Here is a 144179-nt window from a genome sequence, read left to right on the forward strand (position 1 = left end):
CCTGGTATACAGTGTGTACCAGATAGTATAGAACCTGATATCTAGTAGGTTAACAATAGTAACTGTGATGACAAAAGAAGTAATTATAGAAGTGCTACTAAATATGATAAGCTACTCTTGCTAGTTTAGTTATGATGATGTCTCATATATGTCCTTGTAACACCAGCTTCCTATTTCAAAACTTGTAAAGCATTATTTTAGTATTCCGATATGCTAAATCTGTTCCATGTGAAATGATATTATTAACAGTGAACCATTATTATTAACTCCAGTTACTACTACACTTAATCTTTTCCAATTAGCTTGTCACTGAATTACTACAACATTTTCTTAGCTGTCACCCCCATCACATTTTATGTTTTTATCTCATACATTTTATATTCCTCTCTGCAACTTATTCCCTGAACACCTACCTATCATACCAAATCTAATTTTTAACGATTTGGATATGTTTTTAATCAGCAGTGATACTCTAAGGTAAGCAGAAATAAGATCATGGATTACTTTAAATTACAAGGTAAAATCTTTGCATTTTTAGATAATGGGAACAGCTTTCAAAAGGTTTTCTGTGTTGTCACATTTTGGACAATGAGTCTCTTCTGTTTGGAGGATAGTTAAAAGGTTAAAGGCAGTAAGACTACTTGTGAGAATAATGGGAAAATTTGATTTCAATTAATGTTTTTATTTTTTAAAATTTTTAGTTTAGTTGGACACAGTACCTTTATTTTATTTTCATGTGGTTCTGAGAATAAAACCCAGTGCTCCACATGTGCTAGGCGGGCACTCTACCACTGAGCTATACCCCCAGCCCTATTTTGTATTTTATTTATAGACACAGTTTCACTGAATTGCTTAGAACCTTTCCCTTGCTGACACTGGCTTTGAACTCATGATCCTCCTGTCTCAGCCTCCCAAGACACTGGAATTACAGGTATATGCCACCATGCCTAGCATGCTGTTTTTATTACAATGATGTTTGTTATTAACTTTTATACTTTATGTTAGGAATTTTTAAGTGTTAACCTTTTTAGAGCTTGATTTAAATTTTTTGTTTCTACAACTTAAAATATATTAAAGCCCATGCACATAGGTCTGATGCATGGTATTTTTAAGTAGGCATATTTAAAATAATTTAAGATCTGGTAATAGTGGTACACATCTATAATCCCAGCTACTATGGGAGGCCAGGGTAAGAGGATTGTAATTTCAGGGCCAGCCTGGGCAACTGAATGGGACCCACTCTCAAAATGAAATAAAATAAAATGGGTGGTGGATGTAGCTCAATGGCAGCGTACTTGCCTCACATACATGTGTTTCTGGGTTCAGTCCCTACTACTGCATAAGAAAAAAACTTTTTGAGCTCTGACTTGAGATAACCATTGATGAATAAAGCCAGCATAGTGATAAAACAGCTTTTCTGATTTAAAAAGTTTTCAGAGCAAAGATCAAATGTCTCCATGTGATCTCCATGAATTTTGAGTTGCCAGAATGAAGGATGATTTGCCAGGTGTTGGTACACAGTAATCACAGTCAGAGCCATTTGGAAAAGCAAGGCTGCTTCAAAAAGAAATAACCAACTGATTTCTAAGATGTGTTAGATGAATGGTATATGACTCTTAGTGTAGCTGTGACTATAGAGTTGTTAAAAAAAAGTATTCATGGAGGGAGTCGGATTGAAGTATATCCTAAAAGATTTGGATAACTGAAAGAGCAAGGATGATATTAATAGGGGGACCAAAAAGAACTGCAAATTTGTTGCTCTCTTTTAGGTTTTATTGTCCTTAGACTGGAAAGTTTCTTGAGTATGGAAAGTGTAATAATATGTGACAAATTTGGGGAGATTATTAGAGTTTTTAGATGATGGACTTGAAAGTAAGCCTTATCTTGAAGGCAGTGGACCATCAACAGTTGAGCTCATTAATCACATCTGATCATCTGTTGGCCAAATGTGTTTCACTCTCTTTTGAGTTACATATATTTCCTAACCCTAACAGGGTAACTGTACTTCAACATGTTTGGCAAGTCATTTAAACGCTCTGAAACTTAGTTTACTTATTTGTATGAATGGTAAAATAATTACCTGCCAGTCTTGTGGGTAAAGGACACAGTGTAGAGTGCAATGCTTGATAAATAATAGACTTTCTGGAAATATGAATTTATCTCCCTTTTTTCAAGATTCTTCATTTTAATATTTTTAATTGCTTAATTATTTTTGCTCCAAAATGTATAATGATTTTATGATGTTGATATTAACATAGATGTTGTAATCTAAACATGAGATAACATATTTTAAGGAAACCTTGTTCATTAAAATCAGTGTTTTAGTTTACCTTTCTTGATAATTGTAAATGTAATCTGATTCACTTATCAATTATTAGATTGAGACATTTCCAGATTGTAACTGCTATATTAACAGTTAGAAATGATAATTTCATGAGAGTCACCCTAATTAAACTTGGGACATCACCTGGTAGACCAGTAGATACTTAACATACTTAGTTTTCATAATTTCCTTTTTGCTCTTAAAGATCCTGATAAATTCAGTGCCTTTCTATTTTCTAATGATGAAGAAAATGCTGTTACTGAGGAAATAAATGATAAAAGGTGGTTTAAGTACTAATATTTTCTCGATACATACCTCTACTGCAATGTTAAGCAGATATTGTAAAGGAAATCTCTCTTCCATTTTGAAATACATTCTGCTTAGTTTTATTCCTAGGAAACCAGTACCATTTTATCTATTTTCCACGTGTGTGTGTGTGTGTGTGTGTGTGTGTGTGTGTTTGTGTGCGTGTAAATAGAAGTACAGGCTAATCATGATCATGACTTAGTTGGAAAAGAAATAACAAACTGATTTTCATGACATGTTATATAAACAGTATGTGACTCTCAGTGTAGCTGTGACTAGAGTTGTTATGAAAAGTCCTTGGAATATGCATATGTATATATAATTTTTACAGGCATGTACTGCTGCTACTGGGGATTACAGGCATGCAATTTCTTTTAAGTCTGGACATATATTTTTTTTTTCACACATGGTAGTAAAGTATGTTTTTTGAGCTCAGTTTTCCTCACTTAACTATATTAATATTTAACATATAATACTTTTTCTGTTCTAGGCTATGTTTATTAAGCATTTGGTATTGATTATTAATATTTATTTCAAACTTGGAAATAGCTAATGTTATTCCCTTGTCCTAGGTGAAGAAATGAAGCCACAGAAACTGTAAGTAGCATCTTAGTTGTTGAGTTGAACTCCAGCATACTGGGTAGAATTCTCACTATTGGACTGTTTGCTGCTGTACAGTAGTTTTTCTTTATCTGTAGGAGCATGTTCCAAGACTCTCAGTGGAGGCTTGAAACCATGGGTAATACTATGTTTATAAAGTTCTTCTTTACAAACCTATGAGAAAATTTAATTTATAAATTAGTCACAGTAAGAAAATAATAGTATCTAATAATAAAACAGAAGTTTTTACAATTGGACATTGGATGTAATAACTGAGCTAATTTCAGTAGCACATATAATGTGGATATGTTTGATTCCACATCCCAGGTGGAAGAAAACAGAATTGTGTGAGATTTCATCCTACTGGTCATAGGAGTGCACAGTTTAAAAGTTGTGAATTGTTATGGAAATTTTTGTTTGATCAGTTAGGATTATGGTTTATTGTAGATAGCCATGAAAAGCAAAAAAGAAACTAGTTCTGATTCAATTGTTTCCTACCAATATAGCTAACTGCTGTATTCTTTTAAATAAATACTTAGAATTCTATTAATTAAAAAATTAATTCTTAACATAACCAAGTCCTGGTTGGAGGACATGTGATTCCACCTATGTAATGCCTGCATCATTTTGAATATGTACAGAGTTTCTACATTTTTCAACCTTTCAAATTTTGAAGTAAACGGGTCTTATAGTCACATAATTTTGTTTTTTGACTTAAGCCTTTTTCTTACAGTGGGTATATTTAGAGCATTTATATTATGAAATAATGCTTAGTTCTTCATATTTTAGAGCTAATGGTTTGAGATAAATGAATATATGGTAACGGAGGTGTACTTAATGGTGTAAAGCAGTACAGTTGTAACGATGTTATAAATCAGTCCATTTTTTTTCCTCAAATTTTGTTGGTTATACAACACTGTCAGTGACTCTATCATTTGTATTTTGAGGCATAGTTTTATTCCAGAGGACTCTATAGGTATTCCTTCATTTTTTTTTTTTATTTTTAAATATTTTTATTCTTTTTAGTTGTACATGACAGTAGAATGTATTTTGACATATACACATAGAGTGTATTTCCACAGTTTTTATAACATTGATAACTCCCTCATTCTGCTTTTTACATAGCAGTGCTTTTGCCTAGATTCTCAAAGGATTCTCTTTTTAAATCTGTCAAGTATAGTGAATTTAATATCATTTATCTTGATGAGGTTGTACCTATTGTTCTTAGGAAAAGGTGTGTCCTTTCAAACAATGAATTCTTCTGATTCTTCTCTGTCTTGAGCAGTGCCCAAGGATTTGGGTGAATGTTTCAGGTGATGCAAGACAGGGATTGATTGGCTGTGCAATCTAATTTAGTGAACTGATGATAGTTTTTAGATTTGAAGCTTATATCTTTCATGCTTGCTTGAGATGTTCCACCATTTCTTGTTAGTTTCTTCACTGCATTTGGCAACTCTTCTTATATAATGTGGCTATGGTGGTTTCCTGTTTATTTGAAGATAGTATTCATATTTCTGTTTCTCATTTTTCTCTCCTGGTTGTTTTAAGACTTTCCAAGAGGAAGAGGAGGCCATCTTTCCTCTACCATTTTTCAAACTAGAAATCTTAAGAACTGTCGGTCCTGTTTTCTTAAATTAAAATAATTTGCTATAACAAATAAAATATGGGAGCTGGAGTTGTGGCTAAGCAGTAGAGCACTTTCCTAGTACATGAAAGGTGCTAGGTTTGATCCTCAGTACCACAAGAAATAAATAAATAAAATAAAGCTATTATGTCCAAATATAGCTGAAAATATTTTTTTAAAAAGAATAAAACACATGCTTATCTGTCAGTGTAGTTTCCTGAGAGCTAAAACCATTTTATTTACATAGGGTGTGCTAGATTCCCCCTCCATCTGTGCTTGCTAGGAAAGCATGTCAGCACTGATCTACATCCCATCTATAGATTAAAAAAAAATAACTTAAAAGTCACATTTTAGCATTAAATTTTTTTAAAAAAGTATTTTTTCTTAGCTGTAGGTAGACACAGTATCTTTATTTCATTTCTATATGATATTGAGGATCGAACTTAGTGCCTCATGTGTGTTAGGTGAGTACTCTACCACTGAGTAACAACCCTAGCCCTACTATATTATTTTTATTGTATCAATTTGTGATTATAAAGGCTTGTATTAGAAAATATTAAGAATGATTCTAGAGAATATAGTCAGGCACTATTATTAGATTGTTTATTAGTTCTTTAGTATGTCTTACTGTTGATTCCTTTTTGAACTGAATCTGAAAATTTAACTTTGATGTTTTAGATTCTGCCACTAAAATAATTTTACTTTAAGACCCTTGATATAATAACAGTAGTTATACAATATATTTTTTCTGAATGACATTTTGTTTTCAAAGGAAAATGCCAATTATTTTTCTCACTTAATGATTCTTTTATAAGAAATATTTAAAATCCTTATGTTCTCTGATTTGAATATGTTCATTTGACTCAGTTCCATTCTCCCTATCATTTTGGATTTGCAAGAGCAGTATAGCAGTTGGGAGGAGATCAGTGTTTTCCCCTTAATTTTTCCTAGGCAATGACAAGATTACTTTCTTAGATCCAAATTAAAAGTACATCTGACAGGGTTGGGGTTGTGGCTCAGTGGTAGAGTGCTTGTCTAGTATGAGCAAGGCACTGGGTTTGATACCTTAGCAGCACATAAAAAGTAAATAAATGAAGAAAATAAAGGTATTAAAATGACATCATGTTTAAAAACAAAAAAGTACATCTGACAACGTCATGGAATATTATAATATTTGTTAGATTATTGGAAATTTCAGTCTCAACTCTTTATCATCCAGTTACTGGTAACTTTGTACTTTTTAAAATCTCAAAATTTTAATGGTTTTAAAAATATATATCAGTGTTCTAGTTTGTTTGATAAATGATCAGTGTTTGCTAGTAAATGGAAGTGTAAATGCTTAAAATATTATGAGATTAATAGATATTCCTGAGAAAATGTTTTGTTATCCTCATAAATTTGAGAACTTTTGTGTATAATATAATGATGACCCCATGAAAAATATAAAGAGAACAAATAATTTCTTCTGAAAAGCCAGTCAACATTGATGTTAGAAACACTTTTTATCCCAAATCTCTTTGACCATTGAAACTAGAGGATATTGAAATACATTTTGGGGAGATTTTGAGAATGTATTACAGAATATTTTCAGATTAACATATTGTTAGGATATCCATAAATATGTGTTTGGAGATAGTCATGGTTACCTAAAGCCATGGGGACCTAATATTCTTCTAAATATTCAAATATCTCAGTGTGTAAATATACTCAGAACAATTAATAATATTGGTGTCTTCTATTGTCAAGGGTATTTTTTCTATAATCCTAAGAATTTTATTAAATTTATTTTCAACATTATGTATTAAACTTTTGGTTTCTTTTGAACTACATTCTATTAAGACTTAGTAGTAGAAACTTTGGTATTTTAAGGAACCTATGAAATCATTTCATATACCCTCAAGACTTACTTTTCTTATAAAAAAATTGAAGCCCAGAAATATATTTTTTTGCTCAAATCATATTGCAATTCATCAAGGGATTTGGAACCAAAACCCCCATTCCAGATCTTTTTTTTTTCATTTTACTGCATTTTCATTTATGTATTATTCTTTTGAGGACATTCCTTCTGAGATGGGAATTAGTTAAATGATATCTCCATTTAACAAGAGAATTAAGGGAAAAGCTTGTTTGTATAATATGAGGTGAATCATATTTAATGGGAAACTAAGTGAGCCACTAAACACACAGTTCTCTCCTCAATAATCTAAATTACTTTTATCTTCTCTTTATCTCATCCACCTTTTGTTGCCACCCCAACATAAGATTACTAGGTTTAAAATAAGCATGTATCCTTACTGTTTTTACTACTAAGTGAATTATCAGGGCTAGGTATTAAGACCAGGGAAATGGGCCAAGGATAGGTGAGTTCAATTCTTTTCTAAATTGAGCAGCATCATCACTTCCTAGTAGTTGGTTATGTAAAGAATTATCTATATCATCTAATATTATTAGTCAAGTGCACTTAAATGACTAGAGTTAATATCTACATTTTGAATTTAAATTTATTTTAAAAAACTATTTTGGCATACTTTTTGCATAGAGATATTTAGTACAATTGGACTTTATGAATTATGCATTTGCTATAAGTGTATTATTGAAAGATTTTTTTTAAGTTCCAGAATGATCAGTAAATTACTATTGTGGTCCTAGGATCAGGACTGCATTGAGGGGGAAATTAATTTCTAAAAAAATAGGTATTTGAGTTTTTTGTATTCAGTTGGCAATTTTCCATTAAACCATAGAATGCAATCCTACCTTTAGAAATCTTTTTCTGTCAAATATTTTTTCTTGGTTCATATGTCCAATTCAAATTATTTACATGATTATTTATTTTTACTTATTGTATTCTAAAATTCAAGAAGCATATATTATTATAGGTGATAGTCTCATGACTGTCAAAAATATCTTTTTGGATATGTCATTTAATTTCTTTAAGCCAGCATTTCCTTATCTCTAAATGGGCCTTAATCTGCCTCAGAATTATTTTAGCAACTTAATGGACTGACTGATAAAAGCAATTTGCACAGTGCTTGGCATATACCAATTGCTCAATAATTAATTTTGCAGCTGCAAATACTGTTTTCATATTAAAATCATGCTATTTGGCAAATCATTTTACTAGACCTTGCTTATCTGTTAAATGGGAATGCTGCTACCTGGGAAGCTTGCTTTTTTAAGAATTGTATTGGATATCAAACGTAATAGTTGGTAAACTCTGCTTTCTGAGCTGAGGTGGCAAATTTTATACTATTAGAACCAAGTGGGGTGGGATGGGGGTAAAAACATAGAGTGAAGATCTGCTTTGAGGGAAAGAGTTTGACTAAAGGCTCTAAAACAGATTTGCCTTTGCTGAGTTCTGCCAGACATAGACACATGGGGATATACAGCTTCCTTCTAGGCCAGCCAGACAAATACAGACTCCTTTGTTAATTGTCATTCAGAGATACATCATCCCTCACAAATTGAAAATTATCAATCAAGATATTAGTTTCATTGGTTTTATTGATATATAGTACCCATGAAATCCTAGAAAAGGAATCTGTGGCAGGGTATAGACTCTTTTAATGGAGTATCCATAGCCTTTAAGAATTTGGCCTTAAATTTTTTACCTTGTTCAACTTTATGCCCTCACTATGCCTTTCCCCCACCACCTCATCATCTCAACTCCCACATCTTTTTCTGGAGAGATTAAGCAGGTAAGTTTGGTGTAGATTTTTTAGTTCTTCTGTGCTCTTTTATAGATGTGTAACTCTCACATAAATTTATACTTTTTTATTTTAAAAAGATAAAAAATTACTCATTATGAAGAAGACACATTTTTTGAATTTATATCCCAATACCAGCACATATGATAACAACAGTCTATAAATACAAAATCTCCGTCAAACTTCTGTAAATGCTTATAAAGTATACTACATGTAACTTTGGAAGATATTACATATGATTTTGCATATACAGTATATCTAAACATAGTGATTTATATAGTTGTATAATTTTAGAGATATGTTTAGTGCATTATTTAGGTATTGCTTATGTATTACACAATATTCATTACCATTCAAATTTACAGATTCTTGCTTCTTGTCATCTTTTGTTCCTGTGGTTTTTATCAGTTATTGGTTATATAATGTTTTTCTGATGTCTTCCATTAATTTAGACTTTTCTGTGACCTATTTAGAAACCATTGCTTCCACTCTGGTCTCTTGAGTAATTAGCAAAGAAGGGTGTGTTGAAATCCTCAATTATAGATGAAGATTTATGAGTTTTCTTTTTAGTTTTATCATTGTCATCTTGAGACTTATGAAATAATTATTTAAAACTTGAAACAGTGACAGGATAAGACTTGTTAAACTATGGACCAGTGGTCAAATGTAGGTTGAGGCCTAGTTTGCTATAAAATTTTGTTGGAACTCATCTACTCCTGTTTGTTGTGTATTGGTGTCTTCTGCACTCATACTGAAATAACAGAATTCATATTCCTGCCACACAGACTTAATTTGGTCTGCAAATCCTATGGCCCTCTACAGAAAAAAGTTTTTGACCTCAAAGTTTCATGTATTGAAGGACTGGGCCCCACCTTATGGCCCATTTGGGAGGCTTTGGAACCTTTTATGAGGTAGAATTTAGTGGAAGGAATTTAGGTCTTCAGAGGCACACCCTTAATGAGAATATTGAGACTCTGGGATGTTTTTTCCCATTTTGCTTCTTGGCAAGCATGTTGAGAGCAGTTTTGCTTCTCATGTGTTCCCTGCCATGATGTACTGCCTCACAATAGGCCCAAAGGTATCATGGCCAAACAACCATAGGCCAAAGCCTCTGTAATGTGAACCAAAACAATCCTTACTTCCTTAAAGTTGTTTATCTGATATTTTGTCAAAATAACAGAAAGCTTCCTGACAGAACCCTGACTTAGAAGATACTGGAAATCTAAATTAATCAACATCCATATACAATCATGATATGGATGCTTATCTTTGTAATTGAGCATGTTATAAGGCAAAGGATATACATGGAATTTAAAATAGGCATCCCTTTTTAAAATTTTTTCCACTTATTAGATGTGTCATTGTTCTTGTTTATACATGGGGAATAGAGTCACTTTTCACCTTAGAAATTCAAAATTGTTTTCATAATTTGAAACATGTTTTTTTGCTTATAAAAGTTACCTCAACCTAGACCTTTGCAAGGGGGAAATCAGTGCCATTTTCTGGTTTGATGCCACTTTGGATTAATAGTAAAATGGATTTAACAGAGCTAACTTGGTAATAAGAATGGGATTTGTTTTATATCTTCCTTAGGATCTGGTTGTGAGACTATGAAATAAGATAGATTAAAACCCCATATAAAGTGCTCTATAGACAATAGTTATTAGATGGTTGGAAATAAGAGTTACCAGGGGTGGTGAGTATCTCAGTATAAAAACACATTGTTGGCATCAGTTTAATTATTGATACAATTTTAGGATTTCTTCCTCAACTGGATTTGAAGCATTTGAGACAGTACTATATACTATTGCATGAATGAGTACAAAATTCTCAATTTTTGTAAATGTAGCTATCCCTCCAAACATTATACAATTAAAGTAATTACATGAAGCCCAGACTCTTGAATATCTTATTTTCAAGCAACATCAAAGATTACTCTGAGTACATTTTATCTTTTAAAGTTTGGCAGTGTCAATTGATTCAGAAATATATTGAGAATTTACTTTTGGACTGTCAAGTCAGTTCACCTGAACAAAATTATTTTACTAGATGTGAATTTTTTTTTTAAATTAATAGTCCAGCCTGGTTATTTAATTAAAGAATAAAAGCATGGTGAACTGTGAGTAAACTGTGTAGTAGCAAATCTCATTTGGTACAGGAGCTGCAGGATGGGTACGTGACTCAGCTCAAATCCATCTTGGCTAGAGTAAAATCATTGAAATAGCTCAAGTATTGGTAGTCTGAATTTCAAATATACTGAATGGTGTTAATAAACTATAGGAACTCCTTTAGACTTCAAGAGGACCCTAAAATTATGAGTAATTTTTTTTCATTAATGTACTTATATCATGAACTGTCCTTGACCTTCAACCTTCATTATTTTAGAATGATACTTGGAAATACATTTACTGGTTTTCAGATCCCACATTTGTTCAGATCAAATGTTTCCCAAACTTGATAAGTTTTTATACAGACACTTTGGTTTAGGTTTTAGATTTCCTGGGCTCTCTTCCATAAAGGTTCTGATTGAGCAGTTGGAGATGGAGCCTCAGCTTTTGCACTTTTAAATATTATTTATTTTTACACAGAAACATTGGATTTTTCCTTCTAAATAGTGTGTTTATATTTAAATAAAAACTGAATTTTCAGAAACTTAGTAGGATGGCCTTTCTTTCAATGCTTTTTGTTTGTTTGATTTTAGTACCAGAAATTGAACCGAGGGGTGCTTATCCACTGAGCCACCTCCCTGGCTCTTTTTATATTATTATTATTTTTTGTATTTTGAGATAGAATCTTGCAAAGTTGCTTAAGGCCTCACTAAATTGCTGAGGCTGGCTTTTAACTTGTGATGCTCTTACCTCAGCCTCTGGGGAACTACTAGAATTTACAGGCATGTGACTTCATGCCTGGCTCATGATGACATTTTAAGTACATGTGAGCAATGCTGTATCCCTGAAGTGATGCATATTTTCCATTATTAATTGTTCTATTGTTTGAGTAAAAGCACTTCATTGGTTTGAAGGGGCCATAGTGGTGAATGTCATCATCCAGAGCTTTCCTGGTATGCTAGCAAATAACAGCACATTTATTTAATTGTATTTACCAGTGTAAGTTCATACTTTGCATTTTCATTTTATAGATCCTTCTTTCCCTAGCCAGCTTCTTTGATCATTGCAAGTCTCCTGTTTGATCAAATTTCCACCTTTTCACTATCATATGCAAACTAAGCCCATTTGTTCTTATTTTAGGCAAAATGTCCCCTTTCCTGATGTACCACCCATCTCTCCTTGTTTGAACTCTACTCCATTAATAACGAGCAAGTTACCCTAAGTTCATCTCAGATATTTTCACTGATAATGATTGTCCCAAACGTTCTATAGTTTGTGTCACTCATATGAGGAATTAATATATTACACTACCTAGTTACTTAGTTGTCTTGAGTGTTCTTACAGTCTAACCTCTAAACTTGTGTGGGTGAGGGGCAATAGCCTACAATTTTTCCTGTTCTGGGTTCAAACCCAGAGTCCTTATTTGTGCCAAGCAATGTGTATCATTAGTTAAAGCTAACAAGAGTTAAAAATAAGAATTGTATATTTTAAATTTAAAAAAATGTTTGGGAGAACTGATGCCTTCCACAAAAGTTTTCCATACCATTTCTTTACCAGTGAACTTTTTGTACTTTTTCTGTGCTATTAATCTTTCACTTTTCCAAGAATATAGACATCATTAGAGATTGATGTGTCATGGATTCTCAAGGGTGATCCCTTTGATTAACCTGTATGAGAATCAAATAGAGTGCTTACTAAAGTGCACAGTTTAATACTGTTTTCCCTTATTTTAAAATGTTTTTCCATCTATATAATTTTGTTCCTTTTGTTCCTTTGCCACACTGCTGGTCCATTATTTTATCAACTTTATAACCCTTCCTGTTTTCTAAAGCTACAATTAGTTGCAGGTAGAGCAGTTTTAGACGGTTGGTTAGGAATATAGCCTGTAGATATATGCTGATTTAAAATGTTGGTTGTTTTTCACTTCCATAATAACAAAGCTAGTTATCTAAAAGTACTTCTGTGTTTCAGTGTCCCTTTGTAGAAAATGTGGATAATAGTTCATCTCATAGTACTGTTATATATATCCATGTAAAATATATAAATGTTTGTAAATTCTTCAGTGTTTGTATTAGCACTTAATAAATGTTTGCTGCCGTTGTGATTCCTCTCACTTTAACTTCCATAAAGTTTTACCACAGAGAGATTTGTAATCATTTACCTCTATCAGATTCCAAATTCCTTGAAGGGAGTTCCTGACTTATTAATTTTTTTAAGTTTTCAATTCATTTTACATACTAAAAAGTTCAGTAAATACTGTATCAAGTAATAGGAAGATGGTAAAATCCTGTGACCAGTGTGGCCAAACTAGCAGGTTCTGGTGAGGGGCAAAGAGGGATAAGAAAAAAAGACTCACATACAGACAGATGTTTTTGAAGGTAAAACTGGGGTTGGTTCAGTGCTGTTTTCTGAAGAAGAAGATCTAATGAATTATACCACTGTTCTTTATTTATATATGCCTCATTTTCAGATTAAAGCCTCTAGAAGCATTATCCTTTGTACTCAGATGTTTATAGGGCTACCAGCATCATGCATTATTCCACAATCCACAGTTGCAGTGTGGAACATTAAGAGCTTTGTGTAACTCTCAAAGTTTATTGTTCGAACTTACTGTTAGGTGGGCAGGTTCAGGAGAGGCGTAACCGGTGGAACAGTGTGGTATTCTAGCAAGAGATTTCCTCTATTCCCAGGAGCTGTGTGTTTGATTTGAGGTTGATAAAACTCTAGCACAGAGTCTCCTCATGGAGGACATTCCAACAGCAGGTAGGCATTCTGCACCTCTGCAAAGAAACATTCTTGTCTACCAGGCATGCCCCAGCCATGAGGTCATCCAAGACCCCAGTCCCAGACAGTGTTTTCCCATTCTCTGTGACCATTCTTCACAGCAAAGTTCACAGAAAGACCGTTTTTCTGAGGCTGTTTACTTCATATTAATTATAACATAAGGTAATTTAATACTCTCTATTATATTTCAGGAATTCTAATGAATCATTGATTGATCAGCACCATTTTACCAGTTGGAATGAGTTTTCAGAAATGGACAGAGTACTTTTAGATCCAACATGTGACAGATCGGTGTTACTCCATGGTGATTACATTTTCAAGCTAACACCTGTTTGATTGTTTAGGATTTTTTCTGTTCAACATTGAATTTAATTGCTAGGAAATAAAGTAAAAGTTAATGTATTTTTTTTCAAGCTTGAGTCACCATGAGTGGTATTTTAGGGAAAGAAAAAGACTCTAAAGAGAAAGATCTGAAAGTGCCATCAGTCAAAGAAAGAGAAAAGATGTCAAAGACCTCTGGAGTTTTGGAGAAAGAAAGCCATAAAAAAGAACCTAAAACCAAAGAAAAAGATGCCAAAGATGGAAAAAAGATCTCCAGTAGTGCCCAACCAGGGGTGGCTTTTTTAGTTAATACAATCAAGCGGCCAAGTCCTCCACGTGGGACTGGGAAAAAATCCAGTAATGCAGAAGTAACTAAAGAGCTCAATAAATGCCTGGAAGATAATTCAGTGTGTTTGGACTTATCCAAGAGGTCTATGCACATATTGCCATCATCAATCAAACACTTGGCTCAATTAACCGAACTTTATTTATACAGTAAAAACTGCAGTCCCTCCCAGCAGTGGTGGGCTGTCTAGTAAATCTCATGATACTGGCTCTAAGTGAAAATTCACTTACCAATTTGTCTGACTCTCTTGATAACATAAAGAAGCTGCAGTTGCTTGATTTATGGCATAATAAACTAAGAGAAATTCCTTCAGTGGTGTATAGGTTAGATTCTCTCACCACTCTCTACCTTCACTTTAATCGCATAACTACTATGGAAAAGGACATAAAAAACCTGTCAAAACTCAGAATGCTTAGCATTTGAGAGAACAAAATCAAACAACTACCTGCTGAAATTGATAAGAACATTTGGGTTATTACTATTGATTTTATTATTTGTTATGTTTAATAATTCTGTTGAGTGCTTTTCCATATCAGAAAATTCCTAATATTTGTTTCTAAGTTCCATTTTCCCTGTGATCTACTTAATACTACATGACTTGAGATTATTTTGTAGGATTAAAGTGTAAGATAGGATATAGATATAATTAGAGCTTTATTACAAACACAATCAGCTCTGATTTTGATTGGAAAAATGAATTTGAAAGATGTTTGCTTAATTGTTAAGTTGTCTTCTGTTTTCAAAGCACCAAAATATTTATACTAGATATATTAAGGCTCTACATGCCCATTCTCTAACTTTCCATTTTTTATTTGAAGGCTTTAAATTCATATCACTTTCTACTTAGTGTATTTCTAAAAATCTTCATATTATACCTTTGTGAAACTGAAGTGCCATAGGAAAATAGAAAAACATGTTTTTTTAAATTTTGTCAGTACCTTTATTTTTATTTAAAACTCTAATATTACTATACTAGAGTGAATATCATCATCATGTACTTCCACAAGATTAATTGAAAAAATAAAAACTAATGTACTTAAATAGCAGAAAGATCAATAAAGGAAAGGAAAGAGTATCTGAGGGGGTTGATAAAGGCAAGTATTTTATACTGAATTGGAGCAGATCATACTCCATGCATTTATAATTGCATCAGAATGAATCTTAATGTATCGCTAATATGATGCAATTAAAAAATAGGAAAAAAATAGAATATATTAGCTGTGCAGGGTGCCACATACCTATAATCCCAGCTACTTGGGTGGCTGTAGCAAGGAAGGTGGCTTGAGCCCAACATTTCCAGATATGCCTGGGCAACATATTGTATCAAAAATAAAATCAAAACAGCAAACAAAAAAAAATTTAGAACAGAAAAGTAGAAGAAGAGAGATCTGTAGTAAAACAACACTTAGCATTTCTATAGCACTCATTCTTGCCTTTTATAGTAAGCTGAATAGTAAGGAAATAAAGGAAATGTTTTAAGAGAATGGTAGTAGGAAAAAAGTAATGAATATTGATGTGTAAAATCAGTAAAAAAGAAATGAATTATCTTTATTATTAATTATGGGAAAACTTCTGAACTATTTCGAATATAGAAATTTATTGGCATCAATTTTGTGAAATTAAAGTTACAGTTTTGTGGTTTTTTTGTAAGAGTTTTTAAAAATCAAAATACAAAGTATATTTTTATTTTTTAAATGGAAGCTTTTGTTTTATAAAAGGTTTATTCAAAATACACAAAGATGAATTAAATACATTCTTGCATTCAGTATATGTCTTGTTAGTGATAGAGGAAATTTTCTGATTTTAGGCTCTGGAGCTTTTCAGGGAGATAATGTTCTGTGTTTTAAAATGCAGTTAAACTTTTAGATAATATGTTTTATTAGATTTAAGTCTAGACACTTAAATATTAATTTTAACTTCAGATTACTCCCAACTATCCATTATAGACTTTCTCAAGTAATACATGGTATGTATGAAGTAAGCATAGTTTGCTCAAGAGGTATTAAAATACTCCCAGGAATTTCTGTGTGGAAGTGATTTATTACATATAGTCCCATAGAAATGAGATTGTAGAATGACTGCTGTTAGTATCATATTTTCCAAATTTGACCTGCATTTATGGCTTATTATTGGATAGAAGTATAGACTTGGAAAAACAAATACTGAATTTTTTTGTTGTTCTGAGGAATTGAACTCAGGGACACATAATCAGTGAAATAACACCCACACCACATTTTGAATTTTATTTAGACACAGGGTCTCACTGAATTGCATAATACTACACCCTTGCTGATGCTAGCTTTGAACTCTTTGTCCTCTAGTTTCAGCCTCCTGAGATATTGGTATTACAGGCATGTGCCACCATGCTTAGCCAACTGCTGAATTTTTGTATAGAAATGTGAGATATTATTGCTTTTCTTTGTTATTTTTTTTGTGCTACACTTAGTCCTAAAAAGTTTGACTTAAATTTACAAGTCATTCTGTATGGGTTTCTTTCTATAGCATTGCTATCAAATTACCTAGACATCAATATACTATTGTTGAATGAGGAATTATTTAACAGGATTTTAAATTTAACTTCACTTTGTTCTTGAGAGTACACAAGTAGCATTTTTACTGAAAATTGAACATACTTTTAAATTTCTTTTAAATATTTCTTTTTTAGTGTAGATGGACACAACACAATACCTTTATTTTTATGTGGTGCTGAGGATAGAACCTGGACCTAACCCGTGTTAGGTGAGAGCTCTCTGCTGAGCCACAATCCCAGCCCCTGAACATAACTTTTTAAATTGGCATATTTTATGTCATTAAATGATTCATATTTGCAGCTACCCAACTTTTGTCTTTTATTCCTAAATTTCTAATTCTAAAAACAAATCATGGAATTGAAACATCTTCAGGTATTATGTATTTGAAAAGATAATGACAGATCTTAAGTTTTATTCTGAAATGAAGAATAGAAGTATCCAAAATTTCCTTAATTATCTTTATTCTTTCAATTAATATAATGCTTTGCACTAAGCACCAAACAGACACAGTGCAGATGAGGAAGTACTTATGCTCTAAGGATTGCTATGTCTTAGAGAGAATTATTCTGTTCATTTATTATTATGTAAAGTTTTCTGTATTCTAGAGGATTTTCCTTGCTTTGAAGTTTGCTTTGTCTGAAATTATAGCCATACCAGCTTTGTCTTCATTGTCTATTGTTTTAAAGTTCTATTAAATTGAGATGTTATTTTTATTTACTAAAAATTTATGTATTTATGTAACATCAGATTATATGCCTGTATTAAGCATGTATATTTTGAGGTGTAAGTCATGTCTTCATCTGAACTCAAGTTGTATTTGATATAATTGTGCTAAATTTTTCAGCTTTTTAAATCTGGACTATGTCATCCAGCATTTGTGGTTAAATTTGCTACTTGAATATATGACATGGAGCCCTGGATGTAGCTAGTGGTAAAATATGTTCTTAGTAGGTGTGAGACCCTGACTTCAATCATCAGGACAAAAGAAGAAAGCCCCACATGAAACTGATTAGTAACCTTTTACAAGAAATATTTTTATGTTATTAGATGTACTTTTGAAACAATAGATTCAAATTTTGAGTTCAATTTTAATATTTTCAGAAAGAATGTAAATATGTTGGAGAAAACCAGGTTTTGTACTTACAATCTAAGTATGTTCATTGATTTTCCATTTTCAAAAATGTTGCCTATGTAATAATATTATATTTCTAGTTATGTTTCAAAATCATGAAAATTACTCCCTTGCATTCTAGTATTACCTGAGATATTATTTAATAATGCTTATTAAATCACTATGTTGGTCAATTTGCAGGTGAATTATGTAACCTCATTGTGCTGGATATAGCTAATAATCAACTTGAAAACTTTCCAAAGGAGATTGGAAACTGCACACACATAACCAACCATGACTTGCAGCACAATGAACTGCTAGACCTCCCAGATACTATAGGTATCAGAGGAGAAAGAAGTTATTGATGATTATTTATAGCAACCTAGATATTTAAAGGGTTATTTTTGATCCATTTTGGTAACACAAATTAAAGAAATTATCAAAGTACTATATAAGTAATAAGAATTTTAAGACAGTGTTTGAAAACTTTTTCTATTTCAGGAAAATAAAATTAAATTTTAGGAAATTAACTCAGTCGGTTTTAAAGAGTGTTAAGTTTCATGTACATACTCTATTATTTATTTTTTATTATAAAATGATGGATTTTTGGTATTTTTATTTAAGCATATTACATGGAGGAGGTCCCTTCTTTGCTAAAGTAGGCAATATTAAAAAATTAAGCCTTTGCTGTTTAGTTTTCTGAACATGGCCAGTATAGTTTAAAGGTTGCTTATTTGTAGTGTTGAGGGAGTTGTAAGAAAAGACATGTTTTGAAGACTTCATACACCACACTGCAAAAAGTTTGAGCTTACCAAGATAATGTTCTATATTTATGTAGATTTTTTTCTAAAACCTCAAAAATTTCTACAAACATAAAAGGTAATTTTAAAAACATAATGCTTTTTAGTTATTAGTGTAATATAAAAATACTATAGTGCTTATTTGGCAAAATATTCATATAATTTCATTAAAAATATTTCAGAGATGTTATTGTATTTTTTGAGATGTAGGTTTGTCTTATCTTTCTCTAGAAAGATTTTTGATTGCCTGGGGAAGGTACCTAATGGAACCACTATAATCAATCCATGTTTATAGCTAAATATTTTTGTGGTCCATTAGGTAATACAAAGTTTGTTACAGATTATTTAGAGGACTGTTTTATCTCTAATTCACCTATATTATTGGTTTTAGTCATGATTGGTCCCACTCGGCTCAGGCCTTAGATTTGACTCTTGCCAGAATAACAGCCTTGGAGCTGCAGGTTAGAAAAGTGTTCTCAAACTCTTCAGCCTTTTGATTATTTTTGGTCTATTATTTAGTTCTTGTTAGTTCTTAGTTATAGATACTGTCCATTGAACATATGCTTTCCTGAATTCTTGTCATGGGTCTTTATGTCATATTCTTATTTGAAGTGGTAATGGGTTAAAAGTATTTTCTAAATGTTGTCCTGAAAGGCAAGCTCATCTGTAACACATAATGAATTGTTTTTATAGCCATAGTGAATATTTTATATAAATTTTCTATATGAGATTTATATTCATGGTTTAATATAGTAGGAAACAAGTACAACTATTTCCTAATTTTCTTTCTTTAAAATTTATTGAAGGGGCTGGAGTTTTGGCTTAGTAGTAGAATGCTCATCTAGCATGTGCAAGGCACTGGGTTTAATCCTCAGCACCACATAAAACTAAATAAATACAATAAAGGTATTGTGTCCAACTACAACTTAAAAAAATTAAAAAAATAAAATCTACTGAAATGGCAATGATGAACAAAGAGAAATGATCCTGGAAGAAAAAAACATAGAAAATATGTATTGTATATAAAACATGATCAGACTAATTAAAAGGGGAAAAATGAATAAAATACAAATCTTAGAAATATGCTTCCCAAATCAAACTCAATAGAAAATGCTATATACTATAGTGAACACAAACACCAAAAATATTGATCTATAGGAAAAAGTAGAATTCCCCTCGATGTCTAGAACAGAAAGAAGGGAATATATGTAAATCCTATGAAAAATTATATTATGAGAAATAAAGCTAGAAGTACTAGAAAGAGAATATTGGAGTAATCCAATGAAGAAAATTATAAAATATAATTTCAAAATACACTGATTTCTTAAACCTGATTAAAACCTAGATATTAAGGATAAGACTAAAATTGCTTTCCGAAAAAAATATAATCAAAAAGGGTACTTTTAGTTTTAAAAATTATATTCATTGACTTATTTGGAATAAATAATATATTCACATATAAAATTTTACAACCCATCTTTGTTTAGTCTTGGTCTAAGGATACTGCTGACCAACATATAGTAAGTTCCTCTTTTGTTTTTGGAACAATTTATATGAAATTGGCATTATTTTATCCTTTTCTATTGGTAAAGTTTTCCATTGACGATGTCTGGGGCAGGGGTTTTCTTTTATTGAATGCTTTTCAGAGCATTTCCAATGTGTTTAAAGGTTATAGGGTTGTTCAGGTTATTATTTTCTTCTTGAGCAAACTTGGTCATGTGTTTTTTTAAGGAATAAGTTAATTGCATTTTAGTTGTTATTAAAGACATAAAATTATAACATTTTCTTATCTTTAATATCTACAGAATCTAATATTGGTAAATTGTCTTGTCTCTCCCTCCCCAATATTCTTTATCAAAACTGTAAGTTTAATTGCTCCTCTCAAGATTTTATTGATATTTTCCTGTTTCTCTGATGTTTAGTTCATTGATTTCCATTTTGAACTTTATTATTCCCTTTCATCTGCTAACTCTGAATTTTATTTGCTGTTTTTCTAGTTTCTCATGGTAGGAGTTTGAGGTCATTGATTTAGATCTTCCTTCTTTTTCATAAAGATATATAGTGCTATGACATTCCCTTTAAGGATTGCTTTAGTTAGCACCTCACACATTTCTATATACCATGTGTTCCTTCTTTCTGTTATTGATTTATAATTTTATTCCATGTGGAGAAAAGCATGACTTTGTATGACTTGAATCATTTTTAATGTATTCAAAATTTATGGTGCAGTATGAGGTCTATCTTGTTAAATATTCTGTATACAATTGAATGTATATTCTACATTTGATGAGTCAGGTGTTTTGTAAATGTCAGTCATGAATTGTTGTGCAGATGAGGCAATTAGTGAATTTAGTCTACTTCCTGCCTTTTGGGGGTCTATTTTCCTTGTGATTTTTATAATGTCTGGACAGGTAACGTACACTGCTATACTAATCCCTAATCTTCATTTTTGTTTCAGTCTTAATGGTCATGAGCAGGACTGTTACCACAGTTGATTTAGTCAGTTTTACTTTAGTTAAAGTCAATCCTTGTAGAAGTTTTTCAAACATAGTTTATGGGAACAGTAGTGTCTCTATTGTTATTGTGCTTGTGACCTTTTTACTTGAACAGGTTAAATGTGTATAAAGTCATTGTATTTGACTTCCTTTTCTTGAGGATCTTAGTAGAACTAAGAGGTAGTTTTCCTGTTCTTTGGAATTGAATGATTAAAACTACAAGGCAAGTCCAGTATTTTTCATTATAAATGATTTAATCTATTTGCCTGGCCACTCAAAGATTATTCTTTATCTCTGAAATTCAAAAGCTAGATTTTATCTCCTAGTGTTTTTTCCCAAGGATGCATGTCCCTGGTATGCTATGGGCCAACTCAACATGTACATTCAATTTTTATTTCAGTATGCTTTTTGAATAAAGAATTACATTTTTAATTTGTTATATGTTCTTACATTGAAATATATGTCTTTAAGTTTACTTTGAACAACCAACTAATTGGGATGGTAAAGGGAAAAATAATGTGGAATCTCAGCATGATAACTTCAGTGGAATTCCATTTTCAGAAAATAACTTTTATCATCAAATACAAAATCTTGTTTAGTTTTTAAAAGAGAAGCAGAAAAAATAATTATTATTTATGCAGATTAGACACAAGAAACAAAAGTTAAGATAATCAAAATGTTTAAAAGTTAGGTTCTTCTCATTGGTGCTTAGTCACTGTGTATTTCTATTTCTCTTTCCTCATTTTTTTATTGATGCATTGTAGTTGTAGATTATGATGGAATTTGTTGTAACATATTTGTTATTGCACAGGATATAACAATATAATTTGGCCAGTTATCACTGCCCGGGTCCTCAGGCCTCTCACAACCTTGTCCCTTTCCTCTATTGTCTCCCCCTTGATTTTTATTGATCCCCTTCCCTAACTCTTTTCTTTTTCCTTTTTTATTCTAGCTCCCACAGATGAGAGAAAACATACAACCTTGGACCTTTTGAATTTGGCTTATTTTGCTTAACCTAATGGTCTTAATTCCATCTATTTTTTTTCCTGCAAATTATACATTTTATTCTTCTTTATGGCTGAATAAATCTCCTCTGTGAAAACATACCACATTTTATTTATCCATTTACCTGTTGATGAACAGCCAGCTGACTCCATAGTTTGGCTATTATGAATTGTACTGCCTATAAATGTTGGTATACATGGATCATATATTAAAGCTTTAATGACTTTAATTCTTTGAGAAAAAGTACTGATGAGAATTGTACAACTGGGTCATACAGTGTTTCCATGCGTAGATTTTGTGGCACCATCATACTGATTTCCATAGTGGTTTTACTAATCTGCAATCACAACAACAATGTAAAAGTTTCTTCTTTTCTCGACATCATCTCCAGCATTTATTGTCGTTTGTATTTTGATTTTTTGTTCTTGTTGGGTGTTTTTTTTTTGTTGTTTTTTATTTTGTTTTTGGAATTGAATCCAAGGACACTTACCACTGAGGCTGTAACCCCAATCATTTTTATATTTTGAGGTGGGATTTCAATAAACTAGTGAGACTGACCAAGAACTTGTGAATTTCTTGTCTCAGCCTCTGGAGTCAGTTGGGTTACAAGCATTCTATACTGTACCTGCCCATGACTGCCATGAGATCAAGTCTCAGTGTAGTTTTGTATTGCATTCCCTAGTTTTTAAAGGTGTTCAAAAAAAATTTTTTTTCATGCACTTTGTTAGCCATTTGTACTTTTTCTTTTGAGAAGTATCTATTTACCTATTAGGGGGATTATTTGGGGTTATTTTGTTAAGTTTTTGGAGTTCTTATTTTAGCTATTAACACTATTTCAGGAGAATAGCAGTGATTCTCTCTCAGGTGTGTACTTTCTCTCATTACATTCCTAATTGTTGCCTTTGCTGATCAGAAGCTTTTTAATTTGATATTGTCCCATTTATTAACTCTTTTTACTATTTCCTAAGGCTTTTGGGTTCTATTGAGAAAGTTATTGACTGTGTCTAAAAGCTGTAGTGTTGACACTGTATTTTCTTCTAGGAGTTGCAGTTTCTGGTCTAATTCTTAGGATTTTGATCCATTTTGAGTTGGTTTTTGGCAGGATGAGACATAGGTCTAGTTTCATTCTTCCCACCACCAAGTGTTAAAAAGGTTATCATTTCTCTAATATATGTTTTATACCTTTTTGAAGTATCATATGCCCGTGGGTTTGTCTCTGTGTCTTCTATTCTGTACCATTGATCTATGTCTCTTTTTATGCCAGTACAATGCAGTTTTTGTTACTGTACTTCTGTAGTACAATTTGAAGTCTTTATAAAGCATTGCTTTATTGGCTAAGCATTGCTTTACCTATTCTGGGTCTTCTATTTTTCCAAATAAATTTTAGGAATTTTTTTCTAGTTCTATGAGTAATGTAATTGGTATTTTGATGGGGGTTGTATTGAACCTATATTCTGCTTGTTGGAGTAGGTTCATTTTAATAATATTTTGTCTATCCATGAACATGGGAGGTCTTTTCATCTTCTGGGGTCTTCAATTTCTTCAATATTCCATAATTTTCATTGTAGAGGTTAGATTTATTCCTAGGTTGGTCAGTTGGTGGTTTTCTTTTTTTGTTGTTGTTGTTTCTTGTTTTACAGTCTATTGTGAGTGAGATTGTTTTATGATTTTTTTCTCTGTGGATTCATTTTTGGTATATAGGAAAGCCATTGATTTTTGTATGTAGGATTTGTATCTTGCTAATTCAATAAATTTGTTTGTTAGCTCTAACAATCTTTTGATGGAATTTTAGGATTTTCTAATTATTGACACTGTATAATTCTTGGAATATTGTGGATGCTATACACCATCGGTACTTGAGCTTATCAAGCAAATTCTAACCTCAAGGTTTTTATGTTTTTTGTATCTCTGCTTAGGCCTCCTTTCTCCTAAACATTGATATCATTTTCTTATTCATACAGTTCATCAAATGGATACATGGGGCTTGGTAAGCAATCGACCCTATCCATTCTAACATTTTAGCAATATTTTCTTGTTTTGTATTTTTGAGCATGTATTTGTATCCTTATTGACTAGTAATCCGTGGGTGATGCAATCAGAGCACTAAAAGAAAGGTTTTGGCCCACAGAGAGAGCGTAGATGGGGCTAGATGGTAAAATCTCCCAGAAAGTAGGATGAGGGTCCTTTGGGTTCACTTCTTTGACACAAAGTAACTTCTTTATGTATACTTCTCTGTCTTGGTTTCCTTAATCATTCTATGTTTCTTTTTTTATTAGAAATGATTCTTCTGATTTTAATTTATATTATGAATATGAAAACATTTATCTTCATTATAAAGTCTTGTAATTCAGATGACATATGAAAAACACATTGCTTCATGTATAACGTTTTCTTCAAGGTCAGGTAATATTTTAGAGATCAATAAAGTCTAAGAATAACATTGCCCTTATTTTATATGATTTGCTAGTGGTCAGCAAATATAGTACCATTCCTATTTTGAGTAAAGGAAGTTAATAATACTATGTTTTCAAAATTTTATGAATCACAGTTATTTCTTATTTACAGTGTTTATTAGAATAATTTTTTTCTCTTTTTTCATCATCTCCTGTATCATGTAGCAGAAGCCTGAGTTTTGGTGAAAATTTGAACCTTTGAATCATGATCTGTTATACATCTCAGCAGTCTTAATTGACTTTTGAGATTCTCCCTGTCATCTTTTGGAGAAGATTGATATACCTGAAATAGTATTCACAAACTTAATAGAAATCTATCTTTTGATTCTGTCCTTTTACCCTTGCTGCTAGCTTAGCACTTCAAAATTGTAACTTATTATGAAAAAAATAAATACCCAACTGCTGTCTTGAAGAGTTGATGCTAATCAAATAGCAGCTGCAATAATATTTTTTCCTTGGGTTAAAAATTTTGCCATGGGGTGGGGTTGTGGCTCAGCAATATAGCATTTCAGAGAGGTTACCAACTTGCCCATTGTCACATAAGTACACTTTGGTTTTTCTATTCTATGGTTATGCCTCCAATTTAAACATTCTTTTTCTGTTGAACATATAGATTGTCTCCATTTTTGCTAATGTACATACAATTTAACATGTTTAGTCATAGATTATTTTACTTTTGGCCAACACATATTTTACTGTTCTCAATGTCATAATGCAGTGATCACAATAGTAAATATTTTTGCCTGTATTACTAACCACTAAGTTCTCTGGAGCTTTGAAAATGCACCCCAGCCCTCCATTCCCATCTCCCCTTCAAAATGGATGCAGTTTACCAGAGTGTCATCAAAAAGATGCTAGTGAATTTCCTTAGTTAATTGAGAAGATACATTAAAGACAAAACACACTTAATATTTCCTAAGTGGTAGTTTTTAATCTTGATTTTTGTATACTATTTTTTGCCTATTGGAATATTGCTTAATTGGCACCAGAATACTTTTTAGCTCAGTTTACAAACCCTGTTGAAGTAAAGTGATGTGCATGAGCCTAACAATAGTTATACTTTGAAGAACTGAGAACTGAGAAGATTGCTGCTTTTCTGCGTTATAGTTGACTAGATTTATAGTATATACTCATGAGATTTTTTTTACTGTCAATGACTAATTTTTATAAATGTAGAAAGTACAACTGTACCAATTTATCATTTTTATGTAACTTCCCTCAGGAAGAGGGAAAGAAACTAATGAATAAATTAAAGAAGATTATGAAGCATAGTGACTTTCCTCTTAAGTTTCAAGGCTTAATTTATGCTGTCAACTTAATGTATGCTATCATCCATTTATGCAAGCATTATAAACATCAAAAAGAAAGTTTATCATACAACAGTTTTTTTTTAAAAATGATCAAACCAAAATGAAAGAAATGGACAAATACTAGAAGGTTCTGAAAATTGAAAGCCCACAAGTATTTGTCACTAAAAACACAAGTGTGACCTAGAGACCAGACAATCATTTCTCTGTCTTCTAACATTGGAAAAGAAAATTTAAAAGTAAAGGCAACATCTGGCATTTTAACCTACCCTATGTAATAATGTCATAGCAACAGTTATATCAAAGAAACTTTTTTCTTATAAATGTTATTTGGTAAGTTTAATTTTATTTGAATCTTTTATGATAGTAGATGTCATTATATCCATCTATGTAGCTCATGTGTATTCTCATACTGACAATAAAACTAGAACATGCCTAGAAAATAAAGCACTATTTTAATGTACTTATTAGTGGCTAATATGTTCTTAAGCAGGATTTTCTTAGATTTCATTAATGTATATGTACTTGTGTATGGTGCTCAGAAAGTTATTGATCTTGGAGCACTTCAGATTTTCACATTAGAGATGCCCAATCTGTGTAACTTCTTTTCACAAGTTGGTTCTAAAGATTAAGTTGTTAAAAGATGACAATAATTTTCAATAGGATACTTAACAAAGTATAGCTGCATATTTGATTATTTTTCTTATACAATTTCCTTGGTTCTAGAAGATAAGAATCTTGTAATCCAGTGGATAGCCTGTGACAGTAAAGAGGTTCATTTTATATTTTCAGGCAACCTGTCTCATTTATATCATCTTGGTCTGAGATACAATAGACTGTCTGCAATACCCAGGTCACTAGCAAACTGCAGTGCACTTGAAGACTTAAATTTGGAGAACAATAATATTTCTGCTTTACCAGAGGTAAGAATTGGATGAGAGAAAACATGACTGGATTGAAATAAGCTTTCAAGATAATTTAGGGAAAACTAACCAATCTTTATAGCTGGGGACATAATTTGGTGACTGAAATTGTTTAAATAACAAGCATCCTATATAGATACCACTAAAATAGAATTCAAAAGAGGAAAGAAAGGATACAGGGAAGCTTTTTTAATATAAAGAAGGTAAAAATCAGAAGGAAAATTAGCATGCTATAGTTCCCTGTAGCACTGTGTAAATCATTTTTATGTCATTTTGGGCAATGGCAGTAAAAATATTAAGAAAAAGTTGTATGGCTAGTTTTAAATCTCATCTGTCCTTCACAGTTCCTTATAAGAACTACCTTGATAGAACATACTACTTGTTATTAAAATTAATGTTAGCTGTAACTCTAATGTGACACAAATTATTACCCTTATCAGTGCAGTAATATTAAAAGTATTTAGTATATTAGAATCACCAAAATCTTTCATTTTTAAACATTACTTTTTAATTTTTGAAAAACAATTTAAATTAGTTATCCATGACAGTAGTATGCATTTGTGCACTTTTATATACATAGGTAGGTATAATTTATTTTTCTGATTTTCCATGTGACAGACACAGTACTTTTATTTTTATTTATTTGTTTTCTGTGGTGCTGAGGATTGAACCCAGTGCCTCACATGTGCCAGGCAAGTGCTCTGCCACTGATCTACAGACAAGGCCTTGATTTTACATGTTATAGAATTACATTAGTAATACAGACATATATGTACATAAGGCAATAATGTTTGTGTCATCCTTCCTATCTCCCTAACCCCACCCCTCCCCTCTCTTTACTCCCATCTACCTAATCTAAAGTAATATAAAGTATTTTTTCCTAGTGCCCCCTCCTTATTTTGAATTACCATCAACATATCAGAGAAAACATTTGGTCTTTGGTGTTTGGGGATTGGCTTATTTTGCTTATCATGATGTTCTAAAGCTCCATTCATTTACTGGAAAATGCCATAATTTCATTCTTTTTTTTTTAAACTTTTTAAAAATTTTTTAATATTTATTTTTTAGTTTTTTGGCGGACACAACATTTTTGTTTGTATGTGGTGCTGAGCATCAAACCCGGGCCGCACGCACGCCAGGCGAGCACGCTACCGCTTGAGCCACATCCCCAACCCCATTTCATTCTCCTTTAGGGCTGAGTAATATTCCATTGTGCATTTGATTTAGCCATTCATCTATTGAAAGACACCTAGATTGGTTCCACAGTTTAGCTATTGTGAATTAAACTGCTATAAACATTGACATGGCTGTGTCACTGTAGTATGCTAATTTCAGATCCTTTGAATATAAACCAAAGAGTTGGATAGCTGGGTGAAATGGTGGTTCTATTTCAAGTTTTCTTAGGAATTTCCATCTGCTTTCCATAGTAGTTTCATCAATTTACAGTCACACCACCAATGAATGAGTGTTCCTTTTTCACTATCTTTTTGCCGTATCTTCTTGCCTTTATTCTTGATCATTGTCAGTCTGACTGGAATGAGATAAAATTTTACAGTAGTTTTGATTTGCCTTTCTATAATTGCTAGAGATGTTGAACATTTTGTCATATATTTGTTGATTGTATTTCTTCTGAGAAGTGTCTGTTCAGTACCTAAGACCATTTATTGATTGGGTTATTTTTGTGTAAGTTTTTTGACATTAATGCTTTATTGTATGTACATGCAGTAAAGATATTCTCCCAATCTCTAGGGTCTTTCTTTATATTATTAATTTTTTCTTTTGCTGAGAAGACATGTTTTAGTTGGAGTCTATCCCATTTATTGATTCTTGCTTTTACTCCTTGCACTTTAGGGGTCTTTTTAAGGAAGTCAGATTCTTGGTCAACATGGTGAAGACTAGGGCCCACTTTTTCTTCTAGTAAGCAGAGGGTCTCTTTTCTAATGCCTAAGTTTTTGATCCACTTTGATTTGAGTTTTGTACAGAGGAGGAGAGAGAGATTTAATTTCATTTTGTACAGAGGGAGACAGGTTTAATTTCATTTTGTTACATATATGTCACTTTTAACTTGGCTTGTGTTGTATATATTAAATAATTTTTTATTTATTTTGTGTTGGTAGTAATTGGGTAAAATGTAACACTCTTTTAGACTGTGTGTCTCAACAATGAAAGGGAATTTTACCCAAAAATATTTGCTTATGTTTACTCAAGCATAATATTCTAAAAAAAATGGAATGTTGACTTAAGGATCCATAGATCTTTTGCAAATTTTTTTTCTTCCCTAATGATTAAAACTGTAGATACACACACACACACACACACACACACACACACAGAGTAAATTAGTGTATCTGAATTTTCATGAAACAGCTTGGTCAGGGTTGAAAGTTGAATTTCAACCAGGCAAAGTGGTGCTTGTTTTTAACTACTCCAGAGACTGAGGCAGGAAGATTGCATGCCTAAGGCCAGCATAGGCAATTTAATGATACCTTATCTCAAAATTAAAAAAAAAAACAAAAAGGGCTGAGGTTTTAGCTCAGTAGTAAGAGTGCCCCTGAGTTCAATCTGTAGTATTGGTGGGTGGAAAGGAAATGAATTTCCCACAATTGCAGTTTCTAGACTAGTTATTCTAGTATTTCTTCTTTACTTTGGAGTTGAATAGGGGTTCTTCATTTCCTTATCAGTTCATTAAGACTAGTATGACAGGATCTTACCTATGACAAAAGAGTACTTCTGTTGACAAGAGGTTGAATGGGATAAGGAGTAAATCCACAGATACCAGATACATCTCTGAGAACCAGAATATCTGGGTTTTTGTCTTTGGTCATAGTAATTTACACATGATCAAAGTATATGAGGTTCTTTTGTTTAATGTCACCCCTCTTGATAATGAATGACTTGTATCCATAAGAGTGTAAGTAATTAGCACATTGACTAGTTCTTTTTGAGATTATATTTGGATGTGGTTTGTGAGCTTAATTAAGAGTGACTGGTTTTAATATATATCCATATACATAAGTATAAAGACTGGGTCTATATCAAAATTCAAAAAGTGGAAATTCAATTTAAATATGTGTGTTTATATTGCCCCAGTTTTATTGTCAGTGAGGGGAAGCTTATATTTATATGTGTGTGTGTGTGTGTGTGTGTGTGTGTGTGCGCGCGCGCGCGCAATACCCCATTACAATTATACGCTGTACTTGGGTTACTTTTGACAAACTCATACATGCATGCAACTCGATTTTAGTTCAGGCTCCTCCTGTTTACTTCCCAGGCCCCTTCCCTCATTTTCCTTCCTGTATGATAGTGATTTTCCTTTTGCTTATGTACTTGTTCACTTTTGAGTGGTTCTTTCTACTTATACATAAAGTTGAAATAGCCTATGTTATGTTTATGTATGTATATAGCATGACTTTAAAATTGCTTTGCATACCCCCCTTTCCCTTCCCTCCATTCCCCCTCTCAATCTCCTTCTAGTCCACTGACCTTTCCTTTATTTTATGAAACCAATCTTCTCTTCCTTCATTTCCTTATTTTGCTTTAGCTTCCGCATATGAGAGAGAAAACATTAGACCCTTTAATTTTTTTTTGGCCATGGAATTCAAGTTACTATTTTATTAATAGCCAATATTAACTATCCTTTCTGCCTGTAGTACAACAATAAAGACTATATTTGCAAATATACAATAATGTTTCTAGCTATTTGGCCATGCTTCACTGAATTTTCTATAACAGCTTCTCTGTAAACTTCTGCAAGCACATGGTAGTTTTTAAAAATACAAAACAAAAGTTAAACCCAGGGGGCAGTTTCATATCTAAGACACACATAAACACATATCTATAGATCTTATTTAAAAAAAAACATTAAATATACAAAGAATTATTAATATAAAAAGTTCTAGACATTTAATTTTTATCTGCAAAAGGAATGTCATCCCGACTTATTCTCCACTTAATAATTTTCTCATTAGTTATTTACAGATTAAATGTAGGAAACTATAGTCACATATGAAAATACATTTAAAAAACACATGATGATAAAGTCCAATATTTTGGATGGAAGCCAGGAAGTTCTCCCCTTGAAACTAAGTATTCTCAAATAAAGTAGCACAATGTAACAAAATCCCTCATAAAGAATAATATTTTAAAAACTAAACTGTTAAATGAAATGTTTTTCTTCTGAGGGCTTTAATATACTATAATTTCTAAGTAGTTCAGATTATATTCATTTATTTTAGTATCTGGTAATGGTAACTGTTAAAATATTAACAGTTACTTATCTATTAACAGTTACTAACATTTAATATTAAACATATGTGACAGGATTAGTATCTGTAACTGTTAAAAATATTAGAAGTTAAATTAAAATATTAAAAGTATTAATAGATACCAGATACTAATCTGGTCACATGTTTAATATTAAGCATTTAGAAAGCAGTCTGAAAGTGTCTATACACTGTCTATACACAACTAGTAAGATATTTTGAATTAAATTAATATTATTCCTATAATTCAGCCTAATTTGACAATTCACTCTTATCCACTAAACTCTGTGAAACTGTTTATTAAGATCTACAGGAACATTGCTATGACAAGCACCATGTCAGAGGATCCATGTATATCCTGCATGTAAAACAAAAAAAAATGGAAAAAACAAACTTAAACTGTTACCTCAAATTCTTAGTACTTCAACTTGACATGTTATAGGAACTAAAAATGATAAGGTATTCTATATTCTACATATTGAAACATGAGTGCTACTAAGACTTTCATGAAAAAAATCAAGATTAAGCAAGTGGTGTGTTTTTGCATAAATTTCAAAGCAATAAAATCATATTTCTAAAGACATACTATCAGTATGATTATTTTCTAGAAATCCACTACTTAAAGTGTGGATCAATAAATATAACAGAAGAGGATATGATGGGATATGAAATAGGCCATATAAAAAAATCCTCCAGGGGATTAAAGTAAATAGAACCTTTTTTAAAAGTGAAAGATTTTTTTTAAAAAGTCAATTTATTTCTAAGTGATATAATGTGAAAATGTTTATATATTCATTGCTTTTTCCATATTTGTGTATATGTTTTGAAGTTCTCATTACACTGTTTCTGATTATTTTCTGATTTTAATAGTAATTACTATAATATTATTGGAAATAAAATTGTTTTCAGTAATTATTAGTAATAAATTAAGTTCTTACTAGAACTGAGTATATGAAATTTCAAACTGTTCTCGATTTGAAAGTTTTATAAATTAAAGATGCAAAACTATATATGTATATATTAAAAGATACACTGTAGAATAAACAACATAGTAATTTAATAATCCACATATCACTGAGATATATTAATGAGTTAAGAGATATGCCTATAGATAGTGCAAGAGGCATGCCTTTTAAAAATGAATAATTTCCTTTTTTCCTTTTTAATTCTTCAGTCATCTGCATCCAGAATCAACCACCGAATTTATGTAGAACATCCATTTAAGTAAAGTTCTTTTTTGGACTTTTGCACCAAAATTTGTTTTTAAGCACTTAATACAGAAAATATTTTTATTATAATTTTAAAGAAAACTCTGAAATCATACAATTAAAAGTTGCCCTCTGTTCCATTTAGATGTCAAGAAGATGATTATCCTAATGTATACTATAAATACACTTGATTGCTGACAAAGATGGCAGCTCAATGGCGAGCGAGGGGAGAGGGAGAAAGAAGACAGCAGGACTGACAGATTAGCTGGGGAGGTCAGAGCTCCCCCAGCACCTCCATTCCATTTATCAGAATCAAGGCTTTTGAGAATATGGGTGATTCTTAAATAGTTGTGCTGGGACTCATTCAGATGCTGAAATCTTTCCTGCCAGTTAACAGCCCGAGCAACATTTCCATTTTTATCAATCAGTTTTATTCCAAAAAATTCTAGCATCATTTTATAAGCCAGGAGGAATGCTTCTTTTGTTTTTTTGAATTCCTCAATTTCATATGTAGTTAGTTCTTTAGCATAAAAGTTCAAGCCTTGTTCTCTCAGGGGAAAAAGCCATTGAATGTAAGTGTGGTTGTGCTCCAGCTTTTCATAATCTCCTTTCCATTTATTTAAAACTTCTTCAATGTAAACACCATCTGGCTTAAATGGAATTTTTTTCTTATAGAAACGAAGATTGCTCAAGTCATTTTGATATCGGATATCTTTGAAGTTCTGTGGGTACTGATGTCGGTATTTGTACAAATCCCTTGCATAAAAACTTCTCTTTGGTTTGGCAGTTGCTTCAGAGGAATCACCACCCTGCTGGGCGCCTGCCGCCTCGGCGTCCTCGTCTGGCGAAGGGCTGGCGCGGGCCGGCCCCACCAAGCTCGCTCCGGAGGCTGCACGGGCTCCTCGGGTTCCTGCCCCGGGCCCTTGCCGCCGCCGCCCCGCCCTGGCTCCTCCGGCTCCGGCTCCGAGTCCGTCTGCCAGGTGGAGTCTCAGTCCTCCACGGTGGTGGGCTCGCGGAAGCTGACCCAGCCTAGCAGGTTGCCCATTGAAGAGGCGGCGGCGGGCGCCAGGCTGCTGGGCGAGGGGCTGCTGGGCGCAAGGAGCGGGCTGCGAAGGCACACTAGGGCCCGGGTACGCCGCGGCCAGGGCGCTGGGCGGCAGCCTCGGCGCGCCCGCCGGGGCACTCAGACCCTTTAATTTTTGAGACTGGCATATTTCACTTAGCAAGATTAAATACTCATAAGGAAATGAAACTATAACTAAGCACATATGCTCAAGACATGAAGCTAGGAGCTCTACATGTATTATTTTATATTCAGTATCTTCCTACGATTTGTTGGGAATATTCTTATTGAATAGATAGGGGGAAAAGACAGTTTTATTTTAGTCAAATTTGTTACCATAAACATTTCTTTGAAAATATGGGAGAGATATTAACTAATAAATTTACCAAAGTTGGCAAAATTGATGAGTAGAAGACCTAAGATAGGAATCCAGATATATGTGACTGTAAAGGAAAGATAAACATCTATGTTTCACAGTGTGATATAAGTAATGCATGGAAGAGGGTTGGGGCTGTAGCTCAGTGGTAGAGCACTTGCCTCCTAGCATGTGTGAGGCATTGGGTTTGATCCTAAGTACCATATAAAAATAAAAAAAAATAAATAAAATAAAGGCATTCTTTCCATTTACAACTACAAAATTTTTTTAAAAAAAAATGTGTTGAAGAGAAGTCTTCTTGTACTCTTAATATAATCAAATATCAATATTTTCTCATACAAGAATATCAGTTCAGCAGTTTAAGTCAGTTTTAAGAATAACATTTTTGCAATGAATCTCAATAAAACTTGTTTCTGATAAAGCAGATTAAAGACATTTTTCTTGAAATGTCATGTAAGGTTTTCTTAAGCACTGTTCTTGTGCTCACATTTTGTCTGTGTGCAAAAATAGATGATAAGGTTAGATTTTTAATGTTTAGTGTGAAAATCAAATATTTATTAAATAGATAATTCACTTTCAAGTCTATAGTTATTTTCTTCCTTCATTTTATGTTGCCATAACTGACATCTCAGGTACCAAGCCTTCATGGAGGTCAGACAGCTGAATTTTGAATGGTATTTTAAACCCACATACTCTCAGTGGGCTTTGTTTCTTTTTGCTTACATTTTAATTTAATCTAGATTGGTTTTTATCCTGTTGTGAATTCTTATTTCTTTTTTGATCTTTCAAAATTTCATTGCAGTCTATTTTCTCAATTTCTAGTTATTCTAGTATTTCTTTATTACTTTGGAATTAAATAGGAGTTCTAAAATTCTAGCAGTTATTATATGTTAGATATGGTAAAACTGTTTGTGTATTTTGTCTCCATTATCTTCACTACAACCCATAAAGTAAGGCATTATAATTTCAAAAGTGAATAAACTAAGTATTAATACATCAGTTTACCCAAACAGGAATAGTGGTGCCTACCTTCAATCTCAGCTACTCAGAAGGCTGAAGTAGAATCACAAGTTCAAGGCTAGCCTAGACAACTTAGTGAAACTCTAAGATAATTTCAAAGAAAAATGCCAAGGATATAGCTCATAGGTGGAGGAACCCTGGGTTCAATCCCCAGTCCCAGAAAATGAAGAGAGAAAAAAAGAAAGAAAAATAGTTTACTCCAAATCACAAGCTATTAAATGATAAGGCAATATTGATGCAAAACTATTTGAATAACCAATAACAAACAGTATTTCTTAAATATTGGTATGCAAGTCAACAGAAAAGTTTGTTGTAATGCATATTAATTCTGTGGGAGTCAGCCCAGAGTCTCCATTTCTAACAGCCTTTCAGGGGCTACTAATGTTGCTCTTCCTTGATCAAGCCTAAATAATGAGCACCTATTCTGTGTAATTTATTATTGATGACATACCAATTGTGCATTATTTTCTAAGTGCTTCCTATCTGTGCTTTATATCTCTAAAAATGTTTAATGTTTTTAAGGGAGATATTTATTTATATTTACACACTTAGCAGTTTCTTTATGTAGTGGGAAACTAAAGTAGGGATATATGAGTTTATGTGTTTAGTAAATACTTGCTTAATAGGTACTTGTATTCCTTCAAATTTTACCATATAAAAAGGAATGTGTTATACTATATCAAGAAGTATAATCAGCTTCTGAATTTAGTATTCCTAAAGAACCATTAAATTATTGAATAATGATTTATACTGTGACAGGAATTATGTTAATTTTTTTACTATTTATTTTTATTTATTTACTTTTACATGCTGCTGAGAATCAAACTCAGGGTCTCACTTGTGCAAGGCAAGTATTCTACTACTGAGCTACAACTCCAGCTTAATCTTAGTACTAATGTTAATCTTAATACTAATTTAGATAGTTATATAACTAAAACTTATATAGGATTTGTTACAGTAAGTGACATAGCAGTCTCAAACTAGCCACCTTGAGATACTTCTCAGTCACCAATTTGTACTTTTTGTTATAGAGTGATTTAAATAAACTAAAGCCAAACAATTCAAAAAAAGGGAAAAAAATTCCTGTTTTCTTGTGAAATCTGAAAAATCTGAGTGCACTGACTTCACAATTTCCACAAGGCAAGACAATAGCTTGCTGGAATTGAGTATTGACTATCCTGGAAAAAGTGTCACAGAATCAGCCTAACCTGTTTCTGTAGATCCTTACTTGCAAGGCCTTGAGGCATTTGTGTTTGGAATTTGCTGTTCTATTCAAATGAAGTTTTTTTTTCTCAGTTCTAATTTAGATTTATGCTTGTTTTTTTTTAACAGAGCCTTTTATGCAGTCTTGTGAAACTGAACAGTTTGAACTTGGTTAGAAATTACATCCAGTCATATCCAGTGGGTGGTCCAGCTCAGTTTTTCACCATCTGTTCCCTCAACATGGAATATAATCAAATCAATGAAATCCCATATGGAATTTTCTCTAGAGTAAAAGCATTAAGGGAGCTAAATATGAAGGTAAACTTTTTGTATCAGGAGGAAAGGAGGAATTACTAATGCATTGATATTCTCTCTAATGATGTGGGTTATGTTTCATTTTACTTTGCTGATGAAGTCTACTTAGGGGAGATATATATATATATATATATATATATATATATATATATATATATATATATATATATATTGCTGATAATCAAACTCAGTGACTCACATATGCTAGGAAATCACTTTACAACTGAGCCACAACCCCAGCCCCTTGGGGGCAGTTTTTATCAGATAAAAAGTGTTCTATAATTGTGTATAATACCCTAGGAATTTGTCCTCAAGAATTAATAATGAGGATTTATTAAATTATATTTGTAGGTATGCTTATTGCAAAACAGTTTTAAAGGTACCAAATTATTATTACACTTAGGGATTTAAATTTTTAAAGTGGAATACTGCAGCGCCACCAAAATTGATGCTCAGATATAGAAGAATATTAAATACCAGTTACAATATTCTTAGTTTATTAAGAATTAGGAGGCAATAGCATATTAAAAATTCTTTGCATACATACAGTTTAAAGCTGTTTGGAGTATGATTAAATATAGTAACTACATAGGTATTTAAGTGTACATATATAGTCAGTGTTTTCTAAAATGTATCTCTTTAAAGACCACCCATAAGTAATTCTGATCTCCAGTTCTTTTCATTTTTTATTTCTATACTGTCCAGTGAAAGTGAAAGGATCTCACATTTGTAATAGTTTATTGTGAAAGATGTGAATAAATGGTAATTTATCTAGTCCAATGATTTAATTTTCAGTAAATTTTCTACTCAGAGAAAACAGTCTATTTGGCCATACAGCTATTTCTTGGCTGAGGCAGGAATTTAGCTTCCTAGATTTTTTGAATCGAGGTATTCAATATATTTTTGTCTTTGATGAGCCAGTCACACAATTATTGTTCTGTATAATTTAAATTTACAATTTCTTGACTCTGTCTATACTTTGTCATAAATATAGTATGTATCTTTTTGGTAATTTGGAAGCACATAATTACTGAAGTAGTATAAACTCAAAATCCTATTACAAACAGAATTTTTATTATAGTTACATAATTAATATATGCAGTAACAGTAATGTAGTGGTAAATAACATTAATTCTGTATATTCATTTTGTAATAATAGATTTAGAACACAGAGGTCACAATATTAATTAGTTTTTTTATTTGAATATACACTTTTATGAATTTGACATTATTACAATATGTTAGCTTGGAAAGGATTGTTGTTATTAGTAAAACAACAAAACACTTTATAGCACTTTTCCTAAATTTCTATTCAGACTTGATAAAGGTTACACAAAACTTTCTCTTGAAAAAAAATCAAAATGAAGCTTGTTGTATTCTTCCTCATGTAAGCACCTATAGTAAATATTTCTTAATGAAAATACTTTATCATACTGTACCTATTGGTAGTCTGGGGATAGATAGATAATGTTAAATATTTTTTTAATAAATAATAAATTTCAATTTAGAAAATATAAACAGGATTTTTAAATATATATTCACTGATTGGTATTTCTTATATTGATGATTTTGTGTAAAAAGCCACAAGGATCCATGAGTGTTGCAGAAAAAAATAGAAATATACATTAACAAAAGAACATAATAGATGGAACTGAGTTTGTGGCCCAATGTTAGAGTGCTTGCCTAATGTGGGAGGCACTGGGTTTGGTTCTCAGCACCATGTATAAATAAATTAAATAACAAAGGTCCACAAACAATTAAAATATTTTTTTAAAAAGAATGTAAAAGAAATCCATGACCAATTGGTTAATATATTGGCACATTGATACCCAACTGGGACAAGGGGGATATCACCCTTTTCCATTACCATTATAATAGTTTATTTAGGGTTGAATTTGTTGGGCATGGTAGCACACACCTGTAATTCTAGCAGGTTGGTGGGGAGTGATATAGGAATATTGAACAACTTACTGAGGCCCTAAGCAATGCAGTGAGATCTGTCTCTAAATAAAATTCAAAACAATAGCTGGGGATGTGGATTAGTAGTTAAGTGCCCCTGGATTCAATCCAAAATATAAAAAAGTGAACATGTAAGAGCAGGAAAAAAGGCAATTTAAAATGCTTAATTAATATCATAGCACTCCATTATGTTTTTATTATTTAGTGATGAATGTATTCTGTCTTCCTCTTTTTGGGGGGGGTATGTGCTAGGGATCAAACCCAGGGGCTTGTGCATGGGAGGCAAGCAATCTACCAACTGAGCTATATTTCCATCCCTTTCCTCTTTTTTTTTTTTTTCTGCTCAGCATCTCTTCCATTCCAGAGCTCACCTGGGTTTCCTTTTTGGCCATGTATTTTCTTTCATGGTGTTTATATCTCAATTTGACCAGTCACATTTTCTCCAATGGTTCCTAAAAATTATTATAAAATAAAACATCAAATTTATGACTATTATCTTTGAACTCTGAAGTTGTTTCTCTGTGTAGTATTTTTATATTTCCATTACTCATATTCACATAGGAAACAAACTTCCTTTTTAAATTCAAAGCAAAAGCTCGGTACTATGCAAAAATCTTGGAAAATCGATGCTTTTGTTGCTGGTTGTAAATCCCTGATTTAGATATCGAGAAGTGGAATAAGGTTTAAGAATTTTTTTTTTCCAAAAGACTGTACACATGGAGCTTTGTGTTAATGGTTCCACATGAAATGCTGCATTTTGTATTTGCCAGGACAATCAGTTAACATTACTTCCATTGGACTTTAGAACTTGGACCATCATGATAGAATTGAATTTAGCCAATAATCAGCTAAGAATGATCTCTGAGGATTTATCTGGTCTTGTTTCTCTTCAGGTGAGTGAGTACTAATGAGCATTTTAAACTTCTCATTCTCTTTCTCAGTTATCTACTAATATAAAATAAGTGATTTCTCTTTGAAGGTCAAAATTAAAAGTGATGATAATAAGAACTCTCTTAAACATATGACCCTGTTAGGATGATGCAGTATTGGATCAATTAGTCTAGGCTCAATACTACTGAATACTAATCATTAATATATAATACTAATGAATATGAGTTAATCTAGGTTCAATATTACTGTTGCCCACTAAAAGGTGGCAGGTTTGAATGCTCTAATATAACTTTGAAGGAAGGGGCATAAAAATTCAGCATCTTTAGGCCATTTTTCTAAATTATTTTAAAAAACCATATCTTGTTTACCATAATAATTATGGATACCTGAGCCAGGCATTTAGAACCTTTTACTGTATGATGTTGACCTAATTTCCATCCTAAATCACTCACCTGCTATTTGTTGGAAATCTAGCGTGTTTCCAGGTCTGTATGTTTATTCCAGTTGTTACCAGCATCTAACTCTTCTCATCCTCTTTTTTTCTTTAAAAATTCATTCACATGAATAAAGATCCATCTTATTTTCACCTTCTTAGTCAGGGATAATCACTTCTGCCTGAGTCCCTAAAGTTTTCATCTTTTTGATGAGTAAAGCTTACTAATAGTACTTCAACTTTTTAAAAATTTTCCTATATCTTGTTTTTTTAAAAATCTTGTTTATTTAATTTGCTAAGATGAAATAGTATTGTGTGGTTGAAAGCATGGGTGAAATAAGAAGATATAAAATTAGCTAGAAGTATCTGAACACCTTTCTTCTTAATGCTTGTTTCAAAACCCCACTGCATTACTGACTCCTACTCCTATGGTAGTTTATAATTTATTAGAAAACAAGGACATCTTCCTTCCTCCCCTAATTTTATTTTTTTAGAATGCTTGAAATGTAGTAAATACCATAAATTATAAATACTGTGGATTGTTAGTTGTGACCTTCCTTATGTGATTGTTTACAACAGGTGGTTTCATAGACATTTGCAACTTTTCAGTATCAGATAGATTAACTAACTATAGGACATTCATGAAAAAATTTATGCTTTTAATTTTATTTATCATTTAGTTATAGTCAAATTTTTACTTTAATTTTGACATTAAATGATTATTTTCAATAACTCCTGGGTTTGAAAGTTTTTAGAGTACTAAATTAAATATTTTATGTAATTTAATTGAATGTTTCCTATCCTAATACTCACTGTTTGAAAAATTATCATTTCTAATAAATTTTTAAGGCCCACAATTGTCATATATATGGCTAATATAAAAATGAAATTCATATATATAAAATTCCATATCATGTTTTATTAAGCTGTAAATTATTTCTCTGTAGGTTCTAATATTATCAAACAATCTTCTAAACAAACTTCCCCAAGGTCTGGGAAACCTTAAGAAGTTAAGGGAGTTGGACATAGAGGAGAATAAATTAGAATTCTTGCCAAATGAAATTTGTTATATTAAAGATTTACAGATAAATCGTGTCAGGGGCTTTATAAGCATATGATTGGAGTTTTTGGAATTCATCTTTCTAATTCTTCACCATTTTTAAATTCTTGGACCAGATACATTTTTCTATTATAGGATTAGGGCTGAGTTTTAAGTTCACATAATCTCCTTTTATATTTCTAGAAAATGATAATTTTTGAAAGAAGATCCTGTAACTTATTAAGTCTTATCTGATTTAATTTTCCTGTTATTTTATTCTTTTGTGGAAGTATTATTTTAAATTTATATAGTTGTAGGAAATGTGCATATAACTTTTATTGTTAATTTTTTTTAGAATTTAGTCTTGACAAACAACCAGTTGACCACTCTTCCCAGAAGCATTGGTTACCTTACCAATCTCACACATCTAAGCCCTGGAGATAACCTGCTTAATCATCTTCCTAAGGAAATTAGTAGGAACCTTATGTATTATTAACTCTACAAGTAGTTAACTGTTGATTTTCACACAGTATTTCAGATAAATCTGTTTTTGTAATCTGAGGTTATATTAGCATTCTGAGTTTTTTATGGAGTACTGATACTTAATGTTAGTGGGTGCTTTGATTGTTTCCCCATGGGATATTATGATTAACATTGTATTTTTGAATATAGTATGGTATATTTATATTTCAAATAAATTTTCTGAAATCTTAATTTAAAAGAATTATTTTCGGTTCTGCTAAATTTGAAAAATCACACAGACTTGAAACAAATTATTATTGTGGGGATTTAGGCTCAATAATAATATTTGATTAATATTTATATTTGGGATCATTTTAGAATTTTGCCAAATCTTTTTATATCCATTATCTCATATAATTATGAGCACCTTTAATTTTATAAGTGAAGGTTGTAATACTGTTTTACACAGAGTTAGTTAAGGTCATATACTAAATAACTGTGAGTTCTTAAGTTAATAATTCTATGTATACTGTCCTGCCATCTATAATGTTCTTAATACAATGTTGGATTAGTAATTAAGAATAGTTTGGGGGAGCTGGGATTGTGGCTCAGTGGCAGAGCACTTGCCTAGCATGTGCTGGGTTTGATCCTCAGAACTACATATAAATATATAAAAGTGTGCTACCGATTGAGCCACATCCCCAGAAATACATATAAATATATAAAAAACAAAGGTTTAACAACAACAACAAAAAAAACAATGGTTTTGGAGATTCTTAGCTATTTAAAATCTGAATCTCTCACTTCTTAGTTTTATGTCTTTAAATAATCTACACAAACTCTTTCTCGAAGACTGGAACTTCTTATGTGTAAATTAAGAATAATAATGTAAGAAAACTTTTTGAAAGACTACATGAATTTATTTTGGTTTGCCTACCAAATATGTGGTAACTTTCTTCATGAAAGATCTATATCAAACACACACACACATACTGACACACACATGAATGCCAAACTCTATCAAAAAGATCTCTAGAGTTGGAGCATTTTCAAAAAACTAAACTTAAAAACCAAGCATAAGATAGGAGGTTCTGAATAAATGGTTGTGGAGGGTGACCTGGTCATCAGGGTTTTAGAAAATCTCCCCATATAAGTTATATATGTAGTGAAGTTTGAGATTGATGGTTCTAAGAGTTTTAAAATGGAGAGAAGAGTGGGAAATATGTATTATGTATTAATTCCTACTTGCACCTTTGTATAGTAACTAATTATTTTTAAAAAATTATTCACTTAAAAAAATAAAACAGGTACACTGGAAAACCTTGAAGAACTGTATTTGAATGAAAACCCTAACCTACATCGCCTTCCTTTTGAGCTGGCTCTCTGCAGCAAGCTTACAATCATGAATTTTTGGAACTGTCCACTCAGTCACTTTCCACCTCAGATTGTTGCTAGGGGACCTTCTTTCATCATTCAGTTCTTTAAAATGCAGGGTACATATCATGCCATGGTCTGATAAAGCTCTGATGATCCCATACATTTTTCAAATCATTTGCCATTAATGTGCCACATCTATATCTGTATATATTTATGTAGATATTGATATACATGGCAGATTTATAAAGATTCATTATGTGTTTCTGAAAATAGAGGAATTTAGATCTTTATAAGTCTTTTATAATTTTTCTTTGCTGAAATTGATTCATATTTTTTTTCTGTTTTGCATTCTGATGTGTCAGTTTCCTTAAAAAATTGCCAAAAAATTATAAATTTATTAAATTCAAGTGACAGAATAGTTATATATATTTCTCTTAGGAAAAAATAATGGGTAAACTATTTTTGTGAATTATTAATACATTTTTCTATTACTAATTGTCATATCAGGTAGAATATTTCTTTAACTTCTTTTGCAATTTGAGATTTAATTTTTTATACATTGTTTACAGTCCTGAAAGAGCAATAGGACTCATGTGCATGTACACAAACTCCATTGAAGAAATTATGTTTAGTCTCTGCTGCTTAGTATATGAGATGGTCAGAGAATTGTAAAACTGTTGATCTCAATGTTGCTCATTGTTAATCTGTAGCAGTAAAGCAGAAATAGTGATATCAAATAGCCCTCCTTTGTGTGAAGTTAGTACTTTTTAAATCCCAGATTTTTATTTCATGCATAAAGAAGGGGGAGATATTAAATAATTTACAGACTTCATGAATACTCATGAAAACATTAGATGATAGAAAGTGCCAGAGGTGGAGCTGGGGATGTAGCTCAGGTGGTAGCGTGCTCACCTGGCATGTGCAGGGCACTAGGTTCAATCCTCAGCATCTCATAAAAATAAAAAATAAAGATGTTGTGTCCACCAAAAACTAAAAAAAAAATATTAAAAAATTCTCTCTCTTTCTCTCTCTCTTTTTTAAAAAAGAAAGTGCCGGAGGTGAAAAATGCACCAAATGTTAATTTGTTACATATGCCTTCCCTTATTCAGAGTTTTCACTACTTTTTTCTTTGTACATTACTGAGAAATATTTTATGTAATCAAAAAATCAAAATATTTTGCCAATAGTGATGGTAATACATAATTATTAATGGAAATAAATAGTTTAATTATTTATTAAAACAATAATTTTACAGTTTTTAAAGCACTGAAAAAGAACAGTGTCGATTTTCACAATGATGTCTTCCTTTAGCATCTTCTGCTCCCTCTTATTTCTTGGCAATGTTTAACATTTTTAATGTTTTGACTTTTCCAGAATGTCACAATACTGGATATCAAAGCACATGATGAGCAGCAGAATGGTGTGAGTGGATCTTTTTTCTGGGGAGCTTCATGGAGAAAATCTGGAGCTTTGTGGAAACATGATTTTTGTTTAAGTCTATGAAAGAGAATTATTATGTATCTGCTTGAAAGAACCATACAGTATCAAAACTAGAGATCACTGAATATCATCAGTGCAAGGAAGAGGCTCCAGTGCTTGTATCTCATGAGCAGGAAAGAACAGTGGTCAGTGAGAAATCAAAAACCAGGCTAAATTTTATTTTGTCTGGCCACAGGATAAAAAAGTGTGTTTGTAAAGGTGGACATGATGAGGATCATTAAGAAAACAATTAGCCACAGGATGATCTTTGTGGTTTGTAATTTGAGGAAGGCCAACTAGGAGCCCTTGAGGCTGATGGTTATGGCCTAAAACACACCCATCATGTGGGTGCTGCAGGTGGAGGGTCCCCTTATAACCTTGGCCAGGAAGACAATCATTTTGCATTTAAACTCACATGCACTGTCTTACACTTCCCAACAGTCTGTTGATACCAAAAGTCCCATGGTGAGGATCATGAGAATGTGTGTTAGAGCCACATGGTGATGGGGAGGTCAGTTAATCTGGACTTGGCTTTACAAATATAGTGGCAATGTAAAGAAAAAGCAGAAATCTGTATGCTGAGATTCCAATGCCAGCTTGAGGATAGAAGGTATTTCTTATGGAAATAAAACTGAAATATTTGTTCATCTTTATGGGAATTCTTGGAAGAAAAATAGGAGCATTTGATCACAAGAGGATTTTTATTTAAATGCTTTCAGTCAATCTATTATCCTCCATAATCTCTATAATTATCATTTACCAAAACAACAGAAAAATTTGTACATAAAATGGAGTCTTATTCTTGATCTTAATTTCAAGTCAAGAGCTGGTGTGGGGCTCTTTCTTCACTGACCTACCATAAAGAAAGCCTTTGCTGCATCCCAAAAAGTGAAAGAAAAAAAGTAAATAAAAAGTAAGTAAAAAATGAATTTTAACTCAAACGTATCTCATTCTTCAGAGGAATAGTTTTGTTTACTCCAGTTAATCTCATGAAATTGCTCAGATCTTATATACATTATGTTTTCCTTTGTATCGTAAGTTATATTTAATGGTCAGTGTGTGTTTGATTTTCAATCTTCCCTGTAGGTTTCTTAAAATTAAAGATGGTGTCTTATTTTGCTTCGATCTACAGTATCTGAAATACTTTGCAAATGTGCCTAAGAAATACTAGTTGTTTTCATGACTAGTTTGAAGTTAAGGTCACACTTTGTTTGCCCTGACAGTGATTTATAATTTTCAAAAATAGCTTTTAAAACATTTACTTATTCTGTTGAAAAATAATTTTTATTCATTGTATAAAGTTTGAAAATATAAAAATTATAGAGGTGAAAATAAAAATCTCCAAAATTCAAACCACCCCCAAAATAATGACTATTTACATTTGGCACCTGCAGCCTTCATTCTACCAAATAATTTGCACTAAGCACACCTCCTGCATCTACACAGCCAGTGTGTAGTTAGTTACCTTTCGAGAAAAGACTACATAGTAGCCAGTGCCCTTGGCTCTGCAGGTCAGTTTGCACACGTCTGCTGGAAGGACGCCTGCATATTTGGGAACCCATTCTACGAATGTTTTGACTCCTTTTGCATCAGACTGATAGCCTTTTTTGGCCTCACATTGCTCATGACGAAAAGATTTACCTAGGAAACAAAACATGTTACTTTAACACTTGACCTGTTCTGAGCCTTACATATAATCTTGTGCATTTGAATAATTAATTTTAAGGAGATGATGCTAACTTTATCACAGAGCTTCTTTATGCATCCACGCTGAAAGATTTTATATCATTGTCTTCCACTTCTGTCTGCAGGATCATTATCTTCCAGTTCCCTGAATACACCAATTTGTTTATAAAAATAATTTAAAATCACTCACATATTTGTTATTGATTTGCATACTAGTGGAACTGTGCAGCCTAATATAAATGTTATTTCCCTAGCTTCTCCTATTTATTTCTGTTAGAGTTCAAACACTTGTGGCACAGGGTAGTTACTGACGCAGAGTAACATACCATTGGGTGGGCAGGGCATCACACTGCAGGAGCGGTAGATGGCTCTCTTCCCTGTGCAGTAGCGGCCACTGTTTCTGGGCGCAGGATTATTGCAGTGGCGATAGGCAAACTCTACTCCTCGCCCACATGAGCGAGACAACTGGCCCCAGGGTCTCCAGGACCCCCAGTTGCCATGGCTTGATGTCTGGAATAAAAAAGAGAAGCTTTTCTTTCTTTTCTTTTCTTCTCTTTCTTTTTTTTTTAACTCACAAGGAAAACATTCAAAAGGTACCTTTAGAAATCACTTGCATATAATGAGACAGTGGAAACCTCATGACAGTTACATTTTCATCAGATTGAACATGATCGTGCTCTGGAATTGCAACACATTTCCAATTCCAAGCAATTCATCTTTCCCAGCCTTTACGGCCAGTGCCAGAGGATCTAATGCATCCTACTAAATACTAAGATACCACAAAGAACGTCTTCTGTTTTCTATGAGACATTTTAAATTATGCTTTCTGATATTGTACAACTCTGTCGGTAACCACTGGACCATGTTCTCTTTCTGTACACGCTGATCTCAGGTCTTTGATAAAGTGTACAATGTTGATAGCTTTGCAGGAGGCCCGGCATTGTTCAATTGTGATTGCAAGTCCCTGTCTTTCTCCGTCTTTAGCCCTGAAGCTCTAGGGTCCTTCTGATGATATCATGTATTCTGTCTGTGACAGACTCTGATCCATACATAAATGTATTTCAATGGCTTGGATGATTCCTAATTAGTTGTGACAGAAAATGAAGGACACCTGCACCCTACATGCATGTACCCCATAGGGAAGGAAGAGCTCTGTACTGACAACCTAGGTCTAGTCCCCTGGAAACATTGTGGGATGAAGCTGAAAGATTCAGAAAGGAAACATATTTCCCACAATTTTGTCCAGGGAATGTGTGCAGAACTACCTCTGGCTGCCTGTGTTGGGGTATCTGACAGCATTAAAGACTAGGAACCCATTCTACAAATGTTTTCTATGTGACAGCCTGTAGAAACACAGGTGATAAATACAAAGCAGCATTCTTCTGGGACGTGGCAAAATCTTCCAAGTGAGAGAGAACACTCAGCATGATCTGGCCTTGAAGATTAAGGAGGCAATTTGTGACCTGAAGCTGGGACTGTGCATTTAGTGCAAACCTATTTCCCCAGAGCAGCCAGAGGTTACTGCAATCCCTAAAGTTAGATGAACTTGCTATCAACGGAAGCAAAATGACCGTTTGGAGCTTGCCAAATACGTATAAGGACCATGGCATTGACTCTGCTACTATTTACTTACTAAATTTAAATAAATGTATCTGGAATCTTAGCAAGAGGAGTTTAAAAGTGAGCTTCCAAAAGATGAGTTCTGGGGCCCTACTTGGGGTCTCAATTAGACAGATTCTTGGTCATTTATTTACATGTGAAAGGCTATAATTCCTAAAGAAATACCTAATGTCAGATATTCTCCAGTGTTTGATTACTGACGGAAAAAATTGAAACTTATATAGATCAGAAAGGAAGAATCTTTTAACTAAGAAGCCCTCCATGACAGTACCCACACACATCCCATGCGAGGTCTCAGGGATTTGGGTGGCCATTTACTGAGTAGTATTTTTTCTTGGTTTTGTCCACACACTTGCCCTGCAGGCAGATTCTCCCCTTCCCACAGGGTGTCCCTTCCACAGCCAGCAGCTTCTTGGTCAGACACACCATCTGGCCTTGGCGCACCACGGCACACCACAGGCGGGCACAGAAGTCCATGCCAGGACACACTGAGTACTCGGGGCCGAATGTCAGGTTGCACTGCTGGGTGGCATCGTAGGTCTCTCCTGGGAGTTCCTCAGGGCCCTGGATTTGCTTGCGTGGTATGTCTAGCAAACAGTTACCTAAAAGAACAACGGAAATTGATCTCCGTAATAAGTTTAGGTTTCACATCGCTAAAAGGGGAGATCTAACAATTAAAGGCTCCAGATAAGGCCGAAGCACTGTGCACCCACAATCTCCATGGAAAAGGGACTCTGCAAGCGGCAAGGGTGGGACTCAGCAGTGCCCTCTATCACCCTTTGTGGGTGATGCTTGTAACGGAATGCCTGTAATGTAGGTGTGGCTGGCAGCATATAAGTACACAAAATTATTTGAAATAGTTTGAAAATATCCATTATGCTGAAACACCAAAACAAGAGAAAATTAGGAGGGACCTTGAGGAAATCTGATAGCATACTTAATAGCAACAATAAATCATCTTCAACTTGGAGAAACAGAATTCACCCTTGGCATTCTATTTACATCCCATATCTACTTCTCACTTACCTTATCCCTATGTGTTTATCCCATGTCTGCTTTCCACTAGTTCCATAACAGTCAAGTTCGTACCTCATTTATTATAGCACTCACTGAACAAGCATTTGCTTAGTATCTAGAATGTTCTAGAAAGCATACTTAGTATCAAGAATATGGGAAAAAAATGACCCACATCTACCCCTTAAGTTCTCCCAATAAAATGAAAGAGATAGACTAAAAAAGTAGTGTTCCTTTCACACTGATGAAATTTGAGTGAAATTCTTTCAAGATTCATAGAATAAAGGAGTGATGAGAGAAGAAAAGAAACAATTTTTGACAATTTAGGACTAGGCCAGCCTTCTGACTCTTCTTTTTCTTTCCTTGGTATCTATTCTTTTGAGAACAGGTATCTGTTGGGTGTTTGGAGTATATCTGTCAAAACCAAATTAGTGTCTTACTGCAAATATTAAGGATCAGGGTGGCCACAGGCAAACAGGGGTGAGATGAGAGGTCTACAAAAGGTGGGACACAGATGAAGCAGATCCACAGGTGACACAGGGCTTTCTCCCCTGAAAATGCTTCCCTGAGAATCCCTGCCAAGTGAGCTTTACTCTATTTATCTTCTATTTATCTTCTTTTGTCATATATGCATGCATATTGCCCATCTATTTCTATATTTTTTGTTTACTTAATTTTAGATTTATACACTGATGATAAAGCTAATAAAAACAATAACAAACATTTGTTCCACACATTATCTACATGTAATAACTTATTTAATCCTCACAAGAACCGTATGAGGCAGTTTCATTTATTTTGCTCACTTTATAGACAAGAGAACTGAGGCATACCATAAGAGGCAGATAATTTACCACATGCCACAAAGCTTAAATTAGGGTCTTATGTCTAGAATCTGCCCTCCTCATTGCATGCCACTTCGTCTTCTGCAAGCATGGGGAGGGCTGTCTAATGTTGCTGCTGAAGGGCAGCTAGGCTAATGGGACAAACACCTGGTCTACCCTCTAAGGCTGGTGAAACACTAACAAGGTGAGTGCTGTTGGCCAAGGCAGTTAACTTCTCCATAATTCACTATAAAGAAATGTGTCTCTCCTCACTTTAACAGTCTAAAGGTAAAATTGGCAAACGAAGATACAAAGGTAGACCAGAAAAATAGGAAACGAAGATAGACAGTTCTCTGTCCAACGTATCTGCCAACCTTTTAGATGTATTATTCTTTTGATTCAACAAATTCAAATCCTTATTTTTTATTGAGAATAACCCCTCTTAAGTGTTCTGCAAATGTTTTTACAGTGACACTCAGGTTTCTTCAAAGTGAATACCTTAGAATTTGTCCATCTGTGATGGAGGCATTATATGAAAATGAATAAAGAGCGAAGTTCCCATTTAACTTCTGAGCCAGGGTGTTTGAAGAGGTAAAGCTTCTGAAGGGAACCCAGAAAAAGCATTAAAAGTAAGAGGCCTGCCAAAGAGAATGTGTGGGAAAAACATCAAGCTGAAAGGAAAACATCCACATCAAGTCAATAGGAAAGAATGACAGGAAAACCTCACTAAGCTCTGTTTACAGGACCAAGATGAGGCACTTCAGAACTCTGTGGAGAGCGTTATCTTCATTGCTAGATGGAAAAAGCATGCTGTGGAAACCAGAATGGCTTAGCAGACTGCTGATGTTAGAAGACTGTCAATAAATCTGAATCAGCAAGAATGCTTTTCAATTCCTGAAAAGTGCTGTCTTAAGAAACTTTTAAAAAATTTTACTCAAAATCACAGGTCTTTGGACTGGGTAACTAAATATTATCTGGGAAGTCTTTACCAGGTGTGAATGCATGTGGCATGGGTCTACTTTACTTATCTGGAGGCAAAATGAGTCGCAAACTCACTATGGTTGCAAAGTCACTGACAGTGACTCTATCTCATCAGCTTACGATGAGTGAAGAGACGGATAGAGGGAAAACTATTTGAAATCAGCCAACAACAAGGAGATTTCAAGATGTGGGTTCTCTTCATGACAGAAATTATAAAATTTGAAAACCAAGACCATATTTGCTTTGCTATTTAGAAATAGGTATATCAGTTCTTTTTTTTTTTTCCTTAGAGGTTGTGTGGAGATAACCTTTAAAAATAAAATGATTTCTTTTTATCAAGTGATCGACATAACTAACTTATTACCATCATGTTCTCAGTCTTAGAATATGTTACTGTACTATTTCTGCATACTCTGAGTCATACAGTCTATAGATGTCCTTTTTAAAAGTTGATGTGTGTCCTTCTGCAATAAAATAGTATGGACATCTCTACTAAATGGCAGACCCACTCCAGGGAACAAAAAATGTTTTTGGAAAACCAGATCTCTGAATCCTTTGCCAATTTTACAGCTTATCTGTTTATATAATTTAGCATAAGAGCTCAACATTCAGTTTTTAAGGTGGTATTAGTAAAATTCAAAGTCACTATGGTTGTACCTTGATAGACACAGAAAGAATGTGGTTGTTTCCATCTGGCCACTGAGGTCCACCAATGGGGTGGAAGATAGTCCTTTCCTCCAGGTGATCTCTGGTTTTACATACCTAACTTCTAGCACTATTCATCTTTCATATAAATGTTGCATGGAAATTATCAGATGAACGTTGCTGTTCTTTATATTTTCATTTTCCTTCTGTAATTCTAGCACTTCAGTTATTTCAATCTTTCCATCCTTTCAATACTCAGGCATAAAATTCAGAATTGACCCCCAAATAGCCATGGCATAGAAGAAATCATTGTCCCCACTGAAGCATCCAAAGAGGCCCAACAGGACTTCATATGCTGTCTCGTTGCTTCCTACTTCATCTCTCTGCCTTTGTGCTTCTTCTTTTGGGTCTTAACTGAAATGTCTGACATTAAAAGAGAAATGGGTGCATTTGCCTGCTATTCGATGAGTCATTTGGGAGATAGAGGCAGATAATAGAACAAGGGCATTGAGAAAAGAACAAAGGGCACTGACCTAAAGTAACTCTAAAGTCTGTTTGAGAAACTGTTAGAGGCATAAGGTGCACACTCAGCAGATGAAATGGCAAGGAAATAAGATTGAAAACTCCCCATCCTAAAAGGGGAAGCAAAGCTTTTGAAAAATATAGGTCACCATTGCCTTAGATGTCTTATTTGCATTTCCTTTAAAAGAACATTTATTGTGAAAATCAAGATACAACCATAGTGACTTTGAATTTTACTAATACCACCTTAAAAACTGAATGTTGAGCTCTTATGCTAAATTATATAATCAGATAAGCTGTAAAATTGGCAAAGGATTCAGAGATCTGGTTTTCCAAAACCATTTTTTCTAACTAAAGTTCAATGTTCAGTGAGGGACTGTAAACTTTGCTTTTGAAATAAGCTACATGTTAATATTTTAAGTATGTCTGCAGATTCTTCTTAGCAGCCTTTGTTGTGGGTGATCTTGAACTGTCCCTACCTGGGTGGTGGCCTTTCGCATCATCCGGCACTGTGGACTCAGAGATACAGCAAACACAGCTATCTTTTTTGGCCTCAAGGTTATTAAGTATTGGAGAGAGGAAATTCGATAACCTTCTTTCACTGCACAATTTCTCTGGCAGTGCTTACCTTTATTTTAGAAGAGCACACTCCCAGCCAGCTTGCCTAGAACTAATGGGTATAAACACTCAGGACTTCTGCAAGTCTCTTGGCCAGGCATAGAGGAGTCCCAGGGGACATGGCTACTCCTTTCTGAATTACAAATCTCCAGACACAGCTACTTTTGAGTGTGCACATTGGCTTCTCAACCATAAATTAATTGCTGCATATTTCTTGTTGGATCTAAATCAGGAAACACTCAGTGCTAATGAATTTAAGTTTGGCAGTGGTTGAGTGCTACAAATGTCCAGCCACTTATAGCTAATAATTTTAAAATAAATCAAGTCTTCGAATTTAGTTTCTTATGTCTCCAGCTCTTTTGGAGGTGGGAAGGGAAGGATAAGATATTATATAGGATGGATGTTCCAGATAAAGTAATCTTTAGATACTAAGATACCATCAAAAATTATGTACATTTTGGGTCTGGAGATGTGGCTCAGTGATAAAGTTTTAACCTCACATATATGAAGTCCTTGGTTCAATCCTCAGCAACACACATATAAACACACACAGACACAATTACACACATTTTGTATAACTGAGAATACTTACTTAAAAAAATAACAATTGCTTTTCAGTCTTTATACTAGTTTTACCATTTAGCCTTCCTCAATAACTGAAAAATCATTCTTTTTCTGAATTTGTTGCATCATGCCAAAATATAGAGGTAACTTTAGGGATAATACTAATGTGATAGCACTTTTGACCATTTGTAAAATGGGATCAGACCACTGGACATTTTATGGTTTGGGGCTATATTTCACTGTTTTTGTTTCATCTTTATTGTTAAACAATGCCACTTCTTGCCCTCAGTTTACCTATCTGAAGTCTTCCCCATCCCCTACAACTATTTTATTGCTTAACATTGTTAATGTCCTAGAAAATTAGAGCAGAAAAATAGTAAAAGTGTAAAATATTAATAACAGGCATCTGACTGGAAGCCTGCATAGCTCTCTAGGAGTAAAGTGAAAGGTTTTGTGACAAGGATCCTAAAATCTTTTGATCCCTAGACAAAATATATGTTCATTTTTCTTCCTTTCTTGAGCTTCAACATTCTCCTTGGTTTGCTCCTAGGTTCCTTAGTTCAAATGTCAGAACCTCAATCATCTAGAAATTGAGTTTCCTAATTCCTGTGGCTGGTTTTGCACTTCAAATGATTTAAGTCAGTTTGGAGGGTCGCAATTAAAAAGTTAATTAAGCTAATTTGAATTCACAATTAAATAACAGTACTATAGTGTACGTGCTTCAATTCTGTGTATGCTATTTTTAGAAGAAATGAGACATAATTTAGCTTTGCCACTCTTCCACACTACTCTCTTTTATATTTCATTGTTCTGAAATTACTTTAATCATTATATGTGATTCATAAAATAGAATTCTTTGTTTTGGCTAGAATAAAACACTGCCTAACTAAACCAATGTATTCAAAAATAAGAGAATCTAAATTTGATGAAAAAAGTCAATACATAAACTGAGAATTTTCTGTTCAAAGAATTCTAATAACTAAATATGTTTATTTAATATACATCTGGAAAATTCAGAAATTTTAATCAGTGCAATTGAAAAAGATCTATGTCTACTAAAATTATGTTTTTGTTTTCTATCATGATTCTTTTTGAACAGAAACAGAGATTTAAAAAATGTAAATTTGTTGTACAACTGTTAAAATTCAGAGTATAAACTTCTTTAAATACAGAAATAATGTTAAAAGTTGAAGACAGTGCTGAAAGCCTATTTACTGCACAGAAAATAAGATCATGATTTTCAGAATATGAAATACACAAATCATTCCAAAATTATGGCATTAAGGAACAAAATTCTGCACAGCATTGTAATTAGTTGACCTAATACTTGTTCAGGAAAAAAAAAAATGGTCCCATTTTAGCCATAAGTATTTGCTGCCTTAGCAACTAAATCCATTCATTTAATGAGTCAAGGTTTAGCTCAATCTTTTGGAATGTACAAAGTGTGATTTTGAAATTAGATATTAATGTTATTTCATTCTCAGGAAAAAATAAAACAGCAAAAGTAATATTAGGGGTGAAGTGTTAAGGTTCCACTGAAGACAGACTTTATCAGATATTGACTTGATATATGTAGATAAAAGAATTAGGTAAACATTTATTTTAGGACTTTATCATCATCTAACCATCATTGTTAATGAATAAAACATAAATGCTCATTTTATTATTAGTCTAAAGGAAAAGCCTAATATATTGCTTTCTAGTCTATTCTGAAGTTTTTCAGTTATCAGGCTGACCTTTCACTAACAAACAACATTTATTTTGTATTGAGAGGAATATTACACCAAGCTGGACTCAGGTTAGTTTTAGGGATAGATAATGTAAACAGCAGCAAGTAGCAAAAGGCTTTAGAGTTCATCAATGATGTAACAAGAAGGAATAAATGAGCAAATTCTGGCTACATAATATCAAAGAACTGTGTGGCTGAAGTTCTTTCTGTCTGAAATGACTTTTATTATCCTCATTTTGACACTGTGTGGCCAAAGTTCAAGATGCCTAACACTCTTAAGAAATTACAAATATAATAAGTTATAAACTTTGTGGATTTTGGAAAGGCCATCATCACAGATGCTGAACCATACACCATAAGGTAACTTAATGAAAAATTATTATGGTATTTGATTTAAGCACCAATTTTAGAAAAAGATGAATTTTAAAAGAGCAAAAATGAAGAATATGTTCTTTTTAGTAGATGATGTGAAGTGAATTATATGATATCTGAAGATCTCTCCTCGATGCTCATGTGTCCACCCTCCTAATTTCCTATTATTTTTAAGTAATAAAGGATGTGAGAAAATTTGCAACAGCTTGTTTCAGAGATTACTTCGGGGCTAGGATTTATTATTTCTAAAAATTATAACTTCCTCTATTTCTATAAAATTTACAGCTCTAATCCTAGTCTTAAAGATTTAATAAAGTGTACTATGTTCTTGAACTGTCTCTAAAGGATAAAGTCAAAGACTTTCTTTGAAGTTCTTAAAGTGCTTTCCCATCATTTAGATTTCTTTTCTGTTTCTGTTTTGCAGTTTTTATTCTGCTTTCAGGGGAATCTGCTGTCAGAATGAAATCAAATTCTTCCAGTCAATGAAAATCTAGAGCGAAAGCTTCCTTTGCGGGTTTTATGTTGCCATGAAGAAAATCCGGTAGAACTGTCACCTACACCTAAACCACACCCCTGTAATAGGCATGTAACAAATAATTCTGAGAGTTGTATTAATAGCAGGCAAACCAAGATGTCTGCCAAAGTTCTCACAGGAAGCCAGTGGTGAGAGAGGGAATAAAAGCCAGGCTTTCAGGGCACCCGCTAGGCATTCTGTGTGGTCTCCCACACGGTTTCTCTTTTGAACTTTACAATTCAAAAGCAAAAATACCATAGCTATAAAGCCACCAGGGATGCTGGCATTACACACCAACAGACAATCAATTTCCTTGCTCCTATTTTGACACTGTTTAAACAACCAAAATGAACATTATGGGAAAGCAATAAAGTAAAGTGCCTAAGAATCCCAGCTTTCTTCCATTGAGCCTCTGTTGTCCTGAAGGATACATACCATGGCCGTCATCCAGGAATTCTGTGATGGTGGCTGAGGTACATTTGGACCAGGGCTTGGATGCATCAATGCTGGTTAGGATGGAAGACATTAAGCGTTTATCTTCTGTGGAACCAAAGTTCTCTTCACAGAATTTGGAATCGTCATGGGAGAGGCCAAGTAGATGTCCTAAGGGAGAGAACAGAGAAGGCACAAATGTGGGAGCGAATAAAGGAAGTGCCAATGACGAGTGGTTTTGCATTTCTATTTTTTCCTGACAATTATGCTGACACTTGATTTTTTTGTTCCCCAATTATAAATGAGTTCATTTTAATTTCTTTCTCACCCAAAGACTGCACTCTAGAGAAATAAAAGCTGCGTATAGTTAGTGGAACCATTAGTTGGGGTGAACATTTGGAAGAAAACTGAAAAATTTGAGAATGGATAGTCCCATAATTCATCTGGTTCACATATGCTCAAAGACACATAGAAACAAAGCCTTATTTAGAATCTAGAATTTGCGAGGCAACTGTGGGATTATGTCATAACCCTCACCACATATTATTTTGATTGTCTAATTTTCTGCCTTCTCTGATCAACCCTAAGCCCCATGAGATCAAAGTGCATCTGTCCCCAATTCTCTGTTGAAACCTTTGCATTTAACTTAATGCCATGCAAGTTGCAAACACTTGATAGAGGGTTCTTGAATGTCAGAGATTTATTTTCTTGGTCAAGTACTTAAGTATTTATGTGAGATGTACTAGAGAGGCAAAGACAGAGAGGGAAAATGAGTAGCTTTTAGGTTCCATGCAAATGTAAGCTTACTTTATGTCTTCATTTCTTTTTGTTATTTAGGGAGCTGTGACTGATTACTAGTCTCACAAATAAATAGCTTATTTTGAAAGTATATTCATCTCCATAAAGAAATGTTGGAAAGATCAAGATGCCCTTGATGGAGTGTTCGAGACTGCAAAGCAAATAGATACTGGGATGTGATTGATCAGCCAGGTGGTACTTGTTCTTAAATCTCCCAACCAGGCTCTCTGTATCCCAGCCCACACTATTGCCATTCTGTTAGTCAGATACCATTACACACAGTACATCACCACATTCCTATAATCTGAGTAAATTGCTTTTTATTACATAATACCAATTTTCAAGCAGTTTAAGGATAAATTGACATTCCCCAATATATCTAAAAGGCTACTTTAAAAAAACTCAGGTAAGCAGTTCGAGCAGTTTGCAGAAACTCTAAAAAGTAGACAACAAATTACCCTATCAGTGTTTTTAGCAAAGCTTTGTAGAATCATATAAAATCCACTGAAAAGCATGCAGAATATAATAGAGCAAATTGATTCCTTCATTTTCCTTTGGTTCCTGAGTGCCAAGTACAGAAACTTGGGCCATTCTATCAGGAGTCCAGCATACACAGTCAAACTCAACAGAGAGGAAATCTTTCATGTTGCATTCCGACTACTTTTGGCCAACTTGTTAAATCACTGACACCTCATAATAAAATTGTTCACTGAGCAGCTGACTGCTGTTGTGGCTGAAATTAAGTGACTAGGGCTCGGTGACCTTCCAAGTCACCACATATTTATGCTATTTATTTGGTAATTGACTTCAACAGTATTTATGAGGCTAGCAAGTTCTCTCTGGAAAACGCTCCCACTGTTATGCTCAGTTCGTTTGGACAGAAGCATGAATGTGCATCAGACATTATAAAGTATGTCCTGGATAACGTGCAAAGGCAGATTAGGAGGGACCTTCTAATTTTTGAGTAGTGTGTTAAGATTTTTAGGATCACAGACCACGGAAAAACAGAATCTTCCTTAAAATTACTGGAAGTCATTTTGTTAAACAAACACTCACTGAGAATCCATTGCACAGATCCTGAACTTTTTCAAGGTAGAAGCCTTATCAGCTTGCACTGTGGGAGTTGTGTGGAAAAATTTTATATTTAAGTTTTTGATCTGGTACATAAGAGAAAAAAGGAAAAGTGGCCCAAAGTAACCTCTGTAATATGATATATATTTGAATCCAGATTTTCTATTTTGAAAAATGTGATTTTTGCATTCTATTTCATAAGATATTCATATGCATTAAATGGAGTAACAGCCTTTTCCTTCAAATTGATATAAATAGCACTTTCCATATGCAGTTTTATTACTGTATCAAGGGATTTTCACTTCATTTGGAGGCTAGATTTTAGATTTCTGATTTAAAATACAGGCTGTATGGCCAACATCAAATTCACTTTGAGGGGCTGGGAAAGTACCTTGTTTTTTTCTTTCATATAGAGGGGCAAGGCATATAAATGTAAAACATTTTAACTATTTCAGCAAGGCATCTTACTTTTAAGATGGCATAATTTAATGGATCATTTGACATGCTATGTGGCATCATATTGTGATATTTTCTTTTTGCTACTCAAATTTACTAGTTAATCCATGGAATCTTTTTATTTATTAATTTTTAATGCATCATAGTTATACATAAGAATGGAGTTCATTCTGTCATATTCATGAATGCATATAATATAGTTTTCTCCATTTCAATTCCCAGTACCTCAATTGCCACTGAAGTTACATCTAATTAATTGTACCACAGAAGATTGCCATGCTGATCATGAACAAATCTTAGCTCCACCTCCTCTAAAGCTGAAAAGAGATGTGAATTTTCTAAGATCCCCAGAGTCAGGCAGAAATGGATTGGACTGCCTGGGGTTTAATTGAAAGAGCAAATGAGCCTTCTGCTCTCCAAGGGGTAAGCCCATGAGCTGGCTGGGAGAAGCAGACTCTCTCTAGAGCAGGGAGAGTTACAGGCAATGGGATGAACCTGTGAGCACCCCTGAAACAGGCAGTGAGTTCCAGAGTGGCTGGAACCAGGTCACAGTGAGAGACCATGTGACTTCCCCTCAGGAGCTGGATGGAAATTGAAAAGGAAGATCAATGTGAGGAATGCTTGGATGCTCTTCAGGAAAGATGTGACACACATACTAAAGGATGTGAACAGCAAAAGGAGTAGAGTTTTAAAAATATGAGTGCTCAATCAGTTTTGCTAAGATGTCTAATTTCAGTCTTAAATTTTCCAATATCCTTGAACCCTGAAATGACAAGGTCATATACCAGCATGAAGATACTTTAAAAGGAAGCTTACATGAGAGCTCACACTATGACCCTGATGCTTACTAACACAGGAAATCTGGACTCTAGGAAATTAAAATATAACATCACAGCTGACAACTGTGTATTTCAAACAGTTGCAAAGGTGAATCAAAATTTAGACTTATCATCCAGGATGGACTTAAGCTTCTCAGACATCTACCTTTTCAGGGAGAAATTTGCTCATAAATCATTTACGGGAATGTTCAGAATGAATGGTGTGGACTGGAGATGAAGGATTTCTGAAACAGGCAGGCCTCAGCAGCATCACCCACAGATCAGACTTAGACATTCATGCCCAGAAGCTGAAACAGCTCCTGGAGCATCTGAAGAAGTGTTGGAGAAAGCGTTTACAACACTAAAGGAGTTTGTTGTTTTCATTACGTTGTATTTCACAATGAGCTTTTAGAGAAATACACAGCAGCAAGGTTGGTGGAAGGGATATAGGAATGGAATCAAGAAACACAAAGAAAGGCAATTCATGCCCTTGAAGAGATGAAGTTATTTCCTTCTCCAGAGTCACAAAGTAGGAACAGAAGAGTGGGGAAAATTGGGAGCTAAAAAAGATCTTTGAGAAAGCTCCTTCAGTAAAACAGGGAGTGAAAACTAGTGAGAGAAAAGGTGGAGGCAGACTTAGGGGCAGCCATTCACTGTTGGGGCTTCAGCTAAATATCACAAAGTCTTGTTTGGGGGAAGAAACAGTATTTGTATTTACAGCCATTTGTAACTAGCAGACATGCAAAACACTGAAAAGAAATTTGCTTGGGCAATTCTGTTTACAATGCTATCTTTTATAGAGAATCCTTATTTTTGATGTAATTGTAAACTTCTCACCTGAAATTCTGAGGTAATGAAAGGCTAAACAGTCTAATATAGTGTATTCACTTGATAATAGTCTCAAAATAAATTGTGGAGCGGGTGACAGATCGAAGCCAGAGTGAAATTTCCAGAATCATGCAATTATCTAATCCATGAGTATTTTCTGAGAGACTCAAGAGACGTGTTGGGGGAAAATGTGAGGTGTTCCCACAGTTCAAAATAAATTTTGATGTTTGAAGTCACCAGCAAAAGTCAAGGTATAATTTGTTAGGAAATATCCATCTCTTCTTAATACATACAAAAGCCATGCTAATAAGTACCCACCCCACAAAATAAGATCAAGAAAGAGTTTTTTTTTCTCCTGAATTATACTAATGAAATTAGTTTAATGATGCATTATGTCAAAGCAAAGCCCCTAGTAACAATTCTCAGTTATATTGTTCTTGCAGAAATAGCAAACAATTGGTCATTTGAATATTCTTCCAGTGTGACAATCTTCTTTTTAAATTGGCACATAGGTTATGTTTTGTTAAATAAATTTTATCTTTGAATTCCCAAGAGAGATTTAAAGAACATTGAGTCTCTTTAATCAATGAATTCACTGTTGGAAAATCAGTGATAACAAGCGGAGGAGTCAGGACACATTAAGGGAAACTGGTAGGCAGGCTTCCTAGTCAACTCAGTTATTGCTGTACAGTTATGGCTGACTTACACTATTAACCTCAGGAAGGAAACTGCTTGTTTTTCTGAACGTTGGTCTGCGAATTAAACTAAATTTCAAACTCCTGTCTCCTGACCCTAAACTGACCAATGGTCAAGGGGACACAGCACCACATCCTATAAAAAGTTACCAGAAGCTCTGTAATGTGTTTACTTGGGAAAGAAGTGCTCAGATGAAGCATCTGTTTCTTAAGGAGGTCATGTTTTTATTTTACCTAATTTTCCAGCTGGGATTATGGAGGTACAAGAAGGTTTAGCCAGGGATTAAAATGTGAGTCAACAGTTCAAACAGGATCGGAATCTAGAACTGAAGAAAGCATCCATGAGCTCTAACAATTGGATGATCCCTGTTTAAACACAGATCCTTATATAGAAGTGATGAAATTCTCAAATGACCATTTGAAAAATTAAATATAAAAGGTAAACATGATATCAGTTACACAATTTGGTTGGAAGAAAATAATCCCCTCCACTATATACCTAACTGTGTCAATGTCCTTTTGAATTAAATTTGAGATTATTTCCTTTAAACTAAATACTATTTAAAAAAACATTCATTTTAGGATAGTATAAAAATTTGGGGCTCTGGAGCCAGGGGAGTTGAGTTTGAATCTTACCCTAGCAGTAATAGTTCTTAGGCTTAGCTTTAGAAAATTCTCTGTGTGTCAGTTTCTTCCTCACTTGAGTGAAATGTAACTACTTCCCCGAGCATTTTGTAAAGATTAAGTAGCATAAAAGATGTAAACTGTTTAGAACAGGTGCTTGATATATACCAAGGGACCAGCTGACTTTACTGTCCTCATTGATCATTGTGCTCTCACTGTGGGTATATGCTAGTCTTTGGTGATTTTAATATTGCTAAACACCTTGATTTGGGAGGGGAAGAGAAATATTCCTAGTTACTAGAGGAGAAACCAATTACACAGTAAGTGCAATTTTCCATTTTCTGCCAACTTCAACTTGATTTCCACACATGCAGCAGAAAATCAAGAGGCCTCCCCTAGAGAAACACGAATCGGGATTTGATGTTTTAAAAACTTAACAAGCACTAAATCACTCAATACTGTTAGACATATAGCAAAGACCTATTCCTACCTTTCATCTGAGGCCAAAAAAGACAGTGTGGCACTGCTCCAAGCTGGATAGAAAAAAAAAAATGTTCTGTTCACATTGATTAAAGTGATGGGTTTTGGGGTTAAATAGCAAGTTAAATCCCAGCTTCCTTCTCACCTCACATCTCACAGCCAGTTTGGACATCTGATGCTGTGCACTTAGCTTTGGTCTATGGTGTGTCAAGGGCTTCCACAGCTTTTCAAAACATGGCCTTGTTTAATCTAATCATCGATGGGAGTAGTCACAGGCTGATCAGCACAACCAGAGAACACCCTCTAACCGCAGCAAAACACAGGCAACCATGCTGTTGTGTCTTGGCTATTTCCCAAGTCTTCACTGAATATTTGCTCTTGACTTTTTAAAATTGCCTGGCTTTATCTTAGGAAGCACATTGGAGTCTTTCATGGTGCAGAGATTCACTTAACACATTTTATAATTAATACTATGAAGCAAACCTGTGGCATGTTTGCAAATTATGGATTTCATTAATCTAAATAAAATCAGATTGTTCTCCCTAGTGTATTAGAAGCTGGCTTGACATCAATAAAACTATTGTTTTTAACAACCATGTGTGTGCAGCACGTGAAATCTTTATTATTACAAGTCTATAATAAAAGTTTGACAAGTTAAAAATATAAATTCAAATTGTAAACTTATATCAACTTGAAAACTTTCTGCAGTTCACATTTGGATTGTAAAATGGCTGTAAACACATTCCTACCTCCACGCAAGGCACATGGATGGAGACTGTGTTTTTGATGGTTGGAAGTAACGTTTTGAAATATTCTAAGAAGTTAAGGCAATTTATGTATTACTGCCAGTGCCAATAACCTGTTAAGGTCTGTAAACAAGTCAGATTGGCACCTGTTATTTTGCCAGAGAAATGTTAGAGTCTGTAAACAAGTCTGGATGGCGCCTGGCAAAATGCCAGAGGGAGTGGTTTGTGAAGTAACAAAAGCAAGCCATTAAGTGTGGAGATTCCTTATTGGTTGACTGCTGTATCTATTTTATGCTAATTAGATAAGCTGTGTAAAATGTATAAATATCGCTCAGATCCTACAATAAATGGCTTCCATTTCTGCTGCATCAACGTACACAAGTTATTCGTCCCGCCCCCGGCAATAACCTACTACTCAATAGTTATTTTCCAGAAGCCTGGTCTTGGTAGATTATGCACCTCCAAAATTCAGCTGCTTTCTTGTCATTTTTTTTTTGACCCAGCCATTGCCCCATTTGACCCAGCCATTGCTCTTCTTGGACTATTCCCTGAAGACCTTAAAAGAGCATACTACAGAGATACTGCACATCGATGTTCGTAGCAGCACAATTCACAATTGCTAGACTGTGGAACCAATCCAGATGCCCTTCAATAGATGAATGGATAAAAAAAATGTGGCATTTATACACCATGGAGTATTACGCAGCACTAAAACATGACAAAATCATGGAATTTGCAGGGAAATGGATGGCACTAGAACAGATTATGCTTAGAGAAGCTAGCCAATCCCTAAAAAACAAATACTAAATGTCTTCTTTGATATAATGAGAGCAACTAAGAACAGAGCAGGGAGAAAGAGTAGGAAGAAAAGATTAACATTAATCAGAGACATGAGGTGGGAGGGAAAGGGAGAGAAAAGGGAAATTGCATGGAAATGGAGGGAGACCCTCAATGTTATACAAAATTACATATAAGAGGTTGTGAGGGGAAGGGGAAAATAAACAAGGAGGGAAATGAATTACAGTAGATGGGGTAGAGAGAGAAGATGGGAGGGGAGGGGAGGGGAGGGAGAATAGTAGAGGATAGGAAAGGTAGCAGAATACAACAGTTACTAATAGGGCATTATGTAAAAATGTGGATGTGTAACTGATGTGATTCTGCAATCTGTATTTGGGGTAAAAATGGGAGTTCATAATCCACTTGAATCTAATGTATGAAATATGATATGTCAAGAGCTTTGTAATATTTTGAACAACCAATAAAAAAATAAAAATAAAAAAATAAAAAAAAGAATTGAAAGAGAAAATTCTGTATACAACCATTTTATAAATCAATTATGAATAAGAATATTTTTAGACCTTCAAATTTTATTTCCCAGGTACTTTTTTTTCCTCAGAAAGCTATTTTAAAAGCTTGTGAATATATAAACCAAGAAAGAGGGAAATACTAGTTTTAGGAACAAGATATCTAGCCCCTCCCCCCCAAAAAAACAATTAGCAAAGGGGATGAGGATGTGGCTCAATGGCTCAAGTGGTAGTGCGCTCACCTGGCATGTGCGGGGCACTGGGTTCGATCCTCAGCACCACATAAAAATAAAATAAAGATGTTGTGTCCACTAAAAACTAAAAAATAAATATTAAAAAATTCTCTCTCTCTTTAAAAAAAAGAATTAGCAGTAAAAAAATAATCCAATTAATATGTAGTACACGAAATCTTTTCACAATTGTTTATTCCATCCATGGCATTCTAACTTTAAGCAATTTACAAAAATTTCATTTTTTCCTCTATCTTATGAGTCTCAAGGTAATTTTTTTTCCTTGTAGAGAGGGAAGAATAAAAAAAGGAAATTTAGATTCACTTATTCATGCAAAAAATAAATCTGATCTTAAATTTGAAACCACTATGTAGAAAAAGAGGAAGCAGTTGGACTCTCCCATGAGAACTTTTAAGCCAGTTAATGGAAGTGTTATTCTTAATCAGACATATCATTTTACTGCTTATAGAAAAAAGACAGTAGAAAAATTATGGGAAGAGCCTGAAAATCTTCTCCCAGCTTGTGTTTTGAGTTCTGTAACACACATTTATACTATCTGTTTGCATGAAGCAAACTGCACAGTTTGGAATGAGGCTTACGCATATTCAAAACACTGGGAAACTGAGGTTTCCAAATGTCATTTTTGTCACTATACATAGCCCATCTACACAGCTTCTAAATCTGGAAAGCAACAAACATGTAATAAAAGGAAAGATGGGAAATCCCATGGAAAGAATACAGCAGAATTTGAATCCAGGGCACGGTGAGTTTAAGTTGTGCTGAAGACTTGAAGCAAAGATCCAAAAATAAAAGCACTGGAAACAGATCAGTGAGCTGTATTATTAAGATCCAGGAACTGTAGGGATAAGACTCTTAATAATACACAGAAGTTTAGGTATATTTTGTGTATTTTCTAAAAATTTTATGGCTGATACTTTATAACATATGTTCATAATACTTAGGCAAAAAGCAAAATTAAATATAAAGCAATTAGAAAATAAAGCAAATGAAAGCCAGATTTTTTTTATGAAAAGGAAATTAAATCCATATTTCTAGACATTTTATGTCTCAAATTAGGGCATTCATAATCCAAAAAGGGAAATTAAGCAGGCACTATTTGATTGGAGAATGATTTACAGAGAGTTTTAAAGAGGTAAACAAAGGTGATCCAACCAAGAAGTTAAAGGGGACCAAAGGATGTGATCATACATCAAAGATTGAGGTTTGATTTTGCATATGAAAGTCTACATTTTTCTATAACTATGTCCAATAATCCTGTGTCATTAAGATAGGTTCTCATTGCATATGTGTATATAGTTTTAATATAACATTTATTCTTATCATATCTGACTTTCTTTCTACCACTCAGACTGTGCGCATGCTGGTGTAACCAAGGCACTGGCTGAGGAATTCAGGAAGACTGGAGAAGGTGACACTGCCAGGCTCCTCATTCCAGCCTAACTGGCTTTGGAGTCAAAGCAGTCCTGAAGAAGCTGCGTTGACAGCCAGGGCATTTCTCCTACAGAAGACCTCCCAGATGCTGCCATCTTGGGAAAGCAGATCACTACAGAGAGCAGAAGAGAGAAGAAACAGTCCTTCCCTGGAATGCCTGATCTCTCCAGTGAAGTGCAGGATCTGCAGCTCTGGGTCCTGTAGGTGGATGACACCAAAACCCAGCGTGGCTGCCCATTCCCTATCATTTCTCTATCCTGCTGAGACACATCAGGCTGTTGAGGGATTTAGATGCTTTCATATGGGACTTCTCTCACTTTGTATAGTGGTGATTAACAATGGTGTACTTTTAAATTCTCCTCCATTTAATTACAATCTTTTGGAAGACTTGAATGAATTCTTCTTCATTCCCATTACAGAATCTGGGTGTTGCCTTGAGCAGCTCCCTTGCTACATTCTCCTGCTTACTCATGTACATACATCGATAATGGAATAAATACTGATTAATGGTCTATATCCGAATGTGTTGTTATTAGTTAGTTTCATAGGCATAAGTGAGAGACAAGTGAAGACAAGCCCCTTACCCTGAAGATCAAATGGCTTATGTTTTAAAATCACCATCAGGCCTATGAGCTCCTCCAGTGCAACATGCCCAAATCACTTTCATTACACGGAGAACATTCAGACAGCACTTGGCACTCCAATTCAGATCTGGCTCCTGAGGCCAAGGATGCTCAAGGAATGTGGATTGAACACTCATCCGTGATATTGTTGTACAGTTATTTATATCAAAGCTTTATGTTTGTGTTTTGTTGTTGTAGTTGAGATCATAAGAGTGTCAGGAGTGCTAGAAACATTACTGTCATGATTATTCCATAAGAGGTGAAACATAACTACTTAATTCTATTTAAGTGCTATAATATTGGGACTTATGAGATTATACCTTTACTTAGAGGTTACTTTGACTCCTCAAAGAAATATAACAGCTAGATATTCTCTGCCTGCCAAGATTGTGAAATAGAAGTTTTAATTTCCATTTAAAATTTATGGTTTTAGCTTTAAAGAAACTAAATCTGTTTAAAAAAACACAGAAAAAAATTAAAGCTACAATAATGATCAAACCATATTTTGTCCCACCAAAACAATGATGCTAAAAGGTGATACATAAATTAAGAAAATAAATGAATTCTTAACTAAAAGGCACAAGAGAAGTACATGTGGATATAAATATCCATGAAATAATTCCATGAAATGGACATTATTATCTCATATTATTTCACATATAAAAATTAAAGCTTTGAGAAAGTTAAAATAATTGGACCCATGTGATCTAGGTAGAAGGTACTTTAGCAAGAAGTGAACCCAGAGTGTCTAATTCAAACACCTAGTCCAAAGTATTAAGCCAATTTCACAAACATATAGTAGTGTAGGTCAATGATTAGAAAGCACGTATTCCTTATGGCACATATATATTTTAACAGTTAACTGAGTCCTAAATTTAGAGTTGTAGGGTTTGGATGTTTCTTAAAACAAACAAATTGGGGAAGTGACATCTTAAAGCAAACCCTGTTGAGTTTGGTTTCCCTTGTCTATGCTATTAAGAAGGACACAGGAATATCTTCCACAAGCTACTGGTTACCTTTGATGGGAGTCTGCTATTCTCACTCACAATAGAGCCAAAACATGTTAAATCTCTGTGCAAACTGATTAGCCCTGCATGAGTCAGTTCTGTGCTGAATGACTTCCAAAAGGGACATCTCCGCATTCCATAGGCGACTGTGACACATTTCATCTAGGAGTCACTTAGCAAAGCTTAAAAGGACAGGAAGAAGATAGTAGCAGTAGCAAGTTTCTCTATAATGTTTAAGTGACACTGTCAGAAGAGAACATATACCGTGTTGCTGACTTTGTCTTCCTTCTCACATATTAGTTAACCCTAGAAGTGCAAATATAAACAAATTTAATCCCCAATGGGTACATCTGAACCAGAAGAAATCTGGAATTAATTGCCAAATATTTCGGTTCCTGTTGCAGCTGCTACAAGTGTTTGACTTGGCGAGGGAGGAGAAAAGGCACTGCATACCAATTTTGTGAGCCACGGTGAAAGCTGCATGGAGGCCGTCATCTTCAATCACAGCGCAGCTGCGCTCCGGAGAACATATGGTCCCCACGTCTGCCATTCCCAGGGTGTCACATGAATGATGCCCACATAAATCCTGCCCAGGAAAAAGAAAGAAATCATTACAATCAATTTACATCCAGAGAGAGCCACCATGTCCAGCCACTTGCTCACCCCAAATGGCAAGGCTGGGATATGTTTATGGTATCACCTGCTCAGCTCTTGGAAAGGTTCCAAAGACAAACTCACTCTTCTGAGCTACTTTGGGACCAGAAGCCCAGAAGGATAAAGGCACTCAAGTACATTTAAAAAACATGTCTTAGGATTGTACCTTGTCCATTACAATCACAGCTGTAGTTTAAAAAGTCATAATGCACATATGATATGTCAACAATGGCTTTTCCATACCTTTGTGCATAGGAAAGCCCTAATATTCTGCCCCCCAAACATGCTAAATTTATCAGAAGACTGTCCTTTTCTTTCTGTCATAGGGGAAAACTACATCCACACATTCATGACAAGATAAATTTTTCAGTAACTTGAAAGGGAAATTCCAAACTGAGTTGTAATTCCATGCATGGGTTTCTTCTTCAGAAATATATGCACTCTCACTTATAGCATTTAAGTGTATCTCAACCTGACCAATTCTCAGAAAATATGTACAATGCAGGTGTATTATTTACACGTATGGGATGGATATGGGTATGTGGATTTTTTTGTGAGATATTAAATAGCTTTTAAGAGATTCAAAAGGGGAAATGATATCACACTTCACTAATAGTTTGGCTGAAAGGAACCTCAAGAAGATATTGAAAAATATGAAGATTTGGGTATTGAACCCAAGGGCACTTTACCACTGAGCTACATCTCCAGCCCTTTTTATTTTTTTATTTTAAGACAGGGTGTTGTTAAATTCTTTCCTTTTTTAAAATTTTAAGTCAGGGTCTTGCTTAATTGTTTAGGGTCTTTCTAAGTTATTGAGGCTGGCTATGAACTTGTGATCCTCCTTAGTCTCCTGAGCCACTGTGATTATAGCAGCGTATCACTGTGCCTGGCTCAGCCATAATTTTTGTGTAAAAGATTTGTAAACATAAGCTTTTTCTTTAAATGTTACTCAAAAAATTAACAGACATTAAATTGCCTATTATTACCTATTATTTTCAATAAAATTTAAAGAATAGTGTGTACATTTATATCCCCTAAAATAAGATAGTATTTCTAGTAAGCCATATGTTAATAACTGCAAGGAAAGTATTTTTTAAAATGTTAATTAATATGCAAAGTTGAGTAAAAAGTACTATTTCAATATATCGGTCATTTTTGCTTTCTCCTAATTGCCATAACTAGGAACTCAGTCAATTTTTGGTTAATTGAGTTTATTGGTGACATAGGGTCAGACTCAACGTGACTTTCACACACCTTTCCTATGCTGCCTGTTAGTAGGACCTCCCTACCCATGAGCAACACAGATGGCTGTTATTATCATGCAACAAGTGCCACCTACCCAGGCCAACATAATCTTCTAATTCTTCCCAATTTGGCTGCCTAAAAATTCAACCAAAGTGAAGATACATCCTATTTTATTCCCTTTAGTGTGTTTTCAAGTCATTATTGTATCTGTACATTGTGAGTTCACAGCTGTGATGGATTACACTGTGGCCACTATATTAGCTTAGCAGCAGACATTGGCAATCTCAGCCAAGTGGCTTTGGTGAATCAAGGCACCAAACCCACAACACCCTCCAGAGTTTTCTGTGTATCCTCATATGTCATCCCATGGGATCCCAAATTACAGCTGCTGAGAACAAATTAGTAGTTTTTAAAATTGAAATTGGAATATGCTTTTGCATAATAATCAGTCTTTGAGATAATAATACAGCAAAATAGATTTTTTAAAAAAATCCTCAGCCTCCCCAATCATTTTAGTAGTTCTAGGACCAAATCTCAGGTCATCATTTAAGAGAGCTACTAGATACTTGTAGGTTATTTCTGCATGACTGTAAGTTTTTGTATGAAGATTTATGCTTTTCTTCATAATTTAGGATTCATAATCATCAACTAATAAAATGCAAGAAATAAATTTTCCCTTCTTACTCCTTCTTCACTAATAAGGTTGGGTAAAGAGCCACAACTAAAGGAAATGGCCTTCCTGTTCTGAATGGCATTTCAACTAGAATCTTAATATCTCTCTGTTTACTGCTAATCAATTGCTCATTAAGGGCCATCAGCTCTCTTTGTCATCTCTGAATTGCAATAAATGCATCTGGCCTTTTGCCATGGAAATGTGTGTATGTGACAATATTATGAACAGAAGCACTTGTTATTTTTTCAACCACCCTGATTAAATCCCTTGAGTACATAGTCACACTATTATATTTCCATAGGTATAATTACAAACTGGCAACCTTTCCGTTTCACTCAAGCCTTAGCAATATATTTGTTGTTTTACACTCAAGATTGACAATGAACATCTGAGTTTCCTTGTGAACCAATGTTCATCTACATGTATGAAAACTAATCTGTGTATTAAATTATTAAGAATTCAGCATATCACACATGTTTGTTTCTATTTTCTGGTGGTTGCTTATAACTTTACAGATGCAAACCTTATTTCTTGTTTATACAATTTATTTTTTAAGTTCGGAGTAGGAGTATAAGTACTACTGTAGTAATAGCATATATCTGTGTTTATATATCTTTTTATATAATCTAGATTTGGAGTCAGAGGTCGTTGTAGAAATGTGGATCATCATGGAAGAGGTAAATGAATTAAATGTACTGACAAACAATTTTTTTTGCTTTATTCATTGTGGATCTGAAGGAAAAGAATATCTTTGTTGTATTAAAGACAGCTCTTCTTATATAGGATCAATATATTATCACCACTGTTTGGGAAAAATCGCAATGGAAGATTTAGCAAAATGGAAGCATTGCAAAAGCATGCAGAGATTTAACTGTGGTCTTGTGGTATGGCATTGGCAGGGTTACAAGACTGAGACATGTGTCTAACTCAAAAATATATCTGAGATGGTCTGAAAGACCAACAGAAATTTGACAGGGAGATCACAGACATTATGACCATTCACCAGGTGTGCCTTTTAGAAGATTTGGCATGTGGCATATCTTGTGATTTATTATGGAATTTAGAAGTATTAATAAAGTCCAAGACCTGTTTGTGGGGATGGGAGCAAGGCAGGGAGCAAATAATGCTGCCTTGAGGAGACCAATACCCAAAGAATAGTATGGCTTGGAAAATCCCAGTGCTCAGTGCCAGGTGGGAAAAATGAGCCAAACAAGTGTGAATATCCAAAGTGGAACAAATCACAGGAGTTGAAGGATTTCCTGCCTTGATTGAGAGAGGGGTCTCCCATGCTCCATGCAACTGCTGCAATAAGAAGCTAAGGAAATAAAAATGCTGATAAAGATAGATACCACAATTGAAGGGGCAGCAGTCCAAGTTAAGGAAGAACACCTTATACAGGAATTAAAAGCAACTTGTTTCTGTAAATATTACCTCCTGGTAAGGGCAGGGGTGGTGAAGAGCAGGAAACAGGGTTGATCTACACTTGAGTTGTTTACACTTCTCTCCACATAGCTCGTACTGAGGAGTGATTAGTGATACAAGAATTAATAGGATGGTACATATTTTAATCATAAGTATTACACACACACACGTGCACACCAATGTGTATGTGTTCCAATTTTTTTTTTTAATTTTCTTTGATTAACATGTGTTACTTGTAAATGTGAATGGGTTCAGTGTGGTATTTTCACACGTGTATATGGTATGCACAGATCAAATCCAACTTCTCTTTATTTCTGTGCCCTCAAAATGGATCTTATTCTTGAGGTATCATTTACTCTTTTTGGCTACTTGTATAGCAATCCCTAATCACAAGGGTTTTATTTTGTCCTTCAACTCAGACTATATTAATTGAGACTTTTAGACCCATCATTACCATGACTCATGTTATATTATCTCTACTCATACCTTTGGATACAACTGGCTGATATCCAATATTCAGAGCTCAGCTGGATAAGAAGCTAAGGAATCCAGGTACATTTATTCATAAAACAATTACTGCATGCCTATAATCTTCCACCTACTGTACTAAGTGCTGATACTACAATGAACAAATCAAATAAGATCTAATCCTGACCCTTAAGAAACCTCATAGTCCAGTGAGCACAACAGATATGTCAAGCAGGGAGCAGGCTGTGCTAAGATGAATAGACTGTTGTAGGAGTACAGGAGAAGAATTGATGAATTTTCCTAGAGAGAATCAGTAAAGGTTCCAAAGGACTGGAGACACCTTTTCAGGTTTTGCAGACTGGGAAGAAAGGTATTGTAATAAGGAAGGATCCGTGGAAACATCATGGATGGTAAAAGGCAGGCTCTGTTTGGGGAAGGATGAAAAGTTTGCTATGACTGGATTTCAGTATTTTGGGGGTGGACTAACAGGGTAATCTAGAAAGGCTGTCTGGATCCAGAGTTCCTAGACAGGACATGTTCTCTGATAAATATGGAGAAAGAAAGGGAAAAGAAAGAAGCACATTGGAGATTGAAGGACTTAGATGCTTGGAAGAGTCATTCTGAAGAATGTAAGCAAAGCTGTTAGAGATGGTGCATGGAAAGCTGATACTTTTTTCACTCTAACTCTATCAATAAGAAGTATGGGGAGAGTGAAGGGGAGGGAGGGAAAATGGGAAGAGGATTCATTTATATATGAATACATGACCAGTGTAATTCCATATCATGTTCAATCACAAGAGTGAGATCAAAATTGTAATGGGTTGCACCCCATGTATGTATAATATGTCAAAATACACCCCACTTTAGTGTATATTTAAAAACAACAAATAAGACAAAAGAAGTATTGTGTAAATAGTCTACAGACTTTGAGACAAAGTCCCTTTATCATTAATATAAGGAGACTGGATAAGGTGTTCTCTAGGGCTTGGTCCAACTACATGTTCCAACTTATAGAGGAAGAAATTATAGATCAGAGGCAGCAAGTGGCCAAAGTCTTGTTGGATCACTGGGAAGCTCAAATTCACACCTGTAACCAAACATTTTATTTCCTGGTCTTAGCTTACCAAGGCATTGTTAAATCAGTACATGCTATTCTTGATGTTAATCTTATCTTTTACATTTACATTGGCACTTTTTAATTTTTTAAAAATTTTAATAAATAAATAAATAGAATTTAATAAATAAAAAAACAGCAGGGTCTTCATCTCTATGGTATGTGTGGTAAAGCTCAGTCATTTTGGAGGGCAACTTAATATTTAAATTTCATTGCAAAGGATATTTCAGAAAACAAGAAAACTGAAGTGATAGATGAGAAACCTGATAGTGTCATTAACTTACCTCTGTCTCTCTCTCCTGCCACATCTACTGGCAGTCACTGCAGCTGCCCTCTATTTCTTACTCTTCCCATTATTCCTTCCTGCTCAGACTATAACCTGAGACTTTTAACTGGCCCTGAGTCTCAGTAACTTTCCTAATTCTACACTGTGATGGGTTTCCTTCTTAGAGCACAAATCTAACGAGAGTCCTCCACTCTTCCACACTGAACTTGGCTTGGCATTCAAACCCCTGCACAATGCAACCCAACCCTCCTGTTTGTCTCCAGTGACCCTTCTTGCTCAGTCCTGTCCACAATTTCCTGCATATCTCATGAATATTTTGATCCACAAACCTTAGACCAAAATATTCTTGCTGCTAGAAAAGAGTCATTTATCCACATCTAACTCCTTAACATTTCTTAAATGAACCTGTGCTCCTCAATTCCTAATGTCATTATTTTAGTTCAGACCATCATGAGCTCCTTCAGTTTAGATGACTGAGACAGCCTAGCTTCCTGTGAATCCAGTCCTGCTACTTAGGCTAGAGGGCTCACTCTAGAACATATCTCAGATCATTGCTGTTTTCCCCCAAATATTCTTTTCATTGGTTATCACTGCATTTAGTTTATAATATATACCACTTGCCAGGGTGCTATGGAGTGAATTGTGTCCCCCTAAATTCCTAAATTGAATTCCTAAATCCTAACCCCACTGTATCAGGAGATAGGACCCATAAGAAGGTAGATTGGGTTAAATGAGGTCATAAGGGTAGGTCCCTGATCAGGTAGGATTGGTGTCTTTAAGTGACACCAGAACTCAGTCTTTCTCAAACTCTCCTGTGCACCTAGAGCACTCAGAGAGAAAATATCTTCTGAGCACATGCCAGGAAAAGAGGCCTCGCCCAAAAATAAACTGGCTAGAACTTAGAACTTTGGTCTTAAACCATCTAGCTTCTGAAACTGAGAGAATATATTTCTGTTGTTCAAGCCCCCCATCCTATGGCATCTTGTTATAGTAGCCCAGGCAAACTGAAATTAAACAGTATACAATTTCTTCTGTATCTGTCATCTGGTTCTTACTATCTTCTCCAAGTTGTCCTTTCCACCCTCACATCCTGTATCCCATCACAGAAAACTCCCTGAATTTTGCAGAATTATCACCATGCTTCTAAGCCATGGAACATGAAGGTCCACTGTGTTCCCAATGCCTAACTCCTCCTTATGAGCCTGGCTAATGCCTACCTTTTCTTCAAACCTGAACTGAAATGTGGTCGGCAACATTTCCCCGATGCCCTACAACCACATCTATGATAAAAGTCATCATGCTCCACCAAAATTATCCACTTCACTGTTTCCTGAAATAGATTCTAAAGAAAGTGGTCCCTTTTTAAATCTCAGAATCCCTGCCTAGAAGGAACATATTGAATGTTTGAATAAATTAGTGATAATATTTTTAGTTTAGAGAGCACTATCTTCTTTCTCTGCCATTTGTCAGCTGTTGCTCTAAGATTATCTGTTTCTCTATACATGAGTGTCCTTTATCTGTCAAACTAAAAGAATGACACAGTGGTTATAGATTGCTGAAAGATTAATGATCATGTGGCTTACACCCCTAGGTAGTACCAATAAAGGGCTTGATCACAGTGGTTAAATCTAAGTCAAGTTTATCCATCTTTTGAAAATGAATTCAATTCTACATGTACAATAAGACCTGCATAAAAACCCACAGGCAGAATTCACAGTGCTCTCACTTTTTCTCTCATAGACTTTGCATTTATCTTCGTACTGCATTTATCAGTTTTCCTAACACTGGACCAATTTATGCAAATGCCTGCATATCCTATCAGCTAGTGATAAGCCCAGGAGGCAGGGACCAGGTGTTTTCCATCCTGCATCTACCACACTGCCTAGTGAGTGTGTTACATGTGGAAAGTACACACAGGCACATGCCAAAGTAAGAAACACAGAAAGGCAATATCTCCTGTGTGTTGTGAGATCTTGTCTCTAATAGATTTTAGACTTTTCACAATATTTGTCATATATTAATAATACTAATTAAAGCTGCTTAATCTGCTACTAGTCTGCCCATTTCAGGGTTATTTAGCCTTTTATTAGTTAAGATTGACTATAAGCTATGATTTATTGATAAGGACTCCTTTATTTTCTTTAAATGGACTTGAATTCAAATAAGACACTGAGTCAGATGGTCTATCAGCAGGACAATAAGAGAAAAAACATCCCTCTCACTCTTTCAAGATTCTGATCTCTCTTTAGCACCCCCTATTGTCAGAACCTGAGAAGTGGTAAAGGAGAAATGTGTCTAAATTCCAGTTCCAGCATCCTAAGCTAAAGCAGAATAGGAGAAGATAGTTTTGAGCCAGGAGACAATAGCATATTAAAGTGCACACTGATAATTAATGACAGTGAATGAACTTTTTATATGGCACGTCTCTTAGCTGGTTTAGTTTCAATCCCATATTTTCAATCATGGCAGGGTAGAGGTTTCACTGGTGGTACACAAGCGTCAGTGGGATTTTAAACAACCGCCAATTTTGTCATCAATTGGAGAGACTTTTGTTTCTAGAAAAGAGTGGATTGTCTACAAAATGGGTTTGAGACTTTAATTTAAATAAATTACTTTGAGGAAGTTAGGAACAAGAAAAGATTCTTGCAAAAATAAAGACTGGGGAGGTTGGATTTCAACTGTTCCACTGCAGAAGTAATGTGAAATCCAGCATAAGTGCCATTCCACAATGAAAATGGCTTCTGTGCCAGAAAATTGGCGGGTGCTAAGTTTCTCTAATTATAGCAGTACTGAAATGCTGGAGTACAGATATGACAGCAAATGTATTAGTTTGATAGATAAATTATGGACACTATTCTGCTGACTTCCAGATACAACGTTCGTTCAAGGTGGCCTCGGCTAGTAAATACAGTGGAAAACATATACTAAAACATTTGCTTCATGCCTGAAAAACAAGTAATTTAGAAGAAGACATCTGGAGACAAAATTTGAGCTGGACTCAGAGCCCATCAAAACACGGATTTGATGGCTTGGCGTCTGGCTGCTAAGCAACACACTTCTTACATTCAAAACAGAGTTGTAAAAGTAGAAGCCGGCAGCCAACTCTGTGTATTTCTCATTGCAATAGAAATAGGGGAGAAAGATTTTCTTAAGGCCTTAAGATATCTTATTTCCATGAGATAGATTAAGCAAGATCATCTCTCTTCCAGCCTTTTCTGTTTTTTACTTTCTGAAGAATGAGGCAAAAATCAACTCTACATTTGGAATATTCACAAGTGAATACTGCATAGAGGTCTTGAAATACTTGTCTCAGCCATCTAATAATACTCTTTTAAAATTAGCTGCATATATTCATAATACCTGTTGTAACTTGACTTTTCAAACTACTGTTTTGTGAATTCCAATGTGTAGACTAGAAGGCCAACAGGAAACTCAGTGAGATTTTCTTTCCTTAAAGTATGCTTCTGCCTCGAAAGGAGGCAAGGGAGGACCCATGTCAAATACTTCTCATGTGTGAAGCAGTTTGAAAACAGTATGTTATTACAGTACTTTTTAAAATTAAGATAGCTAGTCAATTTATTTCTTCCTTGCTTTCATCCATTTAAAAGGTTTGGATAAGTTTCACAGAATTAACTATCCAAGCAAAAAAACAAATCCAGAAAAAGCAAGATAGACATCATATACAATCACTGCCTAGTTTGTTTGTTTTTCCCCTGGGAAACATTAAGAAAATTATGGGTCAGAGGGATGGGCCTTCTATCAATTTTGACTTATATTAGAATTCTAGAATATACATTAGTAGTAAAGATGAATTATTAAAATAATCTACTCTTCAGAGCAGTATGCCTACAAAAGATTTTTTTCCTATTTCTTTAGGGAGCCTCCTTCCATAAACTAGCCAAGCTTCCTGCTTGGCAGTCTCTTGTGATGTAGCAAAGCAAGGAAACCCAGACATGGAAAGTTACTTATGAAAAAAAAAAAGGGTGGGAGGGGGACTTGGAAACTAAATGAGAAAGAGATAGTTTTACAGGAGAACTTCATAGGGCCGGCTACAAAATGAATGTTCTACCATTTCAAAGACCAATGTTGTGCACAGGAATTAAAGGATGGATTCCAGAATATCACTTAATGAGGAGGAAGATTTTCCATTGTGCACCACACGGGTGCTCTGCCTGGTTCTCTCTAAAGTGCTGCCCTTCAGTGTCTTTGTTTACATGTGGTTTACATTATGTCCACCCATGAACCACATGTACCACTCCAAATAGTAAAAATAGAAGAATTGGGTAGTGAAGGCATGATTCTGAAGCCTCCTGCATCATTTAATTTCTTATCCTTTGTTTATTCCATTTAGTGATTTTAGATAATACTTCAAAGTTTGTAATTCTTCATTTATTCTGGGTGAGTCTCAAACACTTCAAGAATGAACTTTAAAGGTCGATTATTACCAGTTATTTGAGAATCCAGAAAGCTGCCAATCAAAACAGAACTGTGAAAACTGAGGCTCAAAACTATGAGCAACCCAGACCCCAATCCAATCCAGACTTTCTGTTAATGTCATTCCAAGGTGGTGGTCCAAAACCATGTAAACAGATATTGTGTTCCTCCTACAGCCTCTGGGCTTATAAAGATCCATTTCTTTCCTGTAAAGTCATCCTTAAAATGGGTGAAATCCTGGGAAAATACTCTTTCCCCAGGCCTTGACTCTTTGCCTAGATCTTTTGCACTGGAGCTTCAGAAACATTCTTCCAATATCCAAACTTGAAAATTGGATGTGACCCTTCCTTGGCCGCTGAGTTGGCCAGGACTGTGCTTGTGATTTACTGGTCTACTAAGCAAAGAACTTGTTAAGCAACCTCACAAGTTTGTCCTGTCAGCTGATTGGGCTTCTGTGTCCTCTTGGCCCTCCCACATTCTTTCCTTCCCAGGAACTAAGACAGTAAGGTAGACCTGCAAGGACTCCAATAGGAAGCCAGATTGGAAAGGGGGTCCTTAGGAAAATCTTTCCTTCGCTTATGTTGCAGAAGGAGCTCAACTAGGAAGGGAAATTTGCAAAGGAATAGCATCAGATGAACTATCTGGATGAACTAACAAGCCCTTTCCATTAGGTTAGACAAAGTTATTTGTTTGCTTTCACTGGAAAGCAAAAGATTGATGATTCCAAAAGAAATCTTGCTTTCCCCCTTTCCCATTTAACTATGTACAGTTTCTCAAACATTCTAGTTCTCTTTACCATGTTTGTGGCCCTGTATTAACATATCTCAGACTGGATGACACAGAGCATTATTGATTGCCTAAGCAGGTCTAGTCACTAGGCAAGAATTGCTGCGGAGGCTAATCTGAACACAGGAGCATAGCTCGCAGCCTGGGTTTTCTGCAAGATGCAGTTAAGCAAGTCCGAAGTGGCAGATGGTTTGTAGAACAAAGCCATCAGCAAGACTGTCCCTTCCACCTATCTCCTTATCTCAGTGCCTGGTGCACCCACCCCAGCTGGACCTACCTCCCTGGTGAACAGGATGGCCGCATCATAGTGCTCCTCGTGGTCATCTTCCAGCTGGTTGTGCTGGTGCTGCCATTTGCAAAAGTTCTTGAGTGTGGTGGCTGCGTTCTTGCTCACTTCCAAGCTCTTGTCCTTGTCTCCCAGCACCACCACCTTCACCACGACCAGGCGGATGTGGTTCTCGATGCTAGCATGGCTGTACAGTCTGTTGGCAATTGAGGCCAGGGTCAGCAGGTAATGCTGCAGGCCCCGGCCATACATCCGCGCCATAGACGCATCCGCTACCAGGAGCAGCTCCACCTGGCGGGCCCGGGAGATGGAGCGGCGCCTACGCCGCCACCAGGTCTGAGGTCCTGGGTTCCCCACAGGCAAAAGAGCGGACTGGTCCCTGAGCTTCGAGGCCAGCGCAGTATGTCGGTCTGGACTACTATGAAGCTGGAGGAGCTGGTGGACGCCCGGCAGGGACGCGGGGGTCTCACAGCTGGCGCGTGGCGGCAGGGCTTCGAAGCTGAAACCTTCACGGGTGTAGACGTGTAGGACCCGTGCTGACCCATCCCCGTACAGTCGCCCGGTTTCTCCCTCAGGCCATGGCCCCCGCAGTAGAGGCTTTAAGGTGTAGCTCGCGTGCTTGACCGCGAAGAAGCCGTCAAGACCCTCACACAGGTCAAAAACAGCCAGGGAGCGAGGACTTTATGGGTATTTGTTATTCGCCAGGGAAGTTACCGGGGCGGGGGGATGGGGACACACACACACACTTGCTTGCAAGGTTGAGTCAAGTGTCGGAGGGAGGGGGACCAGAAGCAGTGACAGCCTGTCCAGGCCGCGGTGACAGCGTGCTAACTTTTCTTTGTTGGTTTGGAAAATGATTGGATTTGTGCTCCGGAAAGAGGGGAGTAAAGAATAAGAAAGGGGAAAAAAATAAAATAAAATAAAAAAGATAGGTAGTGAAGATTCAGCCAATACGGGGAAGGGAGGAAAACCCAAATGTAGACAAGGTCATTGCACCAAGAAAAGTAAAAAAGGTATCGCACACCAGGCGGGCAACTGGTGCGCACCCCCTCCCGCCCCCTGGCTGCTCCGGACCTGCTGGCTGCGGAGTTTCCAAGCTTCGGGGCCACTTCCTTTCTGATTTTGTGGGTTTCCTCGGCTCTGCTGAAACCGGGAGGAAGGGAAGAAAGAGACGGAAAAAAGCCATAAAAATCAAAACAAAAATGCGCGGGGGGGGGGGGGGGGGGGGGGGAGACTGACGAGAGCCGGAGAAGCAGCGCGTCCGAGTCCCTTTGGATGCGGTGTCTTCCTGCCCGCAGTCATCCCCAGTCGGCTGTAGAGAGCTCAGAGAGCAGCGCGAGCGCTGTGAAGATGCGAGGAGGTGGAACAATGAATTTATAGCGGCATGCCATCCTGCAATGGCAATTTCAACAATTCGTCACTGCACGCTGCCTCTTAAAGGGAGAGCTTCCCCCACCACTCCCACCCTTCCCCGTCTGCGCCTAATCAGATGGGGGAGGGAAAGAGCAAGGGCGGGGGAGGGTGATCGAGGAAAGGGAGAGGAGAAGGAGGAAGGGACCGGGACCTGAAGGAGAGGAAGGAGGGACAAAGGAGGGAGCAAGGGCGGGCGGGGTGGGGGGTGGGGGTATTTGGGAAGAAAAACATAAAATTTACTTGGTCTCATTTAAAGTCACAGCGACTCCGGGTCGTTCTGGTATTTCACAACCAAGAGGGGTGGGTTAGCCTCGGCTTACCTCATCTTCTGGAGGGATGTTTTGGGGTGTTTTTAAAGTTATTGAGACACTTCAAGTCTCTCCCTGCCTTTCTCGCTTGCCTTTCTTGCTTTGGGTAGGAAGTTTCTGCCGCAATTTTTCCCCTTTGCAGGCCAGTGCGCTCAGGCTTTGCAGATGGTACCTCACCATCCACCAGCCAGGGCTCTCAGCTTCCCAAGCGACCCCCCGCCCCCTCACTCCTTCGCTTCCTTCCAGCGGTCCAGGGGTACTGGGTTTCCTGCCTCCTCATTCCCTAGCCTATTCGAGCTCCGACGCTAGCTCGGTTCCCCCGCGGGATGACTAACTTCTCCCAGCCACCAGCAGCTAGTCAGGGTTGCCGAGAGCAGTCGCCGGCGCTTCCTTGCGGGTCCCTGAGCTTGGAGCGCGACGGTGCCCTAGGGCAGAGCTGCCTGCAGCATGGGAACTCCGCGGCTTTGTGTGCGAAGGATGGGCTCCCCGCTTTCTCCAACGCGCCTCTAGTCAGTGCCCACAATCTGTCACTTAATCCCAGCCACTGGAACGCTGTTGCTTTAGAAAGGCAAGGAGGGAAATAGGTAGCTACTGAAATGAATTCTCCTCAATCCCCTCCCCCCCCAACCAAGATTTGTAAATTTTGTATTCTCACTTTCTCTTTTTATTCCTGCTTAAAAGATAATTAAAATGATAAATGTCCATATGTTCAATCACAGAAAATAAACAGTCATTGTCATAGGCCTTAGACTACTAGTCTTTTCAGAAATTCCTTTTAGGAGAAAAAAGAATACTTCGTAGAGAAGGCGGATTGGTGCTTATTAGTACGCGGGTGGCATTTACACACTGTTGGCCTTTTTCTCTGTCCTCTTTGTTTCCTCTAATTATCAATTCTAAAAAGGTAGAAGGAAAGTCCTAGGGCTTTCTGACATAATGACTAGAAGACCTACTGTAGCAGCAGGAGCACCTCCCCTACCAATGTTCTTCAGACTAATCCATGACCACATCAGTAAAAAATGAATCTGGTATAATTAGCACATTTGCATTTTTTTAAACTCTGAGGGTGACAAGGGTAGCTGAGATACCTCAGTGGCCCCCAAGCTGATGATCGCTTCTTAGGGAGGGAACCATGAAAGTCCAGGACTAGCTGGAGGTTTATCCTCAAAGTACCAATAAACCTCTGGAGGACTTCTGGAAATGTCCAGTAATGATGTTCCCTCCGACTGGAACACCATCTGTAATCATCTGGGAGGCAAATAAAATGTGTCCTGACATCTGATCCTCACTCATAAATTAAGTGAACTTCCAAGTCCCAGGAATATTCAGTAGCTGCTGATGGATTCTGAAATTCATCAGAACCTGCAAGGAAGTTGCTCTTATTGAAGGCCTGTGGATTTCCAACCCCCTCAGTCTCTCAGTGGTCAGTTGTCCAAGGCCCATACTACCAGGCTGATAAGTCAGAATATAAAGGAAGAGAATCTAGGTTCCAGCAATCTCCAATTTTCTACCAATTGCCTTCAGCACTAAGCTCAGGACTTTTACTCCAGTGATCAGTACATTGTGCCTACAAATAGCAAATTTAATTTTCTTATCCAGTTTTAGTGAAATAATCCAGCATTTGGCATTAAACACCATTTATAAAGCAACCTCGATTCATTTCATCATTGTTAATCTCAGTGGATCATTTTGATAGGTATTTCAAGATGACAGTGGTTCAGATGTATTAATTATAATTCTTTTCATCCACAAAATATTTATTATTTAGAATTTAAGGAAATTCCAACTGAATTTTCTTCTTATTAAAGCTTGTCTCTTTTGAAGGTGCTGAGCTTCTCACACAAATTTTATGCCTTAATTTTTTTAAAAACGACATTTATATTCAGATAGATTATCCAGTCATTTATGAGTACATTGAAGAACACTTAGAAACAAAATTCCAAATATCAATATCAAGTGCTGAATATTTATTAGAACCACATATCACAAGGAAAAAAACTAACAGAGCTTTTGAATAGAATGAATAAATTCCTACTCATACAGAACAATTCTTCTTGGAAGTAAGTTTTTTCCCCCCTGTATAAGTTACTTTAACACTTTAGAAAGTTCATTTGGTGATATGTGAAAAAATTACTTTAGTGGATTAGAATGAGCAGCTATGTTCTAGAAAAATAATGTTAGTTTAAGGACGTAATCTGCACTGGATGAAAGTAGTTGAAGTGTTTAATCATAGGAAGACAATATACTGGCGATCATGTTTAGGTGGGCTGATTTCTACTTCATTATCTTATCCTAAATAACAGCTTTATTTGTGCATATTTAAGGAGAAATCTTCACTGCATATATAGATATAATCACAAATTCAACTGATACATAACTTTTACATTTACTAAAAGGAGAAAAAGGCTTTCTATTCCATCATGATATTAAGTTGGAAATCATCATAGAGATCCTCTAAGGCAACTTTCATTTACCAGGAAGAAACTGAGACCTAGAGGTCAAAGCGACTAATCTGTAGCCAAATTTTAGGAAGATTAAATCCTCTAACTCTAGTTTGTTGCTTAATCTATCCCACCTTTTAAAAACTATCCAGTCTAACAAGGGGCAAGCGGCTTTGTGAGGCTTTCCAGGGTCTTGTGAAGATGAATAAGCCAAAATGATTGTTGTAAGGCAATCACAGTTTAGAGATGGAGCCAAATGGATCAACAGATTCTTGGTATCCAAACAGGAAAACACAAATATAGAGGGGATAAGATGCAACAACAACAACAACCACTTGCAGGAGCTCTGAGCTCTGTATTTTCAGTATCGCTTCATAGGATTTCTATGTTCTTGAATGTGGTATTTTCTCAAATTTCAATTTGCTAAAGTGTCATTTCCTCATCCCTACCTCAAACTATGGATTTAATGGTAAGAGTGAGGAAATATCTGACAGTAAAATATTCCCTGCCAGCCAAACACCTGCACCTTACCTCCCCTGCAGAAGAATCACAATTCCCAACTCTGTTTTCCTTTCTTACATCAAGACTCCTACCCATTCCTTACTGCACTGAGAGTCCTCTTGGGGTCCTCTCCCTTGGTAGCAGGATGCATGGTTAGCATGAAGTGGAAAGACTTCACTATTGCTCCTGGCCATTTATGCATGCTTTGAAGACTCTAGGTGAAACTTTCCCCATTGTGTCTCTTTGCTTTGCAAATTCTAGTTCTCAGAAGACTTTGCTTCAAAACCAAAGGTTACATTTTGGTGCAGGGGAAAGAGTATATTTACCACTTAGTCCCAAGATTTTAGAGGGTGAAACTGCTCCTCTACAATCCTTCCCTCCTTTTCCCAAACCTTCCTTTACTCCACAGTGGCAGAACATTCATCTTAATGCACCAGTGCACACACACAATCTCACACACATTAGCACACACAACACATATTAGCATGTATAGTCATGCCCAAGCACCCACCCTAACTTAGGGTTCCCTCTAGGCTGCATTGATGTATGAATATGAAGTTTTGATCAAAGCTTAGACACCAGAAAAAGGGATTAGACCAGTTGTTCCCTCTCCCTTGCAAAGAAAACTTTCTTGAGATCTGCAGTGTCAAGGTTCCCCCCAACACAAAGAAGTTTCCTGCATGCCTGATAAAATTCAAAATCATTTTCTCTGCTATCTGAATAGGACAAATTTTGACTATCTATCTATCATGATGGATAATATATGCTTTGGAATCAGTTTTATTTAATATCATAAAAATAAATTCTTATAAAAGCTAGATCATTATATTTCCTATACACAGAAACTTTATACTATAAAAAGTCTTCAAATGAATAATGTGCATATGTATTATTTAAAACATACAGGTGTTATCTGTAAAGTAAAACCGACAAGTCATTTTTTATGCTGACCAGCTGTGAAATGTTGTTTTAGCTTTTCTCACACAATTATGCACATATAACTTGCTTTTATGAGTTACCCAAATTCTTTTTTTTCTATATTTTCCAGAAATTATCTTGAAATCAAATCTTACTGGAAACACATGGAAAATCGGGAATTCCCACACAAGAGTAATTTGAAACATTTGAGGTTTTTTATTTTTCCTTCATGATGGCAAATTTCAAGCACAGATTTCAAATAACTTAATGAGTAGTAGTTGTAGTTGTGATTATAATTGTAGTAATATTTGTTGTTCCTGAGTCCTACAATCACACCTTTTTTAGGCTAAGTTTGTGTCTTAATATCACTTTGTTCAAGCTTCGGAAATATCACAGTCTTCGTTGAAATTACTCAATATTTCCATTTTAATGCACTTGCTTTATTCTGATATGGAGCTAATGTGTGAAACAAAGCTGAATATAAGGAAATGGAGATACCAGCTGCCTTATCAATGTGTTTCCCCCCTCCCCACGATGTGGAGGGTTCTGCAAGGTGCTTAGATGGCAGGTAGAGCCTCATTTACTCATAACTGTCAATGGATATCACATACCTCTCTAACACACCTTTCCTAGTAGGGTACTGGCAGGTGGAAAAGCAGTTATCTAGGTTACAATTCAGGCAAAGACATTGCAGTTTTGATTCACGTTCTTTTTACCTAAGAGATGCCATTTCTTCCACATCCTGGCTTCCCAACTGTTTATCATTTTGGTAACAGAAAGTGATGCTCTGATTTACTGACTGAAGGAAAGTTTGATCTGAGTCCTAGGAAGGGACTCCCTTATAGGGGTCCACCACCCATCCTGCCCCCAACCACCACCCAGTTGGCAGGACCTGTGCCTGTTGGTAGCATCCCTTTCACTCCAGCTGAAGCCCCACAGAGACCCAAAACTGTCATTGCTGCCCTTTGAAAATGGGAACAGATGAGCTTGAGGCATCAAATGAGAAGCGGAAACAGGCTTTATTGATTTACAGTTCAGGAAACTCATCTTTGCTCATAGAATCCTGTGTAGCTCTTCCCAGAGTCAGCTTTTGTTCCTTTCCTTCTCATCATAGAACTCTGCATCAGTTCATCAAAAAATCCTTTCCTGTCTCTGTTGGTGCCAAACGGGGTCATCACATTCTTTCTAGATGGAGATGAGTAGGAAAGGATACGACTGTGGTGCTGTGTTGTGTGAGACTGTGGCCCATGTTCAAAACTATCCTCTAAAGACAGTCCCTACCAGATTTGACCACGAAGGTCACCAGACCCTTAATGGCCCATGTCAGTTTGAGTTCAAACATTTCAGTGACTGTTGAACCTAAAAGAATTCTTCTGACTTGTGACTTTATGGAATTAACTGTAAATTACTAAAGACATATTTACAATTAACTATACAATTTCTAACCTGTTTTTTTTTCTGCAGCTCAGACTCACACTTGTCTGACAGCAAGCATTAGTTAAATAGGTAATTATTTTATCCATTAGTTTACTCAATGACTTTCTTTTAGAAAATTAAATAAGAAAAATGTTGTATGTTGAACCTAAGTGTAATGGAGGTATTGACAGAAGAAAACTTCCAGTATGATATAAAGAAAGCCTCTCATTTGTACTTCACTACTAAATCTGTAAAATATTCAGGGAATCCATAAATAACCTAAAAAAATATGATTAAAGGACAAGCTAACTCATTAGAGTCTCTGCTAAAAGCTTCCAGCCCAGTCAGTTCACCCTCTGGAAAATGCAAAATTATATCTGGAGACAATGATATTTTTCCCCTAAATCTAGTTTTAGCTTTAGATTGTTGATAGAATTGTCCTACTGGACAACAAACTTTTTTTGCATAAAAATAACTCAATATCTCAGAATCGGTTTTGGCCTCCCCATCCTTCTTTCCATATTCTTTCCATTTCTCCCTGGATCCCCTCTCCCTCTCTGTGTCTGTCTTCTTCATCAGAATGCATGCTCTATCAAAACAGGAACCCTGAAGGTCTTCTTTCCACTCTATCTCCAGTTCTCAGCTCAGTATCTGGTAAATGAGAGGCATGAATTGACATGTTAAGTAAGAAAAACACAGATAAATTATTTTTAAAAAATTATGTATGTGGGTGTTTACTGATATTTACTTATCCCCTTTCTTTACCATTGTTTTTCTAATATAAAAATATATTTGTTCAGGGAAATTCAGTCCATGTGTTTGAACAAAGCTATTTTTTTTCCCCATAGATCTGGACACTGGACATCAAACTTGGCAACCAAGAGTGCTCCTTACACCTGGCCAGAGCAGCTGGTTCTGCAAAGAACTCTGCCCATTGCAGTCTTACTTGGAACACTTGCTCAAACCATTAGCTAAATGCATTTCCCCCCCCCAACCTTGTCATCAGGGAATCTAAGGACTACACATTTAAAAGGAAAGCTGAATGCTGTAACAAACACTCTTAAATTCTCAATGGCTTCACACAGAGTGCATTCTTTGCTCGTGGCATAGTCCATTATGGGTTGATGGCTGGTACAGTGCTGCTCTGTGCAGTTATTTGGGAACCAACCTTATTCTATCCTGCAATCCTGTCCCATTCTTAACCTGTTGCCCTTAATAATACTAACATAAGAAAGAAAAGAGAAAGGAAGTAAAGGCACATCCTTCCTTATTTGCTTTTTCTTGGAAGCAGCATACTTGGAAGCAGCATATGAAATATAGTCCATATGGCAGAAAAAGCCATATGGCCCCACCCAGATATAAGACTGTGGGCAGGAAGCTGGGGAATATAGAGCAGCTTGGAGTCAAGAAGGAAGAGCAAAAAGCATCTACTTTAGTCTCTGCTGATTACGCTTTTATCCTAGAGATGTCACCAAAGAGAAAGAGACTCAGAAAGAAGCCAACCAAAAGTGAGAGTGGGTGAAGACAGAGAAAAAGTAGGATAAAATAATGAGCAATAAATCATTAGAATCATTGAATCCAGCCATATCAACAAAATATTTCCTTTTGTTTATGCCACTATAATTAGGGGTGCTGTCACCTAAACCAGAAAGAATCTGGATTAACACCCCATTTTTGCTTGCCATGTTATGTTTCCCTTAGTCTAGTACCTTGCATATGGTAGACAATTTAAATACTTTTGATTCAAAGAATTCACCAAAGAATACTCAATAAAATATATTGAGCTAAGATAGTCTATGTTTATTGGTCTGATGTTAGCAAATTTATCTGACATTATTCCTAAAAATTACAATGCCAAGTAATTAACTTACTCTATTATTGAAGTTTCTATTCTCTTCTGTCACTCACCTATGCAGATCCATGTTGGTCTGTATCAGAATTGTCAACATCTCTTATTTAGGCTTATATACTAATTGCAGAATTGTCACTTTTATGATTAATCAAAACTGATATTTAATTGTATTTCCATATTTCCATTATTCTGTCTGATTTATCTTATGAAATATTGCAATGCCTGTGAAATCCTGGAACTTAAGCAAATCCTCCTCCAATGAGAACTCTTAAGAGATACTTGGCTCACCTGCTTCATCTGTGCCTGACCCTACAGTATGGAAGAGTACTGATCACTGTGGCTCTTAGTAGTTAGAGCAAGCTACTAGACTGAGCATGATAACAAAAATTATTCTATCAAACTATGAGAACATTTACTGTGGACTAACTTTCTGTGCACTTTAGCACATCCTCAAAAACAGCAATGCCAAAATCCCAGCCTATCACTGTCTATGATACCAGGGAAACTATTAGACACTTTGTCTACTTATTTACTCATGTGCAAAAGAGTGACAACAGTTGTACAGACTTCACTGATTCTAATGAAGATGTGTGTATGTGTGTGTGTGTATCTGTGTGAAATATTGTGTACAAAGAAAATGAACAATAAATTCATTATTATTCTTAAATACCCATTACAGTAGTTGAGGATTTTGTTTTAACTCTTTCATGTCTGTTTAAATTTTGCTTCAAGGAGTTTATCTCTGACTTTGTTGTGATAGAAGATTTTGAAGGAGAATCATTAAGGCTGTGAAGAATAAATACATTTGAGACATATCAGGTCCCAAGTTTAGAGAAAAGCCTGATGTTAAAAAGTGGAAAGTTCAAAACAGTTTAGAAGACTGTCTATTCTAATAGACATTACCTCTGTTCTCTGGGTGAACTATTAAAAAAACAAAAAAACAAAAAAAAAATCTTTCTTATTCATGTCTTCCTGTGTCTATGGTCCCTGAGAGTATTAAAGCCATTTGTGTGCTTACCTTTGTGTTCCTCTTGCACTTGGTAGATTGTCATTACACAGAGAATAAGGACTATGTCCCTCATTGCACATGCCTCCAGCGCTAGAACTGGCCTGTATAGACCTTTGACAAGCACCTGCTTCCTTGGCTTCAAGTTGGTCAATATTATATAATCTGCTTTAAGATAGAAAATAAAATTTATCCATTTAAACAGGGAATTTAGTAATGACTCACCATACCAGAGGCATAAGAAAAGGAGGAAAACAGCACCTCAACTGGCCAATCCAATGCAAACTTTACACACTAGTAAACATTTGGGAAAAGTTGAAAATGGTGAAATGCATTGCTAGGCATAGAAAACAAACCAAAAAAAAAAAAAAAAAAAACCCATGTCTGAATGTTTCCATTAGAATAAGCTTAATGATATAGTCAACAGTATACTTTTATCAAGCTCAGGTGGTGAAGGCATGGTGGAAGCAGTTGAACTAAGCACATGTGGTATAATGTTGGCTGGAAGCTTCCAGAAGCATTTGATATTTTTACCACATGTAAAGTTAACAAATGAATTCTTTCATGCATTGCCTCACATGTATTTTCCTAAGTAGAAGAAACTCATAGAACAGAAATAGCATGTTCAACAAAGAAAATACTGGCCTATCCTGGATGAAAATACAGTCCCAAATATTCTCCATGAGATGGGTGAGAAAACATGAGGCTTTAAGGAAGCCAAGGATAAACTGACTCATCTACTTTTGTGGCAGGGTAGCATATTTTGGGATTAAGACTCACTTGTTTTCTTGTTCTGTCATTTCCCAACAGTAAGGCACTTGAAGAAGAACTCCCTGGATGTTTATTGACATTCCATTAAAAAGAGCAGATGCCATAGCCAACTCTTCTATTTTTTCCTACAAAAATGTCCACAGGTACTTTGTGCTAAGGTGTTTTATTAAAATATGTGGGCTCTCAATGTTTTCTTAACATAGCTTTAAAGTAGGAGAACATACTTTCTCTTTCTTCATGTTTGTCTTGACCAAGGAAAAATAAACTTTCATACATCAGAAAGCAGTGAATCTCAAATACTTGGAAAGCTTTTTAAAAATGATTGGGCATCCCCAAAACTTTGGCCATATGAATTATATCTACTGATATTTACCATAATACAAATAAGAACTGGAAAAAATATATTTATCTTATTTCGTAATGAAAATAAATCCATTACATGCTAATATGGATAACATTTTTATAAACATAATTATGTTCTTCAAAATAAGAAACTAGTGAAATGAGGGTTATAGTTTTAGATTTTTGTGAATTCCTTTCTTTCTTTTTTTGTTTTTCTTTCTTTTTTTTTCTTTTCAAAAAATGTAATAGGGATTACACCCAGAAGAGTTCAAATACTGAGCCATATCCCCAGCCTTTTTTTTTTTTTTTTTCAAGACAGGGTCTCGCTAAGTTGCTTAGGCCCTCTATAAGTTGCTGAGGCTGGCTTTGAACTTGTGATCCTCCTGCCTCAGTCTCCCAAGTTACTGGAACTACAGGTATGCACCACCATGTCAGGCTTATTTTTGTAAAAAAAAAAAAGATATATATATATATATATATATATATATGTGTGTGTGTGTGTGTGTGTGTGTGTGTGTGTGTGTGTGTGTAAATTTCTTTATAAAAGATACTAGGATTCTCACATCTTTTATCTTTAGTGGTTTAACCAACACATGCCATGTACCCACCAAAACACTCCACTGAATGGCTTTGTATTATGAAAAAATATTTGTGACCTAGGGCATCCCCTGAATGGACATCGAAAGCCCCACTCTAGGAAGCTGCTACTCAAAACCAGCATCTGCCTGACTTGGGAGCATGTGACAAATGCAAAACCTCAGGCCACACCTGGTTGGACTGGATCTGCATTTTCACAAACTCTTCAGATAATTCACAGATATATTCATAAGTAAGAGTATACTGCAGGTTGGTTTCCCTCTCTCATTGACTTTTCTCCTGAGAAAAAGAGAGACAAACATTGGTTTGCATTTACCAGTTGGGTATAAATAATGTGGTGGCTTTTGCTAAGGTTTGCATAAGTATCCCCGAAAGGTCATGTGGTAAAGATTTCATCATTAGGTTGGCACCATTTGGAGGTACCAAAACCTTTAAGGGATCTTTTAAGTCAACATTGCTCTGATCCAAAGACACAAAAACAATTTAAAGGAGAAAAAAATTATTTTGGCTCACAATTTTAGAGATTCAGTCTATAGATGACTGACTTTATAATTCTGAGCACAAAGTGAGGCAGAACATCATGGCTGAAGGATGTGGAGGAGGAAAGCTACTCAGTTCATGACAGCCAGGAAACATAGAGCTCCACTCACCAGGGAAAAAATATAACCCACAAAGGCAAGTCCCCAATAATTTACTTCCTACAGTCGTATCCTATATGCCTACAGTCACCATTCAGTTAATCCATATTAGTGAATTAATCCACTGATGAGGTTACAGTTCTCATAATAATCTATTCATTTCGCTTCTGAACATTCTTACATTGTCTCACACATGAGTTTTTGAGGGACACCTCATATCTAAACCATAAAAGGGGTAAGATCTAATAGGAAGCCTTTGGAGGTGTGTCTTTGAAGGGAATAGTAGGATCCCAATCCTTTCTTCTTTCTTTCTGTCCTAGTTGTGAATTGAGCAGCCTTGCTCTGCCACATGCTCCCTGCCATGAAGGTTGCTTCTTGTTACAGACTGAAAAGCAACAGGGCCAAGTGACCATGAACTGAATAAAAATAATTTTTTTTCTCTTTACAAATTGGTTGTACCAGGGATCTGCTATGGCAAACAGAAAGCTGACAAGCACAATTTTGAGCATATGTGACCTTTTGCAGAGGGTGTAGGATAATTCTCTGTGCTTAGAAGTTCATTCCACAGGCTTGCTAGATGTCTTGTTTATCCTATAAGCTCTCTTGGACTAAACAAATTGGAAAAAAGTGAATCAAGTTCCAACCAGGTTCCAATTAGGTTTCCCTATGTATGTTTTGATCCTTATCTGCCTCTGACGCTTATTTCTCAGTTGGTTCAGAAAGAGTTGTGACTATTACTCCAAAATGCGTCAGCATTACCAGCTCATACCAAGAGTCTTCTGTATAATGCTGGGTTCAGTGTTTATGGCTCTTATATGTGTTGTTGTTGTTGTGAGAGCTATTAGAGACATAGTGGTGATGTATAACTTGACATTCTTTTAATTATTCTTTTGTTTTGAAAAATTCATATTTTACAAGAAAACAAGGCATGAACACTTATGGTCAGGAAGGCACGAGAAGTTTACTCTTGTATTTAAAGTTGCATTGATAAGCACATACATTTGTAAATTAATAATTACACATGGAATAATGATGGGTAAGCTAAAATAGAAAATGAAGAGAAATAAGCATTCAGAAGTTTACTCTTGTATTTAAAGTTGCATTGATAAGCACACACATTTGTAAATTAATAATTACACATGGAATAATGATGGGTAAGCTAAAATAGAAAATGAAGAGAAATAAGCATTCTTTAAAGAATACCTCTTTGGATCAGAAACTCTAAGTCATAAAGTCAGTCATTTTGAATTCTATAATAAGCAGACAAGTGACAACTAAAGTTTTTGTCCCTAAAGGATAATAGGGCAAAAATAAAGTGATATAAATAAATAGCGCCTTGCAGTTAGTCTTATTACTCAAGACCCTAAACTTCAAGACACCATCCCTAGGTCTTGTCAGTGAGTTTAAGAAAGTGACAAGTAACTGCTGTCTGTACCAATGGACTGTAGTAAGCTCTGAACTAGGTTTGTGATAAGACCAATCTCAGAAGCCAAAAGATGAACCCAGAAACATAGTGGATTGGTAAACATGTCTGTGGTCCCCAGTGTTTCTTTCAGCAGGAGCCCTCAGATAATGCAATCTTGACAATTAATGATGGTTAAGCAGAGATTGATTAGCACAGAGAAAAATGAATGGAAAGGCAATCAAACAAAAACAACCTCACTGAGATACGGGAACGATGTTACATGGAAATCAGATGCTAGGCATGATTGAACACGCCTTTAATCCCAGTGATTCAGTGGGCTGAGGCAGGAGGATTGCAAGTTTGATGCCAGCATCAGGAACTTTGCAAGGCTAAGAAACTTCTTGAGACCCTGTCTCAAAATAAAATAAAATATGACAGTTCAAAAAAAAAAGGTTGGAAATGTGGTTCAGTGGTGAAGAGACTCGAAGTTCGGAAGGAAGAAAGGGAGGGAGGGAGGAAGGGAGGGAGGAAAGAAAGAAAGAAATAAAGAAATCAGATGCTAAAATACATAAATTTCCCTGATTCACAATGGTCTAACTTGCAATTTTCTGAATGATGGTATAAACTCAATACACATTCAATAAAAACAAGACCAGAAACTAGAACTTGATTTTGATCATTTCCCAGGCTAGTGATAATGTGGTACAACTGACACTCTGATGTAGGGCAGTGTCAGTGATATGATCAGGAAGGAAAGCAACCGAACATGGCACTCTGTGTTGCTAACCTAGGATGCTGTGTAGCTTAAGGGTGTCAAAAGCATCTTTGATTTGTGATATTTTCAACCTATGATTAGTTTATCAGGATGTTACTCCACTGTAACCTGAGGAGCATCTATACATCTAACAAAAATATGAATTTCACTTCAGGGGAGGTTGACACAAACTTTAAACAAAGTTTCTAAGAAAATTGAAGAGATAAATGTAGAAATAAGTTCTACTAAAGCATAGAATATTATAAAGTTGCATTAAGGTAAGATGAAAAAAGAGAACTATGGAAAGGAATTGATTATAAATTTTGAAAATCAAAAATATTCTTATGTAAACCTATTGTAATGGATTTAATAAACTACATATAGTAGAAGACAGCTAATGATTTTAAAGAAGTTTCAAAAGTATTCATGTGCAGTACATAAGTGGAAGAAAAAGTAAAAGAACAGTACAAGATGCACATGTTAATTAGGAAGAACTCAAGAGCATAAGGGAATGTAGAGAATGATAGGGAAGTGGTATATGAAGAGAAAATATCTGCCTATTTTTCAAAATTCATTAGATAAGTTTGCTCTGAGTACAAAAGTGAATTAATACAAATAATTTTTATTTAGGCTCATTGCACTTACTCTTCCTAACAAGAGAGACTACTGTCACTGTTAATAGCCACCAGAATGGGGGGAAACCCAGACTGATAAATCTTTAGTGAACCTGAGTCAACAAAAATCCATAACAAAAATAGCAAATTTTAGTTCTTAAATGATTAAGGGAAAATAATTGTTTAAGTATAAAATTTTATACCCAACCTTATTATCTTCCACAAGTAAGTGCAAAATAAAGGTTAAAATATTTGTTTCCAAGATTAAGAATTTTATCGTCAGTCAAGAGGACCTTATGTAGGAACTGTTTAAAATATTAATTATGAAGAAGGAAGATAAGCACACAGGAAAAACAGAATGAATGCTGAAAGGAAAGCGAGAAAGCAAGAGACAGGCGAGCATGAAATGAAGGACTGAAACCAGGCAGAGATCCACATGAAAATTTATTTGTCAAAGCTGACAAATAAAGCCCATCTCTCTATAGAGAGGAGAGATGTTTGGGAGTTCAGCTTTTATGGGGTAGGGGTTTGGAGTCATAGCTGTGGTGCTGTGGGAGAGGCTCAGGGGTGCTTGTGTCAGAGCTGGGCGGGTGGGAATAGCATGGGATTGGCTTAGGTTGATGGCTCCACGGGCTTTCCAGACCAAAGGGGTCCTGTCCCTCTGGAATTGGTGCAGGGTTATGGTACCATGGGGTAGGTCACTAATGGGGGTGCGGGGAGTTCCGGTAATAGGAAGTACTGGAAAGCGAAACTTACTTCATAAGAATGACAGTTGACATTTAAGATGACTGTTCAGATGTTAAATCAAGACCTTATAAATGCAAAAAAAAAAGATAAGTATATTTAATTTTGTCACATGACAAAAAGGGTGCATCACATATGTTTTTCCTTCTTTTAACTAAAAAAAATAAAATGAGGAGAGATCCAAGATAGCAGAATAGAGATTTCTGTTAAGGTCTGTAAACAAGTCAAAATGGCACCTGGCATTTTGTCAGAGGGAGTGGTTTGTGAAGTAACACCAGGGAGCCATTAAGTGTGGAGATTCCTTATTGGTTGACTGGTGTATCTTGTTAAGGTCTGTAAACAAGTCAGATTGGCACCTGTTATTTTGCCAGAGAAATGTTAGAGTCTGTAAACAAGTCTGCACGGCACCTGGCAAAATGCCAGAGGGAGTGGTTTGTAAAGTAACAAAAGTGAGCCATTAAGTGTGGAGATTCCTTATTGGTTGACTGCTGTATCTATTTTATGCTAATTAGTTAAGCTGTGTAAAATCTATAAATACCGCTCAGATCCTACAATAAACGGCTTCCATTCCTGCTGTATCAGCGTACACAAATCATTTGTCACCCCCCGGTTATTTTGCTGCAGCCGGGCTGCAGCAGAATCTAGTTTATGTTAATTAAGGTAAGCTGTGTGGAATGTATATATACCCCTCCTGTCCTACAATAAATGGCTCTCATTCCCGCTGTATCAGTCTTCACAAATTGCTCGTCACCCCCAGGTTATTTTGCTGCAGCCAGACTGCGGCAGGTTACATTCCTGGGTGCTCCATGGAGTGAAATCAAAAAAAGCAGACAGTGGCTCTGAAAGATGGGTGAACAAAAAAAAGGAAAGACTTCACTGAGACATAAAACTAGACATTCAAAACAGACCAGGGACAAAGGAGGTTGGACATAATAAAATAAGAAAAAAATTCTTGCAGCACAGCCTCTACCACAGTCAGGCCAGAAGCTCCAGCCAGAGGGGTCCTTCTGTGAGCATAGCAGAGGGATAAGCAAATTAAAGGAAACTGAATTTTGGGGAGGCCTGAGGCATGTCTGGGTACAGAGCATTTAGAGACCAAGGACATTGCCCAACAAACCTGAAAGACTTGCTCTTCGATATCCGTCCATGGGGAAAGAAACCACCATCTCTCCTGAGGCATGTGGAGGACAAAGGAAGGAACAATTTTGCAGTTGTGGTGTGGGGACTGGCAACTGAGAAAACCCATCCCTGGCAAACCTGGGTTTGGCCCAAAGTACAGGCCAGGTAAACACACACTGCATGACAGAATGACATAGAGTGTGCTTAAGTGTCCAGAAAAAATTCAAACCTGGCAAGAGGTTTACACAGGGGACAAGTGGTCTCAGAAATTCGCCCAGGTCTACCCCTCCCCCTCCAACCTGACTGCTTTCAGGACTGGCTAGAGAAATGGGAACTTGGAAGCATGGGGGTGGAAGAAATTGAAGACTTAACCCAAGACCAGGAAACATGGGGTCTGCAGGTGACATAGGGGACAAAGAATTGTGTCCCCCACCACTCCAGTGGAACCCAAGGGAGATCCCTGGGGTAAAGTCTTCCAGCATGGACCAGCAAATACTGATTACTGAAGATGTGCTGATCTAAAATCTCCAGATCAATTAGCATTCAGCAAAGAGCCTGAAGCCCACCTAAGCATAAGCCCTGCTTCCAGAAACTCCACCTGTGGGATTATCTCTCTCACTCCAGCAATCCAGAGTGTAGAGCATCACACTCCAGAAGAACCCACCTAAAACCGATGAGAAGAGAAGCAGATAATATTTTGAAATCCAATAGAAAAAATTCTTTAAGTTTTCACCAAGATTCTTTTTTCTTTTCTTTCTTTCTCTCTCTCTCTTTCTCTCTCTCTATCTCTCTTTCTCTCTCTCCTTCTTTTAATTCTTTTTCACTATTTAATTGTGACCTTAATGGTCCATGGACATTTATACAGTTTCCTGTTTTTTTTTCCTTCTCATCTCTAATATTTTTGAAGCCAGTTATTATACATGGATTAGTTTTTTGTCAACTAGTTATTTTTGTGTTTGATTAATATATTTTAGTTTTGTTTTGTATTTTTATTTTTGTGTATTTTTTTTTGCTTTATATATATTTTTTCTCCTACCTGTTTCCCTTGATTCTCTCTTTTTTTCTGCTAATAGCCAATCTCTACCTGTTTTCTCCTACCTGTTTCTCTTGTTCTCTGTTTCACTCTTCCTTTAAACTTGTACTTCTCTTCTTCTCTCCTCCTCCCTCATAACCATCACATCCTATATCACTTCTATTCTCTCCTGTCCATCATTTTAAAATGTAAACCCATTTGCAAACTTGCTGTTTTTATTATAGAGAGTAATTGATCATATCATTTCTATTTATTGTGATAATTAACATTGAAGATATCATAGTAGGAACTATTTGGTTTAATGCTGTAAATTGTTTGCAATGGTCATTGTTCTTATTTGTCTCTCCCTAAACAGTAAGGTACGGGAAACCTTCAGGGGCAGTATAAGTTTACAGAGTAGAAATTCTACCGCCTCAGATCCATACTCTTAGATGGGTAGACACAAAAATCAACATGAAAAAACAAGGAAACAAGTTGCCCCAAGCAAACCAACACATTCCAATAACAGAATCCATTGACACCATAGTGTAAGAGATATCAGAGAAGGAGTTTAGAATGTACATAGTTAAACTGATCTGCAAAGTAAACGATGATATAAGAGAGCAAATACCAGTAGCAAAATATCACTTCAATAAAGAAACTTTGAAAAAACAGAAATTCTTGAAATGAAGGAAACAATAAATCAAATTAAAAATTCAGTAGAAAGTACCAACAATAGACTAGATCACTTGGAAGACAACCTCAGGCCATGAAGACAAAATATATAATCTTGAAAATAGAGTTGACCATGGAAAAAAGATTTTAAAGGCAACAGAGTACAACAGACACTAGTATGGCAGTATGTTAAAATGTGGATGTGTAACCGATGTGATTCTGCAATCTGTATACTGGGTAAAAATGGGAGTTCATAACCCACTTGAATCAAATGTATGAAATATGATATGTCAAGAGCTGTGTAATGATTTGAACTACTAATAATAAAAATTTAAAAAAAGAAAAAAAAGATTTTAAGAAACCATGAACAGAACTTCTAAGAAATATAGGGTAACAAGAAAAGACCAAATTAAAGATTTATCAGGATAGATGAAAGCATGGAGATACAAACCAAAGGAAGGCACAATCTTTTCAATGAAATAATATCAGAAAATTTCCCAGATCTAAAGAATGAAATGGAACACCAAATACAAGAGGCTTATTGAACCCTAAAGGTGCAAAATTACAACAGAACCATATCTAGGCACATTATCATGAAAATGCCTAGCATACAGAATAAGGATAGAATTTTAAAAGACTGCTAGAGACAAACATCAGATCACATGTAGGAGGAACTAAAGCAGATCTCAGTTTATTTCTCAACCTAGCCCCTCAGAGCTAGGAGGTCCTGAACTAACATATACCTAGCTCTGAAAGAAAATGGATTTAACTGTGTTAGGATGTGACAAAAATCTTGTAGTATCTCTTATTCTTTTTTGAAGCCCTACAACCTCAGTAAACCATGAGACAACACAGAGAAAATAGGAGGACTAAGGTTGTTGGACATTTAGAAATGAGAAGAAAGAAAAGGGAGTGGCAGGAGCCAGAATCTTTGTGTTTGTGTGTGAATATTTTAAGTTTAGAAAAACAAAATAGGAGAAAATGAAGCCTGATTCAGGTCCAGTTGGAGGATCAGAGGGAACTAGTGAGCTAATAAAGATAAAACAGTGAAGTCAGAAGAGACAGAAAACTATCAAGTAGTAATGACAATGTCTACTCAGGATTTAACTTCCATGATAAGGAAAGTGCTCTGGAGAAGATGGGGGGAAAGAAACATGGATACTGTGAATGGTGATAGTGTTTGGGTTTAGAAAACTGAATTTAAGTAAAACTTAAGTATATCTGAGACAGAACTCTAAGTACCAGGGCCTTTCCTGTCTATGGGTTATACACAGAACTAAAGGGAAATAATTTTTCTTTCTTCTTCCCTTCCCCTCCTTCCATCCCTTCTTTCCTCCCTTCTTTTCTTTCCTCTTACTTTTCATTAAAGGGTAATCCATATTCCTCAGTGTTATTAAGAAGGCAGCACCTAAGTACAGGTAGCTATAGGGACCTCCAGTTCCTCCGTCCCTGTTTCCTCCAAAAATGTAGGCTTGGAAGAGAAGCTTTCATCAGACACAGGCATGGCCAGAAGGAATTCCTAGAAAGCTATGTGAGCCTGAACTGAAGACTTTGCACCTCACGTCAAAGAGATCAGTCTTTCCTGAGTTTTCTCATGTTCTCCTAAATTCAATGGGGCACTTGTCTTAACTACAGGTGGTTCCCCACTTACAGCAACTTGACTGCTAATGAGTCACCAGCTCAGCGCTCTTCCACTTACTCAGAGCCCTGGCAGAAGGCCACGCAGAACTGCACCATTGGCACTGTCTGTTCTCTGACCTGCACTAATATTGAAGACCCTATGTCCTGGGTCCCTGACTTCAAGGACCTCTTGATAGCCCAGTCAGTTATCCCTGCTTGGGTTGTCCTTGGTGCTTTGTCTCATACATTCCCTGTCAATAATCAGGATGGGGGGCGCGGGGGAATAATACCAATGTCAGCTACATTATATAAAGCTCTGCTTTATACCTTTGTGCTCACGTGATTCATTTTGTACTAATAATTAAGCATTTTTTAAAGAATTTTTTTAGTTGTAGATGGACACAATACCTACCTTTCTTCCTTCTTCCCTCCCTCCCTCCCTCCCTCCCTCCCTCCCTCCCTTCTTTCTTTCTTTCTTTCTTTCTTTCTTTCTTTCTTTCTTTCTTTCTTTCTTTCTTTCTGTGGTTCTGAGGATCGAACACAGTGCTCACATGTGCCAGGCAAGTGCTCTAAAGCCAAGCCTAACCAAACATTTTGAGCAATCACTATAGCAACCTTTTTGGGAAGTTGTGTATATTTTATTCCTTAAGAGATTTTGAGAGAGACAGAACAAACTGTATTTTGCTTATAAGTACATTTAGGTTATAAAGTGACATGTGACTTGAATAAAACCAAAAAGTTCATGTATATCAGAGTGGGAACTAATATAAACATTTTCCCATTCAAAATCCTATTTTATCTATTTTTAACTTTTAAAAATTTTTTTCTTTAAATTTTTTAGTTGTTGATGGACATTTATTTTATTTATATGTGGTGCTGAGAATCGAACCCAGTGCCTCACCATGCATGCTAGGCAAGCACGCGAACAATGAGCCACAGACCCAACCCCTCCTATTTTATTTTTATTAATCAATATTCTTTTTTCTCTGGAAGCTCATCGTGTCTAATTATTTTATTGTTCAAATATGTTAATAATATATACTGAAAGTCTTTATGCTATGTAGCATTTGTTTATAAGAATGACAAATATTTAATTTTTATAGATGTTCTGATCAATGGCAAAATATGAGCATCAGACTGTTAATAGGAAACTATTCTTTATTACAACATTTTATTTGAAAACTGAAATCCACTTTAATCATTTAATCTATGGCCTGAGTGATTAGCTTGAAATTCAACATTATTAGAATTCAACATTATTAGTATTAGAATGATTTAGGAAAATTACAGAAGGCAAAGGCAAAGGCTTTGAAAGAAAAATCATCTTCATCTTTGTTTCTTGGGTACAGATAATGTGAAATTTAAATTAGAGATTTAGAAACCTAGCCATTTTCATGAATTCCAAAGCTGTCCTTGTTAAGAACATATCTTGTTGATACATTCTGATGGGTTATCATTCAGAGGTATCAGTGCACCACCTTCTGAAGTCCTCCAGCTGTTGACCTAAACAGCTCAGAGATTCTAATCACTTTGGTGAATTGTCATGGACTAAGGTCTAGTCACTGGTTGTACAGATAAGAAACTGGACCTATCATCACCCCAGTTTACCCACTTTCCAGTGCTGACAACACTCCTGGGTACTTTCTTTCTTTAGTGTTGTCAATTTCCTGATAAAAATGGCAGCTCCTTCATTGCTGATAAATACTTCTGTCGCCCCTCATCTTGTGTTGAGTCCAATAATGGGACCAGCTAAGGGTAATCCCTTACCCTGGCTATAGCACTAAGGTTTAATATACACAAACAAAAAATTCAAGTACTTTCCCCTTTCCTCACCAATGTGTTACTTTTTTAAAGGGCACTTAAACTGTTTCTAAAGTTGAATAAAATATAAAAGAAAGTACTCCTTATGAAGACTTCTTGGTAAATCGTATGGATTTCATAACATTGAAAAAAGTTGAGAAAAACATTGTACCTATCCAGAATAACACCTTAATAATAAAGCAATTATAATTTGCATGTATTCTCTTACAGCCTTTAATTTGACAATTTTATTCTTTTTTTGTTTGTTTGTTTGTTTTCTAGATCTGAAAAAATGCTAAAAGGCTTAGGTGAAAAAATAGCATCCCCATTTGCCGCAGTCCGGCTGCAGCAAAATAACCGGGGGGTGACGAATAACTTGTGTACGTTGATGCAGCAGGAGTGAGAGCCGTTTATTGTAGGACAGGAGTGGTATTTATAGATTTTACAAAGCTTATTTAATTAGCATAAAATAGATACAGCAGTCAACCAATAAGGAATCTCCACACTTAATGGCTTGCTTTTGTTACTTTACAAACCACTCCCTCTGGCATTTGACCAGGCGCCATCTAGACTTGTTTACAGACTCTAACATTTCTCTGGCAAAATAACAGGTGCCAATCTGACTTGTTTATAGACCTTAACATTTCCCCCTTTTGTTTAATTTAAATAACGACCATAGTGTTTTTTTACAGAAACACCATAAATAACCTGCTAGAAACAGAAAGAGAGGATACAAAATGTTACAATTCCAAGCTAATTGATGGCTCCATGCAAGAAGCCCTTGGAAAAATCATACCAGCAATGATACCGTTAGCAAAGATATCAAGTTACAATTTCTAGTAGATTACAGTTTGTTGTCTCAGTCCAGATAAAGCAGTGTCTCAATAGATTAACTCACAGTCCAGGTAAATCACAGTCCAGGTAAGTTCTGCAGGCAGCTAGCTTAAGTCACAATCCAGGAAAGTTTTGCAGGCAGCTAGCTTAAGTTGTAGTAGCAGAAACAGCAACAGCTCCGAAGTCTCTCGTCGGGTTCTCAGCTGAAGTTTCCTCAGGTTCTCAGCAACATTGTAAATTCTTTCACCTTTGTTTTTACCGGCACTGGGATGAAGGCAGGAACTCTGGATGGCTAAAGAAAATCCTGTAGCATTTTACTAAGAAAACAACCTTCTGAACAATTTAGTACATTATCTCAAGGTTTTTTGCATTTGAAATAAGCATTAATAGTACTCATTACTCATCAGCCTCCTGGTGTGGGAGACCCATTGTAGTTACTGGCCTTGGAAATGATCAAACTTCAGGGATTCCAGTAGCATCTTCTGCCAGCTGTAGCATCCTGGGCAGCCCCAGATGGCCCTGGGGAGAGTCCCAGACTCAAACTGCTTCCGGGCACAGGGAGCAAAAGCCTGGGAGACTGTGCCTCCAGGTCAGGTCTAGATTTGGGCTCGCAGTGGCAATCCGCTCCCCCGGGCAGGGGGAAGCTTCTGACTGATTTCTCCTGGCCAACTTTGTGGTCAAGGAAACTATTCACTCTTTCACTGTAGAGATCCCAGATTGCAGAATCCTAATACCGGATGATAATGGACTTCTTTCTAAGAATGTAGTCTTGGAATTCACTGTTTCAACAAATTATAATATCTCAAACCTCAGGTCAGAGAGAAACCCCATCTGAACCACATGTTTTTCACTCTGTTCTTTCTATGGGAGGGGTGGGATCCAGAATAAGACCTGTTTGGCAAATTTTCCAAGTTATCTGTTCAGGTCTGTTGATAGCTGTTCTGTAAGAATTTCTTCTTTGGTGCATGACAACTCCACTAACTCAAATCCCAGGAAAGCAGTCGTAAAGAAGTGACAGTTATATGCCACAGGCAGGAGGGGCACATAGCACATGTCAAATAATGTGCTCATCAGTGCTTTTCTTTTTGTAATGCAGACTGGTGAGCCTGATACAGGAGTGTGCTCCAGGAACACTCAAACTGTGTTTTCAGTTATTTATTAGTTTTTACTTTGCTTCCTTAATTTCTGGTGGTTTTCTAATCCTGGGCCATGATAGGATTTTGGAGTGAGCTATTTTGCAGTTCAAGTAGTTTTTGGCACTTTGTACCATAACTGAGGCTGGCAACTCCTCTGTTGGCTCTCCGGAGCAGGTGACAGCAATGTTGAAAGCTATATATCTGGAATATGAATGGGATCCACAGGACATGAGTTCATGGATTTTCTGAGAGATGGAGAACAAAGGCTTTGGAGTCACAGTAACTGGGTTTCAGTACTGATTCTACCTTTGCCAACTAGGTGGTGTGGAAAAAGTGGAGTTCTTCTGCCTTTCAAAGGATCAATTTTCTCTTTTCAGAAATGAGAATAATACATGCATACCTTAAAGGTTGTTTTGAGGATTAAATTTAGTCCTTAGGACAGTATCTCACTCATGGACAGAATTTCAAATGATTATTTCTATTTTTGCTGACAAACCATGAAAAAATCTCTTCACAAAAATGACACTGATTTCAACAAGTTTGGGATCTTTATAATAGGACTCATTAGGAAAACAAAACAAAATCTTGATATAACATAACAAATATTACCCTCTTCACAGTTTCAAAGAATAACAATAAATAGCTACATCAGAAGATATTCTAACATTTATAATCAGACATTCATACTTTATGGAAGTACAGTTTATGAAACATTCTTATGAATTTATCCCTTCACAAATCAGTAAATCATTGATTGTTATATGATGATGCTACTTCAAGGGCAATTTTTAGGACATAGAAAAATTATTTACTCTATTATTTTGTTGATTTTAATTTTCTAGTTATAACATGAGGCATAAAGTATTAAACGTGTTTTTTTTTAAAGAGAGGAATAGTTTTATGATGTTGAATTTAATGACTGCATACCTTCCTTCTCAGCTTATGTAAAACACTGGATTTCAGAACCATGTAGAATTCCTGTATCACTTACACTAGAACACAAGTAGCAAATATATTTTTTTCATTTCTATCCACAATGCTACAACAGAGCAGAAATTGAAAACACTTAGCTATGATAATGTTTTTATTACTGAGAACATTTCTACACTAATAAAAGCTACAGCAACAAATTTCTGGTTAAATCTACTTCACACAAATACTTCATTTTCAGAAAATGTGGACTATTAAACTGTAGTCACAAATTTATTTAAAGAACAAAATTGTAAAAATACAGACCATATTTTCCTATGAGGATGGGGCAAGCTCTATGACTAATAATTGCCATTTATTACACACCTACTATGTGCCAGACACTTTATATGCAACATAATATTCAATTACAACAATAATCTTAGAAAAATAAATATTTGTGTTTTCCTGATATGTTTCACTAAGCTGATGATCAGAAAGTTTCATCATCTGTCCTTGATCATACTTGTAGTAAGTAACAGAACTGCTGTTATTCTTTGCTGCTGGAATAAGTCTCCTCCTCCACTACCCTGGACCTCTCAGAGAGGCGAGGTGGAGTCCAGCAGGGAAATGTTTGCAGAATGTGGTTTTTGGAAAGAGTTTTGCTCCAAATATTCTTTCACCAATGATAATGATGCTTGACATTTCTCCAAAGGATATTTATGTCTGTAAGTCTTAAGGGATTTTAGTTCATTTAGAATCTGTCACTAAAATGCACATGTACTTGAGGTTAAGATGAAGATTATTAGGTAAGATCTTAATAATTATTGATGAATGCCTAGATAGACTTGGTGAAGTAGGAGAAAGAAATGCATCAAATGGGTGAATGAGAACAGTAATGAAAACTTCCTACTTCTGCTTCTTCAAAATATTTCCTCTTTGGGGTCTGTTTCTACCCTTGATTTGCAGTGTTTAAAACTGAAAACTTAAAGAATAAGATATCTTGTTAAAGAAGAATGATTTGTAACATTTGCATCTTAGGAGAGCACTTGGATGTCCCTCTGATGGAACTCTTAAAAGTGGTGGGAAGTAGGTCTCAGCATTCTTTCAATGTCAAACAGATGGCACCGGCTGGTAAAAACCACACAGATCTGGGAGTTTGCTCTGTGTCTAGCTCTAGCTCAGGTACAAGCACATTAGTGGTCTAGTGGGTTCCAGTAAAGGCTACTGTTATTTAGAAATGAGTAGTCTTGTCCAATCACTGGGGTCATGGACACATATGACGTGGGTCTTTGTGTGTGTACTTCAGTGTGTGTTTGGAATTGAAAAAAGTGGTTTTATATACGAGTTTTTTGATTGCCTTGATGAAACAGAAGGGAAATGAAAACATTAATTACCTATTTGGAAGACTCAAGTAAACTAGATATTTTTACCTCAAACATACTGTTATATCATGGGAAAGAGGCCATTGCCTTAGTCTCAAATTCTATCATGTATAGACATTCACCACATGTGAGAATTGTTTTTTTGAATGAAAAAACAATTAGTCTCCATATTGGATGGTGACAATCTTCTACTAGAGGCAAAACATATTGGGAAGAAGTCAGATTTTAGAACTAAAGCACTTCAATAATAGTGATCTTTTGACTTAGATTGAAAGAATTCATAACTGGTAAATCTTGATGAAAATATTCACAATAATGATTGCTTTGGAAATATCTTATTTTGGTTAAAAATAATAATGACCATTTTTTATTTTTCATTTAAAATACTTTCAAATCACCAAAGTATTGTAAGGATAGAATAAGTTGTTATTTTTTTTTCTTTTAAGCCTTGACAGTTTTTAAATAAGTCATTGTTTGACGTCCCATCACTGATGAATTTCAACAGAGACATTGCCCTTTGTACCCACAATATAATCATCCAAATCAGGAAGTTAACACTGATACATGACTACTGTCTAATCCTCAGATCTCATTTAGATTTCCCGTTATTCCCAAGACTGTCCTTAATACCAAAAGGAATCATTCCAACGTCTTACATTACATTTAGTTGTTTTGTCTTCTTTGGTTTGGAAGAATTTCTCAGTATTTTCCTGTCTTGCATGAATTTGGCACATGTAAAGATTTCAGGGCGTATTTTTGTTGTTATTTTTTGATGACTACTTTCTCCCATCCCCCCAATTTAGGTTGGTCTAATTTTTTTTTTAATGATTAAACCCATATTGTGCATTTCTGGTAGAGATTTCACAGAAAGGATTCTTTGTTATTCTTATTCCATTTTATCAGAAGGAGCTCTGTTTCAGTTTGAGACATAACTGGTGATGTTGTTTTTGATTTTCTGATTAAGGTGATGATGAACAACTTTCTTCACTATGAAGTTGCACTTTTACACTTTTTCTCTTTTATAATTAGAAAGTTGGAGGTACTTTAGGACTATGTAACTATGTCATTACTCATCAAGATTTCACACACATTTTAGGATCTGTTTAGTCTTCCCAGATGAATCATTTATTATTCCTATGATTGTCAAGGGATAACTTATAAATTCTGCATTTTCTTCTAAATTGATTAGTTGTAATTCTGCTAAGAGAAAAAAGTGGAGTTTTTTTTCCCTTCCAGAGTAAGTTTTCCTTTTGAGTTGAAGAATATCCTTCCTTCCCTCCCTCCCTCCCTCCCTCCCTCCCTCCTTCCCTCCCTTCCATCCTTCCTGCCTTTTGTTCATTCTTTCTTCTGTGTGTATACATTTGTGATTTCCTAAATGTGGTAGGTTTCCTTATGAAGAGAAGAACCTATTTTTTAGTTGTAACAGGATTCTCTGAGGCTGTGTGGCTTTCAGTGCTCTTCTCTTACATAAGTGGGACTCACAGGGCCTCTCAAGAATGGAGGTAGTCTGATTCTATGACAACAGCAGTTTTGTTGTTAGTTCCATTTCAACATAGGTTTACATTTTTCCGTGGAAGACACAATAAATATGAGTGCAAGGTGAAAGGTATTGGTTGCCTATGAGCTATGCAACAAATCTCCACACATTTAAAATGACACTTATTTACTATATCACGGTTTCTGTGGGTCAGGAGTCTCCCCTGCTCTGCTGGTTCTCTCAGTGTCTTCAGGCTGCAACCCTGGCTTTGGCTGGGGCAGTGGTCTCACGGGAGCCTGGACTACTGGAGAAGGACATGTGTCTGAGTTTCCTCATGAATTCTGCTAGGTTGCAGGATTAATGGCATATTGCTTCTTCAAAACCAGAATGAGGGGAGTGGTGAGGGTGAGGGAGGAATAGTGGGAGAAAGGTGGGAGCTGGGTAGGGCTGCAGGGAGATAGTCTCTAGAGTGAGCCAACTAGTAAGAAGTCACATACAATGCAGCATACACACAGGAGTGACACCCCATCACCTTTGCCACGTTTCATTTGTTAAAAGCAAGTTAAAAGTCCAGCTCATAATCACCGGAGGACTGGCACTGTCAACAAGGGAAGTGAGAATCATGGGGGACACACACAGTCCCACTTCACAATCCTACAGTTGCAAGTGTCCACTTGTCAACTCAGAAGTTACTGCTGCCAATAATTTACCCTGACTTCTTCTGGACCTTTGGAGGCTCACACACAAACACTAACACACTTTATTTACACTGGATTATATTATAGGTTTTGTTCTAACATATCTTAAGGGTTGGTCCATGACAATTCATGTATACTCAGTATATTTTCAAACTGCTGCAAAGTATTTCACAAGATGAAGTAGTATCCTCTATTTTACTCCATTGGTAGAAAATTTGTAGCCTTCATTTATTTCTTTTGTTATGAACAAGAAAGTTGCAATGAATACCATAAATCATTTTGTGTGTGTGTTTTAGCTAGGATGGCTACTTAGAAAAGTAATCTTTGGGATATACGTGTTTTATATTTGGAAAGAGACCCTCAAGGATTTCTTCAAACATGTAGAAAATGTACATTCTTTCAATTGAGCATGAAATTTTCTGTATCTTAATATCCTGTATAGCCTACTAGTATATTTCATGAATATTTCTGGTTTATGTTTATCAAATGGTTAAAAATAATTATCTTGTTATGATTTGAAGTAGAGGATAGGAAAGGCAACAGAATACAACAGTATGGTAATATGTAAAAACGTGGTTGTGTAACCGATGTGATTCTGCAATCTGTATATGGGGTAAAAATGAGAGTTAATAACCCACTTGAATAAAATGTATGAAATATGATATGTCAAGAACTATGTATTGTTTTGAACAACTGATAATAAAAAATGATTTGAAGTTTCTCAATTACCCATGAGCTTATGAGTTTTATTTTTAATATTAATAATTGGAATTGAAAACAGTGGTTTTATATACGAGTAAGAAGTCACATACAATGCAGCATACATTTTAATATTGTGCATGTGAATAGAATTTTTCTCACAGGCTATATTTCTTTTTTATTGTTGCTATATTTCTGTTTTACTGCTTTATCGATTTGCTATGACATTTAAAATTTTATGTTTGAATGTCCTTTGCCATGTGTGTTTGTTTACATCGTTTTTGAACATAAGAAAATACAAATGTTTTATGAATTTTATAACTTTACTTTAGCATCTTTTAGTAATGTCATAAAAAAGCTTTACACATGTTAACATAAACATTTACTATTTTCTTTTTATATTTTCTTAAATTTAATATTTTGATCTGTCCATTTGTATATGCATTATTAAGTAGATATACAGAATTTTTTCCCCTAAGTTAATAGAAAGTTGTCTGAACATAAGGTATTGAATTATCCAATGTTTCCTCCATGAATCTGAAAAGCTGCCATTGTCATTACATTATGAGTTACATCTGGGGCTGCAGAATCTCTCCATGAGGCTATTTGTCCATATGTTTTAAGCACTATAATTGATTTATCATGCTTCTTAGAAACTTTTGCAATTCTTTCCAAATGAACATTCAATGAAAGAAATTACAATAAATAGTTAAAGAGCCACAAAGAACTGCTAACATTACAATGGTCTGCTCATTTTCCATTAAACCAAAGGCCGAATGTTTTCTCTAATATATGGATGCTAATTCACCATGTGGCAGGGGCACTAAAGAATAGAGTTACCTTAGATTAGGTAGAAGAAATGAAAGGAGGAGAGTGTAGGGGAGGAGATGTGAGGATAAGAAGGATAGTAGAATCAAACAGACATTATTACTTTATGTATATATGTGATTGCATGACCAATGTGATTCTACAACATGTACACTCCGAAAAATGAGAAATTATATCTCATCTATGCAAGATATATCAAAGTACATAAATGCATTTGTCATGTATAACTAATTAAAACAAATAAAACAATTTTTAAAAAGATAAGGCAAGGAAGGTTCCTAAGACTTGCCAGGCCAGCACCTCCATTGAGGATCATTCAACACACATTGTGTCTTTATCTTTCTAATGATATTCTTAACCTCTATGAGTCTATTTTATGTGACCGGGGCTTATTCCTTTGGGAAACAGTGTGAAAAAAAAGATTTATTCTTAAAAAAAGACTTTTATTTTGTTTCACAGAATTCAATATTCATTTGAGCCAAAAAGTACACTTTGTATCCTTCCTGTTTTTATCTTTTCTGTTTTTATACTTCCTGTTTGCCAGTATGTTTTCTCATGTATTTAAGTCATCTAAAATTATTTTTATAGTTTCAATTACTCTTATGATTTCTTTCTCTGTTGTATTTAAAATTTATTATTACCACCATATAAAATGCTATTACTGCTTTTATATATTTAGCTTTCATGTAAGTATCTTTCTGAGTATCCATATAAGTTATGATAGATTGTTTTTCAAAATACTTGTCATGGATTTTTGTGTCTGTGTGTGTGTGAGACATTACAAGGGATTGAACTCAGGAACATTTGACCACTGAGACTCATCTCCAGCCCTATTTTGATTTTATTTAAAGACAGGGTCTTGTTGAGTTGCTTGGCACTTCACTTTTGATAAGTCTGGCTTTGAACTCTCCCTGCCTCAGCCTCCTGAGACATTGGATTATAGGCATGCACCACCATGCCTGGCTGTCATCGGTTTTCTATCTGGTAAATTATCTCCCAATATTGCCTGATACGGAAACCTTTTTATTTCCTTCAGCTGTTTTATTGTCACACCCAATGATTCTAGTAAAATGTTCAATTTCTGACTTGTAAGAAAGGGCTTCCAAATTTTATTTTTAAATTATAGTTGCTATCACGAGGTCTTGCTGAATGCATAACTTTCAAATAGGTCCTATATTTCTAAAAAAGATATTTTTAAAATAGGAATATTTTTCACAATTATTGAATTGATATTTCTCCTTTAATATTTTAATATACTAACTCAAAGTTATACATTTAAAAAATCAAATAATTCTTATATTCTTGGAATCAACAGTACATAGTTATAATGTGTTTTTAATGTACATTCTGCTAATGTGTTATAGGATTTTTATGAATTTATTCAAAGGTGAGAGATTTTTACGTGTGGTTGTATATGTAGAGTACCTCTGTGTGGGAGATGACTGTTCTTACTTGCTTTTTAGGTTTTCATATACTACAATTGTTGTTAACAGAAACATACTGTGAAGGTGGACTTTCGGGGATTCCTTTGCATTAGCATCTTCCAAGTTCTTCTCCTTAAGTTTGTATCCATAAGAGAGTACTCTTTTCCCTAAAGAAAATCTCCTAATAATTAATAAGCAGTGGACCACCAAAACTTGGAACACTCCTGGAATTGAGCATATTACTATTTCTCAACTCAAGGAGATTCTGACCATAAAAATAGTCATGTTGATTTCAGCTCCAGGGACACAGAAGAAGCAGTCATAATGCAGCACTGGTGTCTCCGACTCTAACATCTCTAACTCTAACATGCTAAATAGGGTGGGTGTGTTGCACAGGTAAGCTCCAAGATCACAGATGATGTGGCAGAAGTTGAGGTGTCATGGATGAATCCTTGATTGCTGTGAGATTCTTGAGTTTTATTTTGATATACCCTTCTTGTTGTAATGAATTGTACCACAGGAATTCAACAATAGCAATTGATTTTATTGCATGATGCCCAAATTTTCATTGATCCTAGAAAGTGTCTTATGTATTTTATTTGTTTCCTCTTCTGGGCTGTAAATTCCAGCATGGGAGGACCTATTTCTCTTTTTGTCTACTATCCCTACAAGAATGTGAAACATATTTTTTGCAGAAAAATTATGTTTAGATAATGAAACATTTAAATTTATTTTAAAAGTATAGTCCTTGTCTTACAATGATCTAGCCATCACACTGACTTTGATACAAAGGTAACATGTGTCTAAACAAAAATGTTTTGACATAAGAAAGAAAAATTTAAAAAATCAATTGCATATAGATGGGATTGATTCCAAAATATAAATTACCAGAAAATATAATGCAAGATTTCTGAGTAATACTCATTTAACTTCAATAAATTCCAATTTTCTTAAGTTTCGATATCTAAATCAAAGATATGAATGATGTTGTTTGGTTTGAGTAATGTGTTTCTTTCCTTAAAAAAATTTTGTATTTGAAAAAGGAAAAAAAAGAAAAAGCCAAATTAGACTATTAAGTTGCTCATGAAGGAATAATCTGGAAGTTACATAAAATTTTAAGAAGTGTTATAATGATTCTATTTTTTACCCCATAAAATCATGACATTTCCTCTTAATATAAGTCCTTAGCATAGCTAAAGCCTCATGCAATACAATCTATGCTGAGCCCCTGTGAGCATTCCATTTGTTGTTTTCAGGAGAATATTCAGCATAAAGTAATAACTCATCATTTAACAATGTTTATGGTATCTCAAGTTCCAGGCCAGTCCCAGCAATTTAAACAATGTTTATGGTAGTTCAGTGTGTTCTTTTCACCCTTTGTCTTAGTTTGTCTAATGTTGCTCTAACATGATATCACAGGCTGGGTAAATTATGTAAAACAATTATTTCTTACTGTTCTAGAGGCTAGAAAGTCCAAGGTTGATAGATTGCATCTGGTAAGGGACTTCTTGTTGTGTGACAGAGGGCATCACGTGGAGAGAGAGGAAGTGGGCAAGCTCAGGTCTTTCTTCCTCTATTGTAAAGTCTCTAATCCCATCATGCAGGATTCACCTTCATGACTTCATATTAATGGAAATTACCTCACCCATACTCTTATCTTCAACTGCTGTCAGCATGTGAATTTGGGGGTCACATTCAAACTATGGCATTCTTCCTTAGCTAAGAATCTGGTAGCTCTCTGGCTCTCTGACTCAGTTAGGAATAAATTTTCTAGAAACAAAACTATGAGTAACTGTTCTCTCGTTTCTGTTACTTTTTAAAGAAATCTTACTGTTGGAATTGGTTGTGTAGCCACCATTTTTTTTATTGGCTACAAAATATCTTAATTTCTGAGGCACATCTGCACCAATTATTTATTAATTATGAACCACACATACATGGTTGTGTGTATTTCTTGAAAACATTTTCTATGCCCTAACAGAGTACAGCTTAAAGCAATATCTAAGGAACAAAAATACACAAAAAATTTTAGCCCCTTAAGTCACCCTTAGCACCACCTACTTTTTGAGACCAAACCATGCCTTTAATACATTCTTCTACTCATCAAATGTTATGGCACCTTTTAAAAATTTCTGCCTCATTAGTAAAAATTACCGGTAGAAATTCTTTAATTATCACACAAAGTTACCATTTTGTTCCTTGTTCTCTCATGTCTCACTTGGCAGAAAATCTGAGAAGCAAATATGCATAAATGAGGGACCATTTCAGGCATCCTGTGGAATTTTTGAGGCTGCATAGTGTGCCTGGACTTTTAGTTGATAGTGTTACATGCCTCCTTGGAAATACAGTCATGAAGCATGGCATGTTGGGATGAATACTAATGCTCTCTTAACATCAGATTCAGTAGTCCTTTACTCAACTCATGCATCTGATATTTACTGGATCTCTTTGATTCTATTAGCATAGTCACCTTGAGTTTTGTTTTTGTAAGTCTACTGCACGGTAGGGTAGGTGATAACATTTTTGGATGATGAAATGTGATGCTTTATTTAAAATCTCCATTGCACACACACTAAAAGATATATTGTATCATTAGTTTTGTCAATACATAGTATTCCAGCTTGAAGGCCATGCTAGGTGAGCATAGACACTTAAAATCTGACAACCAAATCTCACTGGCCCTTAAGGAAAATTTCTAAAAAATATATACAATTTTTGAATATTTCATTTTAAAAATAATGATTAAGAATCTTAATGCTATTTTTCTTTGGTAACTATCTTTTTTCATTGCCATTTCAATAATAGATTCTATAGGGTAATTTCAGAACATACAGTCAATCCAAAGAAAAAGCACAGGTAGAGAAGGGCCAAAACTACTTAATATGAGTTGCTTTGCAAACAGACTAGTGGTGGATCCAAAGCAGACTTTGAAGCCACACCACCCAAATAGCATGACAGAAGGCCACATTATCTTGTTCATTGGAAGAAAGAATAGAGAATTATCATGACTGAGTATTAGAGTAGGGAAAACAGGACTACTTTAAAACATTGCATCTCTCACTCATTTAATTTTTTTAAAATGTGAAAGTAAAGTTTAATAAGAGAGATTTTAAGGACAATGTGGCAAATATCCTTTCAGGTCAGAGTTTTGCAAAGATATTTTCGTTGCGGGCATGTGAGAAAATAAGAAAGGAGAACATTAAATATGAGGTTCTCTCACTGCCTGGATAATGTTTCCTGTTTGTGTTCCTACCTTTCAACCAGAAAGTAATTGAACATTTGGATTTCATATTGTTCTTACTTGTTTCTTTCATTTTGTAAAAACAACAACAAAAAAAATGTTATTAACAGTTATGTTCTTTTTTTCTCCACAGACTATTTTGAAAATGCAATGGGGTAGCAATATAAAGAATAAATAAAAATTATATTAACTGTTTCAATATTGCAGTCACCTGAATTCCTAAAAAAAAATAGTGGAAACCATAAAACCTGGCTCTGAAATCTTGGGACATTTAGCCAACCTCAATCTCTTTAGCATTTTCATACATAAAATAGAATATGAATAATATCCATTTTGGAGGGGTTTGGAGAAGATTTCAAATGGCCCATTTATTAGTTAAACCTGAGAAGCACTGCACAGGTCCTATGTCTCCTTTACTATTAATCAGTACTATCCAGTAATGATCTATGTTCACCTTGGAGAGCAGCTGTTGTTCTACCTGCTTCCCATCACACTTGGTTGCATCCTTGCTGCTGATCCTGTACTTGCCTACTACCAAAGTTTGGCATCTGCATATGTCCACCTGAGAGCCATTGAAGGGCTGGGGCCTTTTCAATGTCCACCGAAGAATGTGGCTCTTGAGCAATGATTTTGTTTGTTAAATACTAAAGTCCCCTTTATGACTATAAAACTTTGGCTCTATGTGGAATCCCAGAGTTTTTTCAATGGAATTGAAGCTCCATTTCCCCTAGTGGTAGCAATCTTTTGTTAGTGGCTTTCTCTTGTCTCATTTCATAACTTTCCCAACAGTGTTTTTTTTTTTTAACTTCCTAAGTAAGTGATTTGCAACATTTTTGTTCCAAAGTCTATGTCTGGGAAATTCAACTCAAGACATCCTATTTTTAGATGGCTTTATTTTTCAGCACTCACCAGCATGGTATATAGTAGGCAATTTTGTTGCCCCTCTAATCTGTTTAATCTGGTGGGAGGGATATTGAGGAATGATCTTTGTTGCAAGATGATGGAGGCGTTTGCATTCATCTACATACATCTCAGTTTTTGTGGGTGGGCACTTACAGTAACAAAATGCAAAAACTATGGGAAGAAGATACCACTGTCAAATGAGATCCCTGAGGGAAACTGTTTAGCAGGATTGAGCCAATAATCACAATGCAAATATATGAAGATTTATATAGAAGAAAGCAGTCTCTACAAATCAATGGTAAAGGTCAGATTCTTTAATATATGATGTTGAAAAACTACTCCCTTCATAGGAAAAAAATTAAGAAACTTAGATGGATTGAAAGAGTATGAAAAGACAAAAACTATAAATACATAAGAAATAGGAGATTATCACATGACTTAGAGATAGGAAAGAATTTTTTAAAATAAGATGTTGATGGCAAAGTAATGACAAAGAATTAATTATTATTATTTTTTTTAAACAAAGGATCACCCAGATCACTTTAAGAACAAATTGTCAGAATAGAATAAAATATATGTAATATCAAAAACTGAAAAGAGGTTAAGCAAAACACAAACAAGCCAAGTACAGTGACACATGCCTCTAATTCCAGTGGCTTGGATGACTGAGACAAGAGGATCACGAGTTCAAAGCCAGCCTCAGTAACTTAGTGAGGCCCTGTCTCAAAATAAAATACAATAAAAGGGCTGAGGATGGGGCTCAGTGGTTGAATGCTCTGGGGTTTAATCCCCAGAACCACTACCCACAAAAAAAAGAAAAAAAGAAAAGCACAAGTAAACAAATAAAACTCATAAAAACCAATGATATAGAAAGATCATGAGAAAATAGACTATATCTCTGAATCGGAAAGTTAAAGAGGAAACTCAAACATCATCCTCATACAAGATGAAGTCATATGGGTACTAGAGAAATGCAAGTTAAAACAGTGGATTATAAGTATATATATCCAAGACTGGAAAAATTTTGTAAATTCAGCTAATGTTGAATATTGCTATAAATATGGAATTTATCTGCTGAATGAGCCAGTATTAGTGACAAAGACAAATGACACACCAAATTTGGTGGTAAAATATACCCAAGATTTACTTATTGCTACGTGTAAATTTGTGAGAATTATAGTGTTGGGTAGTCTTCTCTTCACTGTACTCAGAAGTCCAAGTTGATAGAGCACAAACAAGTGATTGTTATTTATCTCTATGCCAATGGGGAAAAGGGAGATCTTTGGACAAAGAATGGGGGCAGGGGATGGGTGTTAAGACTGTGGGGATGGGAATGGGGCTTTTATTGACAAATAAATGATTTATGTCACTTCTGCCATAAAGTGACCAGAAATATGACATAGGCCAGAAATAACCACATATCTTCTACCATATAGAATGATAGGAAACAATCCATTTATAATTGGAAATGAAAACATCTATACTTATTTTTTCAGAGCAATCTAGCAATACTTATTCAAATTATGTATACATACACAATAACATCATTTCTTTCCCAGTGTTAATGATGTTTTAATATTCTCTCTTTTAGGCTGAGGTCAAACCTCTCTTAATTACTTCCTGTCTAACTTGCTGTGAGGCTTTCCATTTTCTGAATTTTAATACCTTTCATTGAGTTGGAAGTTGGAAAAATATTATTGTACTGAAACTATCAAGACCACGAAAAGAGATACTTGGGCCCTCTTAGAACTTTTTTACAGAATGAAGCTTGTTTCTTCAGCACTTAACTGTTTTTAATGGTGCCAAATTATTTTCATTATAAACAACAAAAATTCAAAACTAACGCTTATTTTTTATGTAAATGTTTCCACTTAATACATGGAAATAGTGATGTTATGCTACCTATTCTTGGTTGAATTGGCACTTTCCAGTTGCCTGTGTTCCTCAGACTTTTCTCATTTGCATGATTCTCATCCACTCTGTGGTCTATTTGAATTCCATCCCAGTGTGGCACTTGAAGAATGGTTTGCTTAAATTGCTTGTGGCAAAGAACAAAGCATACAGGAAAAAATAATTTTTAGAGTGAATTTTCTCCATTCATGTTTCTGAGAAATATTTGCTCAAATTCTTAAGGCTATAATCCAAGCCAGAAAATCTGTCTGTGGCTCATGGCCCAAGGATGCTCAACGAGTCACTGAAATGTACTCTTGTGGAGTCTGTTTCCTTTTGCTAGGAATTAATCCCTTTGGAATGTCACATTGTCACCAAGACTGACAATTATACATGAAAAATTAGGCTTTGGGGAAGTCATAAAAATAAGAGTGAACAAGCTCTTGACTTCTTGCTTCATTTTCCGTACCCAAAATAATAGTATATTTCCTTTAATATCTAAAATTTCTGGACTATAAACTTTTCTTAGTTGACTGTTTCAAATTTGACTGTAAGTTCTGAAGAGTTAACAACATTTAGTGCTTCTTTTACACTTTTTCCCTAGCATCTAGAAGAGTTCTACATAATTCAATGATTGTCCGCTCTTTGAACAAATAAATAAATGATAACATCTGTTTGGGAGGGAAAATGAAAATACATTAGATCTATATTTATTCAAAACCTAAGTAAGTTATGGGAAGAGAGAAAGAAACATGTCACTTACATGGGAAGCAAGATCAAATAATGAATCAGGGAGCTGTTACTTTTAAGAAACTATTGATTAGTTTTATGGGTTCAATGTTGACCTCCACTTCCCGCAAATACGTGCTGAAGGCCTAACTACCAATCTCAGAATGTAACCGTATTTATACATAGGGTCATTGCACATGGAATCAGGTAGGATGAGGTTATTCTAGATTAGGGTGGATCCCCAAGTCAATATGACTGCTATTCTTTTAAGAAAGTAAATTTGGCCACAGACTGGCACCAAGGGAGAACCCTATGGCCAGAGACAGCCAGTAGATTGGAGGAAAGGCATGGAATTTATTCTCCCTCGTGGCCCTCAGAAAAAAAACAACTCTTCCTACGTCTTGACTGGGGGAGTCTTATCTTCAGAAACAATGCAACAACAAATTTCTATGGTTTTTAGCCACCCAGTTTGTGTATTTGTTATAGCAACTTTTAAAAATAAGATCACTGTCCTAAACCAATACAGTCAAGGACAGTGATCTTATTTTTAAAAGTTGATTCAGGTGTTTGGAACAAATTTAAAACACAGTGTTAACCAAACTGAATTTCTTCTTTTACTCCAACTATTCATCAAAATATTTTTCATCTTCAGTTATGGTTTTATTCTAAATAGCTTTCAATATGCTAAAATAAGTGGACTATTAGATACTGGTAGAAAGTTTTAATTTAATATAATTTATTATGCAGTGATGTACTTTAATTAAAAATTACTAAAATATGAGCTAATTAGGTAGTTTTTCCAAGATGATTCTATTTCATATAAAATTTTAAATAAACTACAATGCTGCCTAAATTTAAAACTTTCTCAGATTAAAAACTGCTTAAAATATAATAAAACTTCAAAAACGCATTAAAATACAATTTAAAAAAAACAAATGAACTAAAATTTCACAAATTGCACACTCCTACATACACAGCACCACACAAAACTCACTGAACAATCACTGCAGATTTTATTCCAAACATTTTGCAAAGAGTGGGGTGTGACCATTATGTGAAGCATATATATATATATATATATATATATATATATATATATATATATATATATATGACAGCTGAATGCATTATAATTCTTATTACACATATAGAGCACAATTTTTCATATTCCTGGTTTTATACATAGTATATTCACACCAATTTTTGTTTTCATACCTGTACTTTGGATAATAATGATCATCATATTCCACCATCATTAATAACCCCATGACCCCTCCCTTCCCCTTCAAACCCTCTGCCCTAACTAGAGTTTGTCTATTCCTCCCATGCTCCTGCTTCCGATTCTACTATGAATCAGCCTCCTTATATCAAATAAAACATATGGCATTTGTTTTTGGGCATTGGTTAACTTCACTTAGTATTATCTTCTCTAACTCCATATATTTTCCTGCAAATACCATGATTTTATTCTCTTTTATTGTTGAGTAATATTTCATTGTGTATATATGACACACATTTTTTTATCCATTCAACTATTGAAAGGTATCTATGATTGATTCCACAATTTAGCTATTGTGAATTGTGCTGCTATGAACATTGATGTGGCTGTGTACCTGTAGTATGTGTTTTTAAGTCCTTTGGGTATAGACCGAGGAGAGGGAAATGGTGGTTTCATTCCCAATTTTCCAACAGATATCCATACTGATTTCTATATTGGCTGCACCAATTTGTAGTCCCATCAGCAGTGAATGAATGTGCCTTTTCCTCCTCATCCTCACCAACACTTATTGTTGTTTGTATGCATAATAGCTGCCATTCTGACTGGATTGAAATGAAACCTTAGAGACCCTGCATCTAATAGAAGAAAAAGTAGGCCCTAATCTCCATCATGTGAGATTAGGCCCCAACTTCCTTAATAAGACTCCTGTAATGCAAGAATTAAAATAAAAAATCAATAAATGGGATGGACTCAAACTAAAAAGCTTCTTTTCAGTAAAAGAAACAAAGTGAGAGGTGAATAGAAAGCCTAAATCTTGGGAGCAAATCTTTACCCCTTACATATCAGATAGAGCAATAATCACAAGGGTATATAAATAACTCAAAAAGCTAAATGCCAAAAACCAAATAACCCAATTAATAAATGGGTCAGGAACCTGAACAGGTACTTCTCAGAAGATGAGGTACAATCAATCAACAAATACATGAAAAATATTTTCATCATACCTAGCTTTTAGAGAATTGCAAATCAAAACTACTAAATGTGAAGCTTTAAAAAAAATGTGCTGGTATTACTTAAAATCATTCATTACTAAACCATCTTTGGTGCAAGATTAGGATGCATGGAATATTGGTAAATTTATGTTAATGCAATGGCGATGGCTATGTGGTGAACTATGGAAATGCTTTTCTGAATAATTTTTACCCATGGCTACCATTAGAGAACATCAAATTATATGTTCTATCATAAAGATCTAGGTTTCAACATAAGAGACAAATTTAAATTGAATGTAAGTTCAGGTTAAATAAAAAGTAATCTAAAAGGACATAATTATCCATTTATTAGCATAATGAATTTTACTTTAATGTAGTTGATATAAATTATAAAAAAGTATATGAGGTTATATTTTGGTTTTGAAACACATAGATGCTAAATTTAAACAACAAAGTGTCATTCACCATATTAAATATAGAAAACTAAGAGCAGAGAAGCTTGGGACAAAAGTGATATGGGAGAAAACAATGAGCTTAGGAAGGCCACTAAATATATGCCTCCCTACTTTCCCTTGTGATTTCACCTTCATTTACACCAATCCTTGTATGTTACTCCTCACCCAGAGTGGCTTCCTTGCTTATCCTGAATCACTCCAGGAATGCATATCTTGTCCTCCTGCCCGACACCCACATAGCCACCAGGACTCAACTCACATGGACACTTCTCCATCAGGTTCTCTAGTCTGGTCTCCTTGGTGGATGTCCCCTGTCCCAAGCCAGGCTTTTATCCCCATTCCCCTTACCTGTTTTCTCCATAAGACCTGTCTATCTTTCATATCCATCTCTTTCCTTTAGAGGATTAATATATACATCTATATTTTACATGTGTATACACATATAAATGTACATAAATATGTATGTATAAATGTATATATGTATATATATATATATATATATGAATTCGCATATACACATATAAATGTATAGTGGCTATCTAGAATTTCACTGATGACTTTATATTAACTGGGGAAATAAGCATTTCATCTGTGAAAACAAGGTCAGAAGGTGTTCATTCATTGATGGAAATGAATGAACATTGCTTTCCTACTTTCTAGGAGAAGTATCTTAGATTGTATGGACTCTTGGATATTTGATTTCTCTCTCAGGCAAATAGAGAAGAGACTAAAATTACAATTTGTGTTTTCATTGTTTTTGACAATTGAGTACAAATGCATATAAAATAGCTATTATATGACATGGTAGAGATGGGATTAACAATAATTGTGTCATTAGTTATTAGTGATTATGTCTGGAATTGTATAGGTTGATGATATCAAGTAGGTGATAAATTAAGGCCATATTTCAACCTTCATCGGGTCCCTGCATTATTTTCATGGGGTTATTTGGTAATGATTATGATGGATAAATCTAAAATTGGCAGGAAATTGAAATTTAGCATAGTTTTAACTTTACTTTTACTGTGCCTTTGTTGAAATGCATGGTTTCAGTTGGTTTGATGTCTATTGAAAGCACAAGGAGAAACAAATATGGTCTTTATAAGACCAATTCAATGGAAACAACTGCTTTTCAAGCCTAATTAACATAAAATTTTATGTAGACAAGTCAGAACTTTCAGAATGCTGATTGTTTTCTTTGTTTGAATTTTCTGTGAAGAGGAAGCCAAGTTTAAGGTGGCAAAGTCTTTAACTAAGAGAAGGAATAGTTGTTTGATAATCTTAAGAGTTTTTGTAAACCTGAATCCAAAAAGAATGATAAAAATCCTGGTATGATTTGGTGGTTCTAGATAAGTGACTTTATTTTCAGAAAATAACAGCACTACAGTATCAAGCACAAAAGATTTAATCAATAATATTATTTCACATCATTGGTAATTGGAGTAAGTTCTAAACTGCTTTGAAATAAGACTTATAATGGTGGAAGAATGTTAGTAGGCTTTAAAGTTTCTCTTTCCATAAAGATAGCTAATAAGGAGTATAAAATGTTCACCACTAAACAGTTAAAAATAAGATTTTTCTTCCATAAAATCTGACCATTGGTGTATTGAATGATATAACTATTCACCTATACACATGTAAAAAAAATATCTATTTGAAATATTACCTTTAAAATGTCCATTGTGAGAGTTTGGGAAGTGAAACACACACACACACACACACACACACACACACACGAGATTGTTGATGGGCTACATCTAAGAGAAAACATTGTTGCTGATGAAAAATGTTTTAAAGAGTAAGTCATTGGTCTTATCTCTGAGAAGATCAATTCCATTGAACCTAATTACTCAATATACTTTGGAATTGGAACCAGCTTCCTACTATAACCATCTAGATACCAATACAACATCCTGCCAGAACTGATTTTTGGAAGAAATAATTTGAACCAGAAACATTTAAGTAAGGAAAATGCACACCAGTCTGACCTCCTTTGTGAATTGCTTAAAAGAACAGATTCTTGGCAGATTTGCCTACCTCCATTGCTCTTTACAGCAAGGATCAGTATCAGTCAATATTTCTTAATTTCTCCAAGATACTCAAAGGGTGGAAACATTATGAAGATAGGTCAACACCCTCATTGTCTCCAAATTTCTGGTTGCTAATATTTTGTGAAATGCCTGCTTTTAATTATCCACATCCCTATTGCCAAGTTAGCAGGTAAAATTACTTAACTTCCCAAGAATCACATGCAGACTCAAATCATTAAAAACTTTTCCTTTGGGAAAACATATATCATATTTAAGGGACTTCTCTCAACTACCCCCATGCTAAAAACAGAAGTACTCACCATCATCCTTGTAAGCAGTTGAAAGGCTACGACATTGAAACCATAAATAACATTGTAATTCTGCTCAGAGAAGTTGCAGGCAAAGGTGGACTACTACATGGAGATGGCCCCTGCAGAATCCTCTTACCTCAATGAACTGCTTTATCCATGAACAACACCAGGCTAAAAGGGACTGTGAAGCCTAATCTCAAAAGAAATGTCTACTGGGTAATGATGCAGGCATCTGTAATTGACAAGTGCTGAAACTGTGCAGGAGAAAATCACACAGAGAAATACTACCTTTAAAAAAGACATTCTATAATAGAGGGAGGTCTGCTACCTGCCTTTGCCTTACCTTAGTGTAAAGTCGAGCATCAAGGGAGAGAGCCTGAAACAACAGGGGATGACAGCTCAAAAGGCCTGACTGAGTAGCAAAGGGGAGAACAAGGCCATCTATCATTCCCAGGCTCTTCCTGTGAATACAGGTTGAACATTCCTTGTCTGAAATGCTTAATGTTGGAAGTGATTCAGACTTCAGAATTGGAATATTTGTACATATATAATAAGATGTGTTGGAGACAGGACCCAAGTCTAAATACAAAATTCATTTATGTTTCATGTATACCTTGTACATACAGTCTGAAGGTAATTTTACACAATATTTTTTAGTGTGTTTGCATTTTTGGCTATGAATCATTGCTTGAGTTTGGGTGCGGGGTTTTTCATGTACAACATCAGGTGGATAATCAAAAAGTTTTGGATTTTGGAGCATTTCAGATTTTACATATGTAAATTAGTGCTTAACCTATACTGTACTTCAGATTCTCTGAAAATTGCATATTCATTCAAGCTAAGGATAAAGCCTTCATTTTTATTAAGGCTGTATCTGGGAAAGGTTGATCAAATTACTAGTTGTATAAGCTTTATTTGAACTTACATAACCAGATTGCTTGCTTCCTAACATCTACTCAAAAGTCACAGAATTATGAAAGAAGAAGTTTTAAATAGAAGAAGGAAATAGAAAGAGTCATTTTTAACCAGAAAAAGTTTGCAAAACACAACCTTCCTGCCTATTTTGAAGCTTGTAAGTTAGAGGGGAAAAAGCAGAATGTTAGGGTTTGGACCCAACAGGCTTGGGGAATAAAAGTCCAGGGAGGGAGGAGTGAATGTCATGGGTATCTCTTTGTGCTAGTGGGCTAGCCATAACTAATGACTTCTGTTCTGCCCTCATTTATATCTTGGTATTTATGTTATGAGAAAAAATGTGCCCAAGAGTACCGTTTATTAATGAAATAGTTATTTTTCTTGGAATAGGATTTAGTAAAAATTCATGGTATTTTATATTTGCCCATGCCTATTTTGGAATCTGGCGTCATTTATTCTGTTTCATAGGATTTCTAAAATTACCCCCACCCCCAAACTCTTCCTCTCTCTCTCACACACATACTCTTTCCCAGTTGATCCAATTAAGGATATAGGAAAGAAATCATTGCCATTATTTATTTCTAAAATTCAGATACATGTATACTTTGGAGGGTATGCTGTGGAGGTAAAAAGATAATATCTGGACCCTGTGCTTTCCATAATGTACCAGCTCTTATTAATTTTGACTGAATTCCCATTCTTTAAAATTGATAAACAGTACAAAACTAAAAGAGATATGGATATATTTAGGTGTTTTGTAAAATTCAAACTCTTCCAGGATAGTTTCTACTTCTTTTAAATCCCTACCATTTACATCCCCAGACCTTCAGTGAATAAATTTCTTCTATGTTAAAAACATCTGGAGCAAAGTTTTTAATGTTCTTTGGATAACATTGTTTTGGAACTAAATCTGCTGTCAACTAGCTATGTGACTTTAACACATCTCTTCACTTCTCTAAATCTAATTCTTCATCTGAAAATTAAGGAGATTAAAGTAATGCACCCCCAGCTCCTCAGTGCAGACACAATTGTAATTTTATATGACTACTTTACATCATCAGTTTTGACTGAACGTGTTGGAGGTTTCAGAGCCACATTTCAAGGCTGTGTTTGACAGGAACTTTGCTAACAGATGTGGGGAGGGACAGCCTGTTGAATTCTTTGGGGGTAATGTTATGTTATACCAAAAATATCTAGTAGGGTTTTATAGAAATGCCAGACATTTTAGTAGAAGCTTTGGAATTCTTGCAGAAATGTTTTACATAGGAGCTGTCATTTTTAATGTGAAAATTTTATTGTGATTTTACCATGGAATATTTTATCCTCTCAAACGTATTTTTAGAAATAAACTTGAGATAAAATCTTCCATAAGATAAAGAATCTTCATTATCAAGTGTGGAAATTTCCTTAGTTTCAACAGAGTATTACTATTCTAAAATTTAAATATATGTGTAAGATTAATGAAATACTTTCCATTTTGAAGTAGGTAATTTATAAAAGGTGATTCACTTGACTATTTCACCATTCACAATGCTTAAGGTGGGTCTTACTGTCTTACAGTTTGGGCAGTATGCACTACTGCATCAGGTTGCTCTTGTCATTTTAAAATTTATGGTAAATACATTAATCAATTAGAAAACAGATTTTCAGGTTTGTTTTGCAGAGAGACACGAATACTTAATTGAAGTGACATGAAGACTTAGTGGTGTAACAGAAAGGTTATCAGTCCCTGTGGTTCATATGAATACTCCATGACAAACTGATGATGTCCCAGCCAAAGATTCTCATCTAGCACGAATGGGCCAGTTAGCAGTGCACAGTGCAGCTGAGCCCCACATACAGATAGGATCTGGATGGCAGAGAGATGGACACCTTACTGACTCCTCAGAATGTGTCATGGTAACCTTGAGATAAAAAAAAATCAAAATGAGAAAAAGCAAACAAATGTAAAACAGTTTTACTTTCCAGTTCTAGTTCTTTCTAAACAAATGAAATCTGAGTCTGTTAATTGTAGACATCAACTTTACTGAGTCATGGGGTGCTGGGTGTTTGGTTAATCATTTTTACTGGCGGTGTCTAGGAGGGTGTTTTTGGATGAGATTGACAGTTGAATTGGTAGACTAAATAGAGCAGAAGGCCCTCCCCAGTGTGGGTTAGACTCATCTCATGAGTGGATTATCTGAATAGAATAGAAGGCTAGGTAAGAAAGATTTTTTCCTCTCTGCCTATCTTTGAATTGAGATAGTCTTCTGTCTTTGGAGTTAGACTTGACCTTGAGCTTGAACTGAAACTCTTATGTAATTTCTTCTGCTTCTTAAACCTTCAAGCTTGAACCAAAACTATAACATAAGCTCTTCTGGCTCTTCTTGCTAGTTCTTGGAATTCTGAACTTCTATTATCATGCAAGCCAATTTTGCATGGTAAATAAATATGTGTCTGTATGTCTGTCTCTCTATCTGTCCATGCATCTGTCTTTCCTATTGCTTCTGTTACTCCAGAGAACACTAATATACTCACCTGTAAGTAGTTGACTTACTAACAGAAATAAACTTATCTTTGCCATTTGCATTGGTGATGCCTGAAGGTGTTGCTTGGGTATATGAAATATTATATTATATTTCACCATGAAAAGATTAGTTTGAAACTTTAGTGACTTTTCCAATCTCCTATTGCAGTTTTCCTTGCCTCTAGTCCCTTTAAATCTCTCTTTTTGATTTCTGTCATTTAATGGTAAACTGGGCTTTCTGAAATCCAGATTATTTTCAAAACTCTTACAAGTATATAACTTTTCTTCTCTAAAATATTCATTGAGTCTTTATTTCTTAAGTATATTACTGTAGGTGAAGGAAGTGAAAGAAGTGGTGAGAATCACAGCAGACCATAAAAAGAGACCATATATAGCTCTGCCATACTCACAAAAGCATTATACAGATTTAATGCAATTCAAATCAAAATCCCAATGACATTCCTCATAGAAATAAAAAAAATAGTCATGAAATTCATCTGAATCTTTGAATCTTTGTTGAGTTTGTTCTATATAACCTAATTTCAATCTTAAGGGATTGAAAAAGCCTACTGTTCTAGGCTTTGATTAAAACATTGGTTCTAAACAACAACAATAATAACAGAACAAAATGGATAAAAAGATTGAGGGTAGGATACGAGAATTGGAATCTATTCAAAGTTTCAAATGAAAATTCTGTAATTGAATAAATAAAAGGATGCTAAGAAAAAAGTTAACAAAGTTATGAATTAAAATGAAAAGTTATAACATACATATAATTGTAGTCACCAAAAGAAAAGAGAATGACACCAAAATTACATTACAAGAAATAATGGTATAGAATTTTTCAAAACGAATTTTAGACTTTGAGCTGCAGATTCAATAACTTTTCCAAACCACAAACCAGTTTATACAAACAAACAAATCTTATACTCATCCATATCAGACTAAAATTACTGAATACCAAGACAAACAGAAAATCTTAAAAACAGACAGGTTTAAAGAATAAATTACTTCCAAAGGGAAAAATAAGGCAGATATTCATCTTTTCAATAGAAACAATGAGAGACAGAAAAGACTGAAATACCATTTTTAAGAATTAAAAAAATTGCCAAGCTAGATACTATAGTTTATAAGACATATTCTTTTAAATAGAGATGAAGTAGAGAGATTTTCAGATAAATAATAAAAACTTTTCAGCTCCACATCTATAATAAATAATTATGAAGAGTGAATCTTTAAGCATAATTAAAATTATACCAGAAAGAAGCATAGTAGATCAACAAGAAATGAAGAGAATGGGGAATGGAAATAAGTGGGCAAGTCTAAATGGAAATAGATTGCTTAAAGTGATAACCAGCTTATCATCCCAACAATAATAATGTTTGTGTGTTTTAAAGTAAATGCAGAGTTAAAAGTCATTAGACTAGTGAAAAAGTTGAGTACAATAATAGCATTACAAATGCCAAAGGCTGTTGCATTGCCTTGAAATTCATAAAGGTCTGAATTTCATGTCAACTCTAGTAAGCCAAGGATATTGAAAAAAATGCTAGGTATCAAGTAAAGCAAGGATGCACACTGAACACCTCCTGTAGCAGTTAAAAGGCTAGTGACATAACCCCCAAACAACAGGACAATCTGATTTTGAAAATGGTTAAAGGACTTAAATAGAAATTTCTCTTAAAAAGTTATACAGATTGTCAATGACACATGCAAAGATGCTCAACATCATTAATCATTAGGGAAATGTTAGCAAAGACCACAAGATATACTACTTCACTGTGGTGAGATGGCTATAACCAAAAGAGAAAACAAAAATAGAAACAAAATTATTGATGAGGATGTGGAGAAATTGAAACTCTTGAGTGTTGTTAGTGAAAATGAAAAAATGGTAACCCACTGTGGAAAATAGCATCATGGTTCTTCAAAAAAAATATTAAACAGAATTAGTATGTAATCCAGCAATTCTACTTTGGGCTATATACTGAAGAGAGGTGAAAGTAAGAACTTGAATGAATATTTGTGCATCCATGTTCATTAACAACTGAAAGAAGAAAGCATCTCAAGTGGGTATTAATGAAGAGAAAAACAAAAAGGTATATATAGATACCAATGAGACACTATTTAACATTAAAAAGAAACTTTGATGACTGAATCCTGCAAACAGTATGCTAAGTGAAACAGCAGCCATTAAAGAACAGAGACTACATTATCCCCTTATATGAAATACCTAGAGCAGTTGCCAGTACAGGTGAAAATGGGTGTTACTGTGTTAATGGGCATGGAGTTTCAGTTTGGGGAGATGAAAGAAAGTTCTGGAAATGAATGCTAGTGCTGACTGCAAAACAATGTGAATATACTTAACGTGACTGAGCTATACACTAAAAATGGTTAAAATGGCAAATTTCTGCTTATACCTTGACACAATTTTTAAAAGAACCTTAACAACAACAAAATATAATAATAGAATGTATTACTAATAAACTAAAAAATGAAAAGAAAAGGAAAAATTAAAATAATTTTTAAAATATGTCAAGAGGTGAGAAGACACAAAGAACTGATGAAATAAGTTATAAGATAGTGAAGTGTTTCTAATAAATCCAAATTCATTAGCCAATATTCATTGTAAACATTAGATTAAAGATTAAAATAGCTATACTACTTCTTCCATGAGATGTTTTTTTAATGTAAGAACACAGTAGTTAAAATTAAAAGCAACATAGAGCTGTGTAACTACAACATTATCAGTCAAATATTTAAGGGAGTAGTTACCAGTAAATTTATTCAGTAGAAAGATATGCAAGGCCTAAATTTGTATACAACTTATCCTATGTGCTCAAAACTGATAAAAAAAGGGACAGAAGATTCACCATAGTAATTTGAGACTAAAATATGCGCAATTCAGTATATGATGGATGAATCAGACAAAATTGAGTATTGTTTAGGTCTAAGAATTTAAAACTATTTAATTAAACAATTTGGCATAATATATGGCATATATAATATGTATCTATATATACAGAAAACATGCACATATGATGTGTGTGTATAAAACTGCACTCAACAACTGCAAAATGAATTTTTTTTCAAGTGTGCATGTGCATGGAACATTTGCCCAAATAAGTTGACAAATGCTGAGACATAAAGCAAGTCTCAAGAAACTTCAGAAGATTTGAAAATGAAATCAAGAGAAAATCTATATGGAAAAAAAAACCTGTGGTTTAGCTGGAAATAAAAAACAATAACAAAAGCAGAAAGATAACTAATAAAATCCCTGAACTTTGAAGATTAAGCAATAATCTTCTAAGTAAGTATTTGTAAATAACCCATATGCCAAAGAAGAAATTATATAATTAGAAAATATTTTGAACTAAAACATAATGACAACATATTGGCATACCGAAATCTCTTAAATGTTGCTGGCCATGCACAGAGGAAGGCAGGCATAGCTATCAGTAGTATCATTCAGAAGTAATGAAAATTCAGAAAAATCAATAAACTAAACTTCCATATGAAGAAGTTGTAAAAAGAGCTAACTAAAATATGAGGAAAGAAATAATAAAAAGTAAAAATAAGAATCAATGAAACAGAAATTGACAGTTTAGGAAAATAAAGCCACAATTTGCTTGTTTGAAAATAGTATTAAAATTGTAGACTTCTAGAAAACTTACTACTGTTTTTTTTTTTTTTAAGAAAGAGAGGGTGCAGCTTATTGAAGAAAGTAAAATAAGCTGTCTATACATACTTGAGAGACACAGGAAGTAAATTGAGATAGCAAAAACATTAAGTGACCACTGTCGTTTAACCTACTAAGCTGACATAAGATGAAAGATTAAATGTAAATTTCCTTATTATCTGTATCTATATTCTTTATTCTCCATCTTTTAAAACACCAAATCCAGGATTGGGATTGTAGCTCAGTGGCAGAGCGCTTGCCTAGCATGTGTGAGGCACTGGGTTCCATTCTCAGCACCACATATAAGTAAAAAACAAAATAAAGGTCCATTGACAATAAAAAAATAAATATTTTTTTTTAAAAACACCAAATCCACAAATTAAAGTCTCCACTAAGAAAATTCCCAAACCCAAGGACTGCATTTGTGATTTTTCCCCAAAAGTGTTGGTTACAGATATTACAATTACCACACAAACTCTTTTTAGAATGGAAGTTTCCACACTTATTGAGTGATTTGATTTATCTTCTCTTCCTTTTCTTTTTTCCCATCCTTCCTTCTTCCTTTCCTTCTTTCCTACAGCCCCCCCCTTCCCTCCCTACCTCCCTTCCTTACTTCTTTCCTTCCCTTTTCCCTATTATTTCCCTCCCTCCTCACTCTCTCTCTTTGAAAAGGCATCTTGCTCTGTTACTCTAACTGTCCTTGAACTCCTGGGCTCAAGTCATCCTCCTGACTCAATCTCCTGCAATTCTAGAACTACAGACACCCAAGTGCACAGCTTTTTCCAAACCTTTTTAATGAATAAGCATAACTTCATGCCAAAATCATGGACATAGTTTTTTTTCAAGGGCATAGGAACAAAAATATAAAACCAAATATCAGCAGAATTAATCTAATAATGCATAAAGCAGAATTTGTTCTACTATAATATTTGTAAATTGATCAATGTGATTCACATTAATTAAATAAAAGGGAAATATGATTATCTGTTTAGATAGTATCAATATTGATTTTTCTGAGAAACCTCACAGCAAACTGATGATAGAGGGAGATTTCATTAAACTAATAAAGTCGTGTCCATTGATTATTGTGTTCTAACAAATCATCTCAAAACTCATGTTCTAAATATATATATATTTACATTTTTTCTCTTTATATTCTGTTGGCTGGCTGATTTTGGATGGGTTTTATAATTAATGAATACAAAATGAAATACACAAATAATATTCTTTAAAGTAGTATCAATCATCTCAAATACCTAGGAATAAATCAAATGAAAGATGTGCCAAATCTCCACGCAGAAAATTACTCTGTGAGTAATAAAATGTCCAAAAACCATTAAGAAATTAAATTATCTAACAAACATTGAATGAATGAAAACTAAGTAAACAAATTAAACAATGTACCATATGTATGGACTACAGAACATATCACTTAAAGGTATAAACAATATTCACCCAAATAATACATGCACAATTATTTTCATCAAATTCCCTCCAGGGGTGTGTACGTGTGTGAGTATGTGTATAGATCAAAACTGTCTTTGGTATGTGGAAAGTCAAAGAACGAAGAATAGTAGACAATCTTTAAGAATGCATACTATATCTTTATAATAAAACTATCAAGTTTTATTATAAAGATATAGTAAAACTATGTGGCATTGACAGAATCAGACAAGTAATACAGTGAAAAATCAGTTAAAATCCAAAATGGCACATGCATATCAACAATCACACCATTTCTCACAAAAGTGTTAAAACAATTTAATGGTGAAAGGTTCACATTTCCTGTTATGACACTGGATAAGTTGAGTATCTGTTTGGAAAAAAAAAAATAACCTTCAAATTTTCATTCAGTGAGGCTGGGTCAATTAGATATTCAAAGGGAAGAAAAATTGAGCTAAACTTTTTCTCACACTATATATAGGAGTTCATTATGGATGGATTGAAGATTACATGTAGACTGAAGATCTCAATGTGAAAGGTAAAATAATAAAGATTTCCTTTCACAACTGGAGACTTGTTTCATGGTAAGAACATGGATGAGTTGCTTTATAAATTGATAGTAACAAGTCAGACATGATAGATTATATACTTAATGATTCCATTTATATAAAATCCCTTCCTCCTGCCAAAAGTAAAACTAATCAATGAGGCTGAAAGTCACAACAATGGTTACCTTGGGTGGCTAATCATGCACCTTCTTTCTTATACACATATATTAGTTATGTTTATAATATCATTTATAGTAGTATCAAATACATCCAATGCCTATGAATAAGTAAAATGGTAGATGTGAAAACTTCTCTTCAGAGACTTATGACATAAAAATTATTGAAATAAATGAATAAAGGACAAATAAATGAATGACATGCCATTGTCATAAGATGGAAGACTCATTGTAAATACTATGCCTACCTTCTCAAAATAATAAATGTGGAGTAATCACAGTAAAGAGAAATTTCAGTATTAAACTTATGCCTTCTATATTTCAATAAAAAGTAGTACAGAAGATAAAATAAGACATAAAATTAATTGAAATCATTTTAAAAAGAAAAAATTAAAACCAGTTCCAGCATATTGCTATTCTTTCACGTTGTAGAAGATGACGATGTATGACTATCTAGCCATGGTGCTAATACATTCCATTGCTTGTGTCAAATTTCTCACCTTCTCAAGTTGCATGAACACATACGTTTTGGACCTTTATGCCTATTACATTCTGGGAAATGGCCTTACCATTCCTCAGTAATATTTTACAAGTGAACTCAGTGTGGGATGGATCATTGACCTGACATATATTTGTTTGGTAGTAGAACTGCGAAGAGTCTTCTGAATGACTATGGCTCACAATGCTCTGAATGACTGATAAGTGTTCTGAGATCCATCAGAACATACATCACTATCCCATGAAACACAACATAAAGGAAACTTAGAATAACGTTATCAAGTTATTCTACTGTTTCTCCTACAAATAAAATCTATGACCTATATTTAGAGAATTTATGAAGGTAAATTTTCTTAAGGAAGTCAAAAGATATTATGACTTATATAATAACTTAATATTTGGCCATACTTTTGTTAAATATTTTATGGAGTTATTGAACAGAAAATGTGTGAGTATTTAAAGATAAATTAATCCAGTTTCTACTTCATAAAGGGTTCCTCTGACATGCAGGTTTTTAAATGCTGTTTAAACACCTTCAGAAACAGGAAGCTTATTATTTTATAGATCAGTTTATTAAATTTTATTAAATTATAAGAAGACTCTAATGTGGATATAAAAATCTGGTTTTTGATAGTTTATGTCTATTGATCTTCCTTATATGATTAAAAAGAATAAAACTAGATTTTTAAGAAAAGTTACATGTATTTTTAGTTGTTTACAGTGTCTTTTATCCTTTATATATTTATCCTTTAAATAAAATCAGATTAAAAAAACATGTAGTGTATTCTTAACTACACACACACATATGTGTATATGTAGATACATTTGCAAAATTCCTGAACCAAAAAGTCAATATTTTGATTTTTCATAAATAGTTAATCAAAACTTTCTTTACACTTGTATTTATCATCCAAAAATAAATCATCATCAACTCAGTTACTAATGTTAGAAGTTCTTGAATCTTTTCCTGTAACTTTCCATATCAAATGTATCATCAAATTCTGTAGGCTATTTCTAATTGGTTTGCCTGTCTGTACTTTGGATCCCCACATGGCATTATTCACTAAGAACTAGTAATTTTTTTTTAATTATAAGATCATGACATTTTGCACCCTCTAAGAAAGCCCATCATCAGTTGATATTCAGGCCATTATGTAATTCCTTGAGAGCTGCATGATCATATTGATTTTCTAATGAACAGATCATGACAGGAGTAATGGGACATCACTTCTGAGCTTGGATTGCCAAACACTGTGACTTCAATTTTATTTCCTCTCTCTCTCTCTTTCTTCTCCATATGTTCTCTGATAAAACAATCTGCCATGCTGTGAATCGCTTTATGCAGAGGTCCAGGCAGCAGAAAACTGAGTATGACCTTCAGCCAACACTCAGTGTGACAGTCCACAAGGAACTGAACCCTGCTAACAAAAGTAAGTGAGCTTGGAAATGGACCTCACTCAAGTCCAGTCTTGAGATAGCTACACCCTTAGTGAATGCCTTGATTACAGCATTGTGAAAAACCTGAGTGAGTGTCTTCCGTTGACTTCAACTGCATTTCTGAATGACAGAAATTGTGAGGTGATAAATGTTGTTAGGTATCTACATTTTGAACTCATTGTTTAAGCAGAAGTAGAAAGTTAATACACACTGCTTTTGCTTAAAACCCTCCAATCACATTCAGGACAAAGCAGCTGCTCATGAAGTCAACAACCTATTACTTTATTACTTCTGATCTGTTCTCCCTCATGATTCTATTTATCAGACTAGACTTCTTTCAGTTTTGGAACAAGTGAAGCTCTTGTCCGTGTGAGTTTTAGTTCATGGTATGAACTCTCTGGTGGAATGATTTTTTTTTAAATTCTAATTTGTTATATATGACAGCAGAATGCATTACAATTCATGTTATACATATAGAACACAATTTTTCATATCTCTGGTTGTACACAAAGTAGAGTCACACCATTCATGTCTTTATAAATGTACTTAGGGAAATGAGGTCCATCTCATTCCACCATCTTTCCTACTTCCATGCCCCCTCCCTTTCCCTCCCTTACCTTTGCTCTACCTAGAGTTTGTCTAATTCTCCCATGCTCTCCCCCAACCCCATTATGAATCAGCATCTTTATACCAGAGAAAACATTTGGCATTTGTTTTTTTGGGATTGGTTTACTTCACTTAGCATTATATTCTCCAACTCCATCCATTTACCTGCATAGACATGATATTATTATCTTTTAATGCTGAATAGTATTTCATTGCATATATGTACCACATTTTCTTTACCCATTCATCAATTGATGGGTATCTAGTTTGGTTCCACAGTTGAGCTATTGCGAATTGTGCTGCTATAAGCATTGATGTGGCTGTGTCCCTGTAGTATACTGTTTTTAAGTCCTTTGGTTATATACAGAGGAGTGGGATAGCTGGGTCAAATGGTGGTTCCATTCCAAGGTTTCTAAGGCATCTCCATACTGCTTTCCATATTGGCTGCACCATTTTGCAGTCCCACCAGCAGTGTATAAGTGTGCCTTTTCCCCCACATCCATGCCAACACTATTGTTGTTTGTATTCTTAGTAGCTGCCATTCTTACTGGAATCAAAGGCATTTCTGTATATCAGTGACAAATCCTCTGAAAGGAAAATGAGAAGATTTACAATAGACTAAAAAAAATACTTAACGAAAGAAGTGGAAAACCTCTACAATGAAAAATACAGAACTCTAAAAAGAAATTAAAGAAGACAGTAGAAGATGGAAAGATCTATCTTGTTCTTGGATAGGTAGAATGAAGACTGTCAAAATGACCATACTACCAAGAGCACTATCAGATTTCATGCAATTTCAATCAAAATCCCAATGACATTCCTCATAGAAATACAAAAAGAAGTGATGGAATTCATCTGGAAAAACAAGAGTCCCAGAATAGCTAAAGCAATCCTTAGCAAGAAGAGTAAAGCAGGTGGCATCACTTAAACTATACTACAGAACAATAGTAACAAAACAGCATGGTATTGGCACCAAAATAAAATTGTAGACCAAGGGTATAGTATAGAGGACACAGAGACTAACCTACATAAATACAGTTATCTTATATTAGACAGAGGCACCAAAAACAAACATTGTAGAAAAGATAGCCTCTTCAACAAATTCCAGTTCTGGGAGAACTGGAAATCCATGTGCGACAAAATGAAATTAAAACCCTATCTCTTACCATGCACAAAACTCAACTCATAGTGGATTAAGGACCTAGCAATTAAACCAGAGACTCTGTGTTTAACAGAATAAAAATTAGGCCCTAATCTCCATCATGTCGGATTAGACCCTAACTTCCTTAGTAAGACTCTTATATTATATCTCAAGAGTTAAAAATCAAGAATCATTAAATTGGATGATTCAAACTGAAAAGCTTCTTCTCAGCAAAAGGAATAATCTGTGAGGTGAATAGACAGCCCACATTTTGGAGGCATGCTTTTTTTCCTCTCTTCGCAGAGCTGGCCTCTTAAAGACTTTGGTCTTTCTGGATCTTCTATATCATAAATCTCCCTTCAGGCTACATCAGGAACTTTAGCCTTATCTTATGTTCAGAACACTTTTCTAACTTCACATAATTTCCATTGTTAGACTGTTTTCTTTCCCCTTTTTTTTCTTAGCATGCCTCCCTTACAGCACGGTTCCTGGTGCTGGCCAGGTCTCTAGCCAAGGTCTGGAGCACCAGGATCCAGCGCATTCTGATGTGTTATGCTACCAACAACATTGGATTGTACTGCTTATGACCTCTTATAAGTAAACACACTTGTCATCACATTTTCTTTGCAGTTTTAGAGGATGGAATTTGAACAGAAAAAATACTTCATCTACTACTTAGAATAAAGAGCAATAAAGAGGTACAACAAAGAAAATATTGATGTCAGATGCTAGCACTTCAATTCCTGCGAACAGACACTTAGTTTGTTCACATTTTTATATGTTGTTTTAATATAACTTTTATTTTCTTCTAGACTACATTGTGAAGAAGCAAAAAAAATAAAAATAAAAAAGGAAATTTAATGATTTTAATGTGAAATATACAACATAATTAAAAATTTTAAAGTTATTCAAAAGATTTAATTGGATTTTTAGCTAAAAATGAAAACATTAATTCCTCTCTAATTATCCATTATATCCAGATTAAGTGACACTGGAATCCATTTAAAATGTATCAGTATGAATGTTCAAAGTTTTTTTCTTCATAGTCAAATATTAAGAGCAGAATCATGTGAGATGAGTAATTATTGAGATAAAATACCAGGAAGTGGTCATGCTTTAGGATTGCATAACCATGGTTTCTTTATCAGTTGCGAAGAATCCAAAGACCAAGAACATTTCATATCAAAAACATTAAAAACCAAGAGCCTACGTGGTAGGTTATAGTATAAGAACAAACAGAAATTCTTTAACGTCAAAGGATGTGTAGGTTTCTTTTCCAATGAAAACAAATAGCATTAAAAAAGATTATATCACTTACGTGTTATTTCATATTGAGTACCAAAAAACCCAGTGCCTCTTTCAATGTGACTTATTAATGTGATTCAAAGTATGAAATGAATTGGTCAATTTTAATGGTCCAGTTTTATAAATGGCTCTCCAAACTACATGAAAAGACAAGCAGTTCTTCCTTTTCTTTGTAAATATTCAAGCTTTCCTTCTTTATTCCTTCTGCTACTTGCCTCAGGGTCATTTCATGTTAAAAGCTTTGGATTGATTTCTGTGATCATTGGTGCTTCCATTTGCCATCTGTTGGTTGAGATATTTATATATTTGGAAACACAGAAAAGGAAGCATAGAGAAATTGGGGAAGTTTGAATAAATAGGACATGGTGGATTTCAAACACTTTATATGAACAATTATTGATTCATAATATGTGGAAATTTACAATAAAATTTTCAAGATCATTTAATGGCTGAAAAAGACTGAAGCCAAGGGAAAAATAGGTTTTGGTAACACTGGATATAAGATATGTTAAGAATGTTAGCATATACTGGGAATTTTCAAAGTAGACACTTAGAAAAACAGTGCTTACAATATTCAAAAAATGTTAACTTGTCAAAGAGGTTATGATTGGAAGAGGAAAACATTTTCATTAAGTTTGAGTGAAAAAAAATGGTGACCCGCTTTTGCCTCTTGATCAGTTTATTGTTGCTCTGAGAGCACAGGGAACTATTTAATGAAGTATAAAAATCCACCTAGGTTGAGGGAATTCAGTAAGACTAACTTTGTACAAATACTAAGGCTTAATTGTGAATCGTGTAAAGTAATACTTTACAAAGCAAATTGAGAATAAGCATCTCAAAAAAAGTGAAAGTATGTTTCTAGGGTTTAAATTCCAAGATAATAAACTTGAACTTTTTTATTTCATAAATTACTTTTTGAGTTTTTAAGATACAACCCACCCCCACCCCCCTCCCCAGAAAACACACATGTGCAACTGAACAACCAAAGAAAAACATTACTCATTTGTTTGTATGCCTGGATTTCTTGGCAATCTTCTCCCTTTTCCTTCCATGACTGATTCTTAGGTTTTGCCTTTTTTTAAATACTCACTTCCCCTTGGGTTGTCCTGTGATCATGTGCCTCCTTATGGTGGAGCTTGGCCAATGTCAACCATTGTTCCCATGATGTTTACTACCTCTATGAAATCAGGCTGCCTCTGGACTGTGCTTCCAAGAATTCTCTTCCCACAGCATTAACTGCTCCCGCAAAGAATATATTTGCCTAATGTGTAATCTGTGGAATTGGAGCTTATGACCCAGGGAGAACCCTGACACCAGCAAAAGCATAGGCAATGAAAAGGAAGGGACTTAAGACGTCATAAACAATACCCAATGTGGAGAGTTTGCTCCCACCCTCTCCTGGGTCCCCTAAAGGAATTAGGTCAATGATTTTTATTTGCTTAAAGTTTGATCCTCAGAAGAGGAGAATCAGAAAATAACTATGAGAAATTACAACAGAGGAGAATGTTACAGAATACATGGTTTATTTTTCTATTACCCTAGTTTTGAATTAAGAACTCAGGTAATGAGGACAAGAACAAACATACTTGATGACTTTGCCTGAAATTTTTATATGTGCAATATAAAATTTGAATTAAGTTAGTTTTTTACTATACTTACAAATTGGAAAGATTGTTTATAAATATGAGTATGTATATATGTATACATATGAATATTTTTACTAACATTTTTCTTGAAGTACTTTTTTGTGTACTTATACAGCAGGATCAAGATAGTTTTAGGGCTTTAGTAGACTTCACTCTGTATAATAAATAATAGACATACCATTATGGAACTCATTTAATAAAATTACTATATAAATATGTTAGACTATATAAGTCATGAAATGACTGATTTGACATAAATTTAGGTTGTATATGTATTAAATGATATATTTATGAATTTCAATTTTGTAATATTATTTAGTATTAAATACTATTATGAAAACAATATGATCAAATCTCATTTTTTCACTCCAGGTTTACTTAGTCAATTTTGCACATGATAGAATATTAATCTGAAGTTTCTATTTTTCACTTTTTTTTGGGGGGGGGTGCTTCTAAGCCAGCTAAGAATATCAGATGCTCTCTAAAAGAATATCTAGTTTTCATTTATTTTTTAAATGTTTCTAATATAATTATCTTAACTGATTAACATATTATAAGGATATACTTTTTAGGTTTCAGAACTTAGGTGAATATCTCATTATTGTCAATGCAAATTGCTAAATCTTCATGTGCCTTGTAGACCCTGCCTGCCAGACCCAGTATTGGATCTATAACCCTCTCTTCTTATTCTGCTCCTAGCCCACTACCTCCCACCAGGAGCTATTAGGGCAGGAACACTCCACATTCCTTTCCATGTCAGAGTCTTGTAAGAATTACCCATCTTAATCTACTTTGAAAAAAAAAGATTTTAAAAATATGTATGGTACCAAAAGTCAAATAGTTGTTTTAGTGTTTGTAATAAAAAGAACTTTTAAAATGTATGAAAATCGGAATTTCTCTGCTACAAACTTGGTTCCCAATAATTCCCATTTCCCAGATGTAGTCAGTTCCATGTATTCTAGCTGTTCTTCCTAATACCATCTTTCATACCCCTATACAACATGTTTATACTACTATTTTTTGAGTTTTTATCTACAGTAATATTATTTACTTCCTAATATGGAAAATAGATCCCCCAATTCACTCTGTCTTCCAAACACAGACAAACATTTTACCCCAACCCTTATCCCACCATAACTGTATCATGATCTGAAAAGTCCAAAATTAATCATTATGTTTATTCAAATATTATTTTCACATGAGTCATATTTTTAATTTTTTAGTTTTTTTTAATTCTCTCGCTTGTTTTATTTGTCTAGTTTTGCATGTGTCTATTACTAGTTTCTCCCAAACACTTATAAGTATAAAGCTCCAAATAATGTATTCAAATATATCAAAGAGACTTTAAAAAAAATAACTTGAGTCCTAGAGCCTGCTCTCTTACTGCTCTAATCTGATTGATTGGCTTTGGATCTACTGGATATTTTTCATCCTTCACCATACACAAAACAGGTACTAATGGTCTTAAGCTGTTTTCACTGAAGGCTGAGGTCAGGGATAAGGGATACATTTGTGACTCAGTTGGGGCAGTGGGAACCAAGGATGCTGACATAGGCTGGAAAGAGAAAGTCATTCATTCTACCAAAGTAGGTCATGAGACCCTGTAGGAATTAGTAGGCATCTTTGTTCCTCTGAGGCAAGACCTGGAATGAGCTGTTTTCTGCTAGAATTAGGTCTCAGGATTGGTATGAATCCTTTGTATCCTTTTAAATTTTTTCTTAATATTCCACAGTTCTTTTTCAAATCAAGTCCAGACAAAGCAATAACAATGTATAGAAAATAGCTTTTGAGATGCATTAATTTAGAAACACTTGCTCTGCAATGTTAATGGAAATAACCTTGAATATTTCTGTAGCTGCAATAAATGAATGGAGAAAACTATTCAGGGGATTCTAAATTGTCGATATTTTTTTGAAATATTTTATTGTTTAATTGTAGTTGGAAACAATACCTTTATTTATTTTTTTTAAAGAGAGAGTGGGAGAGAGAGAGTGGGGGGGAGAGAGAGAGAGAGAATTTTTTTAATATTTATTTTTTAGCTCTCGGCGGACACAACATCTTTGTTTGTATGTGGTGCTGAGAATCGAACCCGGGCCGCATGCACGCCAGGCGAGCGCGCTACCGCTTGAGCCACATCCCCAGCCCCCCTTTATGTTATTTTATTTTTTTTATGTGGTGCTAAGGATCAAACCCAGGGCTTCACATGTGCTAGGGGAGCTCTCTGCCGCTGAGCCACAACCCCAGCCTTATACCTTGCTTCTTAATTTAAGCTAATGAAAATATTAAAAAGTGTAATCAGTGAGGTGTGAATATGAAGATTACTCAGTTTATTTGACGCCCAATTATTTTAGTCAGCTTTTTAATTTTTTTTGCAGCTGTGATCAAGGGATCTGACCAGAACACCTGCAGAGGAGAAAAAGTTTATTCAGAGCTGAAGCTGAGGCAGGAAGAGTGTGGCAGAGGGAAGCTGCTCACATGATGATTAGGAAGCAGAGAGAGAGACTCCACTTGCCAGATACAAGTATATACTTCAAAGCCACACCCTCAATGCTCACCTCCTCCAGCCATAACCTACCCACTTTCAATTACCATTCAATTAATCCCACCAACTGATTAATTCCAAATCATTTCTCCTCAAAACCTTCTTGCATTGTCTCACACATGCAATTTTGAGGGACACCTCACATCCAAACCATAACATCAATAGAAATATGTTCCTTTTTTTTCCCAGTAAATAACATAGTGGGTAGTTATTTTGAATTTCAAACAAAGAAACTTATTATTGAAATTCTTGTTTGGAAGATAAGTGTGCCTTTTTTCTTCCTCACTGTTGTTTTGTTATGTTTTTAGAAAGAAAGACTGAAATTAGTACCAATATCCGGAAAGCTCACAAAGTTGCTTAGGTTTATGAAGAATGACTTTATCTAAGACTTGTGACCCACTGTTTTAATGCATCTTGCTTTACCCAGAAAGGCACCTCCTTTGTTAGAAAGCTCGACCTTTCAACAAAGGAAACTCACTGGCTGGTAATCTAATCTTTGAAAAAAAAAAAGCCTGGCTTTTTCTGGCAACATAAAAGAGAAAAACAATATTGCGGGGAAAAAAGGAAAAAAAAAAGAAAACAATTGTTGAAACTACAAACTGGAAATGAAGGCGAAAGAACTCCTTGAAAATAATTAGTACCCATGCAGTTTCAGCTGTTAAAATGCTTGGTACTGGGTGAAAGAACTTGAGTATTGTGGCATCCTGTCACCAGCTCCAAGTAGGGATCAGCCCAGAGTTCACCAATGGGAGGAAGCAAGTCACAAAGATTTTGCTCTTTGAAGATATTTTTGTTTTTTGCCAATGAAAGGATGAATTGTTTGCTTTTTTTGTAGGACTATTATATTTTTAGAAATAAGCAAAACACCACAACATTTTTTATTGCTCTGGAATAGAGCATGCTGCATTTTTCAGTGGGATGTTATCATGATGTTAAGGATCTGATTGGCTTGTTGTTGTTTTTCCTATTGTTGCTGAGTGTCATGTTGACGACTTTAACAGTCAGATGTGTCAGGGAGTGATGTGGGAAAGACTAGTCACAATAAACATACACAGCTGACTTTTAAAATATTTCCTGATTGTTATCAATATAAAGTTCATACTTTTCCATGTGGTGTTTCTTAAATGATATTTTTCTGTTGTTTACTCTGAAGTGGTACATTAGGCAGCTTAGGTTAATAAAGTAATAAAATAGGTAACATTTTAGGCAAAAAATACCATAGACTTGGGATATAAACAACAAAAATGTATTCTCTCACTTCTGGAAGCCAGAAGTCCAAGATCAATGTTCAGCTGAGCTTATGGTGAGGGACTTTTCTCAGCTCACAGATGGCTGCCGTCCTGCTGTAGGTTTATATGACTTTTGTGTGCTTGTAGGGAGAGAAGTCTTTCTGTCCCTCTCCTTATAGGGTCACCAGTCATACTGGGCCCCCTCCTTTTCATGTCATTTAACCTTAGTTAATTGCCTCCTGGAAACCTTACCTCCAAATACAAGCACACGGAAGGTTAGAGCTTTGGGATATAAACTTTAGGGACACACAATTCAGTCCACTACAAAAAGTTTACAGTGTCAGTATCATAATAGAGGCAAAGTCAAAAAAAAATGTTTTAATCTACTGCATAGTATTTCGAGTTTATATTAAGGAGGGAGGGAGGGAGAGAAGGAGGGAGGGAGAGAGGGAGTGAGGGAGGGAGGGAATAAGGGAGAGAGATTGAGAATTTTGTCAGTGATAGATATGAAATGGAATCTCTTTCTTCATAATACCTTATTATAAAATCTGAAAGCAATTTCTAAAGGGCATATCTGAGCTTGCATCTTGCAGTTATTATTAACAGCTCACATTTTGGTTATGTTTACTGTTTTTCCATATACTTCCAGGTCAAATATTTTGTGTGAACCTTGCAATGTTCTTGTGATAGGAAACCTGTCTTTAGATGTTGGCTGGGAATCTGGGTCATAGTACAGTGGAGAGAGCAATAAGTACACTGAAATGAGAAGATCGGAAGAGAAGTTAGTGTTTCTGGAGTGGGGAGGGTGCATTAAATTAGTGATTTGGGGTATGAGATCCTCTCTCTAAAATGAGAGTATTGAATTGGATGAGACCCTAAGATTGCTCCTGACTTTTAAAGTCTGTGATGCTATGGAATACAAAGAAAATGGAGAGACAGACTATCAGTCAAGAGTGAATAAATAAATTTTGTAGGTTTAGAGCCCCGTTTGCCTGACACGCAGCTAATGGAACTTTCCAGAAATATTAAAGTTTTAGTGTCAAAGAAATTCATGCTAATCCTGTTGACAGCATTAGAATCTTACATTTGAGTTATTTCAATGTTAAAAACACAGGGCGGGAAAATCTCCCTTTAAGGTTTTGTAGGAGAAAATACCTGTTTGATGTCCTAAATAGAGAACTGTGCTTGTCCTTAGAAAAGAGAAAAAGTGATGACTGCAGATGTCTAAGAGGGTGGTTATAAATTCAGAAAGTTGTAAACAAGAATTGTGATGGGAATAAAACCCAATTCCCTTATAGGGAAGCCCAGACATGCAAAGATTTGTACATGCACCTTGCCTTAACGGTTTGGTTTGGTTTTCTTCAGAAGCCTGTGGTGGTGCTAAGGGTTTGCCTGTAAAATGAGACATGAATGATGTCTGGCAGATCTGAAGCACAAAGAATGATCTGAGAGCTCTTGTGTTTACATTTGCACAAAGATGGTTGTAAGCAGATCTTTTCTAAACAAGACAGAGCAATTTAGAAGGATTAGGAGACCTGAACTTATCGAAGTGTGTACCACAGTGTTCTTCCTTTCTAAAGCTTTGTGAAATTAAGCCCCTTAAGCTGATAAACCTAGAACAAAGGGATTTTCAAAGTTCCTTTTAAGGAATTTACTCCCTGTGAGATCTTGTTGCTTGTGACTTGAGTTTATAATGTCACTTCTTTTGTTCCACGGGTCTAATCCATTTTGGTTATTTTCCAAGTAGTAGCAAATGGTTTCAATGAGGTGGCTCCCTGAGGCTGGGTGAGAGGGCATATAGATTTTCAGCTTTATTTTTTGTTTACATATGTTTAGAATATGATGAAAAATGTTCTTCAATTGCAATTCATCTCTGTTTTGTCTCCATTCCAAGATAAATTTAATTTAGGGGAAATCGGAATACAATGCTTAGTCACTTTTGATTTATGTTAGAATAAAACTATGTGTTCATGCTTTCCTCTAATGGTGTCCTGGGAGTTCATGTCTGAAGGTTGTTTTCAGGTGAAACCACATCATCATTAGTCCTCTGGCTACTGCCCTGATTTAATATTCTCCAAATCTCACATTCACTCCATGTTAAAGAAATGTTTTACCATGACACCTTTTGCTGTATAGGATGAATACAGGTGTTTTGATACATTAATCGCAATGCAACCCAGGGGATACTCATTAGCCTGTGACTAAGCTGTACATCCAAATGGTTATATCACTGAGAATTTCACAGTAAGAAAGAATACTGCTCAAAGCATTATTATTCCCACTATTATGCAAAATTATAAGGCACTGATAATTTTTTAAAGTCATAATTATTGTTGTTGTTATTCTTTTGAGACAGGGTCTCACTATGCTGCTCAGACTGGCCTCAAATTCTTGGGTTCAAGCTACCTTCTTCCTCAGATTCCCAAATAGCTGGATCTACAGATATATGTCACCTTGCCTGGCTTAGAGCATTACTATGTACAAAGAAATAAGACTAATTAGCAGATTGTGAAGGGAAATTTATATATACAAATACTATACATTTTATTAACTGCATAATTGTATTCATATAACACATAGATTAAATTATAAGAGTTAGACACAGTCCTTGGTTTATCAAGGACTTTCTAAATGAAAGTATTATTTATAGTCTAGGTTAGGGGTTTATAATACAGCTACATAGCTTCTTAATTTCATTAAGCCAGGAGTAAATATGCAGTGTGCTTTTTCATATGATTACTTTTTCAGAATGCAAATCTAAGATGATATAAATTTATAGCCGAGATGTTACTGCCTAATAGCTTTCCTTCTCTCTCTTTCCTTGATTAAGTCTTGGATGCCTATGTTAATCATTTTCTCTCACTATAATAAATAACTGAGGTAATCAACTGATAATGAGAGAAGGTGTACTTTGGCTCACAGTTTTGGTTTACAGTCAGTTGGCCGGTTGCTTTTAAGCCTGTGGAGAAGCAGCATGTCTTGGTGGGGAGAGCAGTAAAAGAGAGAGAAAGAGTCTGGGTCTCATTACCCACTCCAAGGAGATGCCCTCATTTCAACCATCATTTCAACCTTCTCTATCAAGAAAACAGTTCAATTTAAAAAAAGAAAAAGAAAGTGGATTGGGGTGGAATGTTAGGTCAGAAAATAAAGAATTCGTAGAATATTTCCCCACCCAGAAAGCACGATTAGAAACATTCCAAAAGACACATTTCAACTAGTGGATCAGGATCTATCTACAGACCTTAGAGCTGTGGGTGTTGAACTGGACATGGAACTGGCTGGTCTGTAGCTCTTGTTGGTGGTACCACTCTGCCATGCTGCTTTTGTCAGATTTTGCTGCTTAGAAATCAGCACTAGGCAGTTTGCCAAAATTTCTGGAAGATAAGGAATGTAGTTGTGCCGCCAACAAGGACTTTTGATCACATGTTCTGTCACCACATGTCCCCATAAATCTCAGGGCTTTGATCAGATGACTCATAAAACTGCAAATTTAACTCTGTATTAAACCTAACGTGATAAGGTTAGGGCTATTCATTTCACAACCTGTGGCATTCCTGTAGGCAGC

General features: G+C 35.0%; 1 protein-coding gene and 2 pseudogenes across 1 annotated transcript; 1 reads left to right on the top strand and 2 right to left on the bottom strand.

Annotated features, from left to right (window-relative positions):
- The first annotated feature begins 13874 nt into the window (after window positions 1–13874).
- Window positions 13875–42488, top strand: LOC143388876 (leucine-rich repeat protein SHOC-2-like; annotated as a pseudogene).
- On the bottom strand, window positions 32322–33256 carry LOC143388856 (opioid growth factor receptor-like protein 1 pseudogene; annotated as a pseudogene).
- Window positions 42489–45266: 2778 nt separating the features above from the next.
- On the bottom strand, window positions 45267–79151 carry LOC143388918 (A disintegrin and metalloproteinase with thrombospondin motifs 5-like). Its single transcript, XM_076842342.1, has 8 exons — window positions 79089–79151; window positions 78874–78992; window positions 77841–78528; window positions 66935–67067; window positions 55353–55520; window positions 47453–47736; window positions 45841–46024; window positions 45267–45469 (listed from the first exon to the last, which is right to left on the bottom strand). The coding sequence occupies exons 1-8, from the start codon at window positions 79149–79151 to the stop codon at window positions 45267–45269; spliced, it is 1842 nt and encodes a 613-aa protein (XP_076698457.1).
- Between the last annotated feature and the right edge of the window lie 65028 nt (window positions 79152–144179).

This window comes from Callospermophilus lateralis, unplaced genomic scaffold (genome assembly GCF_048772815.1).
Source record: "Callospermophilus lateralis isolate mCalLat2 unplaced genomic scaffold, mCalLat2.hap1 Scaffold_45, whole genome shotgun sequence".
In the NCBI taxonomy this organism is placed as follows: domain Eukaryota; kingdom Metazoa; phylum Chordata; class Mammalia; order Rodentia; family Sciuridae; genus Callospermophilus; species Callospermophilus lateralis.

What these genes read in the sequence shown, in the direction of transcription:
- LOC143388918 (XM_076842342.1), bottom strand. Translation starts at nt 79,151, where the DNA reads ATGACTGCGGGCAGGAAGACACCGCATCCAAAGGGACTCGGACGCGCT. An exon ending in CACCGTGGCTCACAAAATTG is followed by an intron (nt 55,521 to 66,934) that starts GTATGCAGTGCC and finishes TCTCTCCCTTAG; the next exon opens with GACATCTACTTGGCCTCTCC. An exon ending in GATGCCCTGCCCACCCAATG is followed by an intron (nt 45,470 to 45,840) that starts GTATGTTACTCT and finishes TTTGTTTCCTAG; the next exon opens with GTAAATCTTTTCGTCATGAG.